Source organism: Phasianus colchicus, chromosome 4, assembly GCF_987193195.1.
Source record: "Phasianus colchicus chromosome 4, bPhaCol1.hap1.1, whole genome shotgun sequence".
Classification (NCBI taxonomy): Eukaryota; Metazoa; Chordata; class Aves; order Galliformes; family Phasianidae; genus Phasianus; species Phasianus colchicus.
The window spans coordinates 20,956,887-21,097,720 of NC_143439.1; the positions used below are offsets into that span (position 1 = coordinate 20,956,887).

A 140,834-nucleotide genomic window follows, 5' to 3' on the forward strand; every position below is an offset into this window, starting at 1 on the left:
CAGAAGCGTGTTCGGATCCAGGGTATGTGACAGCTTCCTTTTCTCTGTTACTACATCCATCCCATGCATGACAGGCTGATGATCCCTTGCACAATGAGGTGCCAGCCCCACCTTGTCTGGGCAGCCGCTGTGGGTCTGTGTGCCTTTTTCAGGTTTCACTTTTCCCCACACTGCTGTGCACAAGGGGCCTTTGCTTCTTGCCGTCTCCATGTTTCTCTGATGGGAGTGAAAGCTTTCTCTCTCATGTCTAAGTTAGCTGAGCTTACTGAGGGCTTCAAGACCGGTTTGGCCTCAGTTCTAGTGTGGCATGGGGTGCTGCAGCCACATCTCACAGCCATGCCTCACCTCAGGCTCTCTGAAGCATATTCCCAGGTCTGCTGTTTGTAGGCCCCACACCTGTGTGTGTGGATGTGAGTGGAGAACAATACAGATGAAGCTTTAAAAAACATAGAATCACAGAATCATTTGTGTTTAAGAGACCCTAAAAGCCATCTGGTCCACCTGCCCTGTAATGAACACCTATAGCTACATGGGGTGCTCAGAGCCCCTCCAGCCTGACCTTGGCTGTTTCCAAGGACGGAAACATTTTGTTGATTGATAACTGATGTGTAACACTGTCAGAATATCCCCTATTCGTCATAAGGTATCCAGGGCTGTCTGTCCTCAGATCTTACCTGGCATGATATTACTCAATGCTGTCTCACCAGGGGTTTAAAACTGCAGGCTGTAAAACACTTGGATGGTAAAAGACTCCAGGCATGTGAGATACAGATATCAGCAACAGAATTCATCAGTCACCTAGATGCTTAGCATTGGGTATTTCCTAGTGAACATGGAAATGCATTTCCTGCAAAATGGAAGCATAACTGGTTAAAGGAGTGAAAAATAAGGAAGCTTACCAGCAAACCTCATGCATCTGGGGATTGTCCAGTCAGTGTTGTTTAATGGAAGTTGATGCTGGTTTTGGATGTGCAGGTTGAACCTAGCCCTTCACAAAAAGATTTGAGGAACAGAGGAAAGCAAAATGTAAATTTCCATGTGAGCCAATGCTAGAGCATTTCAGAAAAATAACACTCAGTCATTTGGACAAGCAGCAGGGGATGTGTGCAAGCAGCATAGCGTGCCTGTGCATGTAAGAAGTTTCAGAAATGAGGTCGATGTGCAAGTGAGGCTGGGAACAGTAGGGAAGAGCAGCCTGTTACTGCGAAGAGACACTGTAATCCCTTATGTCTTTGGAGGCCTGGGGGTAACTGAGCTTTGCTTTGGGCTCAGCTCGTTAGGGAGAAGAAGAGATTGCTGGAAACAACTGTTGTTGATTGTAATCTCTCTTAGAATTTAAAGATTAAAAAAGAAGTTCAGCCTGTGTTTTCATAAAAATGCTTGCAAGCCTAAGGAGAAAATTGCATGCTTTCTTGAAGGAACCAGAGAGAAGTAAATGCACTGATATGCACTGTTGGGCATTTGGCTGGGCCTGGAGGCTTTGCCAAGTATGGGACACTGCAGAGCGGGACAATGTGAAAAGAGTACCCTGGAGCTGGATACACCTCTGCTTTTTCCTTCACAAAGAACAGTATGGACAGCAGTAATCACCTTCCTGTATTTGAATAGCAACAAATGATAGTGAGCAGGTGAACGCAGCGCTGCTGGCCTGGAATGTGAAGTGAGGGCACACTTTTCAGCTGCACTTCACTTGCAGGTAACTCAGGTTTGGATCTGCTACATTGGCTGCAGCATCACTCAGCAGCAGTGTCTGGAGAGCTGCGTCCTGTGGCACGGTGACACATGGGGACTGGAGGAGAACCATGCTGCCTCTCCAGCTCCTAGTGACCGCTGGGAGCAAGCTGTGGCTGCTGTGCTCCTCAGGTTGTGCTTGTTCTGTGCAATGAGGCCAGATAATCGGCTATTCAGAGCCATCTGGACTGGTCTGTCTATTTAAGTGGAGTGTCGGCTCTGGACTAAGCTCATCAATTGCCTAATTGCCTTGTGCCACTGATAGCACCAGCTCAGAGATGGCTCTTTAGCACTTACTCACGTGAGAGTTTTCACTCCCCTTACACTTATGGCTCTTGTGTTTTAATACATCATGTCGGGATGCACACGAGCTGCCTGCAGGCCTGGACAGCCTGATGGAAAGTTTCTGGGCAGATCCCTTGGGTTGGGGTTTTGTACCTAAGGCTTGGGAGGCTTTGTCATGAGGATGATGACTTTTCTAGCCTGCAGAAAACCATTGGTTTTCTCTCCTTCTAACCTTGCTTGAAGAGGAGCTGCACTGAAGAGCTGTAGTCTCTGAATTCACCTTCCCTGTCTGGGAGCCGTGAGGTTATCCAGCAGTAATGTGCTGTTATTGGTTACTCTCTACGTAATCCTCCATTAAAAGCTATTTTAAACACTGCATCTTTCAGCTCGGTCCACAATTTACCAATGTACTATTGAAAATGTATAGCCCTGATAATTTCTAATGACACAGAGTGAATATTATTTTCCAGACTGGCCTGTTGTCCTATTATGGGAGATGTGGAATGACCATTTTAGGGTGGCCGTGTGACACGTGGCCGTGGTGTGACATCAGTGTGCAGGGTGCCAGTACACAGAGCCCTACATAAACAGGATAGCAAGTAATGATTAAGGCATTAAGAAATTTTCATCAAGTAATTTATTTGCCCTGCCAAGGTCTTCCTATCCACAATCCAAAGTTTTGCTGCTCCCTTTGACGTTGCTGGGAAAACACTTTGTTATCATAATGACAAATAACCCAAAGAAGTTTAGGATAATATACCCGTAGGTGCCTAGTGCTCCAGTTATGATGTTAGAGCACTGATAAGGTGGGTAGTCACTATGTACTGTGCTTATTTGTGGGCCTGCTCAGAGAGGGCATGATATACTGCCGACTGCACGATTTTACGTTGTGCAGAGACCTTTTGATTAAACATTACTCTTTAATCTTTCTGAATTTCATGTACACTATGTACTTTGAGGTGATGTCCATACAAACGAGAATATTCCCCTCTTTTTTTATCATTTGACAGACGTGGGTATTGATTTAAAATTTTTTTCTTTCCACTCAACCCAAGTATTCTTGTCACTTGTGAAATTATTACCAACTCTAATGTTATGAAATAGACACAGTTTCCTAAATAAATCTCCTTCAGATTTCCTTCACCACACACGCAAATGAATGAGCAAAACAGATAAAGGAACATGATGGTCTGCAAACTGGAGTCATGCTGAAAATGAAACTTTCATAACAGTCCTGGGACAGAGCATTTGAGTGATAAACATATTTCTAACACTTAAAACAGCAAAGAGCATTGCTAATTCTGACTAATCTACCCAAGCAAGTGCTTTTCTATGACTTGCAGGACTGAAATAAAATCCCATTTGTTTGCTTGCTTTGGAAAAGAATCAATGTTTCCGCGTGGAAGGAAGCTGGACAGAAATTCAACTGCGGGGGAAGAAAGGGGAATTTAACAGAGCTGCAAATCCCCTAGTTCTCCCCTGACCACATCTTCTCACTCTTGGCCCTCTGTTCACCTCCCCAAAAAAACCCTAAATTCTAATATGAGATTTTGTTTAAAAAAAAAAAAACAAAAACAACCCTAATTTGGAGGCTAGAACAGTTCTGTAGTTACTGGAAGAATGAGCAGACGTACATAGAGCTAGTGAGGGTGTCTAAAAGAAAGAAGAATGAACTCTTTTTTTTTTATTAGGGATTTAAGTTTGGCTTTGGTGTTGCTGTTTCAAAGAGGAAGTGTTAAACAAATTGGAGACAGTCGTTTTGTTTGCCAAACCTTGCTGTGTTGAAAGCCATGGAAATCTTGTCTTGGGTTTCAGTGGAAGTAGGGCTGGGAATGTCTGGATAATTGGGGTGCTAAGCAACAAAATTCAGTTCATTCTACAAGTTTCCTTATTATGCACCATTTCTGCTGGAGTCCATTGTGGCACTTGCTGCAGTTGCTGGAAATTCCTGCCTTGGCTTTGGTTGGTGATAGTCCAGAGAGGTCTGACTGGAAAAGGTCCATTAAAGAAATGGTGTGTGTGTGTCACAGATGCCAAATAGAAAGGAAGGCAGGTATTCCTTATACCTCATAGGCCATGGCTTCCACATAATATGACTGAAATCCTGGCTTTACATCATATTTGTTTAATATGGGAGGAACAACATGTTGTATGTGCTCTATTCCTGGAAAAACTTAGTAATAATTCTCTCTTGAAAAACTGTTTTTGTCATGAAGAGTGTGGATACTTGAAATCTTTTAAGTGTCAGGGAAACTTTGGTCATACCCATTCACATAGGTACTCTAAAATTCTGTGGGAATCTTACATGGATGCAGAAGGGAATTTTTCACTACGTGGAGAACGTGTGTTTTAAGACATATACGTTCTTAAGTTCTAGATGTGTTTAAAATCTGATTGTACAAAGGACACATACAAGGATGGAAAAGGGGTGCCACCTTACTGCAGATAAAAACCCCAATAGACCAGCAAACAGCAATAAGAGACAATACACTGCACCACTCTGAATGATTTATATCCTAATCTAGACTGTTGAAGCCAGAGGAGAGATTTTCATCATCTCCAGGAGAAGCTGAATGAGGCTGCTAACTAGCACTAGTATTCATGTGTGATACCATACTTAAAATTGAGTTCTTTGTAGCTGGTATAGTGAAAATAAGGGAGCTATTAATGTGTGTGGCCTGGGTTGGACTTGTTGAAAAAAACTGAAGATGGTCTCTGAATTTTTATTCCATTTTTTGTTTCCTTTGCACAATTCTTATCAAATTAACCTGTCAGAAATGCCCTTGTGGTAGCAACCCTTTGCTGCAGTAGGTGATGACAAATTGCAGGAAACATCTGTTGCCGTGTTTTGGCTGAGTGGAATTTCCTGAAGGTGAGTAAAGTATAGTTTTTCCTTCGTGTTCTCAATAGGCTGTTGGGCACTGACAGATTTCTGTGGCATTCTCCACAAGAGCAGAGTGGGAGGAAAAACTCTTTCAGCATGGGGCAAACCCATGCCTAAAACTGCTTTCTGGGAATGTGATAAAGGCCCTTTCATCCCTGTGAGAGCCACAGCTTTTTTGATGTCATGTGCTGGAGGAGAAGCAGTAGGATGCAGAGCCGATCTCCACAGCGGGGATGTGCTGAATGAACAGTTGGGAAGTTTGAGGTTGGCTGGAAGGCATGCTGGCATCTGACCAACACACACTGTGGTTTTTGTAAAAAGGGCAGTGCACGTATTTAACCTTGTAGGTGTGCAGTGTGTAGAGTAAGCACAAAAACGCTCAATCAAAAACTTCTCTGCCTGTGCTTACTAGATAATTTTCAGGTCATTGCAACTCAGCCAAGGCAAGTTGATTTCTGCTGCATTCCTCAGCAATTTGTGCCAAATCATATATTTTGACCCTGACCAATTTCAGCTGCAAGTCTATTTTAATCTTGCTTGCTTTTTTTTTTTTTTCTCCTAATGTACTCAGCACTGCAACTAATGCCCCTGGGTCCTTACATTCCATGGTCGCTTCAGGCAAATAAAAGCTAAACAAAATCTGCCCCAAATGTGTGCTTTTTGAAATTCTGTCAGCAAATCCTCATCCAATGGGAACCATGAGTCCAATTAGTGCAGTGCTGGCTGGCTGCCACCTAGGTGAGATGGGATTGCGAATGGGGCATTACACTCACTGACCAGCAATGTGACCAGCAGGTGTACTCCCCCATGACCTTGGGGTGAGCATTGCCACCTCTTGCCCTTTGTACACAAAAGCAGCGTGTGCCAGCGAGGGAGAGCCAGCTCCGGCCTCTCTGTAGAGCAGTAGACAGAGCCCAGTGGCAAAGCAGTCCCGTTTGGAGTGTGAGAAATGCCTGTGGCTGGCACAAGAGCCCTGTTTGTCACCTTCTGTCATTGCCCTTACCAGCCCTTGTCTGCTGGCCTTGCCAGTGCTGCCTCAGGGTGTCTGCACTGAGAAGTAGTTACCCTGAGCACAAACCACAGGCAATGCTGGTGGCTCTCTGTAGGTGTTAATCTGAGAATGTGCATGCTCCTTTCACTCACCCCACTGATCTATTGATTTCTTAGCTTCTAAGTCTGTTTCTTTCTTCAGACAGGGAGAATATATATATGTTGCCATGCCTCCCTTGCATTTTTTGGGGAAAAAAAAAAGTTGTCTAAATAGTGACTCAGTTTCTGGGGTGCTTCTATTATATAGCAAAATTTAGGCCTCTGTTTTCAATACAGTTCTGGGATTTGCTAGTCAGCTCTAATAACTCTGGTTCTGTTTCCTTAATCAATGCCTAGGAGCCCAAAAAAGGTGAGGACTGTCATCTGTGTTGATTCTTTCAACAAAAAGCAAAACTCAAGCATCATAAAAACAATGAAAAAAATAGCGCTGAGAAAGCCTGGGTGGGATTGTGAGATGCTGCTATGCAAAACTAATTCAAGGTAATAAAAGATTACTCTACAGAAAATGTAGAGAAGCTGAGATGAAACAAATGGATGCTGGAATGTAAAAGAGTAAGTAAGATAAACCAGTGAATATGCCTTCTTGTAGTTTAATGTGGACCAAATGAATTACAAAACCAGTGGGAAGGACTGGTAGAGCTGGACACTTGTCTTCAGGTCACTTTGTCATCAGGTGACCAAGAAGGTTAAGTGGGTCAGAAGAGGCAGAGGATGAAGTTTAGGAATGAGAGAAGAGGAAATAGGAAGACATGGTGGGTACTGTAAAATGTTAGTGTGAGTGAATGCTGCATGGGTAAGAATGATGCCAGCTGAGTGGTTTACAATAAGCCTTTGATATGGAAGCACTGCAGTACTGTAGTATTGCTTGAAGACAAGTAAATTCATGTTAAAAAAAACCTGCTTTTGATTTTCTTTTAAACTTTTTCAAGTGGAGCTCAGTATGCCCTAGCCTCCCCAGAGGGTGAGACTTTTTTTCTTGGAAAAAGGCAATAGGTGGGAAAATGGAAAGCTGGACATAAATCTTTCTTTGTGCCTGAAGCAGAAGCAGCAACTTAAATTCAAACTTTCCAAATGGCACATCCTTGGACAACTGTCCCTCTTTTGCTAGTGACTCTCTGGAAGTAGACTGTGCTATAGGTCATGTGCCCAAGTGCCCTGTAGCTGCTGTGACGTATATGTGGCAATAACTTATAGTTCTATTTTTCAAATAAAATATGGATCTGTATATTCACAAGCTTCCACACCCATTAGATTGCCTTAGGCTGAGCAGTCTTGTTGAAATCACTGGAAATTTCACTATCGATTGGAGCAAGGATGGGATTTCACTCGGTATCTCAGCATGCCCAGATCTTAGCTAGCTCCAACAGAATTCCATGCTCAGGATGAAGCCTGGGTCTTCGCGAGGGATGCAGAATGCACGTGTGTGTTGCAGAACTGTATTTTTGTTTTTGTTTTTATTAAAAGAGGACTGGTACTTTTTGCAAATACTGAATATTTTGTGCCTGGTAATCCTGCTGGGCTAGATACATGACAAATTGGCTCTTTGGTCTTACAGTGAGCATTAAATTCTGTAGTAAAAGAAACTGGATAAGGAAGAGATACCCAAATAGATGATGAACTGTAAGTCTCGCTCTTGAACAAGTGGCAGAGCAGATTCCTTCCTATTTCCTTCAAAAAAGGCTTTTCAGCCTCACTGAGAGATACACGATCAGGTGTGTTTAATGTTGAGGAAGAACATGGAGTATTCCATTTAGTCATATAAAATGTGTGTTTTCACACAGAGGTTAAATGGCCTTGAAATAGGATCTGCCTGTTGCTTAGCAGAAAATATAAGAACTTGTTTTAGACACAGGTTTCTTTGTCTCTAGCAGAGTTTGTTGCTACTAGATATTCCTAGACAGAGATTTTGGAAAATCAGGTCTCTTAAGTACCAATATGTAGGTGTTCACACTGTTAAGTAGAAAATAAAAAAGCTGAACACTTCAAACAATAATGTTTTATAACAGTAAGCAGTTTGTTACTTAAAATCTTTCTAAACCATTCCCCCGGGTCCATCTTTACGTAAGACAAATGAACCTTCTTAACAGGGTGCACAGTAAAAGAGATCAACAAAGAAGTATCAAAAGCATTCTGCACACTTAGGTTTAGGACCCTCCAGTCTAAATGATCACCTGAGTTCTGCATGTTTGTTTAATCAGAAACTCTGAGGTCTCTGAGGTGAGTAGGTGGGGCTGTGAATGTTTCAGCAAGTCATCAGGATGGGATGGGGAGGCACCAAATCGGAAGCAACAGCTTGACCCGCCTGTGCTGTTCTGGAGCAGGACAGGGAAACTCCATTTCTAAGAATGGTATGGCTTCTCATCTCTTATGCTTGGGTCCATGCATGATGCCAGTCTGCATGCTGTCCAGTGCTCACTGGCAGGGAAATTGTGTTGGTACAGTACCCAGTAGCTGGTTTCTGTAGACAGCTGAGTACACACGTTCAACTTCTGGTTTGATTAATGGTGGTTCCTGGCAAGATAGACGTGGTCAAACAATGCTCATTTTCTGCTTATTAACAACATTCTACCAGAGAGAGGTATATTTAACCTGTTTTTCATGTCCATTTCCTGTAGAAGGGAGCTTGGATGGGAAGGTTTGTTATTCAAAAGCCAGACCTATTTGTCTTACCACGCAGCATACCTAGGTGAATCACACCACCACAGAGGGAGGGTGGAATTGTTTCCACCCATCACAAGAGTCAATACAGGTAATTTATGATGAAGAGCCTTGACAAGATGCTGTTTTAATCCCCAGATTGGCATTTATCCCAAGTGAAGATGTAGTTTACTTACGCGCCTTGTTGTCAAATACTTTCATGGTTTGAACGTTGGCCATCCCAATCTTATCCATGTCTACAAACCCTTTATTAAAAATATTCCCAAGACTCACCTTCCTGACACCACATTAACCTGCACACTGGCTCTCCCTCTCACCCTTTCTCAGCACAAATTTGCAGCAAATTGTGAAGGACCCTACACCACAATCACTATGTGCAAGCTCTTGCTCCCCATTAATTTTTCTCATAGTCCCCTTTTGGCTCCTGCAGGTGCTAGCGTGGAGTCAGAGGGGTCTGAATGAGCCCATGCAGTGCAGTGCTGCATAGATCTGGGGAGGGAGCACACCTTCTTCAGACATCCTCTAGAAGCAGACGTTCCTTACTCACTCCTGGGGCTGAACTTGCACTTGTGCACCAGTGTATCTTGCAGCAGTTAGGAGAGTTGTGAGTATGTGAAGAATGTGAAAACATGCTGTGTGCTTGGAGCTCCTTTCTAGCGGGGACTTTCAATATACCATAGTCTTGCACTGTTTTGGGCATGGTTGCTCTTTTTTGTGTTAACATATTCCGGTGAGCTGTATCATGTACCAAATAAAACAACGCAATCTTTTTGTCAGCCAGAAAGGACTGTGCTCAGGATATATTCCTGAGACAGTCTTTTATTTGTTTTTGGATGGAGACTTCACTTCCCAGCTGGAGTTTAAGGATAAATAAATATTTAACTTCTGAGCTTTCTTGCTCAGTTTATCTTTGTGTAATGTTTCACTTAATGTTCAGACTACGTTATGATCAGTTTATGCTTTTCTGTAATGTGGCTTCACATGTTGTAGCTTCTCTGCTGAAGTAGATTTTAAAAGTAAAGAATGCAATCTTTTCTCTCCTTTGTGTGGTGCCTTCAACTTTCAAAGAGACATCCAGGTGGAATGGTCATTGGGAAAATATTTTATAGAAGGAAAAGTTAACAAAAGGGCACGTCTGCCTTGTTTGTATTATGCTGCCATAAACGAGCAGCAGAACATCCTTATGCTTGTGGTTTCATTTGAACGGCTCAAATCTGAAAAGCTTTCTGTTGATTGTTCGTATGAGGGAAGCTGTAAACTTGGGATTAGGTACAGCCTGGGAGTGGAAGGTGGGGGAAAATGGAGCGTGTGAAGCAAATGAACCAGCTTTAGCCCAGTTGAATGTGCTGCTGGTTTATGTTTGGTTTTTCCAGATCTGTGTTTTTACCTCGGTACCTTATCACGTGAAGAAATAGCATTGTCATTAGCCTGACGTAAGCAAGCTGAAAGAGCTGTGGCCAGGGTGTCTGTTTTTTACTTGGCAGGGTGCCATTCCTCAAGAGCCCACTATCTCCTTCCCCTTCTGGGGGTTCACACTGGGCTCCGGAGGGGTCCTGTGTTCTGAGTGGGAGCCAGGCAGGGACTCTGGTAAACAAAGACAAAAACAGAAAGTGGAAGGAATAGTAGTAGGAACAGCTGGAAAATCCTTTATATGTTTGGAAGAAAAAACACAAAAACCTTGAAAGTCAACAATGCAATTACATTTTAGGAAAACATATGTTTGCAATTTTAGGTTGGTTTTCTAGTTCCGTTTCTCCTTTTCCCTCAGAATTTCCTCTCTAAGAAATTCAAGCGTGCACTTGTGTATGTATGTATCATGTCTCTTTTCTGCTATGCCACAGAAGTTTTACAATTTTTTTTTTTCTCTCTGTGCTTTTACACTCTAGGACTGCACTGGGGACACTGCTGCTGCTGCAGTCCCCCTGGACTCCTTGCTTATCCTCCATCACCGAGGGACCTTCTTCCTGTGCCCCAGCAATTGCCATTAGCATTTATAATCCATTTCCCAAGTGTATTAAACAGTTACAAATGTAAAATGAAAATTATTTCATTTCCCACTATGGAGAGAGTTAAAGGAACATAAGGGATTATGCCTGTTTTGTGGATCCAGTAGCTCATGTTTTTTAACAGCACTATATGCTAGACATCTTGAAGTGCTTATTTACAAGGAATTTCTTTGGTTTTTCTTCCCTTGATATTTTAAGCAAGTGTGAGCAGATGTAGTTACAACATGGTAGAGCCTAGACAGTCTATTTGTTACATAAATTATGCACTTGGGATGGTTCTCAAAGAGAAGAGACCAGATTCAGTGATATCTATGCCCAGTAAATCAAAGTGAAAATAATGCAGCTAAGTGATGTCTCTGTCAGATGCTTAATTTACTTCATCCACGATAGCTAATAGATGGTACTTCAACATCAGTGTTATTGTATCAGCACTGGGGAAGCTATGGCTAGCATGTTGGGTCCAGCCTGGACTTTCCAGTGCAAGAGGGACAGGGGCATCCTGGAGAGAGCCCAGTGGGTTGGGAAGGGATTGGAGCTTTTATCACACAGAGGGAGGCTGAGAAAGCTGGAAGGGCTTAGCCTCAGGAAGAGAAAGCTTGTGATTAGGGCACATCTTGTTGGTATGCATAAACATCTATAGTGGGGGTGGAAAGAAGATGGAGACAGACTCTTTTCAGTACCACCCAGTGAAAGGACAAGGGACAGTGGCACCAATAGGAATATATCAATCTACAGGAGCTGTTTCCTGAGCTCTCCTCCATAAGACAGTCCAATATTGCCATTATGGATTTTATTTCCATACAGCTGCAACTTCCCTGTTTTCCTTATCTGTCTTTCTAAGTAATCTGGTTGAGACTAGGACCCTTTCTTTTCTGATCAGCAGGAAAAAGCCAATTTCAAAGAGAACTGTGGTCACTGGATGTATAGTCAGGTGAGTGTCAAATAGGAGCAGAGAGGCGTGGTGCATGGCATTAGCGAGATACATATTCAAATATCACTTAGCTGGTGGTTTTGCACTTTCATGTTGATGACAGGATTCACAAAAGGGTACATACACATGATAGAGAAATGTGGACACACTGATACACCCACTAGGAACCCTCTTTCCAGTGGGAGCAAGGCAAAGTTTCTCTTTGAGTTTTTTTTACTTTAAGTTTCTCTGAGAGGGCTGGAAAATGTGGTTTCTGTCCTTCAGAAACCCAGATGTGGGGAAGGATGTGATAATGAAGGATTAATTTGCACAGTCGATTAAATCAGTGTGAGTTTTTGGTGGTTGGCAGATAGAAGTATTCATGGAAAAAAAAAAGCAAAATGTGAATTCACCATTGCCTGAGTTGGTTTTTTCCTGCATCACTTGGTTGATGCCCTCATCCAAAATTTTGGACGTGATGCAAAAATCACTTGGCAGAGGCTGGCTCTGTCGCAGAGTGCGGTGCAATAGAACAAACCAGAGGAGTGCAAGTGCTGCAGAGAGCTGATGGCCATGCTGTCTGTGCCCTAGGGCTTAATTCCCAGGGCTTTGGCTGTGCTATGGTCTTCATGCCCGTTGGCAGCTGGATGCGCTCCTGGATGACAAGTTTCCATTTCCTTTCAGGAGAAAGGAATCTGTTTTGCATTTGTGAGACACTCCACAAAGTGATCCAAGTGCAGTTAAGTGGGACTATGGGCTGATTCACAGTAGGCTTCTCCTTTCCTCACTAAGAAGTGAACGCAGGCCCCATCCTTCTGTCACACTTCCATCTCACAGGATTGTCTCCATCCTTCTGTACTCCAGTAAAAGCTGAAGCACCAGGAAACAGGGGTTGTCTTTACATGAAATAAAAAAAACCTTCAATACTTTACCAAATATTATGTATTTAAAGGAATGTGTATAGTCTTAACCTCCCTTCCCCTAAAATCACCCAGGTAACCCATTAAACACCGGAGGGTAAAAACCACGACAATAGAGCGTGTACAGAACAGTGGAACTTTGAGATTTGGGTTGATGATTTACCAATCAAGTGGGCTCACGAGGCACATGGTCAAATCAGGACAGCTCTCAGCAGTTGCTGAAATGACCCCACGTTCTAGTCAACAAGCGTCCAACCCACGGTCCCCTCACAAGCAGCATTTAGAGTTGCATAACGTGATTCTCGTGGTTGCCAGGAGCTCACTGTCCCTTTTGAATGCTTTCTTCACGAAACGCGCATCTTTTTAGCGCAACTGTACTGGATGAAGTGTCGTTTGCAGAGGTGTAAGGTACAAGGGATTTGCCAAGCATCAAGGGGCGCAGCCTGTAACGTGTACACTTTCCCTCTTCTTTGCTTATGCGTCCTCTGCAGCACGGCAGCACTCCCACCAGCCTTTCTGCACGGCTTGGGGCAGCGCAGCGCCGCTCTCAGCGCTGGGCAGAGCTGCAGGCTCGGGGCTGGGCAGGCCGTAAGGGCAGGCAGCGCCGGCCCGCGGGCCCCGGCCGGGAAGGAGGGAGGGAGGGAGGCGGTCCCGTCCCTAGCGCCCGCCGGGGGGCGGTGAGGGCGGTGAGGGCGGAGGGGCGGGCTCGCCACACGCACACGCCGCTCCCGCCGTGCTCCGCTTAAATAGGGCGGCGCCGGGGACGCCGCGCGCAGCTCTGCGCGTTGTTGCCGTCGTCGCCGGGAGGTGAGCGGGGCTCGGCGGTGCCGCCGGGGCGGGGGACGAGGAGCCGCGGGCCCGGCTGAGGGGCCGGCGGCCGTCGGGGCCGCGGGCTGCTCGGGCGGGTGGCCGCGGCGGGGCCTGCCGGGGCTCCGGCGCGGCTCCGCTCCGCTCCGTCCGCCTCGGGGCCGGGTCGGCGGGCTGTCAGCCGGTCGGGGGGTGCCGGTAGGGCTGCTCGGCGGCGGCGTGATCGCTGTCCCCGCGGAGGCAGCCTGGGAGCCGGCGCGGCGCGGGCCGGCAGGACGCGGCTTTCAGCCCGTGCCGGAGCGCCGTGCCCCGCGCTCAGCCCCCGGCCCGTCTCCAGGAGGCCGTGCTTGCAGGCGTGCTCTTGAAATAACGATTTTTTTTTTTTCCTTTCTAAACATTCGAGCGCGTGTGGCAGTGTGGCGTGAGGCAAACTGGCTTAAAATGGAAGGCTGAGTGACTTTGTCTTTGCAGGCCTCCTTTCCCTGTGAGGTAGGAATACAGCGCTACAGGGATTTAGCCGAGTTGAACGGTGCTTTTGTTCCGAGGTGTATACATTTCTTGTTCCTGTTGAACAGGACTGGCGACACTTGCAGCCTTCTGCATTTCTGAAGGGCACGTGTGTGAGCCGTCTGGGGTGTTAGCAAAGCATCTGGGGTGTTAGCAAAGCGTTTGTGGACCCAGCGACCCATCTGAGTGCTGCTCTCCATTGGGCTGGTGTCAGAGATAAGGTGGTCAGGGCTGTGAGAGAAAACGTGACATCGAAAGTAACTGCTGCTGGAGCCTCGTGCTGCTGTGCTTGTGTCCAGGCAAGAGTTAAACCATGTGGTGGTAGCGGCTTATTTTTACCACATTGCTTTACAGGGAACGGGGCTGTCTCCTCAGCTGGCCTGGGAGCATTTGTGTTCACCTCCGCACTTTGGAACGTGTCCTTGGACTTGAGACCTGAGGTTTTTCAGATCAAGAGATTCAGGTCTGATTTCTTGGATCAAGGAGCTTCAAGTACAAGAAGGCATTGAGCTTAGAGGAAAAAATCTCTTTTCTTTTATCAGCAGTATCAGTACTAATAATGCAGAGAACTAAATACAGAGTTCCTCATGGAATTATACTATTGCTGACTGATTCTTTGAGCCCCACCAATATTTAGCTTTTTTTGTATTGGAATAATAAAAGCAAAATACTAACTGATTGGGGTGGGCAGGGTCTAAAGCTTGTAGTTACAAGTAGCTTGTGTACTCAATTCAAGGACTTGAGCATGTGGCCTTAGCCTGTTCTGAGGGCTGCAGTGATTATACTGAATTCAAAAGGCAGCTTCTAAACTCGGTTGGTGCGTTTACAACTACAAACTGGCCAGCATGAGGTTGGAAGTAGGTCATTAGTTCTTGAAGCGAGCCCTTGAGTAGCCTTTTGCTTCAAGGTCAATCACAAGGTTGGTATCAGTGGACAAAAGCAGTGATTCAAATGGAAGGAAAGAAAGATTTTAAAAATAGTTATCTGGGTAAGTAACTCTCCTGTTTTTTTGAGTAAAGTCTCTGTAGCTGACTCTCCCACCTGATCACTCTACTGCAAATTAATTATGCATTGAATTTTTGGAAAAGATGAAGGTATGTTGTATATTTTCAGATCTGGGTGCATTAATTTCTAGTGAAGAGGCATGAACTTCTGTTTTCCCTCCAAGAAGATGTTTTAACTGATGTGAGCAATGGAACACAATAGTGTTTGTTTTGGTTTTTGTTTTGTACAGACATTTGTAATACAGATGAATGGGGATGGATAGGCTCAAGTAAGGTTGAAGGCATCAATTTTTCAAATACACAGCAGAAGGATACATTCTCTCTGGGAAACATAGTAAAGGGTGTACATAGTGAGATAAATTGGAGTTCTGGTAGTCTGATGTGAAGCTGGCAGCTCTGTTCTATTTCCCTACTGTGCTAAATTACAAGTGAAAATGCACAATTTCTTACACTTTGTATAAATGGTGGTAACACCTCAGAAATCCTCATAAATAGGAGGGGAGACGTTTTGACCACTGGAAAATGGCTTTGTGTGGGAGTTTACTATGATGCATGACTGAAGGAAGCAGTGCTGTATAGTACTGACCTTTGCAGGCGGCAGTCTGAACCCTGCTTGCAGACTGGGGGCTTGCATTTCTGCAGGTCCAGCCTGACTCCTGAAACAAGGATACATGAGAACACAAAGGCTGCTGCAGTCCCTTGCTGCCTTTTGAGTTAGGAGTTAATTACTGTGGAGTTAAAAATGTGATAGCAAGATATTAATTTCTGTTACATCTGATTATTAGTAGTACTGATGCTCTGTCCAACACTGAAAACAGTTCATATGGTTTTATAAAAATCTGGAGAGGGAAATAAGCTTTTTTTATTGTTGCTGGACTTTCTTAAAGCTTCCTGTGATAATGCAGGAAGCCCCGTGGTAAGAGGCTGCAGAAAAGAACTTCTGGCTTTTTATATGAATCACAGTTCTTAAAGCCAGACCTCTTAAGCTTTTTTTCAGCTTGATACTGCATGTACCTTGTTTTGACAGCTTGTCCTCTGCACTCAGGCTGCATTAATAGATGAGTGAAGTGGGGTTTTTTTTTTTTTTTTTTTGCAAAACCAAGGCTGACTTGCAGAAAGGAGTGCCTTATTATCCGGTATCAAGGGGCTGCTTGGCTTTTCATGACTTTCTTACGGTGCTAGCATTGGGAAGTCACTCTGAACAAACTGCTTCTAGTAAGTACTTACTGATATGCCTGGCCTCAGTGTTACCAGTTCTGTTTATTTTTAAACTTTCTTTGAATGTAAACATTATCTGGTGTGATGCAGCATGGCTTAAGTGTGCCTGATTCAGGTTGCTCTTTGCTATGGATGTCAGGTGACAGATGGGTGGATAAAAACCTTTCCTGCAAAGTCTCACGTGAGCACTTCAGGTGCACACAGGGCTTTCTCAATGGTAATGCTCCTGGGACAAGTAGCAGGAATAAGTTGGTGCAAGTGAGCTATTAATGCCCCCAGAAAGCTGCCAGTTCAGAGCAATTGCCTCTGCAGTGTGACTGTCACCTGAACTGTGTTTGGATTGAGATAAGTGAACACAGAGTGCTGTGATACACTTGCGAGCTTGAGCTTTAGGAATGCACATCTAACAGGGGGAGTAATTCAGGCATCAAAATATATTTATAAGCATCTTTTGTGATCACTGAAGGTGGGAAAATTGTAAGATTGCTCAGTGACCTGTTCTGAGCCTGTAAGTGCAGATCAAAAGAAACACTTAAGTTGGTCACTGTCTCAAGTTTTAGTAAAGTACTGATTTCCTTGAGACATGGTGATACTGAGTGCTGCTGATGCAAACTGTGCCAAAGACACTGAACCAGGTGACGGGAATCCACTTGGCTTCTGCACTTGAACTCTAGTGACCTTACTGCTGTGCACTCAGGTTTCCTGTTGGACGGCACTAAAGGGTGGGAATCCAGGTGTTGTTCCATTTTATTACAGGAGGACAGTAGCCAAATGCCTGAGGACAGGGCTGTAGCTTTACTCAGTGGGGGACAGAGCCTTCGCACATCAGTGTCACATGTAATGCTTCTAGGTTGCAGCAGGAGTCTTCATTGCTTCAGTTACAGCTTATTAAGTGAGCAGATCCTGCTGCACAGGGCTGAAATCCACTTGCAAGCTGCTTCCTTGCAGTCATCTGCCTTGTATCAAGCTGAGCCAGCAGTGCCAACCTAAAGCACTGTGAGATGCCTGGTGTTTGCTCTGAGACAGACCAGGGAATGTGGGCAGGTAAGAGGTTGTGAGTTGGGTGGTGGTGGGGGATGTGGGGTGTGAATATTAGGGACCTGCTGTTTTCTCTATGTGCAAGGAACGGGTACCTCACTAACTTCTTGGTTCTTTCCTCTTCACTGTTGCAGAAAAGCAAATCTGATAGCTAACTGCTTTAAATTGGGGGTTATAGCTCTGTAGTCTGGTTGGGTCATTGGTGTAATTCTGGGTAAGATGAGAGCTAGGTATTTTTAATTGGGGAAAGTGGGGAGGGAGAAGAAAGGTAGAATAGTTGGTGGAACCTCGCTACAGTTCAGTAATATTTGTCTTTGGGAAAGTCCTTTGTGGCTGAGGACAGAGTTGCATGTTAAGTCATATGATGAGATGCAGCACTGCAGGAGACCTCTTACTGTAGTATTTTTGTTAAAGGAGACTTCAACTGAAAAATTCCCTTCAGGTCTTAATTACCTATGCTCCTTTGCTGTGTCTTGAGGGTGCTTGTGGTTTCCCAGCTGGGTACAGCTGGACTCTGACACAGGTAGCTGGTAAGACCTTAGCCAACGTACTGCCTTGACTGCAGGGTGGGGAGAGAATCCTGGGAGCACTTTCAGGCAGTACTTAGAGTTCCATGCTTAAGATGTAATATTACAACTGTTCTTGCTTTCCCCAGCTGTGCTGCTTTCTTCTAGGAACTAGGAACTTCAAGACAAAAGCCAATCTAGTTGAGAGCTGTCATCAGTACTAATCTATGAAAGGCCTTCTTGCTAGACTATCTCCTGGTGTGACTGCACCACCAGCTGAGTCTGTGGCCAGCTTGGTCTCTGACCAACAAGGTTGTAGGAACATGCATCTGGGGCCAATGGAACCAAATCAAATTTAAGATGATTACAGATTGCACTGTGAGATTAAAATTATGCATCTATTCAGATGAGCGGATTTCTTTTGTTGGTTGCCAAAGCTATTTGTTGCACCCTCTTGTACTCTGTAAAGAAGTTAGAACGTGATTCAACACTTGATCTCCTGAAGGATGTGTGGTGAAGAACTTCAGTGCTACAGATATATTGGGATCTCTGTGGTGTAACCTTTAGCAATTAAAAAAACAAAAAAAAAAAAACAAAAAAAAACCAAAAAAAAAAACCAAAGCAAGATAATATGCAGTAGCTTTGAGGCTAACTCAAAGATAAGTGGGAGGCTAATCACCTATTTGAGCATTTCATAGTGAAAATATCTTAGGGCCATACTGATAATGGTAAGAAATTACAAATTACTGGAGTACTTCTCCTGTGAAGAAAGGGAGCTGGGCTTGTTTAGCTTGGAGAAGAGAAGGCTCTGGGGAAACCTCATTGTGGCCTTGAAGGGAGTGTATAAGCAGGAGGGGGAACAACTGCTTACATGGATTGATAGTGATAAGACAAGGGGGAAAGGTTTTAAACTGAGAGATTTAAGTTTGATATTAGGAGGAAGTTTTTCACACAGAGGGCAGTGACACACAGGTTTCCCAAGGAGGTTGTGGATGCCCCATCCCTGGAGGCCTGCAAGGCCAGGCTGGATATGGCTCTGAGCAGCCTGGTTTAGTGGCTGGCAACCCTGCCCCCAGCAGAGGGCTGAAACTAGATGATCTTTGAGGTCCTTTTTAACCCGGGCCATTCTATGATTAAGCTGCCTTTCTGTCTGCAAGGGGCTCTAAAAATAGTGTGGCTGCTCCTTCTCTACTGTGTGAAAAGCTTGCCTTTGTCACAGGCCAGCCCAGTGCTGGTGTGCTCTCAGTGTTAGGGTAGAGGGGAGGAGGCCATTGGCTCTTGGGGTTGTTTTCTTGTCACTAAAGAAGCTGACGGCTGCTCTCCTGTTCTTCCGTTGCACTCGAACGATGTCTGGCTATGGGTGGACAATAGGCAGGCTGCTGCCCTCTGTAAATAGCCCATTGTGTGCCGTGAGTAGGAGCAGCAAAGAACGGCCGAGAGCTGCCAACTTGGGTTGTTGCCTTGAGATACTGGCTCCACTGTAAAGAATGGGCCTGGGGTGCTGTGGGCTGTGCATATGCACAGAGAGCTCGCTTTGTCTGAGCTGTGCAGAACTCCAGCTGAATCATAGGATCTGTTTGGAAGGATGCTTTCAGGGCTGTGTTTGGGGAACTGCTATTGCTGGAGGGGACAGGTAATTACCTGGTTAATCCTCCCTGTTATTAAAACCACTTTCATGTATCTAGTATTGTCTCCTAACTAAAACCAAACCAGCCAAGCTCCACTGGTTGCATCAAGGAAAAAGTGTTTATGAGCTGCTTGAATGTTGTCCCTTCTATTCCATGTTTTCTGCTGCATGCAGCAACTTGAGGATCATGGGCTGGTACTTCTCATCCTGGCTTTACTTCCTTTGTCACACTTCCAGCTGTGACACAGTCACTATGGACTGTCTTCCATCAGGGTCTGGTTTCACAGTCTGTTATCTGTAGTCCAGACCCTATCTGGATAAGAAGCAAATGCAGTATTTGCTTTTGTAGGAAAGAATGCTGTTTGTCAATATATCTTGTTGGCCTTGTATACACAACTCTGCCTCCGTGTTAGGTATGCCACTGCCAAGAAGTTCAGAGTGCTTTTCTCCAAGTGGATGACCCATGCTTATTTTGCAGCTGAAGTTAATAGCTTACTGTTCATTCTATTAGTCTTTGAATAGTTGAGGTGAAACGTGGAAGGAAAGCTTGAAGTTCAGAAATATGGAGATGCATATGTGGCAATTAGGAGTGCCCAGCCATGGGTGTGCTGCATAATTGGAAGAGTGTCTTGCACATTAGTGCTGAAAAGTAAAAATAACAGAGTGGATTGTATAAAGAGTAGTTACTAGCCTCTTTTGTCTTGAATAATCAAACATAGCTGGGTCCTTTCTTTTCAAAAAAGGCCAGATCATAGCTCCACTGAAAATACACTTGTATCTAGATATCTTGTATCTTGTATCTAGATATAATGACTTTAAACTGCTGCTTCTGGTCATGGGGAAGGCCTCAATGTTGGATGCAATTGGGACATGAGCCCAGTAATTACAAAGAAGGGCACTGTAACCTGATGTCTTTTTTGAGGGGTGTATTCAGTTGCATCTGTTTGGAGTGTATTCTCCCTCTTGCATTTGACTTTGCATTAAATATAGAAAACAAGAGTTGGTATAACCTAACAGGTAGCGTTAAAGCTAGGAATTGCTTAGTCTGGCTGAAAACTTCCTGATCTTGTCTTTTTGTGCTGATGAAGCAGGAGGTATAATAAAGAGTTTCCTTCGAGATGATGTATTTTACTGCTTATGTTCATGTAACTGGGGTTCTGATACAGCTGCTCAAGAATATTGCATGTTGTAAATTGCTCTATGAAAAACTGATCATGGAAATTGAAAGTAGTGATGCTTTTTCTTTAGTCCTAACTCATGCCAGTTTCTTGGCTGCATTGGGACTTCTATGTGAATGAAATGAGCATGTTCACTTCTATTCTTGGAAGCTATAATGACGCAACAGCCTTTGGAAAGAATAATTCTCAGACTATGCTGCATCCTTGAATTATGTAATATGTATGCAGGACATACAGGGGAAGCAAGCATCAGTTTTTAAGACAGAGGTGTTTGTAGTGAGGCTTGAGAAGGAAAGAATGAAGCTTGCTCTTAGCCCTTCCATTATAGCCCTCTTTCTTTTTGATTTGATAGCATGATGTCTAATAGGATATCTAATACTAACTTACAGGCTAAGCCTTCCATGTTGGAAAGCCTTTATTCTTATTTTTCATCTGTGTATATTTCATGCTTCAGAGAGAGGTTCTGTCCCTGTGATGCAAATGTTTGAGCGTGATCTCGTGCATAAAAAGCTGTGGTGCAATAATCCTAATTACTGAGTTAGTAATTGATTACTTTCTCAATGCTAAGGGAAGATGGAGAGATTTTTTTCAATATACTGTTCTTCTTTACCTTCCATTACTACTGCTTGCTGTGTTGCAGTGGGCTGTATCCAAAGGCTGTGTGTCACAGTGCAGATAATGGAAAGATAACTTCTGTAGTGGTGCTGTGCATCATGCCTCATAGTGCAGTCAGAGACAAAGTGAGGAGGACAGAAGGGCAGTGACTGCTGGCCTGGGAGCGCTGGGGTTTGGGACCTGCCCAGAGATGGCATCGATCCCATCTTAATATTGCTCCTATCCATGACCTGATTTCAAAGTTTCCTGCTAATGTTGTGAAACTGTGAGCCCTTTGAACTGTTTTATGGCTTCTTTTTTGCTGCCTGTGGCAAATCTGAGTCCAAATACTGGTTAGCTTTTATGGACAAGATCACTCCTCTGCTGCCTAGTTGAGTAACTGACAGCAATGAAAACTTCAATAGTAGATTATAAATTTGAGATTTTTTTCCATAGAAATGAGAAATCTTGACCTGGTATAGTTGGTTAGAAAAAGGAATATGCATTTAATTCTGGCCTCCTGCACTGTCGCCCTGCAGCAATGTATTGTTTCACAGCACTCCTGAACTATTCAAGCACATCTGATGTTCTGTGGGCTCTTTGCTCAGCCAAAATGAACCAAACAAAAGCATCTCTCTTCTTGAAGAAGCAGGTTGGATACAGGACAAGGCAACTCTGCTGTCTGCGCTGTCCTGGTGTAGCAGGTGATGGCTGCCACTGGTGTGGGTTGTCGTCTGCCCGCTGCTCACCTCTAACCTAGTGGGCAGGAGCTGGTGGTGGCATGTGACAGACGTCCCTGGGGACCTTGGCTATTGGAGGAGGGCACCAGCTGAGCTGGCAGCAGTGCTTTTTTCCATTGCTGGTTCTTGCTGTGGAATATCCATGTCAGGCACGGGCTGGGAGTTGCTTCTCCTCAGCTCTCTGTATGGACGTGACGAGTAAAACGTGCTTCCTGTGCTTGCTGCTGCTGCTGCTTGCATGTGGCTTTGTTCAGTTTTGTGGCCAACGATAAACTGCTGGTGTGATACTGAGAGAAATGGGAAGCTGGCCAGCACAGTGCAGCCATAGGGAGATGCCTTCCATGAGCTCTTTAGCAGAGCTTTCTGTGTGTGACCAAAGGGAGATTACAAAAGGAGAGGTTATTTGACAGAACTTCAGAGGTAAGGGATCCTTCTCCTGCTATTGCAGGGTTAGGGTGCTCTCTGTTGGTTGGTGCAGGAAAGCTAGCAGCCCTGCCTCCCTCCCTGGAGTCCTGTTTGACACTTGCTCTAAAAGCAGCCTTGTAGTACAGCTACTCAACCAGTAAATATTTACCATTTGTGAAATGCTGCCCTTCCAAAAAAAAAAAAAAAAAAAAAAGCAAATGGTTTGTTAACATGTGGTGTCTTTTAAATGATCTTAAAACTCAAATTGCTTCCTGCCAGCCTCACCTGATTTTTCTGAACCAAAAATTGCTTGTTTACATAACTCTATTATGGAATTCTAAAGATATTGTCTGCTTAGTGGCAGATAAAATCATTTTGATAGGGAGAACCTAGTAGGACTAAGCATATGTTGCTCTACTACAGCAGTGTATCAGAACAACTTCAAATCTGTGCAACTTTTCTCGTGTCAACAGGTTCCAGCATTGGGACAACTACACTGAGCTATGATGCAAGCACACGACTTGTTTAGGCATATGCGGATTCCTGAACTTGTGGATGTGAGGCAGTATGTGCGCACCCTTCCGACAAATACCCTGGTGGGTTTTGGTGCTTTTGCAGCCCTCACAACCTACTGGTACGCAACAAGACCAAAAGCACTGAAGCCACCGTGTGACTTAGCAATGCAGTCTGTGGAAGTAAAGGTAAGTGTCATCTGATGTAGGAGAAACTCATGAATGTTAAAATTGACACGGTGTTGCTCTCAACTGTGTGTTTAGGTGATGACCTATTAAATGTTGGGGTCAGATTATGTATGCTGGGATATACTCACTGGACTAATACTCTTCTGTTACAATATTTAGCTTATAGTAGCTGACAGATGAGACTTCATATTAGGTTACAAGCATCAAGAGGTTACTAACTGTCCTGAAATGATCTGTGGAAAGATATGAGTCCTGCCAAGATGTCCCAGCCACAGAGTAAGCTGAAATTAAAGCAATCATGTAATAATCTCTAGATACATTAGTTCAGCTTTGTATTCTGATTTCAGAGGAACAGTGTTGCAGTTAAGTGTGGTTAGTGTTGAAATCTGATATTGAAACAGCCTGACCCTTGGTCAGAAGCCCATGTAGACAATTGATTCTGTGGTTAGTTTTGTGAGCAGCAGTTGTATCAATTTCCCTGTGTGGTTTTTCCTTTTTTGAAGGGAGGAGATAGCATTGGATGGTTGAGATCTTCAAGTGAGATGCTTACTTTATGTAGGAATACAAGGATGACAGGTTGTTTGTTTGCATTTCTTGCATTCTTCAGAAACACCAGCTGTGGATTTTTCTTATACATGCTTGCAACCAAGGTGTCCCATTACAGCAGATTCTGTGTCAAAGGTAGTTTACATGATTTCTTCTTAAGCTTAAGAGTAGCTGTGACTGTAAACTGATGTAAACAAATATGGCAGCAGTTTAAATTTTATGCATGTAAGCTTTCATGGGTTTTAGCAAAACAGACTCCTGTTGTAGCCTCAAAATAGGCATTTCTTTCTCTGTAGTGTTTGATACTGGAATTTAAGAATGAAACATTAGCTGGTCCCTCTCTCCAGAAGCTTATTTAGTAGCTGTTTATTTCTTAGCCTTTTTTTCCATATGGTATACTGGTAAGCTAATGCACAGCTCTTGTCACTATAGTGAAAGCATAGTAAGTAGTGATCTGCTATTAGAATTGCACAAAGGGGAGGCAAAAACATGATCTGATGAGATAGCTACAAAAATCTCTTTGAGGAGCACATGTGTATAAGGATCCAGGAACTAGGAAGAGTCATCAGAAATGAGTTCTAATCTGGATAGCAGTCATTTAGACATTATGTTGGAATAGTCTTATGGAACAGTGTGTTTCAGTGGCTGCAGTAAACTAGTAGTGAAAGCTTTCCAGCTATAGAATGCCTTACTCAGTGGAGATTGTATTGGTAGCAGATTGGGAGCTTAGCATTGGAAGACAGTGGAACAGTGACTCTAAACTGACTTTAAAACTAGTGACAAATACTTATGCTTGAGACTAGCCAGCAGGTGCAGCTCACTACCTCTACCTCTTCAAGCTAAATTGCTCATCGTTGCGAAATTCTATAATAAAAATTGTTGTTCTTTACTATGTGACCTCATGAAAACAATTAATTCACAATTATCCATATTGTGCTAATTAACATCTGCCCTCTGATCAGAGTAAGGTAGGTTGAGCAGCATTACTTCCTACTGCCATTTCAAAAAAAGAATGCATCAATAAAAAGACTCATGAGCATGAAATGGAAAGCAGCTGAAGGTGTTAGCATGTTTTGGGGATAAAGAGCTCAAACTTTAATATGCTAACATAACTAAAATCTCTCTTGTTTAGTTTGACAGTTTGGATAGAACCCTTTACAATATAATGCTGTATACTGTACCAAACTAGTCATATAAGAATGTATTTTTATGTGAGTTTAGCTCACATAAAAATTAGTTGTGTTATAAATACTGAATGTAATGCAGGGCTTAGGATTCACTTTCTCACTTTGTTTGAAATTTCACTCAGTACATCTATAAGAGAATAGAGTACATGAAGATGCATATTTTTTTTTTCCTGTGGAAGTGACAATACAAAACACTGCTTTCAAAATATGCCTTAATACTGTGTTGCTTAAGCAGAAAATGTGCTGAAAGATCTGCAGAGTCAGCTATGTGCTTCAAAAAAATGGGGCAGGACACTATTCTATTTCTTTAATATCAAATCTACCTGTTCATTACTGGTTAAAATTTTTGAATTATAAATATACTTTTTAATTCTTATGTGTACATTATTTTCCTGGTTTCTAATGAGGTTAAGTGAAGTCAGTGACTGGTAATAGTGTTTCTATATGTTCTGATGGTAAAACTTTTCCCTCCCCTAAGAAGTTAAAAACATCCTATTTATTGCTGTTCCAGGTCACTTCAGCCTCTGAAAAGCTTTGATTTAGTAGGTCAGCATGCAGTAACCTATTCTAATTGACCCTGAGCCAGCACAGTGGTTGTATGCCGAGTGGAATGAGTACAGAGTTACTGAAAGTATCTGCTTTCTTCTTGACTGATGTCCATTAAAATACATGGAGTGCAGCCTTTGAAGTATACTTGCTACAATTCCATTTCATTGTCATAAAACCTGCTTTCAAAGCTCCCAACTTGATCTTTTTTCAGGAGAACCTCTTCAGAGATATAAGTGAAAGTTCCTCTGAATCCACTTGAATCTGTCATCTGTAGGAGGGAAGGCAAGATTAATTAAGAGTGGTTATAAGCAACTATTATCAGACTGTATTGCTGAAACTCAGGCTGAATTGTGCAGTATATTAAGAATCTCAGTGCTATAATGATGCTAGCAATGAAGCCTTAGTGTTTGTGACCTCAGTATCACTTACCAGTATACTTTTCCTCAGGAAAATGAGAAGTGGGCCTCATGCTCTGGGACATGGTTGATACAACAGTATGTTTTGGCAGTAATGCTCATCCTGAGTGGTCTGTATCAACAAGAAGAAATCTTGTCTTAAAAGAGCTTTCCTAACTGTGTCTGTGAATATCTGTTCAAGAAAGATATGCCTCTGTTATAGAATAAACCTGTTTACTTCAGATGCACCTTTTTCAAACCTATTCCAAGGTATAACTCTCAGCGTGCGCAACTTAATGCATAATGGGTCACTTTTTGTGACAACCTGAAATGTTGCCTTAGCAAGTAACCCAAGGCTGTTCTCAGCATTAGTGAAAACTTGGTTTTTTTGGGCTCCTTAAGAACACTTTAAAATTGAGAACCTTTTTCAGCAGTTCTCTCTGTGCTAGGTGCATCTGTTAGGTATTAGATCAGCCAAACATTCCATTGAGGCCTGGATATGGAATATATATATATTTTTTTTTTTAGGACCTGTGCTCAGGCAGGAAAAAAGAAAAGCTTGCTGTGAACAAACCCTTGCCTAATAGTTGCACAAATATTCTGGATAAGGACCTCTAAACCAAAACTAGGCCAATGCTATAATACTGCTTAATAACTGACTTCAAGCTGGCAGCATGAGGTGTATTCTAAAGTATCTTCAAAAATGCAGTGAAATACACCTTTATGTATTGAAGAATATCATTAAACTCAACGTTTTATTGTCTCACAAGAAACTGTATTCTTGGGTGGAAACTGGATTTCCAACAACCCTAGAATTAATTTCACTTTGTTTTGGGAGGAGGAATCAAGTAAGCAGGACCTTATGTTGGTTGTGCTTCCCTTTTTTTGGTAACACTTGGAACTGATGGTTCATTTCAATAGTAGTCTGTTATAATTTCTAATGTTCCTTTTTAAAATAACAGTGCAGTCAGTCCTGAATCTAAGCATTGTGCTGTTTGATAAAGGCCCTGTGAATACTGCTTTTGTAGTTCTAAGTAATAGGATGTATGAGCTAAACAGTACTACCTCTGATTAGAAGAAAACACTTCTTGTCTGTTGCTGAAGAATGGCTTAGGGTGTGGTATTTTTGCCTGATGTGTGAATTGTAGAGCCTCAGATGTGATGCCAATACATCACACCATTGATGCAGTGACATCTACAGTGAGACTGTGATTATGAACTTTGTGGCATGATCTTCCTCTGGCTAACACAAGGGGTGGTGAAACTGGGAAACATAGAAGCTGACCTGGGTTATCCGTGGTCTGTTTAAGAAGTGAAATAAAACAAGCAGTCATGCTTTTTTTTTTCTGGACAGAGATGTGTTTAAGCGATCGGTTTATTTCCTACAGAGCAGGCACTGCTGTGAGGGCAAGTGTGCCGTTGAATTTCTGATGTATGAGTGTTTAGAGGTAAGCCAGTCATTAATTTGTTCTGGGCCACATTCAGTGTATGTTTCTGCTTACAGTCTAAGGAGTGGCAAGAACTGCATTACACATAGCTTTTCTAAAACAAGTTAGACTTGTTTTTGTGTTTAAAATGTTTTTGTCTCTGGTGCACTGCTACTATGCTAGCTCCTTTCCAGGTGTGTGTGATACGACACACAAACCTATGTCCCTGCAGATGAAGCATGTCTTTCTAGTTTATATGTAATTATGCTCTCTGTCTTGGTACTTTGAAAACAAAAAATAAATCTTTAGCCTAGGAAGTATCAATGACTGCACATGACTAGGCTTTCGACATCATCCATGATATCACAACAAAGCATAGATTTAGGTAGTCCAAGACCTCTTAACTCCTGACTCTTTCACAGCAACCACTTTTAAAGAGGATTTTTAGTGATGTTTACTTGAAACTGTTTAACCAGCTGTACTCCCTGTTAAGAATCTGCTTGTGTCTGTAATTTGAGTGGGTCTGCTTAGTACTTGCATAACTGCATTTTGTGCAACTTCATTTGGTATAAAATGAGGTTATTTAATCTGCCACCATAAAATGGACTATGTTGAAATTATTCAGTTCTTTTAGGCTACAATTGACAGTATATGCAAGTGCTCATCTGCTGAAAAATGGTGATATTAGGTCAGGAAACAACTTATTCTGGACTCGGTTTTTATCTGGTAGGAAGTATTTTACTTATGAGACCACTTGTTTTGAAGTCATGCTGATCATGCCTAAAATATTTAGATTTTGAAAGCTCAATTGGAGCATGGTTGGTTTCTAATAGTAAATGGAAAATTACTAGTTGGAGATTAGGATCTCAGTGGTAACATAGCTAGAATGGTACAATTGAGATTGGAGTAAAATATCCCTAAAGAAGAGTCTTGTCAAGAGTGAGCAGTGTCAAAAGCCATTTTGTGGTACTTAAACTTGTTCTGTGCTGTCTTATGTAGATGAAGATAAATTTTTGTCTGACACATTTGTGGTAACGTAGGGAGAAATCTGACGTATCTCAGTGATGCCCAGGGAAGCCTTGTAGATCTCTCCCTTGTGGTGAAGTTCTCTTGAAGAGTTCACTAGGTCTCAAACAAAACTTTTAAAACTGATGAGAAGTTTCTATTTCCTTCAGAATGTTGTGCTCATCCATGATGGAGAGTTTAACTTTCCTCATTGGTTTTCATAGGGTGAAGAGAATGCTCGAAGGTCCTCTCTCCTCAACAGTGATGAGTTGATAACTTGCTACTATGATGATGTAAGGACAGTCTATGATATCTTCCAAAGGGGGCTACATGTGTCCAGTAAGTTGAATTTAAAATGCATTTTATCAGTGATGATAAGAGTTAAAGGTCCAAGCTCTTGAAATGCAGTTGAGATTGGAGATGGGAGGGTGATGTCTACCAGCAGTAAGATAAATACATTGAGTGTGAGCTATCTAGAAGGCAAATCCAATTATGACCCCTTCTGAAAAATAGGGTTGCGTGAATAAAGCTTTGTTACCAATGTATCCTTCTCTGGCTTCCTTCCCTTGTTTTCAATCTCCAAAAATAAAAAAAAAAATGCTGTCTTCAGAAGGTATCTGCAAAGAATTCACAGGATGTCTGCTTAATGCTGGTGAATGTGTAATTAGTCTAGTGTCAAGACAGGCAGGGATTGTATTTTGTTTAACTTTAATTATTGTTTTTAGATAATGGTCCATGTCTAGGTGTTAGAAAACCAAACCAGCCATATGAATGGATCTCCTATAAAGAGGTAAGTAGTCTTTCTCCCTTAGTTCTAGAACTGCTTTTGCTTGCTGGGACTATTGGTGCAACATCCAGTTGCAATATAAAGCCTTAATTATTTATGGGTGTTCTTAAATTGGTATCAAAACATTGTGGAAAGATTTTTAGTTCCTAATAGAGTATCTTAAAAGAATAGCCTCAAAAATAAATATGAGGGGAAGAACACCACTTCTTGCACTTAGTTTATTCAGTGTATTCCTGAATGTTTTTGTCTTATCTTTGTAGCTTAGTGTCTTGCTGCTGAACTGCTTAGAATTTGGATGCTGCCTCTGAAGGGTTGTGGCTTTAAAATGGTATTCAGGGATGCAGTCTGGTACTAGTTTTACAGTAGAAAGAGCCCTACCTACAAATATTACCTGTGCTTCCTGGCTGCCTGTCTCTGTAGTGCTGAAGGACACATAGAGTGCTAATAAATGTACATCTACCTATAAGCACTCTACTACTTTGTCATCACTAAAAATGTCTTTAAAAATATCTTCATACTAAACTTTAACAGCTCTGCACTTCCAGGCTGTTTCTGACTTAGTAAGCTGATGTCTTTAAAATTTCCATAAGCTTTACATAGTGCATACTACTAGGGTCACTTGAAGACCTTTAGTAGATAGCAGAGGTGACTTCCCAAGGTGATTTTGCTGGGCATCTGTTTGGAACAACTTCATCAGCAAAGCATTTCTGGTTGAGGCAAATGACTAATTTGGATTCAGGTAATATGCTGTGTGGGAAGAGAAATTAGGAAACTGCCTTCTCAAAAGCTTTGTTTATAGAATTAACTGGATTTTGCCTTTTTTCTCCCTTCTTGAAGGGTGAAATGATGTTCTTGTAGGCAATTGAGTTGTGTTTTTCTGAAGAACGAAGCAGGAAGATAGCTTGTTTAGTGTTGTTGCAGAGCAGCTTATAAAGCTGAATTATTGCATTTCTAGCCTTTCCTGCATATGTGAGTGTGAAATCAAAACTTGTTACTTAACAAATGAAGTCCAACTGGATTAAGCATCTCTTCTGCTGCATATTGGATGTAAATGTAGTGTCTATGTTCAGTTCATATTAATGTTACTTCAGTCTTTAGTTTCTTTAAAATTAGGGAACTTCCAAAATACTCTAGAAAGCCACTGTCTACTTCATGTCAGTTACTATCCATCTTGTAAGACTTAAGGGGAAAAAAGTTTATGGGTATTGTTGGAGCTTGTCTCAACTTTTCATTTGGCTTCTCTTTATTTTCCCCCCAGGTTTCAGATAGAGCAGAGTATGTGGGCTCTGCATTACTTCACCGAGGCTTCAAACCATCTCACAGCCAGTACATAGGTGTCTTTGCACAAAACAGACCTGAGGTAATTGACAGTGTTTTTATTAGTGATCTAGCTATTATTTGAAATGGCCCACCCTTTTAAGTCTATTAATTATTGGCAGTGTACTAAGCTTCTGTACTAAGAGTGCTCTTGGAGTTGGGGCTGAAGGTGAGCCATTGTAGATCCATGAGTCATAGATGTAGCATCTTTAACTAAGTACTGAAATGGATAACTGACACAATTGTTAACATCTTATATTTTATGGTCTTGGAGCTGTATGCAGAAGATTAGAAATCATTAGGGAATCCAAATGAACTTAACTCTCTAATTCTCCTGTCAGTTGATAGAGAAGATGTTTAAAAGGAAGTTAATACTGTACTTATTTGATTTAATGTTTATCACATTTTTTTCTCAAAATGGCATTGGAGTACTAAGTAACTGAAAGAGGTTGGAAGTCACAAGGTGTTTAGTCCTTTAACGATGAAGTGTTTGCACAAAGTTTTGTCATCTTCATCTTTGTTTTCTGTGGAAGAGGCCCTGGACATCAAGATTTTGAATTAGAAAACTAAGAAAGGCAAAAATAGAGAATTCTTTAAAACTCAAGGGGACAGACTAGAAGTAGTGCAATTAAAGATGATTTAGCAAAGCCAAATCTCACAAGCCTGAGACAACTAAGGGGATGTTTAGATAGATACTAATAAATCAATCGTAGTAATTCTGGCAGTGATTCTAGATTGCTGTTATTAGAAATAGTATGAACTGGTACATGTTTGTTTATTCTTACAACTTATTCATTAAACTGATAACACTGTATTTCTGTAACCTATGTTTGTGATTAATAGTGTCAGCTGGTACTTGCTGTGGTAGGCTACTTAAGCCAAACCTGTATCAAGACAAGAGGATGGTTGATAAACTTTGTCTAAAACATATTGACTCTTTCCAATGAATACCAGCAACTGGATTAAGTTACTTAGGGCCACCTATAATGTTGCCATTCAAACAGTTATACAACACTTCAGACCTCTTCTGATTTTTTTTTTTCAGTTTGTCACTAAGCTATCCTTTCTGGCACTTACAAACAAACCCCCCCAGAACAAAAGTGCCAAAAACCATTATGACAGGTGATGTTGGACCTTCCTCTCAACTCACACTACAAAAAAAACCAAACCTGTAGCCTTATATAGACAGATGCCTTTTTCTGGATCTTAAATCTGGTACTTTGCTTGCATTTTCCTGCTGGAATACTGGTTCTAATTGCTACGGGTTTTCCTCAGTAATAAACAAACAACTGGGTTGTCTCCAACTAGGAATCTTATAGCTTATAGCATTAAGTGGAAGTTTTCCTTTTAGGAAGAAAGTGCAGAGGAGAAAGCCAGATATTAGTGTCACACTAGATGTTTGGGTGTAAAGAGAATCTGTCTCTCTTTCACCACTGCTACTTCTGACCTGAAAGATAAGTTCTCTGGTTGTTTGGTCAGTGGATTTTCTGAATGAGGTCATGATGGTGTGGTCTGCTTAAATGTCACAAAAGCCAAATGTACTTGAGTTGCATTGCTCTGGCAGACATTGAGTTGGATCAGAAGTGAGCTGGAAAGAATTGTTTAAACCAACAGTTTTAAAACTGGGACTTTCCCTGCTGAAAACTACTGAACAAGTGTTGTGACATTCCAAATAGAGTCAGTAGTCCAGGTTACATAAAGATTTTTGTCAATGATTCATACTTTTCAGTTCCAGGAACGATTGCTGGGAAAATCCCCTAGAGGTGGGGAGCTGAAATCCCAGCATGCCACCTCCTGAAATATCACTAGAAAAATAAACCTGGATTATTAAAATCTACTTTCATTTTGAGTAACTGGACAACAGAATCTTTTCTGCAAGCAAGGAAATAGTGTTACAGATTGAGAAGACAGCACAGTGAAATGTGCAGTTTCCCTTAAGAGAAGATCACATCCCTATCAGGAAAGAAATTGAAACTTCTAGCCTGTTGTCTCTATTCTGTACTATCTGCTTGGGGTTTGAGAGAGCTTAAGTGTTGAGGTTTAATAGTTCTATTTAAATATGGTTTTAACTACAGGAGCTAAAAAGGAAGAAAAATGTAATGGTGGTCAAGAAAATAGGATGTTGGTTGTCTTGATGGTCACAGTATGCACAAATGTTTGGAGGCTATAATGGGAAGCTTTAACTGTGTATGGCTTCTGAAGTCTGTTACTGTAGTAGACATATCTACAGCAAAAGAATTAAAGTTCAAACTGCTGTACAGCTGCCCCCTCTGGTTATATCTATCATAAAATCAGCATCTATCATAGAATCATATAATGGCTTAGGTTGGAAGGAACCTTAAATATCTAGTTCCATGCCCCAGCTGTGGAAGATGGGGTTACACCCCTTTAGATCAAGGCTGAAGGCCTTGAACATTCTAGGAATGGGGCAGATAGATGCTGTCTAGGGAAAAAATGTTCAGTAGACCCCATTATGGCTGGTGTAGATGTGCCTGCTTAATCTTTAATGCAGATCTTTAATGCAGATATAAGACATACCAGTAAGTTAGCTGGAATTGTACTAATTTTATCAGATACTCTGTTATTTGTAATATAGTGAATGTCTGGTCCTCAAATGAGATGCAGGTAATGTACAGGTGAGAATATATTGTGTGTAGGAACTTAGAAGTACTTTATTGATTCATGAATGATAATATAAAGTTTTGAAGGCTTCAGTGGCTTCCTTAATAACCTGAAGACAGGAAACAATGTAGTATTCCTAATCACTTTCCTACTGTTAGTAGGTAAATTAAGGAGTTAAATAATGTGTTAATTGTTCTTTTAAGACTACTTAAAATTGCTCTTAAGGACAGTTCAGTTTTAGTGAGAGCTTGTCCAAATGAACTTTGTCCTAATAGCATAATTATCATAATGCCACTCTGTCTTTCTTAAAAGTTTAGGTAAACACAGTGACTTACATCTTTTTTTTTTTCTTGCAGTGGGTTATCATTGAACAGAGTTGCTATACGTACTCCATGGTGGTGGTGCCACTCTACGATACGCTGGGAACTGAAGCGATTACTTACATTGTGAACAAAGGTAGGGCATTTCTAATAGCTCAGCAACTGAATGTGTGATGGAGCTTACTCAGAACAGATCCGTAGTTGCCTTCAGATGTCTTCCATTACTGACTTCTGTAGTATGGATCTAGTCTGAACTTGTCATGTTGATAATGTTGTTCTCCTTCATCAGCTGACTTATCACTGGTTTTCTGCGACACACCTGAAAAAGCTAAACTTCTGCTAAGTGCTGTAGAAAAGGGGGAAACTCCCATCCTCAGCACCATTGTGATCATGGAGCCTTTTGGCACAGATCTTGTGGAACGTGGCAAGAAGTGTGGGGTAGAAGTCTTCAGCATGAGGGAAATAGAGGTAAGCATGCTCAATCTACTGCTTCAGTCTCCCATTTGTGGAAGAATAAGAGCGCTGAACAGATTTCAGGACTGAGCAGAGTACATAGAATTAATTTCAAAATACTTAAATGCAAGAGACAATTACACATATAAGGAAAATAACCTACTAGTGTTATTTCACAGTACTCAAAGTGTCAAAGCATATATGCAAGATGATGGAAGAGCATGGTCAGATCTGAATGCCACCTTGCATGCATGGGTGGCAGAACTTGATGATCTCTAGAGGTCCCTTCCAACCTCTGCAGTTGTGTAATTCTGTGATTAAGACTTAACTGTATGCTATGACTAATACTCTAGAAGTACTAATTTCAAAGAGTTTGTGTAGGCTTTCATAATGTATTGGGGGGGAAAAAGAGACATCTCCTGTTGGAGAATTTAGATGTTTCCTCAAGCAGGAGAATGGTAGTATTATATCCTGGGGTATAGTTATATTAATGTAAGGGGAGTGTGACATTCAGGTTTTAGAAGTGGAAACTGCCTTCCTTAGCTTCTTAATGTTAAAGTCTTAGTTTTTATGCTTGTTCTTGCTATTAGTTATTAAGCCTGGATCTCTTGTGCAATTCTGTTCTGTAATGTCATTATTTTAAAGTCTCAGCTGCAAATTGTGTGAAATTCATCTTTACTGTGAAATTGTGAAAAATTGTTTAGCCTGATTACAACTGGAGTGCTAGTGAAGGCTCAGCTCACTAGGACCTGAGTATCTCCAAATAACTGCTTTATTTCTGCAGGAGTGTCAGGAATTTTGAGTGTTTGTTGTTGTTTTAAAGGGAGGGGAACCCACCCTGAACTTGTTCTCATGGCAGTCTTAACTGCTAAGTTAATAGAGCCACCTTCTGATAATGCGTAACTGCCAGCATGTCATCTTGCACTATACAGTTAACTGTGTCTTAACTAACTAGCCTCAGCAAGGCAGGCTGAAAGATGTGATGCAGAGTGACTTAAAATGCTGTGGTTCACTGGGAAAAGGGTTGTATTATATGGGGAGGCGGAGGGATTAATAGGTTGGCATGCTAAAATCAGTTTCTTTCCTTGAGTTGAGCTCTAGTTCTAGTATAGGAGGATACTTCCCACTGAATCATCTAGCTATGGAAAAAACCTAGTGGTAAATCTTAATCTAGATGCTTAAGTAACTACTTTCAGTAACATGCTAAGATCTTTACCATGCTGTTATAAGAACACTTGATGGTTGGGGTTAATGTAGTAATAGGTATAAAAATGTGTAGAGATCTCAGCTGTGTATCAAAAGTAAATAATGGGTCTCACTCAAAATAGACTGTAGGGAAGTGTTGAGCTGCTGCTGGTGCTTGAAATGCAGATGCTGTTTTGAGTAGACAGCTGTGTTGTCATAGTGGCAGTTTTTTTGAAACAGTGTCATTATAGAAAAGGCAAGCCTACTGTTTAACTGTTTCCAGATGCTCCTTTAAACTTTGATGCATGTGGGTAATCTAGAGATCTAAAAATTAACCATGCACAAGGAAGGCTAGGGCTAATAAAGGAACGCATAATAATACTCCCGTAGATTTAGAATGTAAAGGCAATCACCAACTTAATGCATTTGCACTCTGAGGACAAAACTATATTTAACAATTTGAAATTTACCTAAGCCCTTAAATATCAATGTAAAAGGACTGTAAATCATCAATTCTCCTTCCTGGGGAAACCCCAGTTTTACTTGTCACAAGCAGTGATGTAATGTGCAATGTGCTTACTGAGATGAATACTGCTTCACTTGTTCAGTGGCACACATCTTCTGCATGAGGTGTTGGATTTTGTCACTATGCTGCTCAGCCTTGAGCTTCTCTCATGAATGGCTGCTGGCTTACTAGCTAGAAGGAGGTAGGGTGAATTCTATGATTTCTAGTTATTATTGTATTTGTAGAACACTAACTCTCCGATATCCTTTACAGCCTTTGTTCTGCTTCTGTAAGTTTAAAAAAAAAAAAAGCCTTAACAGGCAGTCTAAGGATAGAATGTTATGGTATTTAGTAATGTAAGTTACCAAATTTAGTCTTGTAAACTTAAAGCTCATGACTCATTTGTGTCCCCCTTCTTTCCTCACTGTAGGAATTGGGAAAAGCACACAGACAAAAACCTATGGTAAGTATGCAATTAATTTAAACAATTTAATCTGAAGTTAGGATGACTTGCTAGTTCGGTCTGTGTAATGCTGTCTCCTGTAGTTCAAAAGTAACTCTATTTCAACATGCATTTCAAAGTTTTATGCAAGTCTCCTTTTTTCCAACAATCCTAACCGTAGTAATACTTTCTTAATTCTCATAGCCTCCAAAGCCAGAAGATCTAGCAGTCATCTGTTTCACCAGTGGAACAACAGGTATACCTAATTACACTCTGCATGACTGATTAACTCAGGAAGCCCTCCTACTTTGTTTTCTATGACTTTCCCCTGCTGCTGCAACCTTTTATTTTTTTTGGCAAGTAGCAGCTGGGGATATTTCATTATAAAGCTTCCTTCAGTTTTTTTCTGATGATCAACACAGAATTGCAGTTTTGTCAGACAGGAGTCTAACACTTCTGGGTTTGGAAATAGAGCCTAACAGTAATACAGCTTCAGTACCTGACTCTAACTTAACTATGTTTTTGTAATAGCAGGAATTCTGTAGCTTATATACACTGTGCTCCTCCCAGTGAAGAACTGAAATGGAAAGCCAGCTGTTTAGATGACTCACAAATGCAAAGCATATGACAATATCCAACACTGGTAGGGAGTGAGAAGGAAGAATACAATGGTATCAGTTACACTTCTAAAGCAGATTTAAGAGCAGAATTGAGCTCTTAATTAGCTGCATCTCCACAGGAACTTTGAAAAGCTGATGTAAGAAACATATCTGTTTCTAGAGGATTTGTTCTCTTTATTAAATTGAGTACTTATGTGTGAACTTAATACTTCAGTTGGTAGTAGTTCTCTTAAAAACATGTTAGTTAGTTCTGTCTTTTTTTTTATGCCCAAGATGGAACTGATTGAAATGCTATTAGCTTAATTTTACCTCTGCTTGGTAACTTAAAGGATCTGAGAAATTTACTGTTGCATACTGATGTGCTTCTTCTTTAGGAAACCCCAAGGGAGCTATGATCACTCATAAAAACATAGTCAGCAATTCTTCAGCTTTTCTGAAAACTACGGAGGTAAACTGCAAAGTTAACATTATGGGTTTACTTGCATGGAGGGGAGCAACACTAAAATTTCAATAATTTCAGTCATAATATAGTAAGATTGAATTGAAAATGTAACTCAGCACTCAGTCCATGCTGGTTCAGAAGTCAATGTTTACTTAAGGCCTCTTCCTTTTACTTTGTAGGGTATGTGAGAACCTGCATAATGTAATTCATGTTAAACCTAACAGATTTTTTTTGACTTCCCCATGCAGGAATGAATAAATCTATAAGACTTGAATAGTTTTAGATGCATGGATCTTAGTTTTTTCTTCAGTAACTTCTCCTTATTTTCTTATGCACGTAACTAACTTCTTGTGGACCAGGAATAGCAACTGAGTATTGCTCTTGAATTAATGCAGGTCTGCTAGTTCTTTTGGGGGATGTTCATCTCCTCCCCAACCCCACTGAGCTGATATTATGTTAGTAACTATTGGTCCAGCACAGCTGGGGAATTTGCAACTCTGCCTCTAGTTGTGTAGATATGGCAGAAGTTGGGCCATAGGGTAACTCTTGGACTGTTCCTCTTGAATGTGCATCAGTATGGAAAAAGTCTAGAACAGTGTAATTGCACTGCTGCCAGAGTCCATTTTGCTTAGTTAGAAGTGGGCTGGTGTCTTCAGCTGTAGTTGTTGGCATGTTGTTACATGCTGTTGTGTTCACGGGGAAACTATGGGCAGAGGACTGTATTTAGACCCCCCCAGTGGCAAAGTCCTTCTTTACTTAAGATGTTGTAGGCCATGAGCATGCGAAGAAAAGCAGATTTCTCATGCAGAAGTTCTAGCATATCTACTTTGCATACACTGCATATGGAATTAATTCTAAATTAAGCAAGTGGTCTCATGTTTAGATCATATGAGATACTCCTGATATTAGCCTTATGGCTTATAAACTGGACAGATGAACTTTGTGACCTACAGTGAATGTATTTTCTTCTTTATCCCCAAGGACAAACGACTTTAATCTCCATACCATCCTCTGCAATGTGTGTAATGGAACTTCATGTAGCTTTTCTCTGAACATGTTTCTATTAATAATCATATGTATATTGTGATAATCTGAGCAGTTACTGTATCAAGATGTAACACAATTACAGCAAAATGATTTCTAGTACATATAGTCTCTTTAATGAATGAGAGACAGCAAAGCTCTATTTTAAACAAAACTGTAGTGAGGGCTGTGCTCTGGACTTCAAGTGCCTGGTTTCATTGTTTAGCTTAGCAAACATAATTATATTTTGCTTAACACTTTCACTTTCAGAAAGCATTCATACCTACCCCTGAAGATATTCTGATATCATTCCTGCCCTTGGCTCATATGTTCGAGAGAATTGTTGAGGTAGGTTCTGTGAAACTATTAAGAAGCTTGTTTCTTACAGAAATCTGTGATAAACAGCACTTGTTTTCTGAACTTTACCTCAAGTTTTTGCATGTGTAAAATGCAAAAACATCTTAAACATTAATTTTAGAGCTAGTGTTAGAGAGAAACTGGTTTACTAGAACAGGAGACAAGCCCTCCATGTTTACTGCCTAGAAATTCCCTCTAATATAATCAATGCAGCACAAGAATTTGATCTGCAAAAGTTATATAAATATTAATTGTATGATGTGGTGTTCTACTCTCTTAACCAACTTAAAATTAGTTTTGTCTAAGCTTACTATTGCTTCCAATAAACTTGAATGAAAAGAGAGGCATTTTGTTTCAGTTACGTTTTCTTCTGGGAAATGAAAATAGAATTTGTCACTAAATGGCATTGGAAGCCAAAGATTTCTTGAATAGTTTTTCTTGCCTGTGAGACAAAACCTGGAGTTTCACTTCTGGTGCTGAGGGGATTCAAGGCTGTCTCCATGCTGTCAATTTTAGTCATAGGTTAAAAGATCATTACTAAGCAGTATGCAACTGGAATAAGGTTCTTCAAATATGTTGTGTGTAATAGAGGCACAGATGTTTAATCATAAACAGTAATGGTTCTACTTCAAGTTCAATTAACCTAGCTCCCTTAGATGAAATAGCAAACATGAATGTTGAAGTTGATTATTCCATTTCATAAACTGGGAAATAAATGGCCTCCATGCAAGTGTGAGAAGATGAATAGGAATAGAAATCTTACCACAATTTCACATAGGAGCCCTGAACTTTCTACTGAAAGGCTTTGATCTATATATGTATGTCTTTGTAAAGACTAGGAATAAATGTAAACTAATCAAAGTTGTGGAAAACTCAGCAATGGCAGAGTAGCAGAGTCCCAGGCTGCAGCAAGTGAGGATAAGCCCAAGTGCAGCAGCTGTGGATGCAGAAACAAAAGAAAAAAGCCGCTTACCTTTAGAAGGTCTCAGGCAGGCACGGATTTCTAGCAAGATAGCCTTGCCTCTACTGCCAGCCCTTAAATGAGGTCTGGGAAGGGGTAGATCCTGGCTCCACCCCTTCCACTCACTCAGGTACTTTGCGTGCACTTGAGCTCCCCTGGGTTGGCCCTGCCTTCCACCAGGTGCTCAATCACTGTTTCAGGATGTGACTTGCCATTTCACTACATAGGTGTAGTGGATGGAGCTTCTAGACTATCAGCATAGAACGCTGCAGGATTAAGTCTGCCTCCATGGATGCAAGTCTAAAATAATGTAAAAATAAGCAGTGGCTCTGCTTACATTTTTCAACAAATGTAATCTTGATCACCTAATGACAAAGCCTGTTCACTTGCATCCTTGTGAAACAGGAAGGAAAACTAAAGTGCAAGAGAATGCTACACAAGAAGCACTCTGCAGGAATCTAATTTTAATGCAGGATTTTCTAGTACAAATAAAAGTAAAAATTCTGGTATCTTTTTTTTGAATAAGCTTGTTAAATAATGCTTTGATTTTTTTTTTTTTTTTTTTTGCTACCTCTGAGTTCCTGGCACTAACTTATTTGGCCAACTGCTTTTTTGGGTTAGGGACTCTTGTGCAGTATTTGTTTCTATCTCCAAGTCTTTGGTCCATGTGCAACAGATGTCTTGCCATTTATCTTTCCAGTCTTATTTAATAGTCAGTGAATGCTGCAAGATTTGTCCACATTAGTGGATCCTGTGAAGTCCACTCCACACTTTAAAAGAAAAAGTAGTACATGTATTGTTAGGATGCACCATACATATTATACATTTTCAGATATCTTACTTTTCTCTAACAGTGTGTAGTTTTGTGCCATGGAGCTCGGATAGGATTCTTTCAAGGGGATATCAGACTACTTATGGATGACCTAAAAACACTACAGCCAACTGTATTTCCAGTAGTACCACGACTGTTGAACAGGATGTTTGACAAGGTAAGTTTAAAGCTGCGTCTAGAGCTGTTCAGGGTTTTGAGGAGCTTTCTGAAGTCTGTGCTGACATAGCAGAAGCAATTGTTGTGTTTTGGGATGCCACTGAACTACTGTGTTTTTCTAAAAGAGCAGAAAGTACAGGGAGTAGTGCTGAATGTAGTAAAGCATTTTCAGGAAGCCAGCACTGGCATAGAAAAGTATGACTAGGAGACTTGGTTCTCTCCAGCTTTATTAAGGCCTCACTGTTTTGCTTTTAGCAAGCTGAAGTCCACTCTACACTGAACTTAGGCTTAGCATCTGCATGCTGCATTTCTAGTAGCTGACTCATGGAAGGGGATTTGCAAATCAAGGTCAGGTGTCTGCTATGTTTGCATGGACACGTACAAGTTTCCTACATAGCAGCCAGCATTTTCTAGTGGGGAGAACTACAAACCAGCCAGTCTGAAGTGCTGGAGAGATGGTGTGTCAATAGACCCATTCTCTCCTATGCTTGCTACTTGCCTTCTCAGTATCTTCTGCAATGGGAATTCAGAAGTAGGGTCTTTCTTCCCTTTATATAGAAGATTTTAAATGATCAACTATCTGTATATAGAAAGGATATCTCAGTGTAGAGGAGCTGAAGTATGCAAGTAGTCTGTAGTTGCCAAATAAACGGCAGACCTGTCAGCTGTCTTTTTCATGAGACTGGAAGAACAGCAAGTAATGCAACACCTCTTTTTAGCCCCAAGAACAAATAGCACAACTCTGATCCCTTTGGAAGGGGAGGAAATCCCAAGACTACTTGCAGGTAGTGCTTAGAACTCTACCCCTCATTCTGCTCCAGTGTTCTGTATTGGAATTCTAGAAACAGGGATAAGGCTTGGATCTCCCTTTTCCTTTCACTGTGTCCTCTTGCTTGTTGTCCCTGATGCTATGGTAGTCTCATACTACTTTGGCACATTTTCAACCTCTCACAGCCCTGTAGTAGCCTGGCATGTGAAGTTAGCAAGTGGAAAATTAAGGTGGGAAGCCCCATAATTCTGAAGGGCTGCTGGGTCTGTCTATAAGTAAATATGCTAATATTGGTCTGATGTTAACTCTGCTCTATAGCTTTCTGGAAAAAAACAGAAGGAGTCTTTAAGATCTTTTAAAAAGGGAACTTACTTATGCAAGACAAATTGGTATTAGGCATTTCTGAAAAGACTTGCCTCTTAAAAAAACTCCAGGTTTTGAGGTGTGTATGTACTTTAGAATATAACAGGCATTATGTTTAACTGGCATTTCAACCAAGCTAGAATAAAAACTGATGTTTTTGCTTGCTGATATATTAAAATACTTTTTCAATGGATTAACTTGTTCATGAGAATGTTGTGCGCAGTTGGCTGGGAAGAGAATTCAGTGCCAATTTAAATGAACACAAAAGATAAAAAGGCCAAGTCACAAATATCAAAATTACTATCCCTGTTTAATTGCTTGTTTTTCAGTGAATTCTTATGCATGTTACTATAAGGAGAAAAGAAGTGTCAGACAATTGCGCTCTAATGCTATGTAATCTTTTAAATAGATTTTTGGACAGGCAGATACATCATTGAAGAAGTGGATGCTGGATTTTGCTTCCAAGAGGAAAGAAGCAGAACTCAGAAGTGGTATAATTAGAAACAACAGTTTCTGGGATAAAGTTATCTTCCGAAAAATACAGGTATACTTGGAAATCTAGGTCTCTGCAGTATGGATATTGAACCTTTTTTACTGTTGCATCAGTGTTTTCATTTTTATCTTGAAAAGAACTCCAAATGTGCCTGCTTTCATACAGAACAGCAATATGATGTGCTCTTAATACTGGAGTCAAAGCATCATCATTTACCTCATCTACTTTGTAGTTTATAGATATCACTTTGCAATTGCTGAATTTGATATGGATGGATATAGTGTGATGTGATATGGCTTTCCCTCACTCATTGAAGACTATCTGGCTTCTCAGAGTAAAATTGAACTCTTGTTCCATTCTTCTTGCTCTTATTGTATCAGATAACTGCATTAGGAGAGTTACTCTAAGGGTCTGGTGCTTCCTTCTTTAAGAGTGAACACCCTCCTTTGAAGGAGGAATGTTGAATGTTAGTACTATATGTAGCCCCTACTATTTTCTCACTGTTGGTCACTAGTAGGTATGCCTGGTATTATATCTGGTGCTCTCTTGCAATGGCCCAAACTCTGGTTGTACAACACCCTCCTGTGGCTGCTTTTATAGCATTTAGTATGAGAAACTAATAGAAGGCAGGCTAAAAGTAAAAACCCTCACCACAGGGCCATAATTTATATCAGTTTCTGGCTGAGTCTGCATTACAGTGATACCACAGCATAGCCTTTGTTGATGTTATGTATTTGAGATGCCATTAAAGAAACTGAAACACTTCTAAATTTTAGTCTCTAACACTTGTGTGTGACACTTGTAGGTGGATAGCAGCTGGGGGTGGAATGTAAAAAGCTTCTGGAAATATCTCTAAAATGCTTTTGGTGTCTGCAGTATCTTGTATCTGTTGTAGGCAAGTTTGGGAGGAAAAGTACGGCTAATGATTACAGGAGCAGCGCCTGTATCTGCAAGTGTTCTGACCTTCCTGAGAACAGCTCTTGGCTGTCAGGTGAGTTTCCTAGCCTTAATTGAAAACGATAATGCTTTTAAGTGCCTGATTAAAGACTTAATATAAGAGCACTTCTAGTGATCTGATTATATGGGTAGCTTTCTAGCATTCTTGGAAGCTATACAAGTACATACTGTCTTCTAGAGATTCTCATACCTCTGAGACTCTATATTCATCTCAAAGTCTTTATGGTAACTGAAATATTAACATCTAAACTAAAGGGGGGGAGAAGATTCATGGGATGCTGTAAGCAGTAATGAATGTTCTTGGATTAAGTTTCTGGGTCTTGCTGTCCTTACAGAAGTATTCACAACAGGACCATCCCTGTACGCGGCAGGGAAGTTAGAACTAGATGATCTTCACGGTCTGTTCCAACCTAAGCCATTCCATGATTTTATTGTAGAGGATCTTTTCAACATCATGTAGTATTGTTGCTTTAAAGATGAGATTGGGTAGAATTAGATTGCTCAATTGCATTTCTCTTCAAAGCCTCTTCCAAGTATGTGCTCTTTTGAGGTTAAATTTGAAGAGGCTAAATCTAACAATGGCACAGAATGGGATAAATGTGAAATAAATTTCAGGGGTAGAAAACGTTGAAATACTAAAAATTGAGGCTTCTGTGACTTGAATTTCTTCAGTAGTGTGCTAGTATAACAATGTTGTGCACAGAAAAGGACTTATCTTGTATACAGTAACAACAGAGCTGTGATGAGATATAGGGATCCTGTTTCTGGCTTTCTTGAGCAAACTTGTCCTTAAATAATATGAAGTCATTTCTAGTGCCTTTGTTCTTAGTCTCTTCCTGTTGCACTCTGTCACTTTCAGTTCTGATCTATGCAGGTGTCACACATGGCATGTGAAATACTGTGAAATACTGAGTAAGTATTGGAACTGAGGGTGGAATATTATTAAAAGTGTGTATTGAAAATACAGCTTCTTAATATGGCAGTATTCTTTAACATAATCCTCAGTATCTTCTAAACTCAAACTTAATCTGGATTAGGAAGAAAGCAAAATACTTACTTTAATGAAGAAACTATATTGAAAAGTAAGAATTCTAAGTGTTGGTTTTTCCTTCCTAGTTTTATGAAGGATATGGACAGACTGAATGCACAGCTGGATGCTCACTGTCAATGCCTGGTGACTGGACAGCAGGTACAGTGTTTAATGGTCTGCCTGCCTGTTAAAGTTCCAATTGCTATAGAAGCTAAACTATATGATTTTTATCTATTATACACTGGTTGTGAAGAGTAAGACTAGCTTTCAAGTAATGTAAGAAAATTTTGAAAGGCTCTTATGGAGTTATTATTCTTAAATAGCTATGAATGTTCAGTAATTCTTTTAACTTTCAAAAGACTTTGCCCTTGTGAGTTGAAGTAGATGTAGGAGAGAAGAGATTGTAGTATTAATTTCTAGTCTTGTAGAATAGAAATCTGTTCATAAACACTGGAAATTCAAATGATGCCTTCTAGTGTTGGAACAGTCTCCATTTGTTATCTGTTTTACTTCTAACTCCCAAATTGTTATATATACTTGAAACTTACTGTAATAGTTCTGCTAATTTTAAATGTCCACAGTCTGATTAAGACTATACAGATAGTGAGCCTGGCTACACAGTTCAGTTTACAATGTTCTGGGAGTATCTGAGAATTTAATGTTTTAGACCCAACAAATTATACCAACACCAGTACAGTAATAGTTTAATGTGTTATCCGAAATTGTTTCTTCTTTTATTACTTTAGTATATAGACAGCTTATAACTTCTAGAATCTGACTAAAAATCCATTCAGGCTTTTAAAGAATTCTTGTTAAATAGGTCACGTTGGAGCACCAATGGCATGTAATATCATAAAGCTTGTTGATGTACAAGAGATGAATTACTTGGCTGCCAAAGGAGAGGGTGAGGTGAGTAACTTCAAAATGTCAGGATTTCTTGGGAAAGAAAAGGGAGAATTGCCTGAGCAAATAACTGATTTGCAGTCACAAGTAACCAAGACAAACAAAAGGATTGTGTATTATTTGCTTGAGTAGAGATGAATCATTGGCTTTTAATTCCTGGAAATGCTGAAGGGTTATCTTTCATTTGTTGGTAGAAGGGCATCTTTTGGCAAGTGGAGAACAGCATTAAGATTCTTCCCAGTTGTGTGTATGACCTAATTGCTAGTTCTCCTCAGCAGTTTTTTTTTGCGTCTTAAATATGCTTTAAAAGTATAATTGTTGGAGAAACTGAGTATGTGTTTTCATAGTAAAAATATATGTTTTTGTAATGTTTTTCTTCTACTCACTATTAAATTTTGCTGAATTAGGAGTAAGTTTGGACTCAAATATGGTAGTCTCCTAAAATTAAGTATCTTATTTTTTTATTCAAACTTCCTCAGTGCAGACTTCTTTGGATTTAACAGAAGTGGTATAGTTTGTTGCACAGCACGGAAATTCATAGCTGTAAATTTGCTTTGCCGAAAATAGATCTTTCTCTTTTGCTCTTTAGCTAATATCAGCTGGATTCAGCACTTCTAGTCCTTTCTGAGAATAAGCTTTCAATATTCTTAGCCCTGTCAGCCTTTCTCTTTACTTTTGTCAGTTATCCACATTCAAGAAAGAAACTAAGTAGAATTATGTATGTTTATATACAGATGAGGTCTTAGTGCCAGTTAGGATATAGATACATGATTTGCTGTCCCTACTGGGAGAAGCATCACTTACTGCCTGCTAATGACTGAAGGAGTCATGAAGTTGGATAAAGCAGCTTTTCACTTCTCTAGGATATGAGGAGAACTCTACATATCTTTCCAAGTAGTCGCTGTTTTATAGCAAAAGTGACTTAGTGTTTAAAACATGACCTTGGTTTGGTGGTGAATTTGGTACTGTCCCTGCAAGCTTATCAGGGCCCCCACTAATGCTCTGACCTCCCTTAAACCGATGACATCTTCTGTGCACTTGTACAGAAGTTCATTTTGCCAGAATGCTTATTTTATGCTAGGGTAAGCACTAAAAATGTTTGGGATGAGTTTTTTAATTAGCTTCTGAACTATATTAGTAACTTCCTCTAATCTGAGAACTAATGGGTATTAGTCAGTTTCTTGCCTATTTTACAATTGTACTAATTCCCTAGAGTAATAGTTGACCTAGTATTTGTCTATCACTTTTAATATTTATTACTAATTTGGCCTTGATTTAGAAATGGATCCTCTAACTCTTCCAGGGTTATTCTAAAGTTCTGATAACTATTAATAATAATAATAACATAATCATGTTGGCACTTCTCATAACTTCATAGGCATGTTTTAATCATCAGAATTCCCTACACCCAGTTATACCCTAGGATTACTTTTAAAGCTTTCTACCTGCAAGAGATTTTTATTATACTTCATACCAATGGAAAATGTCTCAATCTGTGCCTGCCCCTGCACCAAAAAAAGTCCCTTACAATAAAAAAAAACAGCACAATTCAATTATTTCATTACTGTAGTGGTAGTTGTTGAGAACTGTCAGAGCATTCCTTACAAAAAGTGATGATTTTCCTTCATAGTAACATATATCAACAAATGGCTGTCTTTCAGGTGTGTGTAAAAGGGCCAAATGTATTCCGTGGTTATTTGAAAGATCCTGAAAAAACAGCAGAAGCTCTGGACAAAGATGGCTGGCTTCATACAGGAGACATTGGGAAATGGCTACCAGTAAGTTAACGTATATAGCTGTAAGGTATTTCTGTGGCTATTAGGAATAACTTAACAATTAAAAAAAAGTGTTAATACAATGAATTAAAAAACAAATACATAACCTTATGAGAATTGTTATGTATGAAACAAATCTATATATTTGGAACTAAATATAATATAGTGTGAACCTCAGACTGTTTCTAGTTTAGGTTAGATGTGTGCAGAGCTTGTTTTAACCTTAGTTTAGCAGTGCTCTGGGTCTAGCAATATTCTCCTGTGGTGTCTGATAATAGCTTCCATCAATGAACTGTTTTGAATTGTGCACAGCATTTAAGGTCATGTTAAGACAAAACCTCAGCAGTATTGTTTCTGGACCTTTCTTGAAAGCTTAATAAAAGGCACCTATTTCTGAAATAAAATTAAATAGTGGCAAATTCTTGTTCATATACTTGAATTCTAGAACATTATATGATCTGCTGTGATGCACTGCGTCAACTGGTTATCACTTGAAGTGCCTTTTCTGAGTGGAAATTATTTTTGTCAACAGAATGGTACATTGAAGATCATTGACCGGAAAAAACACATATTTAAACTAGCCCAGGGAGAGTACATAGCACCAGAGAAGATAGAAAACGTGTATCTGAGAAGTGAAGCACTTGCTCAAGTGTTTGTCCATGGAGAGAGTTTGCAGGTAGGCATTCTTCTGGTAATTTTTAAAAAATAAATGCAAGGGAGATATGGTAGAAAAGGGTTTTCTTTTTCCCTTTCTTCCTTCCTCCCTACCCTTGACTTTAAGATTAGTCTTTACACTTCCAGTAGGATCATAGAGTGGTTTGAGTTGGAAGGAACCTTTCAAGATGATATAGGCCACCCTTCCCTTTGCCATGGTCAGGGACATCTTTCACTGCCCAAAACCCCATCCAACCTCACATTGAACACTTCCAATGTTTGGGCATCCACAGCTTCTCTGGGCAACATGTCCAACACTAAACAGGGACACTAGGATTGAGAACTGAAATGTCCACTTTGGATTCCATCTGTTACAGAATATGCTTCTGGATCTAGTTTCAGACCAGGTAGTAGAACTGGATTAATTTAATTGGTTACGAAGCACTATATATAAGCTGGCAACAGTGTACATGGAAACTATAAGGAAAAAAGTGACATTGTTAAAACTGCCACCCAAAACCAGGCAGAAAATCAGTAAGAAGCATTTAAGAACAAGTGTTGCTTTGTTTGAAATGAATAAACAAAACAGGGAAAAAAAAGCACTTAAATTTCTTTATAGGCCTTCTTAATAGCTGTTGTGGTACCTGATCCTGAGACTTTGTGCAAGTGGGCCAAGAAAAAAGGATTTGAAGGCTCATATGAAAAGTTATGCAAAAACAAGGTGAGTAAATATTTAAGTAAACAACTAGCTATTCTGCATCAACTTTTTTTTTGAGCTGTACAATGTATTCTTGTATCCACAGGATGTCAAAAAGCACATCCTAGAAGACATGGTGAGAGTTGGTAAAGAATCTGGTTTGAAATCATTTGAACAGGTAAGATGCTGATTAGACTTGAACATCTAATTCTTTAAACAATTTCTAACAATATAGTCAGACTAAGAACTGGTTTTAATTTGCATTTGGAAATATTTTAAAGTATAGGCTTTTTTATGGTGACTTATTAAATAAGTCTTATATACTTCAAAGAATGTAGCTTGTTTACTAGATGTTTGTTTTCCAGGTTAAAGACATTATCGTGCACACAGAAATGTTTTCTATTGAAAATGGCCTGCTGACACCAACACTGAAGGCAAAGAGACCAGAACTACGGAAATATTTCCAGTCACAGATAGATGAACTCTATGCTAATACCAAAATGTAACAGTGGATTGAGTAAAGTGGCACACATCTGATGTCTACTGTTGGTCGTCATATCTGTAATTTGACTACAGCAAATATAGGGAAGGAAACTGTGCAATCATAAACTTGTACAAAAATGGGATGGGTACTTGCCATAGGAACATTGAAGAAATGGAACACTGCCTTACTGTCAAGTTGTGTTGCATACTGTTTTTATGGTGACCTACAATTTCCAAAAAGAGCCTTAACTATAAATGGTAACTATATATAAGTTATTTAAGACTTCATTGGCCAAAAATGGGACTCTCCTTAAACAAGGAGCTAAGATTTTCTTATTGCCAGCATGTTTGCTGTCTGCAGTGTATCTTGCAGTTGTCAGTTCAAAAAAAAGAATTTGGCAGGTTTGAAAATGCCTCTAAGTACATTGCTGCCTCAGGAAGATTACTTAGTCTGTTGGGGGGAGGGGAGAGAGAACCCACCAACACACAACCTTAGTTATATAGCTGATACTGCATCTTAATTGGTCCTAATGTTAACTGGGGTAAGGCGAGGGTTTCTTCCCTTCTATATCTACAGCCGGTTCTGAGGCTTACTTTTGTAAGGTAGAAGTCAGAACTCTGTACAAAGGAGACTGATTAATACAGGTTCAGGCTAAGCTTGCATTTGGTGACTCTGCACTAAAAGTGTAGATACAGTTAATTCAGCAAGTGTAGCCTTTGCTGCATTAATACAACTTCAGAGTAGTGCCTGTCCAGTTAGTGGGCAGATTCTAACTCTGGCAAGAACACTAGAGATCTAGAAATAAAAATGATCTAAGAGGCTGGGCTATGCTGACAGTCAGGTAAGTATTCCACCTGTACTAGTCACTTGTTTTCCCCATGATGAATGTGGATTTAAAATGTGTTTTTTAAAAAGTGCCAGGTCCTCTAAGCAGAACAGCTTCTGACATAACCTCCATTTTCTGTGCTTTGTGTATGAGCCACTGAGTATTCTTCATGGAATAGCAAAATAGGTCAGGTAGAATGTTTTTTGCCTGATGCTTTGCAGTAATTGGAAGTATTCAGATGTGCCAATGAACAGTGTTGGCACTGAATGGGTATTTGTTCAGGGATAAGAAACAAATTCCCAAATAAACTACAGAACTATTTACCTTTTGTTTCAGAAATCAGCAGAAATAAGCCTTATGACAACATAAGTCTTTTGCTATCCTTAACAGATTTGGTTTTGCATTAGAACTCATTACTGTTTTTTGAAAACATGGATATATGTAAGATACAAGCACAACGAGGTTTGCACTAAGATTTGTGTGATTGTAATGCACTACTCTGTAGCAAAATTTCATACCTGTGTGCGATTAAGGTACACAAATCCAAGTCAACTGTTAGAGCAGTAGTTTGTTACATTGGAATTCAAATGTTTGCTTAGTGTTGGCTATTTCTATGTTTTATAAAACCAAAACAATTTTCAAAACCAATGAAGGAAACCAAAATAAATACTTCTGCATTTCAACTCGGTGAAGTGTTTCTTTAATCAAGTGAAGATGCTGCTGACTGACAAGCTGAGGTGCAACTTGGTAATTCTGATGAGCTGTAAAACTTTGTTACTACAACTGTACTTCTTAACATACTGCAAGATAAATGCTGTCTGTAGATGCTTTGTTTGGAAGGTAAATCTGATTTTATCTGGTATTTATGTGCAAGTTCTTGATCAATGTCTGTAAGAAAGATATCATTATTGTAACTTGCCACATCAGTATTCCTTAAATATTTTTTCTTTGCCATCAATATAGTCTTTGGCACATGATGCACTTCGTACTAATTTAAGTGAAATCTAGCTTTACCAGTCTTGCACTACTTTTGGGTGGTTGGTATCATTGTTCCCTTGTGTGTATTTATCCCCACTTCCACTGTGCATATACTGTGTATCTAGCTTTAATCTGGGAACAATTGGAAAGAGTTGTGGGCAGACTGTGCAATCCATGGTAGATGAAGTGTCACCAAGATTATGTTTATAGCTGTTCCTATGCTACTGTCCATAACCATCTGTATTTTATTTTTATGAATTTGTGAATTCTTTCCCCACTGAAGGAACTCTAAAGTGCCTTTTTGCAACAAATTCTGTACTGTGTTCAGATATGTGCATGTTGCTTGGACAGACAGTGTAGTAGTTTTACCATATCTTATGAAAATAGCTAAGGAACTGAGTCTATGGTTTATTTTTCTCATCCTGCCAGAGAGAGCCTTCTGTGGGAGCCAAGCAGCACTACTGTCTGTACTATTGGTCCTTGCCTAAGGCTTATGGTCTACCAAATAGAGCTTTGTTGCTATACCCAACGAATTCTGAGTATAGAGATTTCCTATTAATACTAATGTGATGCTGTGAGTTTAGGCAGAAAGTGTATGGATACAGGACAGCATCATCAGGGCTGTGTGCCACTGCAGGGAGGTGATTTGTGCGAATTGAAGGCAGCCAGTAGCTGGGGGCGGCTGGGGGGAGGAAGAGGGGTTAATAAAGAGAGATTCTTCCAGAAAACGTGAACAGCAAAAATAGGACGAGAGAGAACGTTGCTGGAGGGCTGTGACTGAGGTAACGATGAACTTCCAGCCAGCACCGAACAACACGGCATTTGCCTCTCCGGTTGGATGCCATTTGTGATGACGTGTTGAAAGGACATCTCTAAAACATCTCTAAGATATGGAAATATGGGGGTAACGGGGCGGTACTGAGGGGGGGCGGTTCTGAGGGCGGGCAGGGCTCGCCACCCTCCAATCGCCTCAGCCGCAACTTCCCGCCGCGGGGCGGGGCGCCTCAGCCGCTCGCGCTTCCGCTTCCGGCGGTGCCCGCGGCTGCTTTGAATCGCAGGGAGCGGCCGTTGGGCGCTGTGAGGTGAAGCGAGGCCTCTGGCTGCCCGTTTTAAGACGAGGAATAGCGCGTCGGTGTTCAACTGTAAGTTTAGCGGTTTAGTGAGATGTCTTCTAAGAAAAGAACGAAGAGAAATCGTACTGGAGATGAATTCAAGGTAAAATTCTCCACTCTGAACTTAATCTTGTGTTGCTTTATCGTGTGCTTGTGTCGTTGGTTCTGGATGGGCAGTGCTTTCCTTATGCACAAACATCAGTGAGAAAACTGCACCCCGTGTTTGCAGGTGAACGGAACGGGTACAGGCTTAATGAACTGATGCCTTCCTGTTTGAGTTATTCCGTGGAATACTTAACTTACCAACTACTTCTAACCTCTATAAGAAGCTGCACTGGAACTTTTCATTTTTAAATTGAAAAACATTCAGTTGGACAAAACAGGGATGTTGTGTGAATATAGAGATAAAAGGAGATGCTTTAATGCCTGAAAAGGAAAAGGCTACAGGTCATAGAAAGTGAGTATCGGACAGCTCTAAGATTACTAGGTGTATGTGCTTGGCTTTACAAAATAAGATAAATTATGTGCTACATATAAGTCATAGTAGTATGCCATAGAAGAATGGCATGGTTTGGAGGGGACTTTAAAGCCCTCCCGATCCCTGTCGTGGGCTGGGTGCCTCCTACCAGCTCAGCCTGCCCAGGGTTCATCCAATGGTGAGCACCTCCAGGGATGGGGCACCCACAGCTCTGCCAGTGCCTCACTGCCCTCTGAGTAAAGAATTTCTGCCTAACATCTAGCCTAACCTAGCAGTATAGCTGGTGTTATACCAGTATAAGCTGATGTTATACCATTGCTTCCCCTAGGGGAAAAAATAAAAGGGGAAAAAAAGTGTGTACTGAATGTTTTGTTTTGTAGATTATTAGTCAATGCAGTCCATGTTAAATTAATTTCTAGTCAAGAAATCTGAAATTCATTGTCATATTTAGTCTGTTGTACACTCAGTCAGTGGGATGACTGAGCTGTTAATTTTGTACCCTACCAGAAACACAAAGGCAGTTCTCATCCTCGCCGGAAATTTCTTCTCCCTGAGGAACTCGATGTCTCAAGGATATCGAAGGTTGCAGGTGTAAACCAACTCGAGGAGCTTTGTGATTCATTTGGTTAGTATGAACTTGAATGTCTGATTTTTCAACAGCTAAATATCTCAGTGCTTACCTAAGAAACAGCACTGCTTTTTCTGAGGGGGAAAAAATAAGAGTTTAGAGAAAGTAGTCAGATAAATATATAAAAGACTGATGCAAACTATAGCAAAGAAAGACTTTAAATAAAACACTAAAGCTTTGTGTACTCTGTACTGTGTGTACATATGTATTTGCTGAGCTTTCATGCTTCTTCATTTTGTTTGTAAAGAAATGTTCTAGCAGCATTTAGGTCTCTTCCAACCTTCAAAATCATTAAGTCTCAGTCTATTGCTAAACCACATCCCTGGGTACCACATCCGCTTGTCTTGTAGATCCCTCTGGGGATAGCAACTCTACCAGCTCCCTGAACAGCCCCTTCCAGTGCCTGATCACTTCTTCCATGAAGAAACCATTCCTGACTTCCAATCTAAAGCTGCCCAGTGCAACTTGAGGCCTCTGCCTCATGTCCTGTGACTTTTTTCCTGAGGAAAAGATACCAACGCTGCCTTGCTGCAGAGCAATCAGGTCCTCTTGGCCTCCTTTCCTCCAGACTGAGCAGCACCAGTTCCTTCAGCCACTCCTTGTAGGCCTTGTTTTCCAGGCCCTACAAACAGCAGATATGAGTGTAGACACTGAAACTTTTGACTACACCTTTCCTAACCTCCAAATGTACTTGTAACAAGTATATCTAGAGTGAGCAAACTTCAGAAATTCTAAATGCTGAATGGTAGACAGTGCTAATATACCTGTATTTGTCTCAACAGATGGGAACAATTTTATACAGTTTATTTTCTATTCTTCACAGATCAGCCTTTGCACAGTACTGCTGTAGAAGCTTACGGAGAGGAGCACTCAGAAGATGAATCATCTAGTCATGTTCCAGCTCCACAAAGGACAAATGCAGAAAGAAGGTCTGGTGAAAAAAATAATTGCCAGCATTTTATTTTTCTTTTTTTAGATTAAATGGGGAAAACTTTCTATTTGTCTGGTTTCTCTAACTGCTGGTTAGACATACTTAAAATCTTCCAGATGGGGAGGGGGGAGAAAAAATGAAAGAGAGAAGCAAGAAAAGCAAGGAAGGTAAATAAGTCTGCCTTCTACTGGCAGTATGTTGACTTAGATAGTTACTGGATTATTTTTTTTAAAGAAAAGAATGCCTTTGTGAGATACTAATTTGTCCATTAAATCTTGGTGTCAAAGTTTGAAAAGTGACAAAATGGTAACAGGTTAACAAGTAAAAACCTGTTACACTATATGCAACAAGAAAAATAAAGTACTTCTTAATATGAGTTTTAGTACTGTTCTTGTCTGTTAATGCTGGTTTGGTGCCAGTCTTAGTTCAGTGAAAGCCTTATTTGAAGGAATTAACCAGACAGTAATAGTACTTGTGAGGGTATGCATTTCTCTTTTATTTCCCCCTCAGCCTTCCAGTCCCCAAAGGACTTCTTCATTCCTCCTAAAATATACCAAGTAACAGCTTCTCACTGGTTCAGAGTTTCTCCTGAAAACAACATGGCTATTCCAGTGGTTGGTTAGAAGTGATTTGAAAACTTTTGTGAGCTTTTCTGTTTGAGGGATCAGGATTCTGCCCCCTTTATGTGCCGTTGGAACCTTTTAGTGTAGTTCATCTAAAGGAGTCAAACTGCACACAGCAGTACAAAATGTTTCCCAAAGATCTTGTTGATTGTATGTGGAAGATGATAATTCTTCCTCAGTGTGTGGTTGGTTTACATGTGGGTATTTTTCTTTTATTCTAGTGAAAAGATGCACTTGAAGATGCCTGAAGGCAGCGTTCACAAATTCGACCAGAGTGGTTCTGTACATGGGCCCCTTAAGGAGAATCTGGTACAGAGAAAGATGCGCGAGCGTATCGGTCAATTTGAGTTTAGCTTTGTGCCATGCCTGCATTGGGTAATGGCAGGGAAGGAAGACCTTTCCTTTGCTTTTTTAATACTTGGTTGTGTCCCAGATAAGTAAACCTACTAATATTCTTGTGAGATGGCCAAGTGTCAGGGGAACTTAAACCTGCCCTGGTCACATCAGTGGGGGATGTAAAAGCCAGGGTCCTGTAGTCCATTTTATTGCTCATTTGGGAATATGTGAATTTCACTTTTTGAATTTTTCAAATAAGTATAATTATATCTAGAATATATTTTTTCAAGTGCTGTGCTACATAATATATAAATTACTTATTCTTGTTTGGTACTGAAGAGCACATGTGGGAGAATTTTTTGCTGATAAAATGAATTTTGAAAATATATTAGAATTAGATTAAAGCCAATTGATTTTGAATGAATGTTTTTCCATGCTCAGACCTGAATTAGTGCAAAATACTTTTGGCCAGCTTAGCTTTTGAGGGCTATGGAAGGCAAACTACCTACCCACAGACTTGAGAAAGTAGACCTGTGATAGAAGAAGCTGTGCAGTGGTTTCTGTAAAACCTTTTCATGTACTGAAATTAATTGGAATTACTGAGATGCTTGTAAAATTCAGGACATAGTGTTAGACTTTCATCAGTAAGCTGCACGTACGAAGAGCTGTTGTAGGATTGCTGTCGTATTACAGAAAAGCATTCAAAGTCAGAAAATAATTGGGACAGATGTAGGTGAAAAGGTGAGAAGGAGCTGTTGATCAGAGAACTAGTGCCTGTTGGTTGGCATAGGTTGGTGCCTGTGCTGAACTGAGGGGCCTTAAGCTGCTTACAGGGTTCTTCCTGCTGTATGACCAGTACCTATTTTGTACCTGCTTTGTGCAGCCAGGTAGCTGCATAATCACTGTGCTGTGAGTCTGGTGAAACAGACCTAAGTAAGTGGTACCGACATTTCTGTCATGACATGCTGAAATACTTCCCTGCATCCTGCCTAATTACTATCTTTCAGAATTTTAAACAAGCGTACCTAGGTTCTTCTTAATAGTTCATCTGCTGCTTTATATTGCAGAACGCTCCAAATACTACTCGATCTGAGGTGAAAAAGAAGGGACCTTCAAAGAAAAGCATACCAGATTCTTCTGGTAAAGTAGACCTTTCAAAACTTTTATATAGCTTTTCCTCATTCAAGATCAATACTTCTCCCTAACTCAATGGTTTTAATTTCTGGTATGTAGCAGCATGCTTTTCTGGGAGGTTCCAGTTTTAATCTGGGTCTAAACGCTCATTAGCAATGGATAAATTGAGGAGCTGGTGTGCCACCCACTTCTGATTCCTATGGTTTGCGTCTCTGGAATTGTCTATTCCTTGCTGGAAGGATAAAGTACAGGTTGTTTGCGCTACTCTTTGCATGTACTTGGTTTCCTTTAGAGAGAAACGTGGGTCCCTGGGTACGGAGCTGTAATGTGCCCCGGTAGATCTCTTGGTCTTGGTGCCTGGAGCACCCAGGGTTCCCCAGATCTACATCAAGGACACGGTGTAAAGATCTTTGAGACAGGGAGCTTCAAGACTGTGGTGTTTTTTTGGTAGGAAGAAACTTTCCCAGGGGCATCTTGTACTTGAATGTAATGGGTTACATTTAGATTTACATTTAGATGTGTGTGAAGAAACTTAAAATTTTTATAGATTTGATTAATCTTGTTATTTCAAAGTTTAAAGAAAGATATTGTTATATAGCTACTTCTGAAACATGCAAGGTATCAATAGAAAATTGATACAAATATGATACAGCAATTCATGATTTTTGAGAAACGCAGGCTCCCCAAACTCAGGCTGATATTTCTTGCAGCTGGTAGTGTTTCTGGTGCTGTGTAGTTTATCAGTTGGTGTAATTAATGGACTTTCTGGAAATGATGAAGAATAAGTAATAAGATTATGATTGATCATTCAAATCTGTGTTCTCTGATAATTTTATAGTTTCCCAAAATTATTATAATTGCTCAGCCTAAAACATAGAATAAATTAATATTTTCCTTATAAAAAGTTTTATACTAAAATGTTCTTAATTCTTAGTTATTTTGATGGTGGGTACAATAACTTCTGTTATTTCAGAGCATGTACCTGAACTGTATTAAGCTTGTCTTTATTGTGCTGTTTCAGTTAGCAGCCTACCTTCTGTACAACTTTGGTGTCCCAATGAGCTGAAAAGATCATCCAGAGATATCACAGAACTGGATGTTGTTCTGGCTGAATTTGAAAAGATAGCAGCAAACTATAGGTAAACATTCTGCTTTCATTTGACTGTATAGTCAAAGGTGTATAAATAAATAATGTACTTTTTTGCTAGTTGACTCACCCTTAAGTAATGCAGCATTAGTTACATTCTGGTACTGTTTTAATGGCTGCTAGGTTTCTCTAACACTTTTTTTTTTTTACATATGATCCTGGGAATTTGGAATTTTTCCAAATATAAGAACAGCACATCTCAGTTGATGTTCTCTAGAAATTAGGTTCTGTAGAAATTAGGTTATTGCTAGCACGTGAATGATTTGCAGCTGCTTCTGCTACTAGCTGTTTAACATTGGGTTGTACTTGTATTCACAAGAATATATCTGGATTTCTCCTTCACTAAAACAAATGAATGTGTTTTATCCTTCTGACTTCTCCAGACAAAGCATAGAATCAGAGATGTGCAGAAGAGCTATCAGTGCCTTCTGTTCTGCTTTTGAGGACCAAGTCACTGATCTTGTAAGTACACAGTAAAAAAAAAAAGTGGTAATGATTATAGAGCTGTGTGTTACACTGCAATATGTATTTTCACTGTAGTGAAAATGCTGATGGCTTTATGTTGTCCCTTAAATGATTACTTCATGATACTTTACATTTTCTATCTCTTGTCAGGTTGAATTAAATGAAAGCATGGTTACTTGTATGTTATGACTTGTTGCCTCTGTGTTGACTTTTATAAGAATTGTGTTTGGACAATATTGCTATCATGGAAACACCTTGCAAAACTGTCAGTTTTTGAGAATAGGGAAGCATCTAATCTTGAAATTATTATCATAATTAAAACATTGTGCAGTAAAAACTGGAGAGCTGCACAATTTGACTGAGGAAGCAGTTACGGAAAATGCTTTAAAAGCTCACAGAGTGTGTCTTAGTTACTCCTGTGTGTAGCAGCCTGGCTAATGCCTCTAACAACTTAATGAAAACCATTTTTTAGTGAAGCATGAACATATCTATCAAAAAAATCCCACCAAACTACTAGCTTGGAAGACTAAGAATTAATCTCACTAATTACAACTAGTAAAAGTCAAACTTTGTTGTGATAAGTAAAATGTATGAGTACTACAATTATAGTTCTAAGTGATTCACTGGAATAAGCAGGTTTAGAACGACTAGATTAATACATATCCTGTAAAGTAATGTAAAAATAGCATAGGTAGTGTTACACAGTGGATGTAATGCTAATTGGTGCAAGGTGATTAATGGTGTGCAACAGTCTTCCTCTGGCATGGGGGAAGAGATGGTAAACAACTGAGGCACCTGTCATATTCCTTTGAAACGGTGTTTATTAAATAGCTTCTTGGTGTGATTGCAAAGTAATTCTTACAACAGTGTTTTTATGAGTATAGAGATGAAATTCAGGTTCATCACCAATGTTCTCTTCCACAGATAATAGAAGTCCAGGAACTAAAGAATATGAAGAAAAAAAATGCTAAGGTAATTACATGTCTTAGTATATGCTATCACTGGAATTACAGATTGCAGAGGTGATGTTGAAAATTCAGACAGCAGAGTGGAAGAAATACTTGTCAAAAAAATGTACTGTACTACAGAAACAAGAGCACAAATGCAGCATGAGGAACCCTTGGATGTGGAGAAATGTTTGGAGAAAGGAACTGAAGTAGCATGGTCAAATGCAAACTGCATGTGTGTACTGTTGGACTACAGACATACATTAGGACATACATGGTTTTCATGCATGTGAACTACTCTTTATTTCTTAAATGTTCATTCATTTTTAGCAAGCACTGGTGAGCTCTCTGGAGAACCAAATAAATATTGGAAACTCACCTTCCAGAAACATAAATTAATGTAAAATTCATAAGAGAGCAGCAAAGACCTGTGGGGATAGCACTGGATTGTTTAAAGAAGAGAAGTCTGAGGGAGATGTTCTCTTAGTGCATGCAAGATTTTTGTTCAGAGAAGGCAGTTCCTCTGTTCATTTGGACTTGAAATACAGGAAATACAGACAGTTGGAGAAACTAGCATAGGAGCAGAGAACTGTGGAGTGGTTTCATCAGGAGAGAGGTGAATGCCCCCACAGCAGGGAGACTTGAGAGCAAGTTGGGCCCTATTTTCTAGTGGTGTATTATAGGTACGGTTGGTCTCTCATATGAAAAGTATCTGTAGAACTTTCTGCCTTTGGACCTTGTAATTCTAAGTTTGAAAAGGCAGTTGGACCAAACAGAAGATTGAAATTTGTTCTCTTTTTTCTGAATATCTCTTTCTATTTAATTATTAAGCAACTTAACCTACTTAGCAGCTGCAAGCAGTGTGCACAGATTAACCTCTTCAGCAAACTTCTAGATGACTAAATAGCTTTTAACAAAAAGAAAGGATATTCTGACAGGTAGCAATTAATGTGCTAAGTATGAAAAGCAATTTGAGCTCATGTAGTAAACTACTCTGTAAAAAATGAAAATTTTAGGATGCGTCCAGCATTTACAGTTGTTTTCTTATTTTGAGCTTTATATGTTTGTTAAAACTCAAGTTTATAGCTCTAAAATGTAAATTTTTAGAGAATTTTTTTAAAAGCATCTATTTAAGAAAGCTTTGTTATACTTAATTTCATAGTTCCAGCAACCATACTGAATCACATGCTTTAGAGTCTCAAAGGAAAAAATAGCCTTCAGTATTTGAGCTGTTTGCCTGTGAAGTCACAAACAAGTTCAGTCTTTCCTTGTTTGTTACAGGTCGTGGCAGACATCAACAAGAAAAGGCAGCGACTGATGCAAGTCAGAGAAAAGCTAAGCAGGTATGTTTCTAATAATGCACAGTAGAGTAGCCTGAAAAGCTGGAGGAAGCTAGTATGCTTTCTAAATCTGAAGTAAAAGCAACTTTTTTATTTTGGTAAAACTCTAATTCTGTTCTGTATTGTCTTTTTACAGAAGCTTTGGGTAACCCTTCTGTGTTTCAGATTGCTAGATAGATTAATTCTTGCAGTGTTTTCTTAGGTTACTGTAGTTGCAGGGATGGTATTTCAGACAGTATGTTTCTAAGAAAAACACTGTTACAATTGGAATAGTAAAAGTCATAAAGTAAAATTTAGGAAGATGGTACAGAGTTTGTTTTTGATGGTATGAGAATTTGATGTATCTAGCCCCTCTCACGGGTTGAAAGCTGTCTTCACATTTCTTATTTATTGTGTTTTAATCATTCGATCATTTTAAGAAAGCTTTTCTGAGGCAACACTGAAATGAAAATGGCTGTTAGGTGTTCTGTTTCTGGAGTGCTGATTATACTTCAAACATCATTTAATAGATTGAGTCCTTCAGCTTTCTTAGGCAGAGTATCTTGTTTATAGCTCCTGAGTATGCTTCAGCATAGGTCCAGAACACCACAGCCTGCAAGCTGGTGTCTGCAGAAGCAGGTGGTATATTTAAGCAGTGTCAGAGGCACAGAAGTGCTTAAGAGATTCGCTGTATTGTCAGACTTGATGGTAAAGTGTGGAAAAATGTTGTGAGAAGTTACAAGGTGAAGGGTTTTTTGTTTGTTCTTGTGGATTTCGACCTATACTCCAATTGAAGTAATATGCCTATTTTTCTGTTTAAAGAGTATGTTGTTATAACCTATGCTTCATATTTCTGATCAACTTTTTCCTTAATTCTTTGCAGAGAATTGCATTCACAATTCCTCATGTCATAAATATTCAGATATAGTGATCAAAGCATGATCTTTTTCAGAACTGAACCACAACTGATAAAACTACAAAAAGAATATGCTGAGGTGCAGGAGAGGAAATCTTCCTTGAGGCAAGTAGTTGAATTCCTTGCTGATTTAAAGGAACTGCAGCACGACTACTTGAATTACAGAGAAGAAAACCCAAGAAAGAAAGTGGCAGTGAGTACATATTTCTGCATGTTTTTGAACTGTTCTGGATCAGCTTCCCTTCTGGAGGCTTTTTTTTCTGGACAGACATGCATTTCTACTTACATACGGCTTACATTAAATAGCAGTATTCTGATAAAAAACACTTCTGTGAAACCAACTTGAGAGTCATTGCTCTATCAGCATCTCGCTCTTTTTCTCTCTCATGTTAGAAGGTGACATATTTGAGAGAAAATTGATCCCCCATTTCTATGTCCAAGAATTAAAGAGCATGTAAACATAACTGTTATCCTCAAGTCTAGCATTTTTTTAATAGAAACTATAGGAATATTAAGAGTGAGAAACAGGAACCAAATTTTTGCTTGTTTGATGTTAGAGAAGGCTCTGACATACATGTTCTATAATGTGGTTAATGGTTGGTAAAAGCAGCACTTGTATTTTGTGACCAGATTAACTTCTCATTAATCTTAGACCTGTCCCCTCTTACTGTGGCTGTACTCTTGACCTGGTGCGCTAATCTGTGGACAGTGCTAGGTGCCTGCCATATATAAAAGAGCAGGAAACCTGTTCTTTTAGAAGACTGTCTCACTTGGCTATTTCTTGCTTTTAGAAGTTATATTGCACTATTTCAGAGGAAAAATAAATACAGACAGGTATGTGACTTTTAATTCTTGGGGAGAAAAAACTGTAACTTCTTCCTTCACAACAGTACGGAGCTTCCAGCCTACCTGCTCTTTTGGTGGAGTCACGGAGAATTCTACGAGCAGAAACACACTTTCAAAATATTAATAGGAAACTGGAATATGCCCTGGAGGTACAGAGAGGGAAGTCATCCAAGGAACATTAAGCTCTTTTAATAGGCTTTTTGACAATAATTGATCATTATTGTAATGGACTGTGCTTTGCTTGGCTAATTGTTGTTGGTCTTCGGTATTTAAAAGAAGTCTGACTTCATCAGATAGTATCTTTCTATTGTAAAATAGCTTGCCTAAGAACTTAATTCAGAATGAAAGAATTCCAGTTTATATAGTAAAACTTCCTGTACTCTCTCAACAACACTTGTATTTTTCAATCTTTGGTTGTTTTAAGTAATGTGATCTTGAAAACAATATGTACTTTAAAGAGGGAATGCACTGACTTTGGATGAACCAGTAACAGACAAATCTCTTTATTAGATCTGTATCAGAAATAAAGTTTTCTTCCGTGTCTGTAAGTGAAGAAATATACTATTTGGCTTATTGGTAAAAGTTGAACAAACAGCTAAGAAAAATAGAAATTGCAAAGCAGTAAGCCTTCAAAGTGCTAAATGTCTTGAAGCAGCCTTCATGAAGAGTTTCCAGCCCAGTCGTCTTCAGGCCCTTTGATCTCTTTACACCATTTAATCTGTTCTCAGGGTTGCTTGTTTTTAGCAGTTACTAGTGTTATTGTCTAAAAGCTCTAGAAAAGTGCTTTTGAACTACATCACAGTATCTTTCACTGAAGGCATGCGATACCCACGCTGTATTAAAGCAAGCTTTGTTGCTACTAGTCTGTTTGCTAGCCAAGTCCATGGTTAGCTGTTCTCTTTGTTACAAGTGTCTTGTTTCCATGACAATTCCAAAAGAACTTCATCAGGAATTTCTTCTGTGTCGTAACCCAGGCTATCATCTGCAGCTTCTGCTAACTCCACATCTTCAGCACTTTCTACCAAATAGGCATCGTCACTTGCACTGTCCCACTGAGTGTCTTGAGATGTGTGTTTTTCTTGAGAGGCTGGGCTGTCTGACAAACCCGCAGGGTTGGAATGTGATGTTACTACTTCTGTGTTCTCATGTTTCTCTGTTACCGTATGATCTTCCTCCTTTTAGAAAAAGAACATTCTTTATTCCATATTGCTAACTGAACTCTTGCAACTGTTACATATAATGAATGCTATAGAAAGCTGGCCAGCAAGTTTCCAATGAGTTAATTTATTGTCATACTACCCCATGGAAGCCTGTTTTAATACTAATAGGAATGTGTTAGTTTTCAGCAAGCTAAAAATAGTGTATTTTATATAGTTTTCTTCTAAGAAGGCTTTGCTTTTAGCATGTTGATAAGACAAAACACATACCTCTATGAAAAGAGAAGACAAACATATCCTAGGTGGCAACGGAAGACCTAAAATCAAAGATAAGGGGTTTCCTTGGAATCTTAATTTTAATTAGTGTTAAATACAATTGCTTGGCAAACAAAATACATACTTTGTGATTTAAAGTTTTTTTCCCTGCAGACCGGATCGTGGCACTTCTGATACCAGACTTCCTTTTTTAGATCTACCAGAATCCTATGAATGAAATAATAATTTTGGTTTTACTAACATTATGTAAAGGAAATAAATATACACAATGTTGAAACTCTGAAACTAAAGGAACAGGTTTTGTTTGTCCCCAAATTACTGATATTGGTTTCACACCGACATGTGGCTCTTACATCACAAAGTAAATTTAGGAGGAGAATTGTACCCTGACAGAGTAGGAGAGCAGAAATTTTAACAGATGAGAATTTGAATATTTTTATAGAATTGCAGCTGAGCAGAAAAATGTGTAATAAAGCTGATTTGAAGTGAAAATTGAATAGTTAAAGAGCATACATGATGTTGTTACTTCTGTGGGCTCTTCCAATATTTTCACACCAACGATAACCAGAAATATCATAAACAAGTATTTCTTCCCCTGAGAAATAATTCCATTGCCTTATCCCTGAAAAAGAAAATTACTTGTTTAAAAACACTGCTGCTGAATATTCATCTGGAAATAATGGCACAATTGTTACCTCCTTGCACCCCGTCTTTATTAATCAAAGAACGAACAAAACGATCAATCTCTGGATACGGTGAATCCTGATAGCCTTCCATGGACTCTATTTAAAAAAAAAAAAAAGCCACATATACAGAATGCTTCTATAATTACAACATAGTTGTAATGTACTGTTATATGCTATATAGATCATAGGCACAAATCCCACCCCTTCCTTACATAAAAGCAAGGGTTAATCCAGTGATCATTTTCTATAGAGCTTTCTTCTGATTTTTAGTGAGGTTTTCTGGGGCACAAGGGTTAGAGAAAAGAGCCCTCTCTTAACTCGTGCTCTCACTGTGCTATTCTGAGTATCCAGCACCTGCAACCACATGTGCAATAGCAGCAAACTGGTACTTGACATGGAATGGCAAGTAGAGACCTCTCCCAACCACCATCAGCAAGAGATGGAGAACTGGGACAGAACATGACTGCTTGGGGATGAAGAGGGAAGGTAGGTGGCATTCGGGCATTGAAGAGTGCAGGAGTTGGTACAGATCAGTACATCCCTACTCTGCCTTCTGCAGAAATCTAGCTGAGGAAGAGTTCTCATACAAGCTATCAGGTGTGAAAGTCATAACACATCTAACTTAAATGTACATTTGTGTTTGTGCCCCTTCCCTATAGAACAGAAAAGGCTTGCAGTACCTCTAGTGCTTCTGGTGGTTTTACTGTTTAAAGAAGCAGACGTCTTTATCTCCTCTTCTAGAAAGCTAGATAGAATTTTTGTATCATCTTTGGATCTGAGCAAAAGAGAGAATGCATAGCACACTATGATATAACACAGCATAGTATAAGAGAACAGCCCAGGGCAACCAGCTCTGGGTACCCTGTCTGAGTGGAGGGGTTGGCCCAGAAGGCCTCCAGAGACCCCTTCTAAGGTCATCCATTCTTTCATCTCCCCTATGCTGCCTCTCACTGTCCCTGCAGCACTTTTGGATGCTTGCCTCTGATGCTCAGCAGAGGGCAGGGTTTACTCCTTCAAAAAGCCAAACTTGCCTGGCAGAAATCCCAGGAGCCAGCCATTTAGAGACTAATGGTCCACGCTCACAGAAGTATTTGCTCTAGGTGTAATACTTGAGCATTTTGAAAAGTTTCAGCTTTATTTTTCTTTCCGTTCTGTCTGCACTGAACTGCCCTTCCATCTTGTTAGTTCTGAGTCAGCTGATTACAGAAGGCTAAATTCAATTCAGCAGAAATTCTCATCCATATTTATGACATATTCAGCTGATTTCTGTGATATAAATACAATATATGGTTTGTGCTATCAGGCTATTGGCATCAGTTCAGGAAAATGAACACTTAAGAAAATGGAAGCAACAAAAAACTTGTTTTCATAAAATTATACAGAGAGATACCATTTTAACCCTCTTTCTGTAACAGTATTTTTACTGGGATCAGTAAAATTAAGCTACAAGTCACTGTAGGGCCAAAGATACCTGGGGGTTAGATTAGAAACAAAAAATTTAGATTATTATATGATGTAGCAACCAATCTAAGGAAGTGTCTGTACCAAAGGGGAAATCTGGTGTGCAAGTAAACATGTACAACAATCTTTTAATTTGTTAGCAGACTTTGGACATCTGAACGGAAACTGAGTCTTGAGATTTTTTTTTTTCTTCAAAGCCAGGGAATTCCAGGAAAAACAGCAGTGTAACAGTATTCACGGATTACCTGCTTGTTCATAGCAGTTGTTCGTAAGTGGTATAGGAGAAAAATCGCTGAAATGTGTATGTTAAAATATTTAAAATTCCACTAGAACTAAACCATTACCTAATGTTGCAGACCAAAGAGGAAAGAAAATATGCCTCCTCCAAAGAAACGTTCTCTTCACAATTAGGGATAAACTTATTATCCTCTGCTATTGTCAGAATCACGTTTTTTCCTGCTTTTGATGACTTATACATCCGGAAATTTCTGTTCCTTGTGTAAACTCCTGCAGGAAAACAAATACTTCATAACATAACAGTGCTTGCTAGGATTTACTTTATATTTGTAAATAAAACAATTTTTCTGAGACCCAACTGAGGGTTTAAGAAATGGATGAAAACTGGTTTCAGCTCACTTCTCACAGAAGAAAGATTATGCAAACACACAAATTCTTATATCATACATAAGACATTCACCATTTCCACATCAGCATCGTTCTGACGTTATCACTGCTGAAGGTTTCTCTTCAGCATAAAACATGATTTCACAATAATTTTGTGAAATACCACTGAGAATATAAAGCTACAGTTATTTTAATCAGATATGACATCATGCTTAGCAGAACTTGCTGTGTTCTGCATAGCAAATACGACTTGTCTGAAGTATGTATGAAGTGTGTATCAAGAAAATGTAATTCCAGTCTCAAAAACAAACACAATTAAAAAGGTAAACATCACCTAATCTGTCTCGAGCCTTATCAGAGAGGTGGGGGCTTTAGTTGTGGATTGCATTTAATTTGCATGAAGCAAAAGGAACTAAAAGCTCTACAATGTCATATGCCTTTCTATCACTGCAGCCTTGTGCTGTAACTCAGTACTCCAGCTAGTCTGTTTTAGCTTTGCAGTTTTGTGTTAGGTTGGTAGCATAAATATTAAAGATAGTTAATTTTGGGGACTAACACCAAATCCTTAAAAGGTGGATTGACACAGTGAATGGCCTGTTTTCCTTTAATTTCCATTCTCTAATTAATATCTCAAAGGAAATTTAGTTAGTAGATGTATAAAGCGATCCTGAATCAGTAATAGAGAAGCATAACAAAATACCAACTTTGGGACTATGTTTCAACAGATCAGATGTACTCAAGATGTACTAAAGACTAGCAATAGAAATGATTCTGTGTATTCCATTAGAAGAATTTGAAATCCAGAGGGGTTTTTTAGTGAAGTCTAAGAAAAAAAATGATAATTCTTCCTATACATAAATCACTGCAGTACAAAAGTGTGCAAAGCTATTTTCATTTCACTAAGGGCAAAGATTCTAGATTATAAGGGTGGAGGAGGGTGGCAATTTCTAACTTCAGTTTGACTATGGGTGTTGTGCTCCTAAAGATTATTAACATTTTAATGCCATGAATAGGCAAAGAACAGGTGGGGCATGAAGTGTCCAACCCTAATTTCTATTATTCTGTCATCAAAATCTAATAGCTGCCATTCCAAACAGAGGAAGACATCTCAATTCATACGTGTATAACAAAACAAAACACCACACCCTTAATGCTTGCTCTATAATTAAGCAGTTTCTAATTCAACTGAAACAATAACAATATGTCAATTCAATCAAATAGGAGCAGTGAGTCCTTTGGAACAAAATCCATTAGAGCTGCACAGCGAGTATTTCTTCAAACTGTTGAACAAAGAAATTAAATATAGTAAATATAAAAAGTTCCAAAGGTCAATAATTTGTGATTCCCTTGAACTACGATGTTTATGATTGTTGTTTTACCATGGATAGTATTTGGTTTAAATTCTGAACATTAATAAAAAACAAGAACAATCTTAACAATTCTGTTATCAAAGATTAAAGGTCTGATTGCTTAACTGTTGCTGCATCCTAAAGTAGGTTTAAAAGCACTTCTTATACTTACCTAGGTCCACAAAAAGTTGCTTGTCTCCTTCTTTGTTATTTACTATTAGAAAAGAAAATTCAGAGTTTTCTCTATGGTATGATGTTTCTGTTTCCTTTCTTTGGTCAGAAATGGCTGGCCAGCCTTTGGAGGCATCTTTGACTTCAGTGAAGTTTGTAAGAGAACCATCTAACTCAACTGTTGGTGCAGAACACTGGAAAATATATCCTGTTCCTCCTTCTGCAATGGGAGCAGTGACGTTACTCTCCATTAATTTTATGGCAGGCTGCAAAATGGTTTTCACAAAGTTACCTTATAAACAAAACAAAACACAACTGTATGAGTCAAGAAAATCTTAATCGCTCTTGTGCAAACATTTTCAAAACAGCCAAGATGGAAGTGGGTGCAGCTGTTTGGGTTTTTTTTCATCTCCTGGATTTTGCTAAGTTGTGGGTAGTGAATAAGGAAGCAATGCTTGGCAAGAACTTATACCAATTTTTTTTTTCTTTTAAACATGAGAAAATAAGCAGTTTTGTGTGTGCGTTAAATATATCATATGGCTGCTATCTTTCCCTTTGCAATTTTACTGCAGAGAAAGAGAAATGAATTGCTTTGGCAACCATCTCATTAGAAATAAAGAAAAATAATGAAACAGAAATGCATAGGCTGTCACTGCAGTTTTCCAAGCCAAGATTCTGAACCAAATTCAGTCTCGGACAAAAGAGCAAAAATGAAACAAATATCTTTTGTAACTTTCAAATGTTTTCCCCTACCCATCACAACATCTGTACTGTTGCAGTTATTACACGCTGGCAGTCAAGGCCTCATTTTTAATACATCCTTCTGTGCATGACTCCTGACAAAATGCTTGAGATATGATATTATCGAAGATGAGGTCATTCATTTTCAACAACAAACTATGATAGATTTAAAAACATTTGAACGTGTCTTAAAATATATATTAGCTCTTTTAAGTTAAATATTAGACCAGAATCTTCCTGTTACATTGAAGAATACATATTTTTTCAGGTAGATTATGTGAAGTTATTTTTATGAAACTGCATTTCTAGATATTTCCTACCACAGAGCATTTTGCATCAAGTACGAAGTTAGTTTTCAGATGGGTTTATACAGTAGGTTACTAAATTGCATTAATGAAAAGTCTGGATTGTAATATTACTGGTAACATGCGTGAGTTTAACTGACAGACTGCAATTATAAAATGCATTCATACTGCGACTCCAACATTTGTTGAAAAGGCAAAGGCCTTTTTAATAAGAACATATATAATTCTCTATATATTTTAGACTGAGAGTAAATGTCAAATTCACTTAACAGTCGAGAGACAAAACTCTTAGCTAATGAGCTAGAATAAATAGTTTAAGCTTCTACTGAAAGAACTGACTAACACAATTTAGTTATCAGGATCACAGGCTAAAATTTCTGCCATACCAAATTACTTATCATCCATGTGTTACATAAGAATTTTCTAGTGGCACAGGAATTAAAGACCATACTTCTGAAATAAACATTGCAATGATCCTATTCAGCTTCTTTGTGTTTGTTGCTGTTGCTATGGCATCATGGAAGAAGTAACCGTTCTCTGTCACATTTGGGAATGGCAGCCAATATCCTAAGCAAGTTGCTAGTAAATTCAACAGTCTGTTTACTTTGCCAAGTGAGCTACTCCTCAAAGTTTTACTGACATGGATTCTAGTGCTCCTAAGAATTAAAAGAATTGTTCTGAGACAATCCTGACCTGGCAATTTTTTTTTGTGTTGGAGTTGCTCTATCCCAGGAAATCCCAACTTCCATCAATTAAAATTGCTTTCACTTTCTCTGAACCATGTTTATATGCACCAGTGGCTTGAAGCCATCTTTGTCTTGGCTTTCTGATGCTGTGCAGATCCCAAACCAGTTATATTTACAGCCTTAACTTTAATTGTATATTAAAGACTTACATTAATCTGAAAATTAACTGATTATTGTAGAATAATTTTCAAGCCAAATAACAGTCCTGCCAGTAGTTTTATAAGTAAAACAGAAACACAAAAAAAGTTATGTTTTTACAAAAATAATCATAGAAAAAGCAAGTAAAAGATGAGTTGAGGAATAATGACACTTAAATAGCAATAGTCCTTTTTTCTGAGATGATATTTGTTTCCACATACAAATTAAGAAAAATAAATATTTGAATGTCAGATGGCACTGTAAAGACTCAAAACCTTACCATTTATTTCTAGCACATAAGGGAAAAGAACACACTTACCAACATGAATGTTATCCTTAAATACAGTCTTGCAGGGTAGGAATATTAAGTGCCGACTAAATTTTTCATCAGTGCTGGAATCTAAATTCAAGACATCTCTGGCTGAGCAGTTAACATCATACAGTTCTTTTAACTTCTGGCTGACAAGCTGAAAATTACATGGACATCAGTTTGGCTATTTTCTCTAGTATTTTGAAAGTGGAGTCTGTGAAATCTAACACAAATGTAGACTCGGGTTTTTTTGCCTGTCTTTTTCTCTCGTTTTGTGGCTACAATTAATTAACTCAGAATATACAAAAATAGAACTCTATGTTCGGTGCATATTATACCTTTTTAATTGAGAAAATCACTAGCAGCAATAAGTTAAGCAGTTTTTCAGGTCAAAATCTAATGTAGTGCCTCTATCCTCATTCCCCCCCCTGCCGCCCCCAAAACAGTTCACACCAACAGCTATGCACACCCACTACAATCTAAACATTTTTAGGACTTGGATTCAGAATCGACAGGTCTGGAAGCTTAACTTTATAGCATCTCATGTCCCCCCAGTAAATCCCCAGATCTCGTCCTAACCCTACAAATCTCTATGTTTCAGAACTTATCTAGAATGGAGTACAACCTTCCAGATTCTATGTCATTTAAAGGTTATTTACAAAGGAATGGTCTCAATCACCTTTCTTTCCATTCTAGCTAGAGACACAGAAGCATCGGAAGTCTTACAAATAAACAGCCACTGACAAAGAGATGTTGTGTTATGATGGAATGTAAGACATACTTCTAAGAGCCTGCTTTATTTCTCATTTTGCAGTTGCACTGGGTCTCATTTTCCAATCTAATTTGCAATAGAACAGAAATTTGCACTATTTAATGGAATTGCCAGTTAGCAAACATATTTAACTTTAGGTATCAAAACTGATGAGTGCAGTCACCTGATTGTCTCTATATCATTACCTAAATCAACTACAACGAAGGTGCCTAAAATTGTGAGGATTTCGTCTGAGCTTTCATGTGACTGCACCTGATAGCATAGGGAGTGATCTGAAGAATATTCAAATGGAACTTTTATTGATGCTATTCTCAAGAATAACTAAAACACTCGTTCACTTTTACAGCTTTGAAGTGCCAGAGTACATAAAACAATCTGCAAGCAAATTCATAACAGTAAACCTATAGTGAGTACAAGCGTTCCGAAACCATCATGCTCTAGCATGAAGCAGGCAACCTAGGCTGTAATTAAAATGTACTTTTCACTTCATTAAAAGTACCCGCTAGCTCTGTAATTCTTCATTTTACTACAGAACAATCAAGATGAAGTGCTAAATACTTTGGTATTAAACCAAAACCAAACTCGCATTAGTCTACAGCATGACTGTGTTCCAGTTTACCTCAATTAGCTTTGCAACCATATCCTTGCCATCGGCACCAGGATTTGCTGCTTTGTAGAACTCCAAATCAAAATAAAGCTTGCAAGCATCTTTTTCAGGAATTACTTCATAGCAATGCATAAGACTTGTTTTATAACCTTTGCTAAGGAAAAACAAAAACAAATCACAACCTCTCATGACAAACATTATAGATACTTATCAATTGCAAACGTGAATCCCACAAGTCCTAAACGTTCTTTTATTTTTCAGTCAACCACTCATATTCAAACCAGTAATGGCTCTTTAACGCTTTGAAAAAAAAATTAACTAACTTCAGAAAATTTACTGATATTTACCTGGTCTAGAATGAGTTTAAGTTTGGAAAGTATTTCCTTTCCCACTCACATCCCCCCAAGTCTTCCAGTATGTGCTATCAGCAGAAATGGTGTTGAGAATTTAAGGAATGATGGAAACTACAGAAAAAAAAGTTCTCATTCATGTTTTAAGCACAAAAAAAAGGGAGGTTACATAGACCTTTTCTTTCAACTAAATCAAATATTAAGAAAAATCAAATCTTGTTTTTAAATTGAGAAGAAAAACCCTCGAGTCTACATTTATACAAACATTGACTCTTAGTTGTCTTTTGCTTTAAAACCAGGTATTTTAATGTAAAACAAAGATTAGAAAAAAATGTTCAGCACATGATCCAATTGTCTGTATCTGAAACTACATCATGCAAAAGCAAGACAGTTGGTAATTGGACATTTATACTAATACCAATTTCAGTTGAAATAGGACTAATCATTGAGATATGTTTGTGTCATTTGTTGACATGATCCCTAAAGAAAGCTGACATTCAAATCTACTGTTTTAAGTTCGGTGAGTGGAATCCTTAATTCACAGGAAATAATGGCTGACTTCAACTCAAAGGGAAATTGAAAATCACTGCAGAATAGATAGATTTGTCGTTATTAAGATTATTCCTATGACCAAGATCAAACCTTAGTCCTCCAATTACAGTTCTGTGACACTTCACCAGTAAAGTATAGAGCATTTCTTTCAAATACTTACGTGTAATAATGCCAAAGCTCCTTATATGTAGTCACGAGGTAAAACCTCTGTCCATTTTGTGTGTTCTTTTCCAAGGCAAATACATGAACATCCTTTTAAAATAAAAACAGATTTTTTTAATTTTTTAATTTTTTTTAATTTTTTTTTTATTCAGAAGGCTTCAGAAGTTCCTATTTGACATTCATTTTTTGGTCAAAAGTTAGTAAATACAAGGAAATTCTAAGTAGTAGATCACTTATCCTTTTTCAACAGAAGTAGCATCTGTTTTTAATTAACGTCATCCTCATTTTATTTACATGAGTGAAAACAAAAAGTTTTTCTTTGCTGTGCATCAATATAAATTCTGTAAGTCCTTTTTTCCTGATCAAGGAAGTGCAAGTGCATGTAATTGGAGGAAGGCCAGTGTCCTGACAGGACATCACTGACATGATGGCAGCATATGGCATATGGCTGTAGACCCTATGTCACTTAGATCCAAAAATGGAAATCTGAAACCAAAACCAAAACACCACCACAGCTGATACAGTGAAAGTACACTCAGGAAAGCAAGCCATCAGGATTACTTGAACACGTAATGCAGCAGAGGAAGATGATACATTGCATTATGTTTCTTTAGAAGCAGCAATTTGAAAAGTATTAAATGCAGAGAACTGGAAAAGATGCATTTTGAGTAATATATTTATTTGGATCATTACTTCACAGCATCTCATCTTGTTACCCTGATGGTAGTAGAGAGTTGTATTGTTTGTCTTTTTGTCTCTGACTCTTGTCATTCCCTTTTTCTTCCTCATTTCTGCTTCTCTTCCTATGCAACTCTCACTTCTTTCCCATTCTTCTGCCAAACCTGAAATCTTTCTTCTCTTCAGAAAGAAGAAATGATCACTACCAGGTTACCAAAAGCTACTTTTCCTATTAGAGGTTAACTCCAGGTATCAATTCTTATGTTCCAAGTAGTACTTAGAGCTATCTCCAGAAAAATTAAAATAATGATGTATCAGGACTGCAAAAAAAAAAGAGATATTGCAATGTGATAAAGATTTCGTTGTTCACCAAGTTTTTCAGTCAAGTTCAACCTTGAAAGCACCAAAGAGCAGAGATATTCACTAACGATTTACCTCCTTGCAGGTTTTCACAAATCTGAAAGCTTCAGCCTGCCGACAAAATAGTTTCCAAACACGGGATGGCTGAAAAGGTTTGGACAGTCTTGGTTTATAAACTGTAGGAATAGGGTTTCTTTCATAGTAAGACGCTAGTTCTTCAACTTTCTTCACTCTTTCTTCCCATTTTCTCTTCATTTCTCCTAAAGCAATTACAAATAGATCACTATCAATTTTTGTGATTCACTTCTAACTTTTTTGATACTCATCATTGCTTTTGATTCTTTCTCTTGTTGAGCATACTTTATGTAATGACTAGGAATAGACAATACTCCAAATCAACACCTAAACTTGCCTATGATTCTCCTTTCAACATTAAATACTTTCACACAGTTTTGGAAAATGATTTATTTTCCTAATAATATCGTCAAAGATTAACACAATAGATGTAGTAAGGGAAGGCCTAACAAGTTTCACTTTTGCTTATGGAATGGTGTTAATACATTCCTCCTGAAAAAGTATACAGAGTGGTTTAAAGCAGCTAAAAACAACACTAGTAAGGAGTGAAAAAAAACTATTACTTCTGCTTCCCACTTGGAGAAATAAATTATAAAATTGATTTTTGTGGGAAAAAACATCACTTGGGTTCTTGATAATGAGATTTGAGTAACTCTAGCTCTAAGCTTCTTTATTCTCAAAGTAAAAAAAAATTGAAATCCAAAATAAGTGCTCCATTACTTGATGCCAACCCTTGCTATCGCTATTTTCATCTGCTGTACAATCTTACACTCTATATCCTGTCTTGCAGATTTAAAATAGCAATCCTGTCTGTTGTGAAGAAACAGCACGTGATGCCGTAATGCTCGCTATCACGCAACCTTTAAACTCACAGTCATATAAGTAATCCAAATGCTACTAAGTAAGGTAGTAAAGCAGAATAAGTACATTAACATAACACATGTATAATTATTTTTAAATTTTATTAGCTATTTTTCTGGGAAAATCCAATGCCCCTCAGCACTCCTGCAAATGAATAAGAGCACTGCTAGGAAAATGTGAAACAACAGTGTATGGGGACTGTTAGGTCATGGCCTGAACCAGTGACTGAGCAGCTGGCGAGGGGGTGTAGCCAGCCCTGGGAGCACAGGTGGAAGCAATTCACTTGTGTGACTGGCAGGCAGCAGACCCTGGCTCCACCCCTCCCTAACTTCATTTAAGGGCTGGCAGCCACAAGGGAAGCATCCCTACTTGGAGGTCATTTCCTTTGGAGTGCTTGGTGAGCCCTGGTTCTTCAGAAAGGGGGTAAGTGATTCCTTCTTTATTACTGAACTCTAACTGCTACCTTTTTTGGGTTTAAAGCAACTACATCTGTTGCTACTTTACAAGCAGGAAGAGGAAGTAGTAAAATAGAAAAAGAAAACCTACAAAAAAACTTGGAAGTATATTTTCTGTTTTTCCTGGCTCAACCACTCATAACTACATGCCAGCTGCAATAGAAGATAAAAAATGAAACTAGGTATACTTGGAAGCATTCAATTCAAACCTTTAACAAGATGCATCCCCCAGGTGAGTTTACACATCTAAATATCCTTGTGGGCCTCAAAGCCCAAATGTTAGGTCTTCTGAATCCCCCTTCCAAGTTTTCCAGAGTAAAGTTTCCTGGTTACCTGTGTTTTGATAGCTTAGTCCACTCTAAATAAGAGTACTAATTTCATGTATGAGGTCAAACATGTCTACAGATGCTACCAGTCTGCTGTCATACTAATTTCCTCTACTCCTTTCCTTTTAAGGCTATTAGTTTCTTCTTTAGAAACAAAAAGAGAAATCCTAACAGCAGTCAGCATTTCTGAGAAGTAAATCCTTGATTTCACTTTGCTGATAGCCCTGCTGTAAATGAAGTGGGTGCCCAAGCACAGCAGACATTCCCCCTGGATCAGAACCTTCCCATTAGGTGAAGAGGGAAAAAGCTCAATCCCCTTAATTTTGTGCTCCTTTTCAGCTTCCTGTTTAGATTAGTATGCTCCCTACCAGAAACAGCTGCCGGGGTGTAATCTGAACCCGGGCAGAGGTTGATGGCTCTGAGATCTATTGCTGTTACTTCAGTCCAAACAATTCTTAGCTTCTCAGCAGTCTAACCTGTCACGTTTTTCCTAGCATGTACACTTATACCTACAGACCAGCCAGACTTCTGGGCTTATCAGGAAATTCCTGCTTTCTTTTGGTCCTTTTACTTCTGTCCAAGAAGTAGAAGGAAGGATTATTTTTAATTCACTTGCAAGAAAGAAATCTTCTTAGCAGTGTGTGGTGGTTTTGATTCAGCAGAATGATAGCAAGAAGATGCTGATAAAATATATCTGGTGGGAGATGACTTAACAGATGTGCTATTTCACTTCCCCCCTTTGATGAAAGACTATTTCTTTAATTGATGAGAACACTAGAGTTCTTAACTGTTTATACCTTAGCCTTGTGGTGTTGTTTTTAAACAAGTGAACTTGCCATTTCAGACATGGCAACCTTTTCCTTCCTACAGAGGAAGGATATGCATAATTTTGTCACGTGTAACCACTGTTCTTGTTAACTAAAACTCAAAATCTATTATGCGTATGGACAAAACACCCTCCACACCTGCTGGGAAATGAAGTTCAGACATGCAAATCAGCCACTGCTTAAAATAATGCCTTTTGTTTACATTGGCTTCCTGGCCTGCATGACTCAAGCCATGTAGCTCTGTGGTGGAGCGCATATCACTCAACACCAAGAAGTTCATCCAGCCTTGGAGGAATCTACTAGATAGCTTTCTCCATAGTGATAAACTTCTTAATGTGTGTGGAGAACAGTCTTGATGCTGAGCTGACCTGTGGCACACTAATGAATGCAGCTCATCTTTCCTCAGCAGTAACAAGGAACATCACATAGAATCATAAAATGGCTTGAATTAAAAGGGACCTCAAGGATCATCTAGTCCTAAACCCTGTGCCACAGACAGGGCTGCTAACTGCTAGACTGAGTGCTAGACCAGGCTGCTCTGAGCCCCATCCAACCTGGCCTTGAACACCTCCAGGGATGGGGCAACCACAGCCTCTCTGGGCAGCCTGTGCCAAGGTCTCACCACCCTCTCTGGGAAAAACTTCCCCCAGTATCTAATCTAAATCTTCTCTCCTCTAGTTTGAAACCCTTGTTCTATCACCATGTGCCCTTGTAAGAAGTTCATTTTCCTCCTGTTTATAATGTCCCTTGAAAGCTGGAACAAGGTCTCCCCATAGCCTTCTCTCCTTCAGATTGAACAAGCCCAGTTTCTTCAGCCCCTCTTCATGGATGAACTGCTCCATTCCACTCAGCATCCTTGTGGGCCTCCTCTGGATCCTGTCCAAAAGTTCCACATCTTTCCTGTGCTGGGGGCCACAGACCTGGATGTAGTACTCCATATTGTCCCTCTGCATTCTGCCCTCCTGAGGTCCTATCTCTTCCCTCTCCCTGCTGGCCACTCCTCTTCTGATGGAGCCTAGGATGCTGTTGTGCTTCTGGACTTCAAGCACACACTGCTGGCTCATGTTAAGTTTTTCATCTATCGGTACCCTTAGGTCTTCTCAGCAGGACTACTCTCAAGAGGTTCTTCTCCCAGTGTATATACATAGCTGGGATTATCCCAACCCAAGTGCAAAACCTTGCTTCTGGCTTTGTTGAACCTCATTAGGTTTATGTAGGCCCACCTTCCAAGTTTGTCAAGGTCCCTTTGGATGGCATTCCTTCCTTCTGCCAAGTTGCCAACTGCACCTCTCAGCTACACTGAGTTCCTAATATGAGGACTAGCATCTTCTACAGATAAGATTCTGGGATTTTTGCACAAAAGGCAGGATATCAGACCTGGTGACGGAACCTCAACAAGTAGGATGAGGACCTATTTTGAGAGGCTGGAAACTTCCTTTCTAACCCTAAGCTTATGCTGACTCTGGCCACTGAGGGTATGAATAAGAAACTAGGAAGGTGACCTGGAAGGTGATGATGGAGTTGGAACTGTTGCACAGATTGCAAGTGCTATCGCAGGAGGTGGGCACTGAGACGCTCCTAGGGATGAGCTCAGCCTCCACCTGGGGATCAGCTGTACACTTTCCCAGTTTTTATCACGTAACCTTGAAAGATGAACCCACGTTAAGTGACAGTCCTGCTCTGACCCACCTCGGTACTTCTGTATTTATTTAGCGCCCTGAAATCACGGCAGCCTCTCTTTGGCGAGGCTCCTTGCAGCTGCCTTAAGGCTTTAATTTTATGGGCGTCCGTTCTGGCAGTCAGAAGCGCAATTCCTTGCAGCAGACGGAAGCGAAGCAGAACGCGAGGCCTCGCGGCGCGGGTTCGGACACGGCCGGCGCGTACTTACAGCGCAGAGCCCAGACTTCGCCCGCAGGCAGCGCGCCGAGCCGGCCGCTCAGCCCCACCTCGGGTTCCGCCGCACGGCTGCCCGCTACTCGCTCACGCCGAGCATCACCGCAGCGCTACCGCTCTGAAGCACGGGGACGCGGCCCGGCCGCCTCTCGGCGTCCCGCGCGCTGCCGCCGCCGGCGTTCGAACGGCGGCCGTTGGGAGGCGGGGCCGGGGTCGCGGGGCGGGGCTGCCTGCTGCCGGCCCTCCGGCCCCTCGGCGGCGGCGCGGCGGAGCGGGCAGCGCCGGAGGAGGTGAGGAGGCGCGGCGGAGCGGAGCCGGCTGACCGGAGGGTGCGGTGGGAGCCGCGCAGCGCGGCCCCGCGGCGGCGGTGCGGGTTGAGGCGGGCGGGGGCGGGGCGGGGCGGGCTGCGCTTTGTTCCAAACGCGCGTTCCGCCATGGCGGCCGCGGGGAGCGCGGCTGCGGGAGCGTTGCCGCGTGTGTATGCGGGGATAAAATACCCGCTTTCAGTCTTTAGCAGTCGCGCAGCTGTGTGTTTGCAATCGCGCGCGGTGGAGAAGCGTGCCCCTTTGTCGCCCGTAGGATGCGTTGTACGTTGCGGTTTCTGTTTCGGACGCGCGCTTTGGTTGCGACACGGGGCGCTTTGTAGCGGCTGGCGGGCACGGGCTGAGCTGGCTGCCCGGCTGCGGGCGCAGCTGGCAGCTGGAGGCGGGTCAGACAGCGGCTGCCCTTCCTCCCTCGGAAGCTTGGCTGTTGTTCTCGTTGCTGGATGGCTTGCGTTGTTCAGCGTTCAAGCAAATAGTGCCTTGGAGAGAAGAGAGCCACTCCCTGCGCTGATCAGGGACATCTGCAGCTCCATGGGGTGCTCACAGCCCCCAGCCTGACCTCGGCTGTCTCCGGGGATGGGCATCCACCGCCTCTCTGGGCAAATTTGGAGCTGCTTTTGTGGCAGCAGTGATATATACGAAGATCTGAGGACAGTAAGTTAATCCAGGCTGTAACAAACTACATACAGAAACTTTATCATCTCCCTATCAAAACAAAAGCACAGAAACAACTGCATTTAGAGCAAAATGTGCTTTTGGCTTCATTGCTGTCCAGAAGACACTGGTTGTTTCTCATATCTTGCTGAGCACTGTGCTTCTTTCAAGCACCTTTCTTGCCACATCGTACAGCTCGAGATCGCTGTAGGGTTACCCTTATGCCCTGTATCTTCGTCTCACGGTTTGTTTGCTTAGTTTGTATGGCTTGAAACAAAGATATTGTAAAACAGGTCATAAAAATAGGCTTCCTGAGATCTGCAGAACATACTCTGCAAGATTTTAAAAAAGGCTGTTGCTTGTTCTTGCTGCTTGATTTTTTTTTTTTTTACGTTTCCTTGTGATTGAAAGCTCTTCTTATGCAAGCTTTCAGAATAGGAGTATCAAGGAGCAGAATAAGTTCTCTATTATTTTTTGGAGCATTGTCCTGATTTCTTTCCCTGTCCCTTTTAGCATGAGATCATTCTCCACAGGGAAATGTGAATTCTGCTTGACAGAATATGACATCATTGCATTACCTCGGTTAGGATGAGGCAATTCCTCATCCATTTGAATCAGCATCGTCCTGCAGGGAGCATTGCTATCACCCTGACTGGTGCTTTAGAGCAGAAAGCATGCATTTGCGTGCCTAGCAAGGAAACAGGTCTCTCTTTGTGGATGTCTCTTGCTTTTTAGAGAAGTACAAGTGACTTGGTGCATTGAGGCATTCAGAAACTCACAAATGTTAAAGGTGAGTTACAGATTCTGCAGATGAAGTGTACGTATTTTAAATGGCTAATGTAGAATACCAGGCTTTTCTGCATACTGTCTCCAGCTTCTTTAAAGACACTTTGACAAGCTCCACTCGAGCTGCCGCTGAATGCAGTAGACTTTAATGCTTGATTAAACAATTGAAACTGTCGGTTAGAAGTTAAGCTTGCATGTGCTATAGTAAGACATACTTTTGTAGTATGGTACTACAAATTGTGTTGTGGAGCAAATAACTGTAATTCATTATAATCCAATTTGACGTCGGATCAACAACAGCAATTGTTAATTAGGGCTACAAAAAAGTCAAGGAGATGCCTTAATTAAAGGTCACTTAGTTGTTGAATATCGTTTTTTATTCGTACCGTTTGTGACAAATGTTGATATCTGTGGTAGCAAAGCATTCAGTTGTTGCAGACCATGTTAAGTCTTAAAGTTGCCTGTTGAAGTCTGCAGCCATTTGCCAGGGTTATTCTTGTTGCTGCTTATTGAAACCAGTCCCTAATGGGATGCAGGGGTTTGTTTGGAGCGGCCTGATAATCCACTTGCCCTCTGTAACAATCTCAAATTCACTCTGTAGGCCAGGGAGTCAAAAGCTGTCCCCATACTTTGGCTGAGTCTTTCTGAAAGTGGTCCTTAGTAGCCCAGGTTGGCTCATGCTATGGATGAGGTGTGACTACATCTCAGCTGGTCATATGTTTGCTAATTTACTCTGCCTGGGCCCAGCCCTTAAATGCTGTCATGCAGAGCTTCACAGGGCCAGAGAACTGCAGAAATACCGGGGCTGGAGCAGGGGGACATCGGGCATTCTTCTCAATGACAGCTGTTCTTGCCAGTTCCCAGCAGTCACAAACTCTACAGTTCACTGCAATTGAAAAGCAGAGAGTTCTGTACTTGTGTTACCCTTTGGAAGCCTATGTCTTTTTTCATGTAGGGAACTTCTAAGAAATTAAAACTTTGTAGTTAGGCAGAGTGAATCCAGATCGTGGTGCTAGGCAGGTAATTTCAGCATTATCAACCGAGTTCCTGCCTCATGATATTTAAAGTACATTTCTAACATATAAACTGATAATACATTTTATGAGTTTTATTTCTAAAATAACAGCTTTTTTGATGCTTCTGTAATTTGGTTTTCAGGAGATCTCCTACATATTATGATATAGTTCTCAAGTCTGGGATCGTCTTATGAACCATATTTCTTAATTACATCAGTGCTTCAAGATACAGAGAAACAGTATCCAGAATAACCTTGGAAATCTTTTGGAGATACTAAAATTGTAAGTAAATGTCTCTTAAGAAACAAGGAAAGAGAAGTTCATACATACCCAGAATAGTGCTTCTCATGTGTTGGTAATTGCTGCCACAGAAAATATGTGGTCCCAAGGATATTCCAAATAATACACCACAAATATAACTAAGAAGATAGCAGACAATAAAATGATAGTACAAGATGGCAAATTTAATTGTGAGCCTCACATTATGAACCTTTGCCCTAACTTCAACAGAGACTGAATAGTATTTCTAGTTAGCCTGGTTACTTATAGATCCCAGTTCACCATAGGTCTGCCTGCTCAGCAAGTTTTGTTAAACTTCTTGCCTTCCCATGCCTTGTCTTTTTCTTGAGGTCTAAGCATTTATCCACTTCTGAGTCATTATTACTTTGTCATGTGCAGTGATTTAATTTAGTCCTTCTCTGAATCCCAAGTTAAAGATAACTTGGGTGATGGCATTAAACTAGAAGGGGAGATTTACATTAGACAATGGAAAGAAGTTGCTGGGGTTTTTTTTTTTGTTTTCATTCAGAGGGTGATGAGGCACTGGCACTGCTGCCCAGACCTGTGGGTGCCCCATCCCTGGAGGTGCCAAGGTTGAATGGGCCCTGGGCAGCCTGAGCTGGTGGGGGGCACCCAGCCCATGGCAGGGATTGGGGCCAGGGGGGCTTTAAGGTTCCTTCCAAATCAAACCATGAACTGCAAGGAAGGATCATTGCCTTTAAATTGATTTCTGCCTTGATATCATTCAACACTTTTTTCCCTATGCACTGAATTGAGTAGCAGTCCACAGTGCAGAGCTCATTCCATCAACTATTTAAAGTTGTGTTGTTGCATTTTTTTACATAATTTAAATTGCAGTTGGTTTCACTGACACTGATGAGAATTAAATTTGAATTTCTCCATCATAGTGAGATACAATGATTTAAATATGACACAATATTCATAGTGTTAAAATGTCAGTAAAGCATTTAGGAATATTTTTAACGTTTTGGAGATTACTTTAAATTTCTTTGTCTTTATTTTGCTTTTCATGAGATCTACGCTTTTTCTTCCAAAGTTGTTTTGGAATGCAATAATTCAGAAAAATATTTACTGTTCTTCTTTACAAGACATGTAGAGATTACTGAGAAATGCGTATTGTTGCCTACTATTACTAATATCCTTAGGCTGAAGTCGTTCTGTGTGAATATTCCCTTTGAACTTTCTTGTTTTCTCCATAGTCTTAAAAAAAACAAAAACAAACCAAACAACTCTCTGTGCAGAAGTTTAAGAAAAACTAACAAAACGATGAATTAATGGTTGGACTAGATTATCTTAGTGGTCTTTTCTAACCTTTATGATTCTGTGGAAAAAAATAAGCAATCTTGAAGGTATTACGCTGCATGAAAATTGTCATATGTTTCTGTTTGCTTGTGTTTTCAAGCTGGTAATCAAGAGTCATAATGACTGACATAAAAGATGGACCACGCTCAGGGGAAGATCTATCAGATGCAAAATCTTTCCCTGGTTCCAAAGGGTAAGTGAGATACTTTGGGCTTAAGTTCTCAATGTAAGTGGTGAGGAATCTTGTGCTGTAACTGAAGACAAGAGCTGTCGAAGAGATGCTATTAAAAAAATTAAGCTTTCAAATATGGTAAATTATGTTAATCATTAAAAAATATATATATTAAAGTTGTTGTGCTGGGTTTGAAAGTATACCATTTCTGACAAAAGAGGCTATATGTATGAACAAGGAACTAAAAAGCAGGATACTTAAGGTGCAGTTAGATATGGGTTAGCGGTTACCAAGTCATTAACTGTTCTTGAAAAGAAATTTCTTTGTCTTAACCCAGGCTAAATGTTCACACCTTTCCTTGAACCTTCTAGATCTTGCTGGAACTCTTAAACTGGCCTTCTGTAGACCTATGTGTGCAGAAGGACTGGTGCAAGGGGAATTTATAGCAGTGGGAAGGAAGATGGGCAGTCCTATTTTTCCTGGTGACATTGTTTGTTACATTGGTGTAGTGCTGTGATCAGATTACACCTTCTCTGGGAAGATAATTTCCTTCTGAAGTCATTCATTCTAGTGCTTTAAGAGTCAATTTAGCAGCATTACAAACTTTTTATTTGTAAAATACAATGTGATAGCAGGCCTCAATCTTGTAAACACTTGCCCACATGTTTAAATGAGGCAGACTTGAGCATATGTTGACTGTGTAATGTTGGAAGCAGCTTCAGAGTCACAGGAGGTGGTGTAGTTAGTGTGCACATTGAGGCAGAACTACAGCTATGTCATTTTCTAGCTTTTGAGTATTTACCTGTGAAAATGTAGTGGTATTACAGCTTTTGGGTGAAATTCATATCCAGGTTTGGTTTAGAGTCTTAGAGTGAATCTTGCCTCCAGGTACATAGCTATCAAAAGACAATAGTAAACAAACAAACTAAACCAAACAAATCCACAATTGATTTGTTATTTGTTTGATCGTTGGTTTCCTTAAGGTAATGTTTAAAATGTGTTGTTATTCTGTGCAAAAACATTATCGTTTAGAGAGTTTGTCCTTGATGCTTTCAATTTTAAGCTTGCTATAAATTGCATAGAAGATTACAACAAATACAAATTACTTCTATTTATGTTTGTTTATTTGTGTATGTGTAGATTTAATGGAACTTGAATCAATCATATTATTTGGGAGCATAACCATACAACGCAGTTTCATGGGTTACTTCAACCTCTGGGCAAATGCGATTTTCATCAGTCTTACGTCAGATCTGTACTGATTTTTACAGGCATCACTTCCATGAATCAAATAGCAAATCTTATCACTTTCACTCATTTTCTTAAATAGCCATTTACTTATTTAGATACTAAGAAATCAGAGAAGAGAGAACAGAAATTAATGCTTGAAGCTTGTCTGATTTGTGTACAGAATGAACTTGCCTGCTAGCAAGTCTGTGGACTCTGGAATTCTACCTGATGACAGTTACAGAATGGATTATCCAGAGATGGGAGTCTGTGTTATAATAAACAATAAGAACTTCCACCGAGACACTGGTACTGCCTTCAATTATTACTTTTTTCTGTATTTCAGATAAATTTGATGTATTATTCTTCAGAATTAAATACACAGTCCAGTTTTGATTGCATTCTAAAATTAAGCGGTTTGAGTGGATTGGATTCATTTCAGTGTATTTTTCTAAATATGCACGGAGGGAGTAGTGTGAGGAAAAGCTGATTGGCAGCGTGCAAACCTGCCATGCCTTTTAGTCATGACTTGTGTAACATAAATAAGATAACTTTCTCAATATAGGTAGGTATAAGTAATAGATAAATATATGAAATAGGTACGGGGGGGATGGAGTGTGCATGTATAATAGCACGATGTTTTTTTCTTAGAGTGGATCTGGAGTAATGGAATAATATTCTAGACTGATGCAGATATAAGAAAGAAAATAATTTGGCTCAATCAGAGTATGCCATTTCTATCATAACAAAATAATACCTGTCTTTTATGCTAGGACTGTCATCTCGTTCAGGCACGGATGCAGATGCTGCAAGTGTCAGAGAAGTTTTTATGAAGCTGGGATATAAAGTCAAGCTTAACAATGATCTTTCAAGCAGAGATATTTTTAAGCTATTGAAAAATGGTGAGTTCAAGTATGACCAGAATGTGTGTTAAGTCTACTGTTTCCAAAATCACTTCTACTACTTAAATCTCTTCTTCTATGGTTCTTTTACAGAGTATTTCACACCTCCTTATTGTTAAAGAGAACATACATATCATAGTTCCTATGTTAATTCATCTTTGCTGCCTCTCCGTCTTCTGTGCCATGACTCTGTGTTGTCTCAGATTCCTTTCTCATCTTCTAAAGGGCTGGAAAAACGGGCTGAAATTTAAATGCAGGATGATTTATTTTCTGACATTTGGATCACTGAAACTGTGAGCTGAAAAGAAACCTGCTTAATTGGGTAGAAGGGTTCTGGGCAGTGTGGTCCAAGAGGTGTTCTTATCAGGGGATCAGAACTATTATAGTTCTGTATGTGGACTGAATTACTCCTTTAGAGAAGTAACTCATGTTTTGTTTGACTTGTGATGCAAAACAGTTCTCTTACAATTGATACTACTGTTTGTGTTGATCTTATTTGCATTTAATACATCTGGACTAGTAAATTAAATGGTGCCTTGAAGTGTTCTGTTGCCCTGAAATAGTCAACTCTAGTAATCTGTTGGAAGGTACTGTGGCACGCTCTCAGACTGTTTCTGGTAACAGTTCAGCAGTGAAAGTGTTCCAGGGAAAACAGTAAATTAGTCTGCAGCAATCCTGTTTTTTAAATGCATATGCTTGCTAGTGTAGATTTGGCTATTTAGTGCCAGTTAATGGCACTTAATGGCACCAGAGAAGACTCTTAGGCATAGTTAACTTGCAGCTTATCTGTTGACAGTAGTTGAAAGTGGTAGGTGACACTCTCTGATGCCAGGCTTCTGTCTTTCCTGTGTTATACATAAGGCATCCAAATAGACGGTGTAAACTGCGGCCTAACAAGAGATTCCCAAAACTAGCTTTTCTTGACTCTTATAGAAGTAGTGCTTGTCCATAGATTATAGAAGTGCCTGAGCATGCGTTGCTTGACAAAAATAAAAGTAGTTCAGTATTTTCAGAATAGAAATCCAGTATTTCAGCAAGCTGTAAAACAAAAGATTTCAGCTTTTGGGACTCTGGTTTTCTATCTACTAACTCTTGCATTTTCTTGAAACTCCCACTCAAAATTCCTTTTGGATCCCTTCTTTTAAACCTTGTTTGTATCTTTTCGTACACTTAAAAGAATCATTTAATCATCAAGAACAATTCCCACAGTTTCAGGCAACAAAAAACATAGTAGAACACGTTTTCTGTATCTTTACATACCACAAGATGAAAAGCTTTATGTCTTGCTTAAAGGTCTGTAAGTACAAAACTCAGAAGCCTGAAAATTCTTGCTAGACTTTGCTTTTAGAAGGCAAGAGCAAAGGGAAAGGTGTGATGTGAGTAGCTAGGTCCATCTAGCACTAACAATTTTCATACTGCAGTTGGCATGTAATCCAGTGTTGAAATGTAAAGAGAAACAAGACTTCCCTGTCCTTTCCCAAAACTCAGAAGTTCCTATTGACCATTACCATATAAGTGAGGTGCATCATTTGGAATCTGAGATAGTGTGCTGAATCATTACTCCCAACTCACTTTGTTGATTCACCATGTTCATAGCCATTTTTTCCATGTGGCCACGTTCTACAATGGATAGGATTGGCCTTAAGTTTAGGGTTTTCTACGTCGGACCTTATGAAGTAAAGCACACTGGCTCCTTTTATTGGATGTGAAAAGTGTTTAAGGTTTCTAGATCTGGAAACAGTTGTTCCTAATGAGTTCTGTCACGTAAGAAATACACAACATTCAAAGCTTCTTGGGGAGTGCAATAATTCTCTTTTCTTTCAAGTTTCTGAAGAAGATCACAGCAAACGAAGCAGTTTTGTTTGTGTGTTGCTAAGCCATGGCGATGAAGGACTTTTCTATGGTACAGATGGCCCTCTTGAACTGAAGGTACTAACGAGCCTTTTCAGAGGCGACAAGTGCAGAAGTCTCGCAGGGAAACCCAAACTCTTTTTCATTCAGGTGAGCTACAACTGAACAGTGATCATCAAATCATAAAAATACTTCAAAAACAAATTGCTTCCCACAAGTTACAAGTGCAAAGTAGTTATTCCTAAAATTGCTTTATAGGGATTTACTTCTAGAATAAGATTCCCTTCAGGTCTTATGATGAAGTAGACTGCCCTCGTAGTATTTGTAAGAGCTGAAATCACCTTAATTTGAATTAAGGTGATGCAACATTTTTCTAAATGCTAGCCAATATTTCAGTGAGCTTCTGAATCTACTTTCATATGAATATCCATTCTAACCAAACAGTAGTTAATATAAATAAATGCTAGTTATTTTTTCTTATGAGTCTTACTGGTCTAATCATCTTCAAAGCTGAAAATATTACAATATTCTTATCATTACGGTCATTGCCTTTTTCTCATTTTTTTTATTGTCCATTTTTCTTTCCAACAAATAGGCCTGTAGAGGGACAGAATTAGATTCTGGTATTGAAGCAGATAGTGGACCAGATGAAACAGTGTGTCAAAAAATACCTGTAGAAGCAGACTTCCTGTATGCATATTCTACTGCTCCAGGTGAGAAACTTGCAAAGAAAATCTTTGTTGCTGAAATTGTATCTGTGTTTCTGCTTGTACTGATACTGGCAGTTTGCAGTGTTCTCCGTTCAGTGGCTGATTACTCTGAAGTTTCTGATTTTCTTTGAAGCACTTGGTACTCTCAATTCCCAGAAAAAAAGATCATTATAGGTCTTTTTGAAATGTTAATCTGCTGCAGGTTGATTTAATCTGAGTTGTGCAAATAATTTGCAACAGGAAAAGAAATTAATTCTGAAAGAATAGAGCAATTGAACATCTATACGTGTGTATATATTTATACATACAGAAATGGTGATAAACATCTAAGTATTATTTGGCTGTCAGCTCTATTTCATTCAGCCTAAGTGAATTAGTGGTGACAGGACCCTTAACATGCCCATTACATTATCAGTTTTTAGAAGTAAGGTCTAGTCTTCAGTTCATGCTTTTGGACTTGAAGATAGTGACAGTGAAATCTGTTTTGCCTCTTGGCTCTCATTGTGCTGTCACTGCTCCTGCAATGTGTATTCTGTAATGAAATAATAAAAAATTAATGTGTAAGAGCAGAAGATAATTGTATAATCAATGAATATACAGATATTATAATTAAGAAATATACAAGGGAGTTTGGCTACGCAGGTTATTACACCAAAAGAAAAATAAAATAGAGGGCTTACCCTTGTCCTGGGCTCACTGGAAAACTCCAAAGGAGGGATGTCCAGAAGACATCCTTCTGCACTGGTAGTCAGCTCTTAAATGGGTCTAGGAGAGGTGGAGCTGGGCTCCACCCCTTCACCTGTGCTCCCGTGGCTGACTCACTGCTCACCTCAGGTGATCAAACAGAGGTTCAGACCGTGATTCAGCAGTTCCCATGCAATAGTTCTCCTGTCTCTTCATTTTTTTTTACCTACTTAAAATTTTCTCCCATTAGAGAAAAATAGATGGTTAAAAAAATCTTTTGGGTTGAAATTTGAAGGGACTATTAAATCTCGACTTTGTTGATTAGGGGTTATATTTGTTTACTTTAAGACCTTCTCTGCTGTTGGGTATGTTGTGTCATTCTGTAACTGCTATCCTGTCCTGTGTCAGAGGCTGCTATGCCTGATCAGCTTGATCTCTTTGTCTTCCACAGGCTATTACTCCTGGAGGAACGCAGCTGAAGGCTCCTGGTTTATTCAATCTCTGTGTAGAATGCTGAAGGAACATGCCAGGAAACTTGAACTCATGCAGATTTTAACTCGTGTAAATCGCAGAGTGGCAGAATATGAATCCTGCTCCACTCGACAGGATTTCAATGCAAAGAAACAGATTCCATGCATTGTGTCTATGCTTACCAAAGAATTTTACTTTCCTTGCTAAAAAAAAAAAAAATTGCACTTTGCAATTTTCAGGTTTTTATCTGTAATTTATACACTGTTAGTATGGAATACCACTTTTAAGTCTGAATTACTGTTCACTGCCATATATGGCACAAGGAACTGTCTGAGAGTTGGATATGTCCGTTATTAGAAGAAAACCATGAATGGCTAAGGTAGAAATGCAAACCTGGTAGGTGAAGCACAGGAAAATTTGAACATAATAAGAATTTGGAAAAATTATGAGGAGGAGACTGAAGAGAAGTCACATCACTTACAAGACCTACATGGTGCTACGTTTCACTTTGCAGAAGGAGCAGAGAAAAGAAACAGGTCTTGTAAATGTTTTGGTTTCATATCTTTACCAGTAGGAAGAAGATTCAGAATGGGATCTGTTTGCAATTATGGTAATGTGATGGTAGTGTCATTACACATTTCTTCTTTAAAAAAAAAAAAAATCAAGTTTTTCAAGCTTAGGTTATAAGGTAGCCTAAACTACTTGTATTACTTAAGATGTAAACTGTGAAAAATGGCCGTTTCATTTTTTACATATGCTTAGGAGGCATCGTTAGAAGTAAGTTCATTTTGTCTTGATTATTTTGTAATTTTTTATATGGAACATTAGATGAGGTAATTTTATCAACACAGTATCTAAGTACATTTATATGTTTAGCCTTGAAGCTGAGTAACTAATGGACCAGTCTTCCCAAACGCCTTTCTTTTGCAACTCCTAGGGAGAACTTTAATACTCTTGGGGCACGTTTGAGGCCACAAGATTCAATGCAAAAGAAAATCTGCATTCTGAAAAGCCAGCTCTCCTCTTTCTGACCCTTAAATTAGAGTGGTTCTGCTTTCTGCAGATGTATATACCACGTTTGATCTTTGCGGAAGCCTAAATATGGTGGTACCAGTGAAATTTTCTTGTCTGCTATCAATTGGGTTAATTACACATGTCTTTTAAAAGAATTTAGTACATTAATGAATAGTGAATATAAGTCTTTTAGTTTTGAGTGGAATAGGCTTTTAGAAAATTGTAAAGCATATATGCTTTTGGTGATGTTTCAGCTTGTGACAGTCTTTTGATGAACAAAGGCATTGGTGAATGACCACAAGGGACTTGCAAAACAAGACTTAAAATTCTTTGTATTGTGTAGCATAAATGATGTTAGCGAATTGATGGCGTCTTCCAGAGGTGTTTGGATTTTTTTTAATTAAACTTTGTCACCTAATTTATATAATGCTTTTCTATATGTATTATCTGTTTAGGATCGGATCAATTACATCCCTTTTTCTCCAAAAAAAAAAAAAAAAAAAAAAAGCATTCCCTTTTCTGCTTTAACACCAGAAGCTGAGAAGCTTCTTTAAAGCATTGTATACATGATAGCCAGGTAACAAGGGGAGGGAGTGAGACATGGGGATTAAAGGTTTAAAAGTTATGTAGGTGAGGAGATTCTAAGCATTGTAAATGGGCGTTCTGATGACTAGGAGGAAACTCATCTCTCACAGAAATGTTTTGGGAGAGAGGGTTAGTCTGTCTTAATGTTTACAGAAACCCCAAATACCTTGTGAACTGCAACACACAGTTGTGCAATTACATATTTGAAATGACTGATAAGAATTCTGTTAATTGACTTTAAAATAACTGGGAATAGGAATGTTCCTTGAATTCTTTGTTGTGAAAATGTCATTCATCCTGTCCTGGCTAAAGCAGTATTGTTTCAAACACAGGTGAAAGAGCACTAAAGAAAGCAAAGTCTTGGCAATTGATTTTGATCTGTCAGATGTTCCGTTTTCATCTGGGCAATGTTTTTCCTGCAGGGGTATTTCAGCCACATAAATACCACTCTTCCAAAATAGCTGTTTTGACTGCAGGAGTTCCTGCATCTCCAGGTCCTGAGGGTATTATAGAATTCTACTCAACTTTTGCAAGCTGAAGCTGGGGTATACAGACTCTGGGCTTGGCTCTGCTGCAGTGTAGTGAAATGCTGGGTAAATCTCAACCCTTTTCCAGCTCTAAAATATTAGACCCAAGACTCACCAGCAAATGCTTCAGAATCCTTCATGAGAAACAGAAGCACTGTGTTTATTCAGGTTCTGTTCCGTATCAGAACTATTATTTAGTCCTGCCTCACAAGATTTAGCATGACTTAATGAGTAGTTATTACATACAATAATCTCACTTTGGTTTTTGGTTCTTTAAAGAAAAATATGATTCTATGACTTTTCTGGTATTTGCTAAAATGGAAAAAAAAATAACCAGAAGCTCAGGTATAACGAGAGTAGGCTACTGAGGATACAGATGTAGGGCTTGGGGAAAGAGTAATTTGGAAGACATATTGTCCAACAAACTTCTGAAATATGAGGGAGGCAATTGTCTTCTTGTTCTGGTTTTTGTTTCTTTGTTTTCTGGAAGTTCTTCACTGTTCTGGAGCAGGCATTCATACCAAACGTTGTAGTTCTTAAGCTGACCTTGGAAAACAAGTGCTTGTGTTTTCAACTAAACATAGATATTCTCACTGCTACCTACATTTTTGGTGTAAATAGGATCTGAAAAGGCTTTTAAGAAGCCTGACCTTAGGCTTTAGCTGATTTGAAAAGCCAACCAGAACCACAAACCTGCCATAAATCCATGAGAAAATTAACAAAGATGACACAGGAGAGATGAAATGATGTTTGTTTACTCTAGGAAAACTGGGGAGGAAAAAAGACAACCAGCAAAACTGAAATATTCACTGTTAGTTTTTTTAAATGCATTTGCTATGCAATGGAAGAACAAAGAGAATCAAGATCCAGGTTGAAATTGGATAGGCAATTTGTTGTGCTTGGTTTATTATAGCAGGGCAAGAACTCCGTTCTGGCAAAGCAAATCCTTATATTCAATGCAGTTACTTTGGCCTCTCCTACATCAACCTTTGGGAGTGTATATTTTCAAATCTACCTTTATTAAAGGGAAAAAAAAAATAGGTGAGTTAAAGATTGATGCCAATAAGTCCTTGTAAAGAGTCTGCCTTTGTGCTACCCATAGAACAGAACTCACACCCTTGATACTCAAAATGTCAATTTCAGCTGTGGCCATGTATGTGTCTCTGTCTTGTAGGCCTCTGACACCAGTGCTTTTGGAGCGGTACCAGGAGCCTTAGGAACCTGATAAGGCTGGTCTTCTCGGTAGCTGCTGGCTCATTTGTAGAAATGGTGTTTGGAGGGAGCCTCTAGAGGGCATTTCCAGCGTCCCACTCAAAGCAGCCCCATCGCCAGCACTGCAGCAGCCCAGCAGGAGTTTCCTTTAGCCAAATCCTGAAAGCCTCCAAGGATGAAAATACAATGACCTTCCTGGGCAGTACCATATTCTGTACCATGCCGTACTACCCGCCCAAGAACAGCCCTCATAGTGTTCCCAGCACCCATCCTGAGCCTCCCAAGATGCAGCCTGTGGCCTTGTGCTACTTCATCTGGATGCATCCTGTAATCTTTTCTATGGCAGATGTATTTTTATATAAAATTTGTATTTTCAAATGGAATGTTACATGTGTTAATTTTCTGCTTATGGAATCACTTTTAGAAATATTAATAGTATAGGTAGTAAGGGATAAATTACATCACAATAGGAAACTTTTCTCCTTATTTCCTAAAAGGAATTATGCTTGTTATGATGGGAAACTCCCTTTCAGTGGTGTATCTCCTCCTGTTAGTGAGGGTAAGCAGCAGGACAGTCACAGCAGAGCCTCTGTTTTTGTGAGATAAAGCGTTCAGGGATAACTACTCTTTACCACCACGGGGTGTCACCGTAGATAGAACAATGATCTCCCAAACTCCCATTAACAAACAACTGAAAAACAAAACACCCCTGAATGAAGTAACTTTTTCACAGCTCTTAGTGGCTTTGTAAGCCACGAGTCTTAAAGACTTAATTTTGTAGTAAGGCCTAGCATTTCTGATCAAATCATGTTTGCTTTCTTGCTACTGTGTTCTGTCAAGAAGTTGTTGGTCACATAATTAAAGTGCCTCAAAAGAAAGATGCACAGAACTCATTTTCCTAAGTGTTTTGTTTAACGTTTGGAGGCAAGGCTTGGAATTGAGCTCAGTAGGTCACCACTGCTACACCAAAGCTGGGAGGACTCACTGGGACCAGTGATGGTGCTACATCTGCTGAACGTGGTGAGCTTCATATGGACTCAGCCAGTGAAATTCAGTAGCATGGGGTGTGAGAAGACCAACCTAGATGATATAATTAGTCCTTCTGGACTCGAATTGTATATAGAAATGGGCCATCCCATTCTGAGTTGTCTCCTTCCCTCTAAAGGAGGATGAAGTTGCTAGTTTTCACTCGCGTGCATAAAATGGTGATGTTAGCTGAGTGGTTTGAGAGGATCTGAATGCAATGGTGGACCTATGTATGAAGGGTACTAGCATAGTGTTTCATGGTCATTAAGCATGTGCAGGTTCTACTTATTTAACCATAACACCTTTAAGGAGAGCAGTGGAAACAACCAGCACTCTTCTGTACAAGAACGTAAGTAAAACTAAACGTTGACAGCTACCTTACAAAGAAATTTCTTTCTGTAAGATCCTTTGTAACAGACACAGGCGTTTCCTCTTTCTCTCCCTCTCAATTTCCGGTGCTAAAGTGAGAATGTTTTGCCTTCCCTTTTATCCCATTCAGCTTAAAGCAGCTTCCTGCATGGCACCATGCAACAAAGCTGGCTAGAGGGAGATGCCACCTTGCTTTGTCAGCCATTGGCTTGGTGGGGTCTTGCTGGGGTTTACAGTGTGCAGACCATAACATGGGCTTCATCTGCTCAGCATGCCAGCAACAGGGGTTTGAACTGCCTTTGACAGCACCTCACGGAGCCACATTGGTGTGAGCCAGGAGAGTGGTGAGTGGGCCACCAGGAGGGAGGTGGCACATAGGAATGAGCACGTTCTGTGAGCCCCCGGGGAGGAGAGAACCTGCAGCAGTGCTTGGGCCATTCCAAGTCTTTTGAGCTGGATGTTGACCTTAGGAATGTAATCAGAGAGCTGATTATAAATAGTTGGTGCAGTTGTTGATGAGATTAAAATGTGCTGTGGCAGGCAGGCGGTTGGAGGCAGGGGTTACTCCCGTGTGTGCCCAGGATGCTGCGTGCTCATTTGTCTATGGCTGCATGTTGAGCCTGAAAAAGGGAAGTGGCTGAAAAATGCTCAGAAAATGTTCCCAGGGAGGGAGAAGGAGGAAGTAGTGTGGCTTACAAAAGAGGGGTGTGCGACATGGGGGAAGGGGCCAGGGAGCAGAGAATTAATGAGGAGGGAGGATGATCACTGCAAGCGTTCAGGAAGCAAAGCCCTGAAACCAGAGGAATGCCCTGGATAACAGCGGTAAAAACCTCCAGTGCTGATCTGTGTTCAGCTGGTGGTGCGTGATGGAGCTGGGGGGAAAGGGAGGCAAAGAGAGCAGGGAAGGAAGTGCAGGAGGTGAGTAATGGAGGCCAGAAATAGTATTTTATCAACGTGAAGATTTTGCTAATAAGGAGAATCGTCGGGGAGAACGTCTGGCTTTTAGTGTGACGGGAGAATTTGTCTGGTGCAGACAGTGGTCCATCTGTCAGTGGGGCAGGGGATGGAGCTGAGTTTGTGCCTGTGGATGAGGAAATCCTGGAGGTGAGGTGTGCCAAGACAAGAGAAGGAGAAATTAGAAAGCAGATAGCTGGAGAATTTAGGGGAAACTGGTCGTCTCATCCCAGCACCTACAGAGTAAGGGTGTGAGCAGTCACAGCCCGGTGCCACCATGTTGTAACATGGAGAGAATCAGGCTGGGGAACAATCCATAACCCGGAGGGAACATTTCACCTCCCTGAGTTCTGAACAGGGGGAGAAATCAAACGCTCTTTCCTGACACGAGGCACAGCGATAGAAGTATTAAAAATAATGCTTCTATGAACAGCGAAACTTCTGTAGTCGAACTTCCTGTGGCTTCGTGCTTCCTGTTTATGTTCCTTTTGTGCCACGCATGGTGAGGGGTGAGCCCCGAGTGCAGCCTGACCCAAGCTCTGCATGCTCCTGCCCACAGGGCTGGAGATGAGCATGGAGCTGCTGAGGGCACAGATGGGGCATTCCCCGTGCCTCCTTTCTTTAGGAACTCAGGCTGGTAACAGTCCCAATGAGCCGTCCACTCTGGGTATCCAGCACTAAGGTTACGTATACAAAGTGTGGAGAACCACACGTTTAGTTCACTCCTTGGCTTTCCTCTGGACTTCAACTGCATCCTCATCACTGTCACTTGAGAGATAACGTGGCTGCAGAGGAGCTCACCATTTCCCTCATTTCTAGGACTGTTTGTTTGGCCACTGTGCAAAGCACTGACTGCAGGCCCATGCCAACACAGCTGCACCCATTTCCAGGCCACTTTTGGAGCATTAAGGACATGCTTTTGGAGCAGCTTGGAGAGGTGGTGATGTGATGCTGAAAACGATGGAGCTAAATGTGGTATGGCTTTGAGCAGTCCTGGATTCCTGAGGGTGACGGGTGCTGGCAGAGCTGATGGAACACCAGGCTGCACCCACAGAGCGCTGCAGGCAGGGAGAGGTCGGGCAGAACGTCACAAACATCTCAAATACCTGACTGGAGAGAGGGGAAGCCTGCAGGAACCTCACCCGCAGAGCTAATAGCTTTGTGTAAATGTTATTTGCCAGAATTCCACTACGTATTTACAGCTATTTTATGTGCATTAAATGTTCACTTGCCAAGGAATGATGGATTACCCCTGCTTTGAAGCTGATTGAGAACTATTACCATTACCACCTTATCAGGCTGTTACTTATTAGCCCAAGGTACAAGACTATAATGCTTTCCAAGCAAGAAAACTCCTGACTCGACAGCCAAATTCGCTCCAAAAGTGAAATGATGGTGTGGGAGCAAAAGAAACGCAAGGAAATTATATGTAATTACCGTTTCTCCAGCTCCTTTATACAGGGAGCAGGTGACTCAGCGTTCCCATAAAACTACCTCCATGGGAAAGGAGGAGCTCTTCTTCCACCTGGCAGCTGCCTGCCTTCGCTGCAGCTATCTGTCTGCTGAACCTCCCCTTGGGGCAGCTGCTGCTGCTTAGCAGCTCAATAGCATGCATACCTGCGGAGTGCTCCTTTCATTAAAAGGAGTATTTGCCACCCCGTGTGGAATGCTTTAAAGCAAGGTGCAAATATGCAAATAATTACCACGAGCATCTGAGCTTTATTTATTTATTTCTGATTCCTTCCCCTGACTTAATGCATTAGTGATGTCTAGCTGGGCTCCTGGGCCCAGCTGTGACCTACAGAGCCAAGGAAGCGAGCCTGCCCTGTTGCCTCCTAGCTCTGGGTGACATTCTTGTTGTTGCATTTTACTTCTTGGAGGTACTGCAAACACAAAGGCAAACATGACGCTCTACTGGAGAACCACTGCACAGAGCAGTGTTCTTCTCACAGCTCTGCACAAGAGTGGGGGTCCCTCCAACAGCAGGACACGTTCGTATCAGGCACTGAGACACTGAACGTGACAGTTGCTGTCTCAGGGGACTTTGCATCCACACAGAAATAAAGACAAAGAGTGAAACAAGAGCAGTGAGGAAACCCAATGCCGGCAGTTGGGGCTGGGGAGGGGGCTGAATTCCCTGCACCCAGGCTGGTGCTGAGGCTGTCTGAGCAATATCCCCAGGTTGTTTTTCAGTTTGGATGTTTAGCTCTGCCTATTTAAAACTCCCCTGCTTTGCAAAGTTTGTTTAATCTGTCAGCCTCTTTCTGATCTGTACGTGGCAAGTCAGCAGGTAAAGAGCATTGTGAGCCTTCTGTACATCACTAATTAATTAAGGCATTCAAAATAAAGCTGCTGCTCATATTTGCTATTAATAGCCAACAGTTTTTCTCTTCTCTCCCTCCCCTCCCTTGACCTCTTTCTGTTGCAGATACAGAGCAACCCTGCGGGGGGCTGACACACGAGGATTCAGCACCTCCAGCTGCTTTGCTGCAATGCTTCCCCACGAGCCCACCCCAGCGGGACCCCAGGAGGCAGCCAATTCTGGGAACAGAGGACTGCAAGTCGATGCTGCTGCTGCTGCTGCTGGTTATCAGCCCAGCGCTGGCATCCCGCCTCGAGAGCTTCTCCTGGGCTGTGTTGGCTGAGCAAACTCGAGAGAGGGGCAACGGTCAGAGTGACAGAAATGACTCGCTGGGGGAGAAGTGCAGCAAGATGGGCTCCAGGAGAGATGAGTCACTGCTGAGCTGCGCTCCAGAAACAGCTCACAGAGCCAGCTGCTGCTGTTCAGAAGATGAACTTACTGGACTCTGCAGGCTGGCAACAGAGGTGCAGTAGATGAGCTTGGCTTCGGCTATTTCAGCACACACAGAAGGTGGATCCGTTTGTGCCTAGGAAGAATGGGAAGCTGGACGTACAGAAGCTGTCCTGAAGCTCTGGAGGTCGGCCTGGGCAGCTCCAACGCAGGCAGCACTCCTTATACAGCACTTACTCGTCTGTTAATCATTAAACACTGATTAGAAAAGGCAAAACAGCTAAAGCCTCAAAGGTGGTTCTGACTTTGTGGCCTTCCAGTACTTGAAGGGAGCTTACAAGCAGAAGGGGGAGTGACTTTGTACATATTCTGATAATGATAGGGCAAGGGCAAAGCTTTAAACTACAAGAGGGAAAAGCGAGGCTAGACATTAGAGGAAATTCTTTACTCAGAGGGCAGTGAGGCTTATCCACTACTGCCCGGAGCTTTGGGTGCCCCATCCCTGGAGGTGCCCAAGGTTGGATGGGCCCTGGGCAGCCTGAGCTGGTGGGGGGCACCCAGCCCATGGCAGCGGCTGGGGGGGCTTTAAGATCCCTTCCAGTCCAAGTCATTCTATGATTCTATGCCTTGGAAATGGCTCTGTATCTTGTGTGACCATTTTTACTTAAGGTAGAAGAGCATAAAAGTAAACACTTATATTTTGTTTCTTTACAGTTGGCTTCTTTTTTTTCAGGATCACATTCTGCCATCGTCCAGTCTGTGCTGCAGGGTGAGACAGGGATCATGCCAAAGAGGAAAGTCTCAGGCTGTCTGTACGTAGCCCCACAGATGTGTGGGCACAGAGCACAGCTTGGTTTGCCATCAGGAGGCAGACTGAGCCAGAAATGCTTTGAGACTTCAAATTCTTCTCTCTTTACTGCTGGGGGGGTGACAGCTGCTCTGCTGCCCAGCTGAGGTGTGCAGGAGCTATGGAGGCGATGATGAGAGGTGGGGTGTTGGTTAGTCCATGTTGGCCCATCTATCCAGGTGATGCCCTGGGAAGGTGCCACAGCTGGTTTGCTCCCCGTGCCCCTCTGCTCTCCAGTTCAATACCCTAGCATAGAGCTTCCTACTGGAGAGCCTCCAAAGAGGGCTGGGCCCCTGCACCGGGTGTTCCTGTCTGAGCAGGACTGGGGCAGAGGGGCCAGAGGGCCCTGCCCACCTCAGCCATGCTGTGCTTCTGTCATTCCTGCTGTGGGTTGTTATTCTGCCTCTGGTTTCTTTCTGAGCGAATCCCCTAGCGGCTGGGTAAAGCAGCAGCTTAATTAATGAGGGCACCTACCTTTACAGAAAGTGTGAGAGGCTTTGTGCTGCAAAAGAAAAGCTTTATTCTCACACTGGTCTTTTTTTTTTTTTTTTCTTTTTTTTTTTGGCTCATTTTTTTGGCACATGTTGCAAATTGCACTCACTGCTGGCTAGAGAGGACTTTGTTTACAGTGTTGATTAAAAATATCTTGCTCAGAGCACTTTCTTCAGATAATTCAGACATTCCTGCTCTGAAGTCACCCTGAAACATCCTTTCACAATACTAAAATAGCAACAAGATTTTTTTCCATCCTGGAATGGTTTTATGTCATTATTACCAACAACAACAAAGCAGTGCTCCTACCATCTACATTCTTAGCAATCAGATCAGCACAGCTGAAATAACACAAGAGCTGAGGAGCACTCTGTAACTGAGACACCCTTTTCAGGCTCTCAGAGGCAGAGCTGCTGGCCAGCGGCACCCAGCTGAGAGCAGAGGTGTCACACGGGTGAGTTTGCACTGAAATGCCTTAAAAAACCACTCTAAATGCTGTGAATACCGTCGGGGTGGTGCTGCTGGCATGTAGTGCTGAGCAGTTCCCTAAATATTATTAAACTTCAAAAATAAGCTGGATGGCTTATTTACCCTCCAGATCTTCATGGAGTCCCATTTTCAAGGATTTTTTTTTCTTCTGGCCTTCTTCTCATAGAAATCAAGGCCAGGCCAGAACAGTTAATCTTCTGCGAATGGCAGGCAGGGTGCTAATGGAATCAACTGATTCCCCATGGAAGATGATGAATAGCGCAAGCTGCAAACTTTGGCAATTCTGGAGAGAAAATGCTCTGAATATTTGACGCTCTGTGGTTAAATCTTCTGATTTGAACGTTGCCAGGTCTTGCTGAAACAGCAAAGTCAGGAAAGCTAGAACTCTGCTTTTGGGTGGAATGAAGTCATCGTTGGAAACTCCGTGTCAAAAAGCACTCCCGTTACCTTTCAACATTGTGAAAGTATCACAGCAGAAGATTTAACTTCTGGTACATCCCGTGAACATCTCATTGCAGAAGACATGGAGAGGAATGTCATTGTTAATGCCTTTGAGTGAGCCCTGTGGAGATCAGAGGAAGGCAGCGGGAAGAAATGGAAAGAGAGAGCTGAAAATTCTACTGGTTATTGTTCCTCTAGGAAGGCAGCTGTATTTTCTGTGACCAAAAACCATGACTGTTGTTCACAGCCTGCCCACTGTGTGAATAAGTTGTCCTCTAAAAGTGAGATTAAATTAGTGTGATTGTAAGCATTCTTCCCATGGCATCTGCTGATACATCAACTATGGACTTTCATAGCTCACTCATTCAGCAAACAAACTAAGAGTGTACACTGGAAATGCTAACAGCCATAGAGCACTGCAAAACCAGCCCGGCCAGCCTTTCCCTCTGCAGAGTGGGCTGTCGGAGCAGGGCTGGGAGGACTGCAGGCATTCACGGTCGGGCCCTTTGCAACACCTACAACTAAGTGCTTGAGGCAAAACATGTTAAGAAAATACATCCTGCTGAGATGGAGATGCAAAGATCTATGGATACTGTTGCAGCCACAAAAGAGCTTCCAGCCTTTAGAAATCTCTTGCTTAGAAGGCAGCTTGATGCAGAGCCTTTACATTTAATAGCACCTTGTGTTTTTTCCTTCCGTGAGTGTGCTCGGGTGCTTTTTTGATGCCCTGTGACCTCTTAGAGCCTTAAAGCAGGAAATACCACTGTTCAATTAACTGCTGTGCAGAGAGCCTCCTCCTCCTGTCTGCTTTTAACCCGCCACCTGCTAGTTTCGTTTGGTGCTCTCTAGTTCTTACATTAGAAAAGAAAGCAATCAAGTCCCTGCTCTTCTCCACTACTATCTTTACAGCCTAAAAGACCCCAGACTATGCAGTCACTTAGGCACCAGGGGCACTCCACGTTTTCAGTTGTCCTTGCTGCTCTCCCCTGTGCCTTTGCTGCCGCTTTGGGAGGCGGAGGGGCTCCCCGTCGTGCCCTGTTCTGCAGTTCCCCACCAGCTTTGTGACACTTGTTGGAAACATCCAAATAATTTTTGTCAGGACGGTATCTCTGATAAAGCAGATTTTATTCGCGATTGCAATGGCGGGCGTCCCGCAAGCAGGAGCGCACCTATGGACACAAGATGACAGTCTTTATACCCTGTTTTTCCCTTATCCATCCCCCTGCCCTGTTTCCCCATTGGCTGGGTACTCCAGGTTCACAATCTTATCAGTTGACGTTTGTTGATTCGTGTGTTATCTGGTGTAGCCATCCTGTTGTTTCCAAGATGTCTCGGTGCTATTGATATGGTGATTGTCTCCGAAGTCTTCGTTAAACAAAGAGCACCGGGGGGGCGATGATGGCAGGCCTTCAGATGTCTCTTCAGGGCTTCCTCGGCATACCATGCTTTGTTCTCTGGTTTGATCTCGTGCAGGATCTTCTTGCAATGTGTGTGACAAAATATACATATATACACCTATATACAGAGCGTGCATTCCTGGGAAGGTTTGTCTAGAGGATAAGCGATGTAAACTATCAGAGTTCTTCCCCAAGTTAAGTAGAAGGACTCCCAAAAGGAATTATGACAACAGAGTTCATGAAATAAAAATATTATCCAATTCTAATGCAGAAACAACATTTGATTCCCACACACTCGCGGGGCACCCAGGTGACCCTCCCCAGTGTGATGATGACTGAGCGGCTGGGTGGATTCTCACGTTGGTCACACCTGGTGTAGGGACTGCCTCCATCCTGCCTGGGGTCAGCACTGCAGGCTGCGTGCCACCAATTTCCTACGTGGACCTCAAGACTATTAAAAATTCAGCCTGAGTTTCCAGTTAGCTGTTTTGGCTTTGTGGATACAGCTCGCTCACATGAACATGTGTGCAAGAATGCATAGGGAGTGTATAGATGTGCATATATGTAGAATAGGTGTGGATGCCACTCTATCTTTACATAGGACCTTTTGCAATTAAGTAAGTAGTAAGTAATTCCTACGTCCCACCGTGCTCGAGGCCTTTCCCTCATCATTTCTGGACAAAGCCGGGATGATGCACGCAGCCTCCCCTCGGACCTTTGCAGCACGCAGCAGGGCGAGCTCAATTCCGCGAGCCACCTTCGGTCTCCACAGACACCGCGACCAAAGGCGGTTCGCAGAACCTCCCGCAAACCAAGAGCTGAAGCGACGCCGGCTTCTAAGCAGCCGGCCCGGGACTGCCCCCGCTGCGGCAAAGGGAAGCGCGGGGGCCAACACTCCTCCCCGGGCGGAGGGGCCGTGGAGCGGCGCTCTGCGCGGGAGCCACTCGGAGGCACGCACGGCTCTCCCCGCACGGCGGCCGGCCCGCGGCTCCGAACGCCCCGAGGCGAGCGGCGGCCGCCCGTAGGCGCGCGGTGCCCGGCCCCCGCAGGACGGCGGCGCTCCGCACAGGGCCCCGCGGCCGCCCCCGGGGCCGGCGCTGCCGGGCGGGCTGCGGGCGGGCCGGGGCCGAGCCGCGCGATGACGGGCTCCGCAGCCCTGCCCCCGCCGCTGCGCGGCCGCCCGGCCCGGCGGGAGGCGGGGGGATTTCCAAGCGCCGGCGGCTCGCCGCTTCCTCTCCTTGTTTTGCTTTCGATCTGGACCTTTCGCGGCCGAAGCGGAGGGAGTAACTTTTAGTTTTGCTCCCGCGATTATTCAGCGCCTGTTTTCATTTCCATTTCGCGTCCCCTGGCAACGGCGGTAACCTTGAGGAATTATATAAGTGCCGCGAAGACGCGTTGGAAAGGTAAAAGCGCTGATAGCGTTACTTATTTATTTTTTATCGCATCTGATTTTTTGGTTTTGTTTCGCTTTTCCCCCCCTCCCCCGAGATCGCCGCGGAGGCGGTGCGGCGTCCCGCCGGTGCTGCGGGCGGAGCCCGGGCCCGCGAGCGGAGCGGAGCGGAGCGGCACGGAGGCCGCCGGGCCGCCGGTGCGCGGGCGCGTCTCGCCGCGGGGACAAAGGAGCGGGCACGGGAGCACCGAGCGCAGCCCCGCCGCGGGAGGAGGCCGCGGGCCCGGGCGGGGCGCTCGGCGCCTTGCGGGCCGCGCTCGGAGCCCCGCGGCCGCGCGGCGCCCTCGGCCCGGCACTTGTTGCCGCGAACGGCGGCGTGGGCGCGGCCCGGCCGCTGCGGGCCGAGGGGCTGCGGGAAGGCCCGCGGCGGGGGGCGCCGCCCGGCCCCTCCCGGCCGTTACACAAGCGGCGGCCGCGCCTCCCCCCCCACCCTCCGCCGCGGTGACGCCCAGCGGCGGGCGGCGCAACCGCCGCGGCGGCCTCCGCTCGGGCCGCGCCGCCGTCCGCTCCCCGGGCTCCCCGGGCGTGTGCCGCCTCGCTGCCGCCGGGCCCGGGCGGAGCGCACGGCCTCGGCCGGGGTCGCCGAGGATGGTGGTCCGGGCCGAGAGGCCGCGGGGCCCGGGGCCGTTCCCCGGCGATCGGATGGCCTGTAAATATCCAGCGAGGAAACGGGGCTGTGGGAAGCGGGCGCTCGTCTTTTTAGCACGCCATCGGAATGAGCTGCGGGCCGGTATCGGCGGCACCTAACGGCGCTCCCCGCCCGACCCGGCGGGAGAAGCGGCCTTTTGTTTACACGGGGCGCCGTCACTTCGCTCCCGCTCGACTCTTCTGCCCTGCTGGGAGTTCGGCGGCGAGCGAAAGGCCGAAAGCCGGGCGTCTTCCCCGAAGGAAAAAGTTAGGAGCCGGAGTTTTGTTTGCGTGCAGTGAGGAGGGCCGGGTTGCGGCGCCGAGCAAACGGCTGGGATCCAGGCTGCGGGGCTGAAGGACTCTCCCAGCCTTTCCCAGCCGGGTCCCGGCGGTGTTCAGCTCCTTAGCTCCCACCGGACGCGGCGTGCGTTTCAGGCTGAGGTGTTTATACACTGAGCTCCCATAGCGGGATTGTGTCGATTTCATTTTCAGCACCCTGAACGTTGCTCCTGGGTGATATACAGCTGTCACTTGTAGTGCGCTCACATCTGGACAGCGATCTCTTGAACGCTGGAGCTCTTGTAAAGCAGAACCTCCGTTTCTTTAGACAAAATACTTAACGTTTAAAATTACAGTTACTAAATTAGATTTGCATGTAGTATCCTTTGGTAACACCAAAAAAAGAGAGTTGCAAGTAGCAACAAAATTTGAATTCACCCTGGTGCGGAAATGGTGACACAATTATAAAACTAGCACGAGTGGTCTGTGAGGCAGATGGTTTCTGTCTGAATCACAACCTTTCCATGCCACTGGTCCCTTCTGAGGCTTCACTGTCCCATACTGGTATTGTCTCTCAGAGGGATTGCTCCATGTGCCCCCAGCATGCTTCTTGCTGACAAAACTTGGTGTGGTTAGCATGAGTGTGCAGTGAGCCCTTTGGCACGGTATTGCTTCACTGAGACCCTGTGCCATGCGTTTGGCTAGTTATAAGCACAGCCAGGTAAACTTGTGGGGGGGAGCTGGGCATCGCAGCTAGGAGACAGAGGTGTTCAGAGTCATGTTGACACATGTATCTTGGTGATATCTCTGTCAGAATATGGCAAACCAGTCTCTTGGGAAACGCTGCTAGTCAGAGATCATACATGAAAGGGGTAGCAAGGAGGTTTGAGAAGTAAAATAATGCTGTTAGATAGGGGACTAAGGACCTAAATCTCCACTGTACTAAGGACTACAATTGTGTGTGGTGTCAGAGAAGCAGACTTAATGTGTTAGAGAGAACGATGCAGAAGAAGGGTGCTAAGATTCAAGAGGAACTGGAAGTATATTTGGAATAGAAGGAGCCCGCATTGGAAAAATGGGTTTATCTAAATAAATCCATGCTGCCTTAAGCTGAAGTATACATTTATGTATGTGTAATATGTGTGTATAAAAATAAAAGTTTTAAACCAAAACTGGGGGGAAAGCCTGTAGGTGAAGAATACGAAGTTTGCAGTGAGATAACCTCTCACTGGAGGGGGCCATCCCTGGAGCATTAAAACTGCTGTCAATATATCTCCATCATACAGTACTTGGAGCATCAGAAACGGTGGAAGCTCAGATATTGTAGTGACTACAGGTGGCCTAGGGAGGATGGGGTAGCTTCTATGTGCATGAAGTGGGGTGCTGGTTGTTAAGGACTGCCTGTGACAGGAAGTTGCACAGGATCTTGTGAATCGGTGCTCCAGGCCTAAATAGGAAGAGGGTAGATTAAGGCTGCATGGTTCAAGGTGTTGACTGGCTGTCATACATTAAGGTAGAACAGAGAACCGTTGTTGCAGGAGCAGTAAAGCCAGGGGCTACTGTGGTGGTGTTAATTCTCCATAGTAAATCTTCATGAAAGAAGAAAAAATTTCATGAGTACAAGGGTGAGAGGCAGTCAAAAGTGTAAAATACTTGCAGGTGGCATGTAATTCTTCAAAGGCACTGTAACAGAGGCTCAAAGCAGTTGCATGGCATCTGCCAGAAATACCAAAAGAGCTGAAGAAGCCGGAAAACAAAGTGAAGCAGTTCAGCAGAAGTAAAAAGACATCTTTCAGCAAGATAAAGTTTTGTGCTCAGTGAGAAGGATGGAAAAGAATGTAAAATCTGTGTTAAACATAATAAGGTAGGCCAAACAGAGTCATGGAACAAGTTGCTAGAAGCATGAAAACAAACAATAAATCCTCTTTGAAGTGCATCGAAAGCAGGAAGCGTGCTGATAAATGATCCATGTGCAGAAGGAGTGCTCGAGGAAGATAAAGTCGCAACAGAAGACTGAAACAAGGTCTTTGAGTCATGTGCGCTAAGAAGAGTTTTGGGAGATTCTTTTGTTGGAGGCTTTTTACTTTTTTAAGTGAGCGTGTTTGGGGTTTGCTCTCAAATAGGTGTGACTGTATAAGGAGGTATCAGAACAAATTGCTGGAAATGAAGGATGAGGTAGAGGAGGTGACGCTTAAAATGTGGAATTGCTACTGCATTCCCCAATGTGTGTCACTTGTTGCTTAGAGCTGGCCTTGGTGTTCCAGGAATAGAAGGTGACAAATCTCTTGTCAGTTGTTCAAGTTTTCTGCGGAGACGGGGAACTGTAGGGCAGTTGGTTCTGTGTTTGTTTGTTTGCCAGTAGTTAGTGAATGGGATTAGTGAACGGGAGGTATAAATGTGATATCTTGGCAAAGAATAGGCCTGGCTTTTGTTGAGGAGACCTTGTGCGTCACGGGTCTTGTGGGGTTTGTAAAGGTGTTGTTGAGCTGTTGTTGCGGTCTCCTTGATACTGCCCTTCCCCGAGCAGGGCTGGGCTCAGCGTGGGATCAGGTTGCTCTTGGCATGGCCATGGCCAGCCTGCTGGATGGAAGGAGGGTGCTGGTTGCCCCTGCCGCTCAGCGGGTGCAGGAGGGGCTGGGTGGTGGTGCAACAAGTTTGCTCGTTGGATTCGCCCATTGTTCCCTGTAGTCAAACTCCAAAGGCCAAACTGCAAAGCCTGCAGAAGGATCTTGTTATGTTGAAAGCCCAGCTGTAAGACTGCAAATAAAATTCAGTACATACCAATGAAATGTAATGCACATGGAAGGGAATGTAATCTTAACTTTATACACAAAAGGGAAGCTTGAACTGACTGTTTTTACTGGGGGAAAGATCGTAGGACGTAGGTAATCCTATGAAAAAATAAGCTCTGTGCCCTGCAGTGGCTCAGAAAGCAGAAGGTGGGTTTGGAATTATTAGGAAGGAGTAAAACATGGAAAAGTAAGCATCATTGTGCTACCCTAAACCCCTATTGCTCCCCTCTCTGAACAGCATTAACAACTTCTGTTTCCCCATCTCAGAAAGGGTGCAGTGAAACCAGGAGAGCTGCAGAGAAAGGCATTGAGGACAATCAGGTGGATAGAACAGCTTTTGTGAAAGACTGGGGCGCCTCATCTTGGCCAGGAGATGGCTGAGGAGGATATGGGAATGTTCCTTGAAATCATCAGTGTAATGAGAAGAACGAACAGGCAGCAGGGAGCAGGTAAGCACACCCCACAGAAATCAATTGAGAGGCACTCAGTACAGGAGGAGGTGTTTGTGGGGCAGCCCATAAACCCAGCATGCTGTGGGTGCCAGGAGTTTAAGCAGGTTCGCAAGCGATGAGGCAGCCTGTGGGAGAGAAACTTGCCGTGCAGCTTAGCAGTCAGTGCAGGTCAGTTTCAAACTTCGAGCACTGAATATCCACAAACTACAGCAAGTACTGATCAAGAATTCTTTCTGAGAACTAACTGCAGGTAGAGATTTTCTCCATGAGGATAAGCATAAGCCTAAGAAGTGATCCGTTTGTAGGTTGCCTAGAGAAGCGAGACTGTGAGCTGACCTTTGCAACATGAATCTTGTGCCTTAGCTTTTTAGGAAACTTCAGAAAAAAGAACATCTGTTTCCAAGATGCCCCTATTCAATCTATGCTAGTTACACCTGGACTTGTTAACCAGACACAGGCTAAAAGCATCACGCATGCACCTAATGCTGCGTAGGAGTGGTGTTCCAGCAAAATTCTTCAGGAGTTTGAAGGATTAGAACCTCCATTTGTGGACTTCCAGTGCTGAAAGTCCAGATCTGTTTGTAGATAAAGAAGGAGAACTAACCACACGTTACTTGTTTTGTGGGACTCTTACTTATCTCTGTGACTTGTTAAAGACTGACCTTTTAGAACTCAGTTCTTCAAAGGCCTTCAGTAATTGTTATATGGAGGATATAAGCCATAAGGTAGTGTTTACAGAAGTTTTATTATAGCTTGTGCTGCTATAAACTGCGATTAGTGTCAGATGTTTTGTTTTTTGAGATCACAACTGTGAAAGGAAAACAAAAATATCAGTAAACCAAAAACAGATTTATTACTTTGCATATTCCTCACGTAAGAATAACTTTATGGAAAAAAATATTCAGTGTAGTTAAAGAACTTCCTTCTCATTTTCAGATACATTGAATCATTACTTGTGAACATTATGAAGGTTCTTCCTTGCACTGACAATGTGTGAGCTCTCATGTTAAGATTAAAATAGCCAGTAGGAAAAACTAGTATTGATTATAACTGTTATAAATTTAGCATGTTAATAGTTAAGAGTTTAATGCCTACATATTTATAGCTAACATATACAGTTACCCTTTCTGTAATGGCATGATGAATGCATTGTGCAGCACACATGTCTTACTGATAGGTTGTAAACACTTAACTCACTTTTGCAGTTACTGCTGGATATGTTTGCAACATATCAAGGTGTTCGAATGGAGATAAGCTGTGGCAAAAGCACATTGACATTTGTTGCAGTGGATGTTGTCTAACTATTTCTATAGAATTGTTTTCAGTAGCTTTTAAAGACCAACATGCTTAGCACAGGTACAGCACAAAAGAAGGAGGGTTTGCTTACAGCCTGTTGTAAGAAAGTTCTGCTTTCTGGTATGTATGGAGGGATATCTGTGAGTTGAAGGGCTCAGTGAGTGCACAGAAGGCAAAATCTGTGCTGCAGTGTTTCTGTTGTTGGATATGGCTTGATGGCATTACAGGTGAAGCTCTTACAGCATTACCTAAGCAAGATAATGCCTTAATTCATCCATAAGGGGAAGTAGGAATAAGTTTAGGTCTGTGTATGCATTTGATGCGTATGTAGAACACGTGTTTGGTGCATGATATGGGCTTTCTGTCCCCTTAGTGCACTGCTGCTCTTAATCCGAAGATGTTTTGTTGAGTTGTGCAGATGTGCTTTAATTTAACTGAAAGATGAAACAAGTGGAAAGTACAGAACTATTGAATTAAATTCAGCGTGACATATCAGTTTTTAAAAGCAAAATAAGTCAATTCTCTTGCCAAAAGCATTCCAAATTTGTAACAGCGTCTTACGAAATTTATCTAAATTAAAAATAATTCCACAGTTGAAAAAAGGGGAGGATAGGAGGCAAATACTTTAAAGCTGCTGAAATCTTTCCTGCAGGATTTGAAATCCACACGTTGTGATGTTAAAAACGTGAAAGCAAAACTTGAGCATAAAATTGAAACCAAATGTAAACAAAAGTGAAACTGACTCCACTGGTTTTCATTTCCAAGTTGGCAAAAATGAAAGAATAAACACAGAGCGAGGAAGCATGCGAGCTGGACTTCATAAAATTTAATTCCATGTTGTTATTTACTTCATCTGTTGGTAAATTTGACTTCTACAAGACAACACTCTTTTAACTGAATAAAGGAAAGGATTAAGAGCTTTTCCCACTGGTTTTCCAGTTAATGCTTTTCCTATCTGGTTCTCCCTGTGATAACCCTGAGGTGCTCAACTTGGCCCTGTTCTTGTGGGGAAGTCATGTTTGGAAACATTGTAGTAATACTGGCATTGGGACACCTGGAAAACTTGAATGTGTATCCTTCTCATATGCGGAGACACATCTTCATGGACTGTATTGAACAAAGTGTTGATTGGGTTTTGAGGAGGTGTATGAGTGCAAAATGAAGGACTTCAGTTGCAGAGATTGAATTCTCACACACTTGGTGAGTGTTATGTTTGAGTGTATCAGAACTTATTTCTTTGTTCTGGAGATTCAGGATTTGTGAGGGAAGCTGCTGAAGACTGACTTTGTTTAGCTTAATGTTGTTTATCTGGCTCGGAATAGCAATGAAGATGAGTTCAGTGGTCTCACTCTAGCTCTGCAGTATTTTAGGAAGCCTCCAAGATAGAAATAGCTGCTGCAGATCAGGAATTGGGGCTGTCTCATTGCTGTTAGTCTGTGATTGACACAAACATTAGAGGAAGAACATATTTGGTAAGCAATCCCTTTAACCATTCATATCTCAACATGAATGAGTAAAGAAGTTCCTGTATGTCCTGTGGTGGTGGAAAGAGTAACATTTCTATACCAAGTAGGATTACAACATACTGTTTCAGCACGTGTCTTTACTAAGCCTTTATTATTTAGTACTCTTGAAATGGAGACCTTTAAAGTTTACATACAAGAAAGAGACGTTTCTCTCTTAAATTCACCAGTGTCTGCCAGTATCTCTAGAATAACTAACTCGATTTAAGTTATTTTTTGTGCTCACACATCTGCTTCTTTCACGGTGCTATTTTTGTAAGCATAAATAAGTGCATGTGACAGACATGTTTCCAGCTTGCCGTGTGGATGATTCAGAGTATCCCAGCCCCTAAGTCTGTGCCTTCTGTGGTCTGTCCTTAAAGCAAGAGTGCTAAGTAAGTGGCAGAAGTGTGTTTTACTAATCCAAAATAGCATATATTTCTCTTTAATAATTGAATCATCTTAGCCAGACGTTTGGGAGTCGTCCCTTCTGTTGGAAGTGAGGGATAAACTGCTTTCACAAGAGGGCTGGCTTTGGTGCTCGGTGAGAAGTTAGGCAGGAATGGTTTCTGACTTCTGTTCTTGGTTCTGGATGCTGTGCTGGCGATTAGAAGTCAGGGTAGCAAAAAGAAGGTGTGAGTTAGCTATTAACTTTGGTGGTAGAGGCTGCCTTTGCCCAGACAATAAAGCGAAAGCTTTAAGCAAATATTAAATCGTACTTTAGTGTAGTGTGCAAATAGTTTTTGCTGTGTGTTGCAGAACAGTATGTTACACAAACAAGGCTAGCTGTGGGAAACGAGTCAAATCTGAGCAAGGTGGATTACATCAGGTTCAGGTCATGGCCAGTAAATGTGAAAACTCTTCCTTGATCGCATTTCTTGGCGTTAGCTGTCTGAAATAATTTTTCTGCCTCTCTGAGTGCCTTTAAAACATAACCATCTTTTCTGGAGACTTGCCCGATCCTCACAAGCTACCAGTGTGGGAACACTGAGATTAAGGACTTCTGGTTTACAACGGCTGCTTTTCTTACTTGTGGTGTCCTATAAAGCCCTGACCGTGTTATTTAGTCAGAGAAGCGACAGGACACAGGATGAAGACTGCAGGCTTTGAAAAAGATGTTTACAGTGTATAATCCCCATCTTTTAGGTACTTGCATGTATGATTTTGTGTTGCTTTTATAAAGACCAGTGTAGGAAATGTGTGCTCAGCAGATGTTTTAGGGATGTTTCCTGTAAGCCTACTCACAGGGCATTGAGTCTGACAGAGCCAGGGAGGGACTTTAAAAAATGCTGCTGAGCTGCATTAGTATGATAAAAGAAGCGATTCTTGATAATTATTTGAGCCTCAACAGCCTTGTATTTTCATCAGCCTGGAAAATTCCTTATGAATCAGCTGTCAAATGCTGAGTTTTCCTGACAGATTTAAGAATGTGAAGGGTTTGGCCGCAGTGGAGCCACATCAGCTATTGTACGTGGGTGTTCGAGAGTGAATTTGTGTGTGAGCAGTTAATTCCAGATTAGAATTGATTTATTTGGGGATAACTGCTCCCCGATGCAAGGAATTAATTGTTGCCTGACAACCACGCCTGTGATTTTTCCTGTTGTAAACAAGCCCTTTCTAAACTTGTCTGAGTGAAGGACTGATCTACTACTGAAAAAATGACCACTTGGTCTTCTGGCAGCTTTTAGGGGAAAAATCCTGACATATCCCAGGTGCTGATAACAAATCTTGAGCAATCACCAGGCATAAAACAAAGCTTAAGGAGTAAATAAATCAGGTAGAATTTTGGCTGTATTTCAGACTTCTAGAGAAGGTGGCAGGGAAAGAATTGTATGTAATCACATGCCGTTGGCTGCCGTCTGTGTGGACATGCTGTCATCCTGACCACATCTGAAGTTGGCATCTCCGTCCTGAGTCAGGGTGAGACCTGGGAAACAAAAGAGAGAAAAGTAGGAAACAGAGTATTCCTTTAAAGTGAAGCAGTGGCTTTGTGTGCTCACCAGACTTGGGGACATTTGTGGGTGTACAAATGATAGATTATTTTGGTGGCACAGATACTGCAGGGATGATCTTTAAAAATCTATTTGTTAGAAGCCTGGGCCAAGTTCCCAGCTGATGCAGGTCACTGTGTTGCCAAAGAAGCGAATGGGCTCAGCAGCACATATTCATATCTTATGTTGTGTTTGTATTCAGCATAAGAGCCAGTAAAATGGAAACCTTGTTGTAGGTGCTGAGAAGCTGAAGCACTGTTTTATAGCAGCTCAGTGCAGAAGCACAAGTCAGGCACCTGGTTCTGTTGTGTTAAGATTTCTCTGCTTTTCTTTGGTGCAGTTCTAGTCTGCAAATCCAAGGGCTACCTTTAACAATGCCTGAAATCACTACAAAACAACAACTCATGTCTTTGCTGCTGAGGGAAAATAAGCTTTGCATGGAAACCAAAGGAAAGAGTCTGTTTTGATGTGTAATGTCTGAATCCCAGCCAGGACATGTTAACACCCTTTGGGTGGAACAGAAATGCTATAGGGCTGATGAAATATACTCTATACAGTATGACTTCCCATTGTATGTTTTCCTGGCCTTGTTTGTCATGCAGTGTATAATGCTGATTTCAGTACATGTTTGAGGTATTTCTTTCGTTCCATATTTTTTTCTTCTGTAAGGAATGCTTGGGAGTTTTTCCACCCTCCAGCCCTTGAGGACACAAGACTTTTTTTTTTCTTCCACCTTTCTGTATCTTCCTTGCATGCAGCAGCAGCATAAGAGGGGAATGCTGAATGCCCCTCTACTCCATTCAATCACACCTCCCTACAGCCTGAGGTGAGCACCAACAGCCCACGCTGAGAAGGACCTTTGGAAGTTGTGTAGCTGTTGCTGGCACCATCTCACAGATTTCCAGCCATGATCCTGGTGTGGCCTGTGGTTTGGGAGCTGCGGTAAGCAGGTGAATATTTCTCTGTGGTTGCCCTTGATTGCCCTTACTAATGGCCAGGCCAGACCAGGCCATGTGTACCAGTACTGTGGGATCTGTGCCTTACCAGCCTGCCTGTTCTTTAATTGTTGGCTTTCTAGCCTGTCTCGGAGTTTCCTCCTTCCTGCAGGCACCTGAGCAAGTGAGGTACAACCTTCCTTGGCTCTTGTGAGATATTTTTCTTGGTGACTCTCAGGAAGGACATAGCACACTCACACAGACCTTGTTTGCTGCTGCTGCCAAAGTGTTGCTAAAGAGCAGGAAAAGTACTGGCTTTGTAGCAGTGTGGATCAAGAATTATGGCCAGGGGGTGTGGAGCAGTGGGTAGGCTTTAAATGGAAGAGAGCACAAGGCAGAGTTGGGATGTTTGCATTGTCCCTGTTTAGTAGTGTCAGTGTTTGTAGGGAGCAGAATAGAGAGGCAACATTAATGCATGACAAGAAAAGACCAGAAAGGGTATCTGTTTTGCTGTCTCATGAATTTATTCATGAGTCTAACAAGTCTTTTTTAGGGGTTTCCTATGCTTTCTTGCCTTGTATCTCTACTTTACAACTCCAAGAGCTTCAGGGTTTTATTTGGAACTCTTAACCCATGCTCCTGTGACAACGAATATGCTCACTTTTCCTCACTTACTAATGTTACTTTAATTAAGTGTTTTGCTGTAGGTTCCAGTAAAGATAACATGCATTTGCATAATTTGGGATTGTCAGAAAGCAGGCGTGTTAATTCTGCCTTGGCAGCATCAGCAGTAAGGTTTTCTTTGTGCTTTTGGAAGAGGTGAAATACACCCAAGCAGAGGTCTCTTGTAGGATGCGGTTCGACACAGTTCAGATGTCTGAATTCAGTTATGTGTGTTTCTCAAGTACTTCTGACAAGGTCACATTAACAGGTTTTCTTTCTTACCCACAGAAATATCTCTGAATAGGGTGACTTCCAAGCTAGGTTTGCTCAGAGTCCATACACGCAAAATACTATGTGAAGGTAGAGTCCAAGTTGTGATCAAGGGACAGAATTTTGCTTTTAAATGCTGGTCCTCAGAATAAGATCATGTTTCTTTGTATCCCTGAACAGTCTTGGCACGTGGACAAATACAGAACTCAGTTCCCTGAATCCTAAAATTAGTGTATGGTCTCATTTCAGCATGTGTTTGGTCACACAGAGTGATTGATGCTTTTCTGATGTGCACCAGCGTTAGGAAGCAAAGGGAATGCTTTAAAAGATTATCAGCAAAGCACAGATACCAGATTATTATTACTATTATTATTTTAAATATTGTCAGTTCTCTGCTCACAGAGGAAAGAAAAATAGATTCCATGCAATATTCTGCACAAGTCTTCTAGGAAACAGATGTTTTATCATACCTCTGTGGAAAGGCTGTGACCTATGTCGCAAATACACCTCCAAGTGCCTTACCTCACCTTGCCTTCTCACAGCTGTACTTCCATATCCAGATTCTTACTTTGTGATAGGAAAAGAAAGGTTGATTTCTCCGTTGATTTATTTTTTCAATCGTACATTTGTTTTGCTTTCATAGAGATAAGTTAAAAACTGTGCTTGTTGTAGGCATACAGCAGTCTGTAGTCTAGGGATAACCTTTGTGACTTCTCAGCTATCCAGATGCTGTCAGACAGAGCAAAACGGAAGGGAATAGAACATTTTGTGCTGTTCAGACTTACTACATGCTCTACTGTTGCTTTCACTTTCTTTCTACAACTACCCTAATTCTCCTGAGGAGCTCTTCATTCTCAAAGGTTATGCTTTCTATATGTCAGTAGTGTCATTTCCTTGTTATCTAGTATCAAGGAAATTACTAGTATGTCTTAGCATACAGTAGGGAGGGCTACAAGCTGTTTGTAGAACATTGCCAATGAAAATATTTAAAGCTGTGAGGATAGATAGAATGTAACCCAGCTGTCATTTACAGCTTTTCTAATATTTCTGAAAAGGGAAATATCTCTTGAGAATAACTAATCCTTTACAAATATCTCTTTAAAAACAAACAAGTGCTATAGGCGTCCTTCTAAAGAGTCTTACATAAAGAATGTTAAGAAAACACATCTTGCAGAGAAGCACGGAGCTGAAATTCAATAGAACATTATGTTTTGAGGAAGCTGTAGTGACAGCTACTTGCTCAATGCTCTTTGTATCACTGCTCATAAGAGCACTTACACCTGTGCTTCGGTTTTGTACACTGTTGTGCCTCTTTTCCTTCAGCTGTCTTTCTTGAGAGGTTGGCTTGTATGCTTGACCCTAGTTACAATTCCCATGTACAAATTTTCCAATGCTTTGTATAGAAGCTGTGTTGTTGGCTGGCCTCCTCCAGGTTTCTGTGTTTGTAGCTGGGTTGTGCTGTCCAGACTGCAGCAGCTTGTGTTATCTTTCTTCCATAACTCTTTCTCTCTGAGTTGCATCTGTGGGATTCAGACAGTTTATGGCTTATCAGAGAGGAGGTTCTGCTGTGTTTTCATGGTATCTAATTGCAAAAAGAAGAAGTCGGAGCTGACTGCAGAACTAGCACAAACCTTCAAAAGTGGTCAAACTACTATTATTGTACTACTGCAGTATTAGTGCTACAGTACTATTATACATTACTATTCTACTATTATCATTGTGAAGTGCTACTGTACTATTATTATTCCCCACAGACTTACGTCACTGAGTGAAGGGTAATGGCTGTTCTGAAATAATGTCAGTCAATATGTTCCAGCTCCCACAGCTAAGTCAACAGCCCCTGGCTGTGGCTCTCTTTAAGAAAGATGTAGTTGATGAAAATGCAGCAAGAAAAGGGAAATTATATTAACAGAGCTATCAAACTTAATATGTTTCTAAGATGTATGGTTACAAACTGTGGTTCTTGTTGATGTGCTTTCTTGTTAAGAATGGCAAGCGTTGACAAAGTGAATTCCCAGTAGGTAGGCCTACTTTCATGTTTAAATGATTCCTCCTTTTCTTGTAGGATAGAAAAATGTTTTCCTGGGTCCCATCTGCATTAGCAGTTGATTGTGTTTCTTGGCTTTTATTCCTCCCTTCCCCCTACCACAGGACAATTATAAACTAGAAGAAAAAACAGACCGAAATTATTCTCAGTGTCATGCCAGAAAGCTTGACTTCAGCATGGTTCTCTGGAAATGCTGAGCATTTTCCTGAGCTCTCCCTAGAGGGCTGGAGGTCACTACAGCCCAAGTTTGAAGCTGTGGTCTAAAAGCATATTAGCAGTTGTGGATTCTGGGGATGCCACCTGTCCTCTCCAGCTGCTCTCATGCTGGAGTGCACTTCCCTCCCTGCTGGATGGGAGCATTGGTTGAGCTTCAGCCGAATGAACAAACCTTACAGAAAGAGGTGTTGCTTGCAACCCTGATATTTTCCTTATCGTGTTCACAAAGCCACCTGGGTGAGAAAAACCTTGGCTCATGATGAGATTGAGATGGAGCCAAAGGCAGTCTCAGAGCACAAAATACGTGCACCTACATGTAGCTGTGACTCCAGGAGTGTAAGTCTGAAGGGGAAGTGCACTGTGAAGGTTGTTGGGCAGTGGGTGGTAGGTGCAGAGGCACTCCTGGTGTTGCAGGCCTGCTTCAAACTCTAAATGTTAATGTTTCGTTCTCCTTAAAAGGATTCATTGTTTCACTTTTTCCTTTCTGATGGGTAAACACCAGAGAGAAGTGGGAGTGAGGGGCCTTGATGTGCCCTGTGTTTTGTATGGCTCACCCTCATTTCTGGTTTTGCGTTTGCTTCATAATTAACATATTCTAATCTAGAGTGAAGATGACTTGATGTTTAGTGATGGCTAGTGAAACTCAGCATGCTTTTGCTGCCTGTTTAAGGGAATTGTAGAGATCTTTAAAAACTTGAGCAACAATTAATGGCAGAAAGTGATTGTGCCACCACTGTGGAGGGTTGGATTTCAAGCTGACAGTGAAGGCAACAACAAAAATAGCACAGAAAGGAGCCATCATCATGAGGCTCCCAGGTGCACCTGTTAACCCTGCCTCTAAACTGTGTCACACATCCTAGAAGGCAGTAGTGAAATACAGAGGTTACATTTTGAGGCATTGCAAAATCGTGGTCTTTCTTCCTATACAAGCAAAGCACATGTTTGACAGCCCTGGAGGGAAGATGTGGCACCTTCATTTCACACACACAATTGCTAGATAGAGCTGACTTGTTATTTTCATTGCAGAGATGTTGTTGACGTATGGCTGCCAAAAAAGCACTGCATTTTAGCGTCGTTATGGTCCGTGCTGTCCCAAGGCAGAAGGGTCCGGGAGTGCTTTCTGAAAACGTCAGGCTTTATTTTCTTCAGCTCGTGGTCATTGAGGAGCGCAGGGTATGTTTTGATGAATGCACACATGCTGTGTTTGCCCTTCTGTGAAATACAGCTCCCCAGAAGATGCCCACAGCTCCCTCCAGCTGGACATCATCATGGGCTATTTTTAGCTGGCTTTGGTTTTACTTTCAGATAAACAGATCTTGGAAGCCACTCCTCCCTTCTCACAAGCCAAACTGCTTTTCTGCTTAGCGCTGAGGAATGGTGCAGGTGATGGATGTGAAGGTGTGTGCTACTGGCTGTGGATTCTGTGCCGGTTCCAGAGGGCTCCAGGCACTGGGAAGGAGATGAGCATCTGCAGGGAACAGCTGGTAGAGCCCCTGGGGACGTGAGAGGGATGAGATAAATGTCTCTACCTTGCCGTTCTGAGCAAGGCTCCTTCCTTGTAGCGGTGGTGTCAGCAGTTTCTTCCCTCCTGAAAAGCATCACTTTTTCACAAAGGCAGCTTTTTTTTTTTCACCCCCAGGTGGAATTTGCTGCTGCTATCTTAGAGGTTATTTCCTTGCTTTTTGTGTAACTAGTTCATTCAGATAGGCTTGAAATTTGTCTTAGAGGCTTGTTAGCCGCAACACAGGATGCATCCTGTGCACTCACTTACAGATTGAAGTCTGAAGATTATATGTAGTGTTTCTTTGACTTGTCTCAGAGTGTTCATGTATTTGAAAGAGTCCTAGGAAGAAAAGCTTATAATATGCTAGTTGCATCTGAGTGCTTCTTCCTTGACAGCTAAATAGAAATGCACTTGCATTTTTAGTGCAGTCATTTGCATTTTTCAACTCTGACCCTAGTTCTGATAGGTGAGAAGTGGCACTGAGTGTTCCGTACAGGATAGTTGGTACTGGAAGGGCTTCTGTGGCCTAGCTGCTTCTGCTTTGTAAAAAAGTGCTTGTACTTCTTGCATGTTTGAAGAGGGAATAGTGCATTTTAGCTGCACTGACATTTGGACTAGATGATCTTATTGGTATTTTGCAACCTTAGTGATTCTGTGTTTCTGTGTCACTGTCACTCAGAAAAGAACTTTGCTCCTGCACAGACTGGGGCTTTGCAGGAGCGTTCCACCATTGCTGGGCTGTAGGGTTGTCTGCTTTCTTATATGTGAAGTGAACTTGAAAGCAAGCTGAGCAATTGCAAGTATTTTCTAAGCTATTTTAGACCTTTTTGCTCACTGGAAACATATCAGTGCCTTATTGTTGTGCTCAGGTTTTAATTCCTTGTTAGTTTCAGGAAATACATGTCCTCAGATCAATGAGAGGAAACTTTGAACATTTTTCTTCCTCTTGTGCTGGGTGTGGGCTTGGTGCTGCCTGATTGTTAGTCTGTCTGTTGCCCGTAATCCCATAGGAGAAAAGAACAAACACATTTACATTTGTGTCATTGCTGTGTGCTTTCAGATGTGTAGCCTAGTCCTTTTGTTTTTCTCTTTCTTTTTTTTTTTTTTTTAAAGATCAAAGGTGACAAGAATAGCAGAGCAGAGAAGTTAAAAATGATGCAGAGAATGCAGTTGTGAAGAACAAAGGAGAGAGGAAGGAGCTGAGCCTGGTGTAGTGGGGGAGAGAAGAAGAAGCCTAAATGCAAGTACTTAAATGTGGAAATGATTGATTGCAGGCTGGTTAGCAGGAGTTTTATGCAGTGCTTTAATCTGCATCTGGTGCTGCTTGGCACTTTGAGATAGGTTAATGTTTTTAAAATTATTTGTCCTAGCTTCAAGACTTTGTACTCTTCTGTCAATAATTTACCATTCTAAATGGGGAAGTGCATCAGGGTCACGTGTGCTTGTGTGTGTGAGAGAGAGACAAAGAAGACGGTTGGAGCCTTAGCTGAGTAACATAACATGTCCTGGTATGTCCCCCCCTGGAGGGGGCTGCAGAGTGCTCCCTTCCTAGCTAAGCACTACTGAAACTTTTTTTTAAGAAAAAATCAGTGACTGAGTTGATTAGATAAATCTGGAGGGAAAGGGTCGTAGTGTGCAACCAGAGCCAAGCTGTCTAATGAAGTACTGTGATGAAAAATACAGCTTTTGCTATCTTAATCAAGTTTGTGCAACAGAAGCAGCCATTTGAAAACATTCTAGTTAGTAGATATATAATTGTAGCTAGTACAGAGATGTTTCCTGTGTGGCTTTGTTTGCTGATTTTGTTGTTTTCTCTTGTTGGCAAAAAATGTATTCAGCAAATGCAGGTACATAGGCCAATGAAAGAGATCTCTGCAGGAGGACAACTGATTTTCTTTGTGGTATCCTGCCTGTGTCATTAGAAGAGCTGTTGCCATTGGCATGTGTCTTCAGGTGATGGGTTTACTAATGTAGATGTACCACAAGACTGACCACTTTCTGCTGTGGAGAAAGTCTTATCATCTCATTTGCTCTTAAGGGAGTCTCCTACACAGATCCCAAGCCAGTATTATGATTGTTAAGTGCCTGCAAATTGCTAATAAGTAGGTCTGTATGTATTTTGTGCTGAGTGCTGCCAGGAAAACAAGTAACATTGTCCCTTGTTCCCTTCAGCTCCTTCCAGCGCAGGTAACAATGCCTGTCGAAAGAATGCGGATGCGCCCATGGCTGGAAGAACAAATAAATTCTAACACAATACCAGGGCTGAAATGGCTAAATAAGGTAAGGGGTGTGTTTGTGCAAGCACGCCTGCACGCGTGTGTGAATGAGGTCCTTCATAGCAGTGTACACTGGTGTTCTTAGTCTTCAAAAGGGCAACACAAGGAGGAAGGGCAACGCTGAATGCTTCCTGCTGAACCTGTTCTTCTGGCCTTACAGTTCCAGATCTGAAGCTCTTTGCATTTGCCTGTCTGATTTGTGACTTGTTTATAAGCATTTTCCCTCTTCTGACCCTTTGTTGGTGAAAAAAAAATGTAGACTCTGTTAAGTTTTTTAGCTGGAACAAATTGCTTACCAAATAGTGTCAGAGGGATTTTGAACAAAATGCTCATCTGAGGTGGAATGTTATGTTCTGCGTTAACCTCTGAGTTGAAGTGATGATCTCTTTCAGACTTATATGAAATCTCTGATACTTCTTAAAGCAGTGAATCTGAGAAAAAAATCAGGTAATTTTTCCTATGCCAGACCCAACTTACTATTCCTTGTCCAGAACTCATAGTGAGACAGATCAGAATCCAGTTGCATTTTTTTAATTGATTCAGTAAAACAGTGTATTTGAGACTTTGAGCTGTAATAAACCCCAGAGTTATGCAATGCAGAAGAGTTATTCACCATGCTGAAAGGAATTGCTCAGTTTTAGCAACAAAAACCACTTTATTATCAAAATGAATACAGTGGAAATGCTGTAAAGTAGATGCAGAAATATGGAAGCTGCCATCCTGTTTAAGGCAGTTAGTTTAGTATCCTCTCCATGGTAGTTGTTGTGGCGCTCAGATGTTCATTTTTAAGACTGGAGAAGGACAGCTAAGACTAATATTTTTTTATTTCAGTTTACAAAGTTAAAAATACTTGGAACTACACAATTAACAACAGCCCTGTCAACTTCAGCTTGCAAATTTTGTTTCTCAGGAACACCTGCATTAGTTACTCTCACATGCTGTGGCTGGGTAAATAAATATTTATTTATCCATTCCCAAATTAGCTGCTCTGTGCATTTGAGTAGGTCCTTATTCTTGCATAATGGGGTCATAGTTGCACAGGAGGAATAGAACAGATTTTATTGTTGTCTTCATAATTTAAATACCACATTCAAAATTCTTCTCCTTTACTGTCTCTACTTCTGTCAGGTCTCTCCTACTGACAGTCCATCTCTGCTGTCCTTTCTTAAGTGCTTCTGTTTGATTCCAAAATCATTTCTCTGTGCTCAGCAGTAGGATAAGTATTTCAAATTTTAGCATCTTATAGTTAAATATAGTGTTGTTGTCTGTAGGTTATGTTCCTTTCTCTGTACTCTGGAAACGTACTTGCTCTGCAGTGTGAAAACACTGTTCCTATACAAAGGGATTAGTTCTTCAAGTTTAGTGTACTAGCCTATAAAGGCATGTTGCAAGGCATGTCAGGTTGTTTAATGTTTGCAGCTCTGATCCTGTCGTTACAGCAGCTTCTGTCTTGTGCTTCTGGCATAAACTGTTTGCATGCAAAATTTTGTCCTTAGCTAGCATATTCTATATTGACCAAAGCTCACAAATAAAGTATTTTGAAATCTTTTCCTAAAGCAAAGCTCTAGCTCCTGTCAACACCAGGACACCAGGCTAAATGGCCTGCACTGACCTTTATTAGATTCTGATTCTCCATTTCTATATTCAGATTTGGCATCATCTTGAGCTGCTTTTCATGGAATCATGGAATCACTGAGGTTGGAAAAGACCTCCAAGATGACCCAGTCCAACTGTCCACCTACCACCAATATTTTTCCTCCAAACTGTGTCCCTTAGTACAACAGCTAAACATTTCTTGAACTCCACCACTTCCCTGGGCAGCCCATTCCAGCACCAGACCATTCTTTTGGAGAATCATTTCCGAAGATACTGAACAGGACAGGCCCCAATACCGACCCCTGGGGAACACTTGTGGCCAGTTGCCAGCTGGATTTATCTCCATTCACCACTATTCTCTGGGCACAGCCACGCAGCCAGTTCTTTACCCAGATCGACAAGCTAATAGGACTTCTGAGTGTTTCTGTTTAAAAATGCTTAGAAATTAATTCCAGCAATTAATTGTTAAACCAAAAAAATTTATATTTTTTACTGTAAATCCTGACCATAAACAAAGCTATTCATGGAATCTTTGATAAAATGTCATATGTATTGAAGCATGTTATGTATGCACAGAATTGACTCTGGAAATTATAGGATTTCAGAATTGGTATTTTTTAATTAGAGGTTGGGAAAGTATGATTCACATTAAAGAAAAGAAGATGGGGCAGATTAGCAAGAGAATGGCATGTGTATGTGTGCACAGGTTTTAAGGAAATAAGATTTAAATACTGAAGAAGTGAGTATCAATCTAAGTTTGTCATTGGCTGTCTTTTCTTGGGGAATTGAGAGGAATTAAGCCTTTCAGTTAACAGTGATAAGTCAGGTTACAGCCAATGTACCTCTTTCCTTCCCCTACTCTCAGTCAGTCACACTACACCTCCTGCTTTGCTCTGCACTGCATTGTTGATGTTTTTTTTTTCCTCCAGATTACACTCCTTCCTCTAAAGGGCTTAAATAATAAACCCTTATCTTCCTCCTCAGTGAAAATATTTTCCTGCTAAACAGCAGAAGGGAGGAAGGGAATTTCTTTACCATCCCAGGGAGACAAAACTGGAAGGCATTAGAGAAGTTACATAGTTCAGCAGAGGGCAGAGGTGATGTGAGGAGGAGGATAATGTGAGGTCAGCATCCCTCATGGGTCTGGAAAAGGAAATTAGAATGGAAACATGCAAAGTAGCTGTAACAGGAGCTGAAAAGCAAGCCGCTGCTTTGATGGTTGCTTGGAGTATTACCATTCAGATGGAGGTCACTATTTAAAATTTGCCATATGACTTCCTAACTACTCTGATCTCATGCTCATTCACCTGCTTGGAGCATTTTGCAGTTAGAGTTTCAAGTTTTCAATACTATTTTCCTCTTCCTGCTTATTTCTAAGAATATGATACCTCTTTCCCTTTTGATATCCCCATTGGATAGTGGTAGCAATGGCCATTATGCAGCAGCAGTTTTGTGGGTTGTGCTTTTGACTGTGATGAGCCTAATTTTATGCACAAACACAGGACTCCTACAAAAATTCCATGGTGATGAAGTGCTATGCAAAATAGTACTCCATTTTCCAAGTCTAAGAAAAGGCAGTGATGAGCCCTTGCCTATTAGTCATTATTAATGAAGAAGGAATGAAGAAGGATATGGGAAAATGTTTGATAATGAGTGAAATAAAAAAATAGTATTTAAATAGGAAGAATCTAGGTAAACTAGAGCAGAACAACCATTTATTCTATGGAACTTGTAGCCACTTGAGATTGTTACAGTCAGCAGTATTGAGGGATCTCAGAGAAGACTAGATATTTACATAGTTGATGAGAAAATGTTTTTGGACATAAAATTAGGTATATTTTGAAGTGATGATACAGGTAGATTAAATATATATATATTTATTGATACTACAATTTCTTGTAAGTCCTTGTGCTTCAAGACATGGTATTAGGAAGGATTTTCTGTAATGAACACTTAGACTGCTATTGGGAAAGTCTTCACACCTTCATTTGAAGCATTGAGTACTGTTGACAATGACATGGTGCTATATCTTTAATCTTATTCAGTATGCAAGTTCCTAAATAAGTTTTGGAATTTTCAGGCAGCATATGAAATCAGTGGTATAACCTCAGTAGCACTGTGTAGCATTATTCAAACTTCTTCCCGTCACCAAACATGAGAAGACTTTTTAGTCTGGTCATTTCTTACAATTCTTGTTGGTAATTTTTCTTTTTGTTGTTATTTCTTTTTTTTTTTAATGGACATCTTTTTTTTTTTTCTTTTTTTCCCCCCATACTGATTGTCATCTTTAGGACAGATAAGACAATAGAGCTTATTCTACCTCCAGTGAATACAGTAGTGGTGTAGACTGCAGGACAATGGAATTGAAGCTTTCATTATACCTCTTCTACTTGGGAGAGAGGGGAGCACCTCTGTAGGGTGATTTAACTATATATAAGGGAAAGAGTAAGATGGCAAAAGGCACATGAGATAAATAACAAGAATGCATGAAAGGGATTATAGAATCACCAAGGTTGGAAAAGACATACAAGATCATCCAGTCCAACCATCCACCTATCACCAATAGTCCTCACCACACCATATTCCTCAACACAACATCTAAAGGTTCCTTGAAGACCTCCAGGGTTGGTGAATCCACCACCTTCCTGGGCAGCCCATTCCAGCACCTGACCAGTCCTTCAGAGAAGGAGTATTTCATAACAATGAGTGAGTTTATGAGAATTTGAAGGAGAACAGAGATTGTGTTAAATCTGCAATTACTAAAAGGAAAAGATTAAGAGAAGCAAGAGAGAAGAATGCAATTCTGAACAAGTGAATTTAAATGAAAGGATTGAAGAGGTGAAAGTTGTCAAAAAAAAAAACATGCTCAAGAAAGCAAAGATCATAGAAAAAGGAAGAGAAGTAAACCTAACCTTGACGTTAGTGAAATATTAACCAGACAGACAAGGAGAAAGTGTTATTGCTAGGAGAAGGGCAAAGGATTCTTCTCCCCTGACTTTAGACATCTACAATGCAGTTGCTTAAATGGGGGATGCCTGTCTACAGTTGTTTGCAGTTAATGGAAGGAAATAAGCATTTTTGGGGTGTAATTGACTTGGTGAGTTGAGGTAAATTGTCCCCTGAAAATGCCTTTCTCTTCACTGGTTGTGAAGGGAATCTAAACCTGCAGAGGTTGCACTTAAGTGCAATATGTCGGTGTTTGAAGCCAGGTTAAGATGCATCTTCTGCAAGGGCAGGATTTTGTTTGTGGAACATAACCTTTTTGCATGGCTTTGCAGAAATGAGCATAAAGTGTTCTTATGCTGTGTTGTATGACATGAAAGCACATCTGGCCCATGAAATCATCCATCCAGCCCAGTGTCCAATCTGTGATGATGGCATGGGCCTAAATGCTAATGGAAAGGGTATCTGAAATATGTCAGGAGGGATTTAATTGTTTCTGTTCCTGTTTCAGCACTGTTCAAGCGCTGAAAGCCATTGAGCTTCCAGAGTTGGAGCTGCATCCAAATTCGTTATCCTTAAGAGCCCCCAAAGTACATTCTCCCACAGGTTTTTCTGTCAAATCTGTCATCCTTAGTCATGACTTAGTAGTGTACTGTCTTCCATGAGTTTTTTCTGTTCCCTTTGCGAGTCCATATATACTTCCGCTATATAAGGCGTGCCCTGGTTTAACTCTGTGCTTTGTAAACAAAGCACAAACAAGCCTTCTTTTGATTGCTTTAAATCTGCTTCTCTTTGGATCAAATTTTCTAAACTAAAAAGTTCAACTACCTTTAAACCCACCCCTGCACATGGATGTTCCAATTTTTTTTTGTCCCCAGTGCAGAGATGTCTTCCTTTGTTATATGCTGTGTTTGCCTGGCTTGTACATTTTAAATATCCTTTTCTTTCATCGTGTTAGTGTTTTACTCACTGAATTCTAATCCCTTGAATTATCTCTTATGGTTCTTATGGTTGTTTATTTTTATATCTGCTTTTTCTAATCATGAGAGTGTCAATGCTGCCAAAACTAGCCATTGTTTGAATGTTTAGAAATGTTTAGCGCTGCATGTTTTATCTGTGTGTCAGCTTGGAAAGCTGCCAGCCTCATAGTCTGTGAAGGGGCATCTGAGTATCTTGTGTACTTGGGACTGTATTCTGCTTTCATTGACGCCAGAGGATATTTTCCTATTGAGCCCAGTGACAGCAGCACTGTGTCAGAAGAAAGCAAAACGCTTGCAGATGCTGGAGATGCATTTTTAAATAAGTGACTTAAAGTCATCAGAAAATCCATCAAGTCGATCAGCATTGGCATTTCCTGTTTGTTTTCCCTTCCAGGAGAAGAAGATTTTTCAGATTCCCTGGATGCATGCTGCAAGACATGGGTGGGATGTTGAAAAAGATGCTCCCTTATTTAGAAACTGGGCAATTCACACAGGTATTGGAACTCTTTTTTTGCAGGACAGATTTTCACTTGGTTTTCCCTTTTAAATCTATATTTTCCTTCTTTCATGTCTTTGTTTTTACTAACACAGAGATTGAATTGAAGTTTCCAGATCTTTGGGAGGTTAAATGCTTTTTTCAAGGTCTGCAGTAATCTCCAGCTTTATTGAATGGCTGTAACTCATTTGCATTGAGAAGCACAGTAAAACTTAATTGATTTAAATGTTAACAAGATCAGGTTCAAAATCATTTGGAGTAGAGCATGCTCAGCACTTTGTAGACTTGGTCCCTTGGGCTTTTTATATGCTTATATGGATTTGAGCCAGACTTAATAAAGGTAAATGCTGCGCAAGCTTTTCCATGTTGTTGTAAAGTTGCATCTGATCTGCAGTGCCCTAGGTCTTTCTTGGGCAGAAGCTGTTAATCATGTTCTGGAAACATGCATGAGAATCAGATCACAACATTCACTTTCTCTTGCAACCTCACCTGTTGTTCGAATGCTTGTCTTGACAACCAAAGGCTGATACCTTGAAGTTCACCTACGCTGTTACTAGTTTATCTTAGGTTTTCAGTTACGCATTGTATATGCTTAACTCTCTTTTCTTGCTTAGGAAAATACCAGTCAGGAGTAGATAAACCCGACCCAAAGACATGGAAGGCGAACTTCCGGTGTGCTATGAACTCTCTGCCTGATATAGAAGAAGTGAAGGACAAAAGTATAAAGAAAGGAAACAATGCCTTCAGGGTGTATCGGATGCTGCCGTTATCTGAAAGACCTTCCAAAAAAGGTAGACGAGAGAGCTTGTGAATGTGAAGTTGGTGTTGGCTGCATTGTTATTATGGGGCCTGCATAGTGTGCCAGTTTTACTTCTCCTACTGTAAAGTCAGACTTTCTCATCCAGCTGTTCCCTGGAATTTAGGAACGTCTCTGTGAAAAATGGGCTGTATTCAATTAAGGGAACGATCTGCTTTGAGAGAGATCAGCGAGATAGGGTACTGGGCTGCTTGAATGGTGATAGTTCTGTTAAAGCCAACAGAGCTGTATTCGGATGCTAATTGCAGGTACAGTGCTTGTTTGAATTTTGGAACTGCCAAGTAGCTGCTGCCAAATGGCTGAAGTTTCATTTGAGGCAGTGATACAGCATAAACAGCTGAAGATTTGCAGAGTTATGAACACCCCTAGCTTGAATCAGGAATAATCTTTCCTGCAGGAGGTGTTAATATCAGTGCTGAACTAAAACATGGGTTGAAGAAGCTGAGAATACCACAAAGGAGCACCCCTATATATTTAATATCTGTGGCACTGGTTTCAAAATCAGTCTGTGTGAGGTGTCTAGTGAATGAAAGCCGCACAAAGCCATATCTGCTTGTTTCCTATCTCTCATGAGATAAATGGGCCTCCTTCAGTCTGGGAGAGTGACTGGGACATATTAGAGGTTGATACATTTCATACAGTAAAGCTCATTGAGAATATGGTAACAGACATTTTGCTATCTTTTTGCAAGCAAGGATAGAAATAAACTCGCACTCTTTTCATCTGAGTAGGGAGCGTATGCTCTTAAGTGTAGCTGTAGCCTGCACTAAAAATCTGTTTTTGTAGGACATAGGAACTAAACTCAGCTGCCACTTGGAACTGGGAGTACAAACTCAGCATCTGGGTTTTCTATACAGGGAGCAAACTCACAAGTTTGGTATCCTGGGGAAACACCTTATTAAACCATAAGGGCACTTTTTTAGGTAGGTAACCTAGGCAATGAAAAAAGCAGGAAGAAGGCTGTGCTCTCTTCCCCCACAGCATGGTAGTGGTGAAGTGGGAAACTGTTTAAATTACCTAGATTTTGTATAGGTGATAGGTCTCCTACATGCCAGGAGAGGACCTAAACTCCAGGTCAGTCTAAGGAATACTTGGTTTCTTGTTGAACAGAAATATAAGCATTTTTTTAGCTTTGTTATCGGCTTATGGAGTAGAAAATGGGCTTCCTTATTCTTCTGATATCTTCTAGTGCCTAGAGGTATTAGTTGAAAAGATAACCTACCATCCAAATGTTGTACCTCTGCATGATGTTCCTCTAAAATCAAATTTGGTATAGCTCAATTTGCTGTTTTTTAAAATTGTGGCACATAAAGCTCGTCTTAATTTTAAGATATGAATGGAAATGAATAATTTTGGCATTTTGGGGGCAGAATCATAGTATGAAAAGAAGATCAATCTGGAAAAAGTAGAATATTTGCTTTGAAACTGTTTCCTATCTCTCATCTGTACGTGCAGGCATACATCCATGAACCATAATCTGACCCATTGTGGCAGATTCCTCTCATAGCTGTAAGAACCAGAACAGTTCATAATGAAAACAGATTCTGGAGCTCTATGTCATAGCAGGAGAAAATTCCATAGCAAATCCAGCTACTATATAACTGACATCTTTTGGCCCTTGTATATCTTCTCATTTGTCCTTTCTTCATGACGTGTGGCTAAATTTATGTATGAGTGAGGGCAAAAGAATTTGTCTGCAAACATTTTTAATTCTGAGCCCTATCTTGTAGTAGGGATGGGAGGAATTCCTGGGACGCGTCTGTGCAAAAAGCTGGTAGAGCAGAGCTTTCATCAGCAACTCTGAGCTTCTACATTAGGATCTCCTCAAGACAGAGCAGGGGCAGCAGCACTGAGGTCTTACAAGGCACAGGAGATTTGGTGAAGGCCGTATGCTCTAGGTTTTCTTCTGGATTCTCCAATCCAACATGAGTGCATAAATCACTCTGGCATAAATTATAATCTGTATTCCTCCCCCTATGTTGCAATTATTTACAAAAATGTGTGTTGAAATTTCCTGTGATCTCTTCTCATCTAACAGTCCCTGGTTCTTTGTCACTCTTTCATATTTTTCACCTTGTTTTCTTTGACTGAGATTGCTTTTTTTGGTCCTTCAAAAATGAAACTCGCAACCCTGTGCTCAAGATGAATTTTGACTGCCCAGTCTTTAAAGTGGGTTTGAAACTAAGCAAAAGGAGTACTCCTTTTCCTACGAGGTGCTGCTATTTTGATCACATTTGAAGGCTCTTAGTGAATGTAGAAGTCGTGGAGGATCATAGATGGTATGGAGGGCTTTAAGAAATCTTCCTTTTGTTGTTGCAGGAAAAAAAACGAAGTCTGAGAAGGATGACAAGTTCAAACAAATTAAGGTAAGAAGTAACTGTTTGGTAGTTTGAAAGCCTGTGAAAATAATCTATTGCCATTGTTTTTTTTAATAGTCCCACTAGTGTCTTATGGTGGATATTTGCAAATATCCCATGCATTTGGTTTGGTTAAGTAGCTGCAGTTACTTTGGTGTAGCTTTGTTTTCTTTTAAAATGTGAAGAGCCACGACTGACGTCATCAGTTGACACAGCCCTTGTGTGTTGCAATGCCTGGAGGTTGGAAAACTGGCAGCTTTGGCAATATGTTTGCCATTTGTCTGTGTAAGTAGAAATACAGTAATTATGGAAGCAGTGCTTGAGAACAATAGAAGTACCTTTTGGAGCAATTAGTTTTTTGTGTGCAGAAGGCATTGGAAATTCATTTTTGTTTAGGAAAGGGGGAGAAGTCTGTCAGAGCCTTGTGTTCTGCTCATGCTTTGTAAGACAGAAGAAAGTTGTAAAGCTCATCAGCCAGCATGGGACTTTTTCTTGTTGAGAACGTGGACCCAAGGTCACATGTACTTTCCCTGCAAAACATGGTATTTCCTATCATTTGCAGTTACACTGACGCCCCTCTGAGGTGGTCAGTGTAACATACTAGCAGGATTTGGTCCAACATCAGTGCTTTCATAAAGCAAACTGCAAAGTTTCCAGGCTTTCAGGCTTCACAGAAGTCTTTGTTCTTTCACTGAAACTGTGGATTTGAGTGCTGAAAGCACAGCCCATGGTAGCACGCAGCAGTGTCTGTAACAGAACAACAGCTCAGTGCTCTGCTGCTTGCTTGTTAAGGACTGTGGCTTTCATGTCTCAATGAAGCAGAGAGGTGGATACTGAGGGCTAGGAAAATTCCTTTATTAAAATTGGATTTGAAAAGCAAAAATCTCTTCTGGTGATGGTGACTTGTATAATTGCATGTCAGAATACTGCTTTATAAATTCTGTGATTTCAAATTATCTACGAGCTACCAATTTTTAACCATTATATGTGGATTATGCAGCCATGTGAGATTGTTATCATGTGACTGATTCCAAGGGGTCCAGTGAACTCCTTTGGTCAGAGTTGGGCAGCACTTGATGCCTTCCAAAGCTGGCTGCAGCACTTTGCTGGGCCCTTTCTTCATAACTTTTATTTTAGCCAAAATATTAAATACCTGAAGAACTGCAGAGTTACCTGCAGAATCTTTCCCTCTTCACTCAAATGAATCTCACAAATACTAGTTGCTGAGGGTATCACAGTGATGTCTGGGAGATTATTATGTACAGCAGGTGAGTTAATGCAAATGCACATTTTTAACACTAAAAGCTGCTTAAATTTCTTTGCTTGGTGATGTGAATTCTGAGCTGCATGGTCTTTGTTAAAAGCCTTGCAGTTGTCTTGAAAACTTCTGTTTAGTGAAAATGGGTGGGTGGCTGCACCATGACCTGCCTGCTAACCTCTTTAGGGTAACACCGAGAGAGGGAGAAGCTAAGGGTCAGAGAAAAGGGACTTCAGTGTAACAGAGCCTCACATGGAGCTTCCCCATGTCGCTGCTGCCACACCTTGGGGGTGCTCAAGTTCCTAAGGTGACTGCTGATGTGAGTGAAGAGCGCTGTCAGATGCCGCTGGTGAGGCCTTGATTCCTGCCCGTGCCTGACTGGCGAGGCCGAACTTGAGCAGGATGCTCAGCCAGGACTCTTCCCTTCCTTGACCCTCCTGGGGATGTGAGAGCCTGCACCTAATCCCTAGTTAGGGGGAGCACGTCTCCTACCCTGCAGATGCATCTCCTGGTCACTTGGCTCTTGGGTAAATGGGAAAGAGGCCAGAAGTAGCTAAGTAGTCCAAGGAGACATGAATAGGCTCTTTTCTTTGAAACAGAGGTATAGGTTGAACTGCCTGTGTGAGATGTAATTGCTACCTTATGGTAGATGCATAATTTTGACTATGTATGCAGCTGTCTGCTGCGATAATTTTTAAGTGTGACACCTTTCCCATCCTTTCAGCTCAGCTTCCTCCAGACATTCAGACACTGAAAATGTCTGTAACACCAACTGTGCTGATTTTCACGTCCTTTTGTGGACCTGGCCCTATCACCCAGGTTTTAGGATATGCATTTGTTTCTGCTACTGAAAAGGGCAGCTAAATAAATGCTGCTGTAATGAAGCCACAGCAAAGCTGAGCAAGTTATGGTGCAAGCAGTGTTCCCATGGGGGCTGTTGTGTTTGCTGGGGCGTTGCACAGCACTGTGGCTCCAGTGCAGAGTCCTCACCTGTCTGCAGTCAGTGAGCCTGGATGGATCAATAGCAGCTAATTTTATCTTTTCCTGCTTTCTGGGTCTTCGACACCACCAGTGGGGTTCATCAAAGCCCTTGTGCCATTAGCACTGTAGCTGTCTTACGCTCCTCTGATGTGCAAAAAGGGGCCTGGGAACAGGCTGTGTGACTGCACTCTGGCCTTGCTGGAGGGCTGGGAAAGCACAGATGTGTGTCCAAAGGACATCTCTTGATGAGTGGATCCCAGTCACTGCATGTGGCATCTAAAAACTGCATGTCAACCTGTCCCTTCCCTTCATAAAGCTAGTGCTGTGGAGGGTAGCACTATGAGTCCTGAGGCTCGCCTTTGCCCTGCACTTACTGTTTTGGAGCAGTGAATATGAGCATTCCAAGGCAACAGATCAAACCAGCAGTTCTGCACCTCTCTGCAGATGCCATCAGTGCAACAGTGATGCAGAACTTGGTTTTCAGTGGCAGCACTGCCTACCCAGAATGAGAACTGAAGGCTTTAGACTTTCTATCTGATAACCTTGTATGGGTGCCAATACCAGGGAGAAGGCTGGACATGTAGTTAGTTGTTTAAAAGTGTTTATAGCTTTTGTAAGAAATCCTGAGTCTGAAGGGAGATTTTTCGATTCCGTTTTGAATACACCAGACCTACAGAGTATGCATCTTGTGGGCAGCTCAGTATATATAGAGCAGCTGGTGGTTTCCCAATGCTGTTGTCCTACAGTAATGTTTATGGTGTGATCTAAAGGGCTGTATTTGATGTAAACACTTTGTTTTGCTGCAGAGAAAAATTAAGGCTAGAATTTAGTAATTGTTAAACTGAAGCTAGGGCTTCCTTTCAGAGAGTGCTGAGAGAGCATGTTTGGAAGAGAATGAGGATGAAAATGAAATAGAATACATTTGAAAGCAATGTTTCTTCCTTGTTTGTTCTAAGTGTCGATCTCCTGTAATAAATAGCACACTAAATTCTTGCTCCCAGAAGACTCACTCTAAATCCGAAAATTAAAAATAGCTGGAGTTTCAAAGCTGACGATTTGGAAGTAAATTCTGGCTGTTTCTCACAGAACCAAATTACTTGTTCTTATACTTTGTCTAACAGGGAACAGTGGGAATGGGGCAGGCAGAAGCAATCTGATTTATTACCATCTCTGAACAATGAGATGAACTTAGTCCAGGCTCCTAAAATAAATCAAACCTGACCCAACTGTACTGTTTTCATTCTAGCAAGAGCCAGTTGAATCATCTTTTGGGATTAATGGGCTAAATGATGTTACTTCTGACTATTTCCTGTCCTCCAGTATAAAAAATGAAGTTGACAGTACAGTGAACATTGTAGGTAAGTACTCCTGTGCTTTTCATATATGCTAAGCATACAGGTGAATTAAAAGACAAATACATGAAATAGGTAATGCCAGAAAAAAAAAAAAAGAAAACTTCTGACTGTTTCAAACTCACCTTTCTGCAGCACTGTGCACTTCAGAGAAGATCCCAGGTATAATTGTGTCTATGTATTTTTTGCTAACCTAAGCTGCACAAGATCCTGCCTGCAGGTCTGCCCCACCACTCTGCAGTGATGGCGAGCAGCGCTACTGCAGCATGGCTGTTTCTCTGAGGGCAAAGCACGTAGGAATTTTTTCAGGTGGCTTTCCCTGACATCAGCTTTCTGCACAGTATAGCTCTCTGCTGTAAGGAAATGCTACTCAGTGTCCATGGGAGGTTATGCTGAAGCTGGCAGATGATTTCCCTTTCCTCAAAAACCAGTTTTATACAGGATTGCATTTTGTTTGTGAGTTTAAACAAAAAGATAAATAGAAGAACTTGTTTGGTTGTTTTTTTTTTAACGTTGGGTTAATTCTTAGCGTTACAGAGCTAAGAAGAAAGATCAGTGTAGCCTGTATTTAGAAACAGGTGCATTAGGAATTAGATGTCATCTCAGAATGTGAATGATTGGCCCTTGGTAGAATAACTGGGCTGGTTTTGACAGCTCTTTTGGGGCTGAGGTTGTCACTGCAATGAGGGCTCCTAGAAATGTGACCCATATACTATTTTCTCTGGAGTTCTACTTCTACGTATGAGAAAAAAGTGCTTGAAAAATATATTGATCTTCTTTTTGTGAAGATGGCAGTAATTGCACGCACTGACTATTCTTTTCTACCATTTTTTTTACGTCACAGGGCTCTGTGTTAAGCCATTCCCACAAACACTTCCATGGTTGAGGAGTTCATGAGTGTGGATTTTTTTCTTTTCATGACAGTTTATTTAATCAGTTCTTTCTTTGTAAGAGTTTTAGGACGTGAATTTGTTCATACTGTTACAGAGAGCTTTATAACTGAAGGAATTACACTAAAATGAATTACATATACTGACTGACTCAAATCCATATCCGAAATACAGCAAGGCTGATATGCAGCTCTGAGGAGGAAGCTTCCTACACTTCAGTTTTTATTGTAAAACCTTCAAGTTAAACAGAAATCAGTTAACAGCAGCCTTTGCAGTGTACCTGGTGTTCCCAAAATCCACAAACATACAAGAGAGTCATTTTACTGGAACAGCTCATTTTTCTGCAGTGCAGCGTATCCTGAACTCCTGTTTGATTTCAGTAGGAGATGAATCCATGTTGCACCTTGGAAGATCTCAGTCATTTACAGAACAGGACCCATGGGGGGATATAAGAATTGTCGAAAGGTCTAAAATGGAAAGCAAGAGAGGAGCAGAACTGAATGGCCTCCTTTGCGCTCACAAGGGAGATCTCCAGTTAGCCGTTTGTTTTCTCCCTTTGCTCTTATGGATAGGCCCAGTATCCATTTTCAGGGGTATGACAGCAAGGTTTGGGTGGATAACTGTGATCCAACATTGTTTAATTAATGGCTAGGCAAATGTGCTGCTTATCCAAACTGAAGAGAGAAGTCCTTATTTAGTACTCCAAGCCAGTATTTAATATAAACAGGGGAGAAAGGGTAAAATAGATATATTCTGCAGAAAGGACAGAAGTCAGCTGGAGGGGAGAAAAGACAAACAGCACCTGCACTGTTTCTGATGTACGTGCAGCTCAAAGGAGAGTGGTGGCATACTGCCCAAATGAACAGTATGTTTTGCTGCATTAAACTTATCTCTTGGAGTGGGTAAGAATTCTCCAGGTATTGAGGAGAAAGATAAAACACTGCAGATGGCCTGCTCTTATCCTGAAAAGGTTGCACAATACTGGCTTCTTGTGCATAAAAATTAACTCTGTGTGTGTGTGCTCCTGACCCCCAGCACCCCAACGTAAAGCAGATGTTTTCAAAACAAAATATCTATCTGGAACAAAATGGTAATAATTGTAGTGATCCAACTGAAAAAAAAAAAGGCTTTCAGATATGTATATCATCTTTTGTATGTTGGAATTGTCTCATAGACTGCACAACCAGGTTCAGGGAGTTTGTAGTAGTTGGCTGGCACTTCACTAAGCTTTTCCCTGGGAGAAAACCCTGTCACTTTTCTTTTTGAAAATGTTGTGCTCTAACCTTGCCCAAAAGATAGAAGACAGGAGTGGATTGTGCATTCATGCATATTTATTTGAGTTCATCCAAGAAAAGACACATCTGTCCTTCATAAATTAATAATCAGAGTGCTTAGGTCACTTAACTGAAGAATTTCAAGATGTGCTGTGCTTCATTTACTACATTTTTCTTCATAGTGGGTTCTGGTAAAAAAAAAAAAAAAAAAGGCAAAAAGAAAAGCTGTCTGAATTTCTAATAAATCAGTACCATAAGCTTGGTGAATTAACTGTGACTGTTCCTTGAAACATCCAGTATTGGCCACTTATGGAATGACATTGCCAAGTGGGATGGGCTGCTGGTGCAAGGTCATAACTTGCTGCGTAAAACTTCAAATAAGCAATTATTGCTGTATAGGTGTTTAACAACAGTTCACAGCATTCAAATAAATCTGGACCAGTTCCTCTGGCATAAAATCTTCCCAAACTATTATTGAAATTGGTAGGAATTTGCCTGTGTGAAAATTGTTCCTTTTGATGCGTTATGGTGCAATGAAAGAATATGGATAGTCTTTCCCTTTCTCTCAGACGGCTGTGGATTCAGGTTAGCCATTCCCTGAGGTGGCTCCACACCTGCTTGCTGTTCTGATCTGGCTAGTGGCTTTTAGCTCAGTGCCAGATTAATGCAGTTGTCATGCGTTCATGTTGTTGGGACCAAAAGGGGAGTTATACAAGATGGGGAATTGTCTCTAGCAGCTCCAGAGAACTGAGATTTTGGCTTTTACCTCTGTACTTCTTTGCTGAGTAACTTCTAAGTTTATTACTCCATTCCAGAAGGGTGTTCTGTAGCACAGCTGGTGCCTGCAGAGCGCTTTGAGGTGCTTGCAAAGCATCCATGGTACCTTTACTTTGTAGAAATAAAAATGTTACTTTAGAATTAAATATTACTTTCCTGGGGGGGGATAGGAAAAACATGTCAATAACTAGACAGTAGCTGTCAGTCATGGACCACGGGGACAACAGAGTATAGGTTCAGCTGTGATTTTCTACATGCCATCACTGACATTGCAAGTATCAGTGAGAATAAGATAATAATATTTCTCTAATTGGAGAAATATTTAAATATTTTTTTGGACATGTCATTTATTAATTGGCTGTGAGGACAGTTTTTTGTGTACCAGTTCTGACTTAGTTGCTCTCATGGTGCATAATCATTGTGAAAGCATCCAGATGCAATGAGGTGTTGGCAGTTTGCTAGGTGAGGATGCTTTCCCAGATTAAGAGAGATTGCCATGGTCTGTATGTCCTGGTGAGGAAAGAGTGTGGCTTTGGTGTTCCCTAGGAAAGCGTCAGAGTAGTTTGTGGGTTGGGGTGGGCTCATGGGCATTTTGAGTGAGAGCCAGGAAAGAGTTAGGCATTCTCAGTTGTCACAAGTGGAAAAGAAATTTCTTTGAAGGTGGTGGAAATTGAATAAATCACACAGTTTTCCTGTAGAAGTCCCATTGAAAGCAGGTGGTGGATGTGGAAAAAGATGCTGAGACCGTGTTAAAGATTCCAGTTCACTGAAATACCAAGCTTGTCCTTGGAGCATGCACTTAGAGATTCAGCAGAGTTGACATATTATGAGTAATTGATTTTTTTGTTCTAACTCCAAGTTGTAGGACAGCCACACCTTGATGGCAGCAGCGAGGAGCAGGTGATAGTTGCCAATCCTCCAGATGTTTGCCAGGTAGTAGAGGTGACAACAGAAAGTGATGAACAGCCTCTCAGCATGAGCCAGTTGTACCCCCTACAGATCTCCCCTGTCTCGTCCTACGCAGGTAAGCATCCTCCTGTTTCTTTATGTTCTTTTTCAGAAATGCTCAAAAGACACTTGCTAGAGAGCGCCATGCCAAGAGGCAGGGAGGGGTCTCTGGGGAATAGCAGGCTCTTTAAGGGCAGCTGGCACAGATACAGATTCAGTAATGTCTGTTCTGCTGGCTTCTGTATTTTTAACTCAAAAACTCATGGTCCTGTATATTAATTTTATGTTGGGAAACAGCTCAGAAGAGCTGAGGATGGAAATATAAGCTGCAGTTTTTAGCCTGTGACTAATGGAGAAAGAACCTTTTTGGACGTAATGTAGAGAGGCCTTTTCATCTTTTATTAGAGGGACATTTTCAGTGGTACAAATGATACGCTGAAAATATATTGTGCCCCCCTGGCAGCCTGATCTTTTAAAGATAAAAGGTCATAATCTCTGCTGTATGTTTCCATGGTTCTTACCATAGTGGATACAGAGTGCTAAAGGCTGCATTAATGATATGTAATGCAAATGTGAATCTGAAGACCCTAGGAGGGCGTGGATCTGTCTTGTTACAAATAGTCTGCAGACCAGAACAGCCATGTAGTGACTGATAAGAAGGGGTCTGTGGAAGTCTGATTTTCAACGTCTGTCTCCCGTCTGGATTCTCTGATATCTAAAAAAGGGAGAGATAACAAGCTTTCCCCTGAGTCAGGGTGCTAATGGTTTCTTGTTGTTATCTGGCCCCTTATTTTCATAAAATTGGTAGGAAGTTAAGAGTCTTGGCCCTTATTTATCCCTTATCCACGGCTGACAATATGTTCAGAAGCTGTTAGAGGAGAACAAACACAAATGTACACATGGGCACACCATAGAATTCCTGCAGTCATACAAGCCTTATTTCTGTAGGAGACAGGGCAAAACCACGTTTGAAAGTAGAAAAAGTTTCATATCCAACCTGTCCTTCCTTTTTTAATGTGTTGCTAACTTGCAAGCTTCAGGAGACGGAGGCAAAAACAGAAATGTTGTCTTATTAGGCAAACTCGAGAATTAATTGTTCCCGTTGCAATTTATTATTTTATACATGGTTTTGCCTTTGACTCATTAAGCTGAATTACTTCCAGATGTATTTTTATAAAATATGTATGTAGGATTTTTTATCTTTGGGTCTGGGTGAATATTATGATATTCTGTTGAATAGCCTCCAATGTTAGTCTCAAATGTTGATATACGGTCATGCTTCCCCATGTGTTTAGTCTGTAATGATCAGAGCATTTAAAAGGGCTTTGCAAAGCATAGGGAGGGATGCTTTAATTTATTAGCGGTGGGAGAGAGGGCCTTTGAAACATTTGTCCTTGTTCCAAATGCTTCTTGCAAAACTGTTCCTGGCTGTGTAAAAGCAGCAGTGATGCGTTTTTTTAATCTCAGCTAAAGGATCTAAGCTCTTGGAATGCAGACAGAAGTCACCAGTCCTTTTTAATACTTTCATCAGTGAGCAGAAGAGGTGGTGGAGTGCATGCCTGCAAAATTTAAAGTAGACACCAAATAAAGGACACCATCAATATGCCTGAAGGCAGGGCCACCATCTGGAGAGACCTAGAGAAGCTGCAGGAATGGGCCAACAGGAATCTTACAATGCAAAATCATAAAATTGTCTAGGTTGGAAAAGACCTTTGAGATCACCAATTTCAACCAGTTCAGCAAGGACAGATGCAAAGTCCCACGACTGGGAAGAAAGAACCCTTTGCAGTGATTCAGTCTGGGGCGAGTGGGATCCGGAGTAGCTCTGCAGAAAGAGGGGGGTGGTGAGAGTGGTCAGACAATGGAATGGCCTGGAGTGGTGGAGTGGTGGAGTCGCTGTCCCTGGCAGTATTCAAGAGGCTCCTGGATGAGAAGCTATGAGATATGGTTTAGTAGCCTGTGGTAGTAATGGTGGTGGGAGGACAGTTGGACTAGATGATCTTGTAGGTCCTTTCCAACCTTGTGATTCTATGATTCTGTGACATGAGCCAGCAAAGCACCCTGGCTGCAGAGAAAGCCACAGCCTTCAGGAGCATGGCTAGTAGATCGAGGCAGTGATCATTTCCCTCTACTCAGTGCTAAGTCACACTGCTTCCAGTGTACTGGGTCCAGTTTTAAGTCCCTAGTCAAATACAAACAGGAGCAAATGTAGGAAAAGGCTGCCAGGGTGATGAGGGGTTGAAGCATTCATTCTCTGCGAGGAGATGCTGAGGGACAGGGCTCGTTCTGTCTGGAGTGTTACTGAGAATGTTGAGTGAGGCTTCTTTCATGGTGGTAATGGCATAATGAGACGTAAAAGGCAGAAATTGAAGCAATAGAACTTGATCCAACTGGGTATAAGAAAAAATTTAACTTTTTTCACCACAGGGTTTGACATTACGAGAATGACATTTATGGGTCATTTTTGTGATGTTTCTAGCTTTATCTTGTTACACACAAAACCATATAGATGTGGAACCCTAAACCTGCCCTTGTGGCTCTGCTGCGTGCAGTTGCCTATTCTGTCAGATGCTACCACTGAGTGGCAGGAAAGAGGATGACCATAACAGCTGCACAGGAGCACTTAGTTTAGCTCTTCTGAAATAACGACAAAAAAAGTAGCCGTAGGTATCAGCTGTCCTACATAAATCTGCTTTATTTCAAAAACACCTCTAGTTCCTTTCTGAGGTTACACAGGCAAATGATATTTCTGGCCCTTCTGAGTTTCCTCATATTTCCATTGACGTCTATGAAATCCATTTTTTTTAGTACCAAGGCTGTTCTTGTCAACCTCATCTTGACACTGATTCAAATAACCTTCCTGATTCAAATGACCTCTCTAACTTTCCATACCAGAGTGGCCAGCTTCCATGGCTTTTCCTAACTATAGTGCTCTCTCTTGCTCAGCATTTTGTTATGTATAAACATCAAGGATGGATTCCTTTTCATCTACATCACTATTTTCTGTTGCCACATGCTTCTTCATGTCAAGGAATATCTGTTTCTTGTCTCTGTGTGGATTCCTCCTATTGACTGTGTCCGTGACCGTTTCTCCTTTTGTACAGATTACTTTCTGCCTCTTCTTCCCCTTTCCCTCCCTCCTAGTCTGGCTTAATTAGCCAACTTTATCATGTTGTCACATCTCTCTATACCTGTGCCAGTGAATGAGGAGCCCTGCAGAGTGTTAACTTCATAGAGCTTCACAGTTAGATCCTCTGCCTTGCTGCATGTTGTGGCTGGGACTCTGGAGTAGGCAAGGTGCCAGCTATGGAAGTTAACAGTGTTTAGTAGCTGTGCTGCCTGCTTACTTATTTCAGAAGGACTTTGAGTGCAGTTTAGATCCTTGGGTCTGAACAAACAACTGAGCCCATGAGTTTATGGCCCTTTGCCTAAACCTGGTCCTTAGCTGAGCCTCTGGGAAAGAACAGGGAGTTGCCAGTCTTTCTGGAGGCATGAATGGAGGTCATGTGGTCCTACCCCCTGCTCTAGCAGGGCCACCCAGAGGGCTTGAAAATACAGTGGGGCTCAGGCTCTTCTGCAAGCAAGGGCTGAGCTGCAAGAGTGTGGTCATCCTCCTGGAGCTGTAGCCCTGTCCCCCAGTGCAGAGGAGTGGCAGCTGGTGTGTGTGTGTCTCTGTGCTCTGTTTGGAGGTGGGAGGTGCTGGGGCTGCCCTGCTGTGGTGCAGGAGGTAATTGCATTTCTCTGTGCTGGAGTGTTGGGCAGAAGGATGAGGAATAGAGTGGGAGGCAGGGCAAAACTGAAATAAGAGCAAAGTGTAATAGCAGTAATAAAGTGCAAGAACTGATAATGAAGTCTTGAGGTGGCAAACTGAGATAATAGTTTATGAAACAAAACCATGCTTATCTCCTCTAGGGTGGTGGTGGTGATGATTTGCAGGGAGATAAAAATAAGGATTTGCACAGGACTTTGCTCATAACTGGCCTCAAGCTACCAAGAGCTGGAAAGGGGAAGAGGGGGCATTCCCCACCGGCAGGAGTCTCTCTCTGCCCGGACGTGTGAGCAGTAACACTGACCTGCTTCTTCCACCTCTGTTGCAGTCTGTTCCAGAGTGTATCCATACTAACCGTGACAACCACATAAATTTACTCCATAGTTCAATGATGCTGTGTTGTCTGGCCCTTAGATTACTTTACAGGGGGTTCATGGTTTACTGTTCTTTTCTGATTGTTTGGCTTGGCTCTGTTTGCTTGTACTTATATGAAGTGGATCATGCCTCTTGAGCTGGATTTTGTTACTGTAGATAAAATTACTTGGGTTTCATTTTTGCTTCTGTTTTATTTGACAGAAAGTGAAACGACCGACAGCGTTCCAAGCGATGAAGAAAATGCAGAGGTAAGTGTTTTCTGGATTTTTAATGCTTTGGAGCAAGATTTCAAAATAGTGTCTTGAGGTATTCTTTCCACTTCTTCATTTGCAATTGTGTGCTAGCGGAGCATTCGTGTTTAATAGCTGGGGAAGAAAGAAAAAGTAGGAATATTCAGGGGAGACAAATGTTGGGATGATTTTCAAGCAGAACACGTATCTCTGCAAGTTCATTCTTCCTCATCTGTCGAAACTACAAGGAAATTGATTTTCATGAGAAAATACTCTGCAGAGCCATCAGCAGTGCCAGCTGGTTTGTCAATATGGAGCAAACTATTGAACCTTGTCATGCGCACGCGTGCATGTGTACGCTGCATTGACATTGCTGGGTAGTGAGTATTTTATCTCAGCTGATACACACTTGCTTTGTTTTCCTTAAATGGCATGTGAGCTCATACAATTGGAGGAAACGCTTACACGTGTGATAGAAATACAACTTGAATGTTTGAGGTGTGCGAGGCCAAAAGCTTTCCTGAGCAGGCAAGACTGAGTTAGCATACAGCAAGAGCTACTTTCTGTCTGCATGGTTATAATAGCATTTATTCCTCTGCTCTGTACCAGAGGACTGTTCCTACTTCCATGAGCAGGTGGAAAATAAGCTACCTATGGGAGTTTGTGTCACAAGGAAGAGAGAAAAGTGTGGAAATGCCCCAGCTGCTGTACCAGTGGTGGCTGAGGTGGGGGTTCCCCATCTCCCCAAACCCAGTGGGGACCCTCCTTTGACAGGATGTGCCACTGCAGCATGTGTGATGGTGAAAGGACAGGATGCTCGTGTTTCCTTATCAGACCTCATCCCTGTGATGGGTAGACATGCTGCCAAGAGGTTTTCCTGGCAGCCTTACCTCTGATGGCAGAGCTTTTGAGTCTCTGTGCCAACCCTCCCCAGTAATGGAGGAGACTTCCATTTGAAGCTCTTGAGCTTTAGGTCACCTGTGTCCAATTTTGCCAGTGGCATACTGTGTATAAGGTCTTTTTTTTCCATGAGAAGAATGGGCATGGTGTCTTGAGCACTGGAGAGCCACCAGGATTAAGACACAGGACTTATAAAGGGAGAACTGACAGAAAGCAAAGACATTCAAAGCCAGCTGCTTTGACTCAGCCTTTTAGAGATGGGGTAACTGCTGTGCAATTTGTGCATATTTCTGTCTTCATCTTACTACTGGGAACCGTTTGCAAAGTGCGTTCACTCATGCAGTCTTTCCTTGCTTTTCCTCCCCCTTCATAGGGACGACTTCATTGGCAGAAGAAAAACATTGAAGGCAAACAATATCTCAGCAATCTGGGAATGCGGAACACTTCTCATATGCTTCCCAGCATGGCTACATTTGTAGCCAACAAGCCTGATCTCCAGGTCACCATCAAAGAAGAAAGCTGCCCGCTGCCTTACAACAGCTCCTGGCCCCCTTTCCCAGACATCCCTCTGCCACAAGTAGTGTCCACAGCCTCCACTAGCAGCAGCCGGCCAGACCGCGAGACACGGGCTAGCGTCATCAAGAAAACGTCAGACATCACCCAGTCAAGAGTCAAGAGCTGCTAAGCCTTTGACAGTGTGTTTTTTAGCTTTGTTTTGTTTGGTTTTGTATTTTACGTTTCTCTAGGAGAGGTTCATCCCTTGACGCACATTAGACAAATCTAAGGTAAAGAAAGCCTTGGCAATATAAAACATTGCTGTGTCTGACTCCAGTGCTGGAGTGTTTTTAACTCAGGACTCCAGCCGTCAGTGTGTACATCTGAACCCAGGTGGACTTGCAGGGTTGCTACGTAGGAAAATAAAACAAGAACTTTGGCCCACTTGCAGGTTCCAGTGTTTCATAAGAGGACCAACTGACCACAAGGGAAGTGGTGCTGCTGCGCTTCTTGCTGTCAAGGCTGTGATGGAACTGAAAGCCTCAGAATGGAAGAGAAAATGTGAACTAGCTGGAATATTTTTAAATAAGAAAAAATCTATTGTGAATATTGTACATAGTGCAGTACTAGCAACGTTGCAGTCTGCTTCTGCACCTTATTAAGAAAGCACTTACAAAAGGCCTTTTATTACCTTGCTCTACTTAATGGCACATTGAAGGTCCCTCCCCACCTGTATTCTTTTCCAAGGCTATTCTTGCTAAAGTGTCTTTAAAGAATAGTGGAAAGGAAAGAAAGTTAAAACTTCCCATGTGGATTTCATACATTTTAAGACTGCTTTTCTCGTGTTTGTTTTCTAATCTGCTATGCTTGAATGCCGCGTGGTACAATAGGGAAAAAAAAAAAAAACTATTACAGAGATGTTATGCAAATTCCCAGATTTAAAAAAAAAAGAATACTCTAATTCTAACCAGAGCAAGCTTTTTTATTTTTTATACAGGGG

General features: G+C 41.2%; 5 protein-coding genes and 1 long non-coding RNA gene across 26 annotated transcripts in view; 5 read left to right on the forward strand and 1 right to left on the reverse strand.

The window, feature by feature from the left end:
• The first annotated feature begins 13,109 nt into the window (after positions 1 to 13,109).
• On the forward strand, positions 13,110 to 49,534 carry ACSL1 (acyl-CoA synthetase long chain family member 1). Of its 3 annotated transcripts, XM_090138876.1 has the most exons (22): positions 13,152 to 13,251; positions 14,113 to 14,221; positions 22,542 to 22,769; positions 28,103 to 28,217; positions 28,604 to 28,668; positions 29,924 to 30,025; positions 32,961 to 33,060; positions 33,214 to 33,392; positions 35,498 to 35,530; positions 35,714 to 35,765; positions 36,504 to 36,577; positions 37,865 to 37,942; positions 39,767 to 39,901; positions 41,442 to 41,576; positions 42,421 to 42,516; positions 43,599 to 43,671; positions 44,333 to 44,421; positions 46,077 to 46,193; positions 46,723 to 46,866; positions 47,464 to 47,565; positions 47,648 to 47,719; positions 47,907 to 49,534. In XM_090138876.1, the coding sequence occupies exons 3-22, from the start codon at positions 22,572 to 22,574 to the stop codon at positions 48,045 to 48,047; spliced, it is 2,100 nt and encodes a 699-aa protein (XP_089995002.1). In that variant the 5' UTR covers positions 13,152 to 13,251; positions 14,113 to 14,221; positions 22,542 to 22,571; the 3' UTR covers positions 48,048 to 49,534. The 3 variants fall into 3 exon arrangements, with proteins under 3 accessions (XP_031463297.2, XP_089995002.1, XP_031463298.2); XM_031607437.2 differs by lacking the exon at positions 14,113 to 14,221 and having other exon boundaries at positions 13,110 to 13,251; XM_031607438.2 differs by lacking the exons at positions 13,152 to 13,251; positions 14,113 to 14,221 and adding an exon at positions 13,629 to 13,740.
• Positions 49,535 to 49,621: 87 nt separating this feature from the next.
• Positions 49,622 to 61,268, forward strand: CENPU (centromere protein U). 2 transcript variants are annotated; one of them, XM_031607641.2, is made up of 11 exons: positions 49,622 to 51,044; positions 51,927 to 52,044; positions 52,871 to 52,976; positions 53,823 to 53,910; positions 55,005 to 55,077; positions 56,093 to 56,210; positions 56,602 to 56,680; positions 57,608 to 57,655; positions 58,912 to 58,973; positions 59,902 to 60,058; positions 60,756 to 61,268. In XM_031607641.2, exons 1-11 carry the CDS (start codon positions 50,994 to 50,996, stop codon positions 60,891 to 60,893), a joined length of 1,038 nt encoding a protein of 345 aa, XP_031463501.2. In that variant the 5' UTR covers positions 49,622 to 50,993; the 3' UTR covers positions 60,894 to 61,268. The 2 variants fall into 2 exon arrangements, with proteins under 2 accessions (XP_031463501.2, XP_089995008.1); XM_090138882.1 differs by lacking the exon at positions 60,756 to 61,268 and adding an exon at positions 60,657 to 60,704.
• Positions 61,269 to 61,518: 250 nt separating this feature from the next.
• On the reverse strand, positions 61,519 to 76,792 carry PRIMPOL (primase and DNA directed polymerase). 5 transcript variants are annotated; one of them, XM_031607638.2, is made up of 13 exons: positions 76,589 to 76,788; positions 72,232 to 72,416; positions 71,117 to 71,208; positions 70,067 to 70,208; positions 68,685 to 68,832; positions 66,437 to 66,727; positions 64,636 to 64,798; positions 63,511 to 63,605; positions 62,840 to 62,926; positions 62,658 to 62,766; positions 62,269 to 62,351; positions 62,139 to 62,185; positions 61,519 to 61,886 (listed from the first exon to the last, which is right to left on the reverse strand). In XM_031607638.2, exons 2-13 carry the CDS (start codon positions 72,409 to 72,411, stop codon positions 61,599 to 61,601), a joined length of 1,725 nt encoding a protein of 574 aa, XP_031463498.2. In that variant the 5' UTR covers positions 72,412 to 72,416; positions 76,589 to 76,788; the 3' UTR covers positions 61,519 to 61,598. The 5 variants fall into 5 exon arrangements, with proteins under 5 accessions (XP_031463498.2, XP_089995004.1, XP_089995007.1 ...); XM_090138878.1 differs by lacking the exon at positions 76,589 to 76,788 and adding an exon at positions 76,390 to 76,570; XM_090138881.1 differs by lacking the exon at positions 72,232 to 72,416 and having other exon boundaries at positions 70,067 to 70,203; positions 76,589 to 76,787.
• On the forward strand, positions 73,383 to 88,432 carry CASP3 (caspase 3). Of its 5 annotated transcripts, XM_090138883.1 has the most exons (9): positions 76,879 to 76,922; positions 78,084 to 78,360; positions 79,515 to 79,654; positions 81,075 to 81,167; positions 82,558 to 82,682; positions 83,147 to 83,275; positions 85,101 to 85,276; positions 85,722 to 85,839; positions 86,972 to 88,432. In XM_090138883.1, the coding sequence occupies exons 4-9, from the start codon at positions 81,094 to 81,096 to the stop codon at positions 87,196 to 87,198; spliced, it is 849 nt and encodes a 282-aa protein (XP_089995009.1). In that variant the 5' UTR covers positions 76,879 to 76,922; positions 78,084 to 78,360; positions 79,515 to 79,654; positions 81,075 to 81,093; the 3' UTR covers positions 87,199 to 88,432. The 5 variants fall into 5 exon arrangements, with proteins under 5 accessions (XP_031463504.1, XP_031463502.1, XP_089995011.1 ...); XM_031607644.2 differs by lacking the exons at positions 76,879 to 76,922; positions 78,084 to 78,360 and adding an exon at positions 73,383 to 73,515; XM_031607642.2 differs by lacking the exon at positions 78,084 to 78,360 and having other exon boundaries at positions 76,796 to 76,883.
• A 3,400-nt stretch (positions 88,433 to 91,832) lies between these two features.
• LOC149918109 (uncharacterized) lies at positions 91,833 to 95,487 on the forward strand. Its single transcript, XR_016465921.1, has 3 exons — positions 91,833 to 92,642; positions 93,498 to 93,653; positions 95,107 to 95,487. It is a non-coding gene; the product is annotated as an uncharacterized LOC149918109 (long non-coding RNA).
• A 4,785-nt stretch (positions 95,488 to 100,272) lies between these two features.
• The window catches only part of IRF2 (interferon regulatory factor 2), a 40,791-nt gene continuing 229 nt past the window's right edge, over positions 100,273 to 140,834 (forward strand). The window contains exons 1-13 of one of the 10 annotated variants that reach the window (XM_031607557.2): positions 100,273 to 100,499; positions 104,512 to 104,693; positions 114,643 to 114,789; positions 114,922 to 115,014; positions 116,234 to 116,364; positions 117,293 to 117,400; positions 123,310 to 123,409; positions 124,026 to 124,202; positions 126,548 to 126,594; positions 130,071 to 130,182; positions 133,977 to 134,141; positions 138,411 to 138,457; positions 139,713 to 140,834. The exon at positions 139,713 to 140,834 is cut by the window's right edge and continues 229 nt beyond it. In XM_031607557.2, the coding sequence (XP_031463417.1) occupies positions 116,359 to 116,364; positions 117,293 to 117,400; positions 123,310 to 123,409; positions 124,026 to 124,202; positions 126,548 to 126,594; positions 130,071 to 130,182; positions 133,977 to 134,141; positions 138,411 to 138,457; positions 139,713 to 140,024 (1,074 nt within the window). In that variant the 5' untranslated portion in view covers positions 100,273 to 100,499; positions 104,512 to 104,693; positions 114,643 to 114,789; positions 114,922 to 115,014; positions 116,234 to 116,358 and the 3' untranslated portion in view covers positions 140,025 to 140,834. The other 9 variants (XM_090138891.1, XM_090138890.1, XM_090138894.1 and 6 more) reach the window with 9 other exon arrangements.

Bases quoted from the DNA above. Each gene is read 5' to 3' on its own strand.
- PRIMPOL (XM_031607638.2), bottom strand. From the start codon at position 72,411: ATGAAGAGAAAATGGGAAGAAAGAGTGAAGAAAGTTGAAGAACTAGCG. The intron at 71,209-72,231 runs GTAAATCGTTAG...TTATTTTAAAAG, and splicing joins TTGTGAAAACCTGCAAGGAG to GATGTTCATGTATTTGCCTT. The intron at 62,927-63,510 runs GTACTGCAAGCC...TTTTTTAAATAG, and splicing joins AACCACCAGAAGCACTAGAG to AGTCCATGGAAGGCTATCAG.
- CENPU (XM_031607641.2), top strand. From the start codon at position 50,994: ATGTCTTCTAAGAAAAGAACGAAGAGAAATCGTACTGGAGATGAATTC. The intron at 51,045-51,926 runs GTAAAATTCTCC...GTACCCTACCAG, and splicing joins GTACTGGAGATGAATTCAAG to AAACACAAAGGCAGTTCTCA. The intron at 56,681-57,607 runs GTAAGTACACAG...TCTCTTCCACAG, and splicing joins AGGACCAAGTCACTGATCTT to ATAATAGAAGTCCAGGAACT.
- ACSL1 (XM_031607437.2), top strand. From the start codon at position 22,572: ATGATGCAAGCACACGACTTGTTTAGGCATATGCGGATTCCTGAACTT. The intron at 28,669-29,923 runs GTAAGTAGTCTT...TTTTCCCCCCAG, and splicing joins AATGGATCTCCTATAAAGAG to GTTTCAGATAGAGCAGAGTA. The intron at 33,393-35,497 runs GTAAGCATGCTC...TCCTCACTGTAG, and splicing joins TCAGCATGAGGGAAATAGAG to GAATTGGGAAAAGCACACAG.
- CASP3 (XM_031607644.2), top strand. From the start codon at position 81,094: ATGACTGACATAAAAGATGGACCACGCTCAGGGGAAGATCTATCAGAT. The intron at 82,683-83,146 runs GTACTGCCTTCA...CTTTTATGCTAG, and splicing joins GAACTTCCACCGAGACACTG to GACTGTCATCTCGTTCAGGC. The intron at 85,277-85,721 runs GTGAGCTACAAC...TCCAACAAATAG, and splicing joins CCAAACTCTTTTTCATTCAG to GCCTGTAGAGGGACAGAATT.